The sequence below is a fragment of the Triticum urartu genome, chromosome 7A (genome assembly GCF_056163025.1).
Source record: "Triticum urartu cultivar PI428250 chromosome 7A, HENAU_Tu73, whole genome shotgun sequence".
NCBI classification, from domain to species: domain Eukaryota; kingdom Viridiplantae; phylum Streptophyta; class Magnoliopsida; order Poales; family Poaceae; genus Triticum; species Triticum urartu.
The window spans coordinates 147,790,801-147,934,979 of NC_141879.1; the positions used below are offsets into that span (position 1 = coordinate 147,790,801).

Genomic DNA, 144,179 nt, shown 5'->3' on the forward strand with positions numbered 1-144,179 from the left:
AATCTTGTCATGAAAGATCCATTTTCCGGCCTTCCTAGTGAAGATGCCGCTACCCATCTAAATAGCTTCGTTGATTTGTGTGACAAGCAAAAGAAGAAATACATGGATAATGATATTGTTAAATTGAAGCTATTTCCTTTTTCGCTTAGAGATCATGCTAAAGCTTGGTTTTCGTCTTTGCCTAAAAATAGTATTGATTCATGGAACAAGTGAAAAGATGCTTTTATCTCTAAGTATTTTCCTCCCGCTGAGATCATCTCTCTTAGAAACGATATTATGAATTTTAAGCAACTTGATCATGAACATGTTGCACAAGCTTGGGAGAGAATGAAACTAATGATACTTAATTGCCCTACTCATGGTTTAAATTTGTGGATGATTATACAAAAAATTTATGCCAGATTGAATTTTCCTTCTAGAAATCTTTTAGATTCGGCCGCGGGAGGCACTTTTATGGAAATCACTTTAGGAGAAGCTACTAAACTTCTAGATAATATTATGGTTAATTATTCTCAATGGCATACTGAAAGATCTACTAATAAAAAGGTGCATGCGATAGAAGAAATTAATGTTTTGAGTGGAAAGATGGATGAACTTATGAAATTATTTGCTAATAAGAGTGTTTCTTCTGATCCTAATGATATGACCTTGTCTACTTTGATTGAGAATAATAATGAATCTATGGATGTGAATTTTGTTGGTAGGAACAGTTTTGGTAACAACGCGTATAGAGGAAATTTCAACCATAGGCCTTATCCTAGTAATTCCTCTAATAATTATGGTAATTCCTACAACAATTCTTATGGAAATTATAATAATATGCCCTCTGATTTTGAATCTAATATTAAAGAATTTATTACTTTGCAAAATAATTTTAATGCTATGATTGAAGAAAAATTGCTTAAGATTGATGATTTGGCTAGGAACGTTGATAGAATTGCTCTTGATGTTGATTCTTTGAAACTTAGATCTATTCCACCTAAGCATGACATCAATGAGTCTCTCAAAGCCATGAGAATTTCCATTGATGAGTGCAAAGAAAGAACCACTAGGATGCGTGCTAAGAAAGATGCCTTTATAAGAGGGTGTTCTTCTAGTTCCTATGAAAATAAAGATGAAGATCTAAAAGTTATTGGTGTGTCCCCTATTAAATATTTGTTTTGAAATATGAATCTTGATAATGATGGGACTGAATATGATCCACCCTTACCTAGAAGGCGTTCCAAGAATTCGGAATTTGTTGATCTTGATGCTAAATTTGATAAAATTGGGATTGAAGAAATTAAAACTCTAGATGTTGCTAAACCCACTATTATGGATTTCAAGGAATTTAACTATGAAAATTGCTCTTTGATTGATTGTATTTCCTTGTTGCAATCCGTGCTAAATTCTCCTCATGCTTATAGTCAAAATAAAGTGTTTACTAAACATATCGTTGATGCCTTGATGCAATCTTATGAAGAAAAACTTGAATGGGAAGTTTCTATCCCTTGAAAACTTTATGATGAGTGGGAACCAAATATTAAAATTAAAATTAAATATCATGAATGCTATGCTTTATGTGATTTGGGTGCTAGTGTTTCCATGATTCCAAAGACTTTGTGTGATTTGTTAGGTTTCTGTGATTTTGATGATTGCTCTCTAAACTTGCACCTTTCGGATTCCACTATTAAGAAACCGGAAGAATTAATGATGTTCTTATTGTTGCAAATAGGAATTATGTGCACGTAGATTTTATTGTTCTTGACATAGATTGCAATCCTTCATGTCCTATTATTCTTGGTAGACCTTTCCTTAGAACGATTGGCGCAATTATTGATATGAAGGAAGGAAATATTAGATTCCAATTTCCATTAAGGAAAGGCATGGAACACTTTCCTAGAAACAAAATTAAATTACCTTATGAATCTATTATGAGATCCACTTATGGATTGCCTACCAAAGATGGCAATACCTAGATCTATTCTTGCTTGTTATGCCTAGCTAGGGGCGTTAAACGATATCGCTTGTTGGGAGGCAACCCAATTTTATTTTTATTCCTTGCTTTTTGCTCCTGTTTAGTAATAAATAATTTATCTAGCCTATCTTTTGGTTGTGTTTTTTGTGTTTAATTAGTGTTTGTGCCAAGTAGAACCAGTGGGAAGACTTGGGGAAAGTCTTGTTGAACTTTCTGTAAAAAACAGAAACTTTAGCGCTCACGAGAACTGCTGTCATTTTTATTTGGAAAGTGCTATTTAGTTAATTATTTTTTAAGATGATTAGTAGATAAATTCCTCACGTCCAGCAATTTATTTTAGAATTTTTGGGGTTCCAGAGCTTGCGCTAGCTACAGATTACTACAGACTATTCTGTTTTTGACAGATTCTGTTTTTCGAGTGTTGTTTGCTTATTTTGATGAATCTATGGCTAGTAAAATAGTTTATAATCCATAGAGAAGTTGGAATACAGTAGGTATAACAACAATATAAATAAAGAATGATTTCATTACAGTACCTTGAAGTGGTCTTTTATTTTCTTTCGCTAACGGAGCTCACGAGATTTTCTACTTTAAGTTTTGTGTTGTGAAGTTTTCAAGTTTTGGGTAAAGATTTGATGGATTATGGAACAAGGAATGGCAAGAGCCTAAGCTTGGGGATGCCCATGGCACCCCCAATATAATCAAAGGACACCTAAAAGCCAAAGCTTGGGGATGCCTCGGAAGGCATCCCCTCTTTCATCTACTTCTATCGGTAACTTTACTTGGAGCTATATTTTTATTCGCCACATGATATGTGTTTTGCTTGGAGCGTCTTGTATTATTTGAGTCTTTGCTTGTTAGTTTACCACAATCATCCTTGATGTACACACCTTTTGAGAGATCCATACATGATTTGGAATTTGTTAGAATACTCTATGTGCTTTGCTTATATCTTTTGAGTTATATAATTTTGCTCTAGTACTTCACTTATATCTTTTAGAGCACGGTGGTGGATTTGTTTTATAGAAACTATTGATCTCTTATGCTTCACTTAGATTATTTTGAGAGTCTTAATAACATGGTAATTTGCTTAAAATCCTAATATGCTAGGTATTCAAAGTTAGTAAAAGTTTCTTAAGAGTGTTTTGAATACTAAGAGAAGTTTGATGCTTGATGATTGTTTTGAGATATGGAGGTAATAATATCAAAGTCATGCTAGTTGAGTAGTTGTGAAATTGAGAAATACTTGTGTTGAAGTTTGCAAGTCCCGTAGCATGCACGTATGGTAAATGTTATGCAACAAATTTGAAACATGAGGTGTTATTTGATTGTCTTCCTTATGAGTGGCGGTCGGGGACGAGCGATGGTCTTTTCCTACCAATCTATCCCCCTAGGAGCATGCGCGTAGTACCGAGGTTTTTGATGACTTGTAGATTTTTGCAATAAGTATGTGAGTTCTTTATGACTAATGTTGAGTCCATGGATTATACGCACTCTCACCCTTCCATCCTTGCTAGCCTCTTCAGTACCGTGCATTGCCCTTTCTCACATTGAGAGTTGGCGCAAACTTCGCTGGTGCATCCAAACCCCGTGATATGATACGCTCTTTCACACATAAACCTCCTTATATCTTCTTCAAAACAGCCACCATACCTACCTATTATGGCATTTCCATAGCCATTCCGAGATATATTGCCATGCAACTTTCCATCATTCCGTTCATCATGACACATTCATTATTGTCATACTGCATAGCATGATCATGTAGTTGACATAGTATTTGTGGCAAAGACATCGTTCATAATTCTTTCATACATGTCACTCTTGGTCCATTGCATATCCCGGTACACCGCCGGAGGCATTCATATAGAGTCATCCTTTCTTCTAAGTATCGAGTTGTAATCATTGAGTTTTAAATAAATAGAAGTGTGATGATCATCATTTTCTAGAGCATTGTCCCAAGTGAGGAATAAAAAAAGAGAAAGGCCATAAAAAAAGAGAAGGCCCAAAAAAAGAGAAAGGTCATAAAAACAAGAAGGCCCAAAAAAATGAGATAAAAAGAGAGAAGGGACAATGTTACTATCCTTTTCCACACTTGTGCTTCAAAGTAGCACCATAATCTTCATGAAAGAGAGTCTCTTGTTTTCTCACTTTCATATACTAGTGGGAATTTTTCATTATAGAACTTGGCTTGTATATTCCAACAATGGGCCTCCTCAAGTGCCCTAGGTCTTCGTGAGCAAGCAAGTTGGATGCACACCCACAAGTTTCTTTTGTTGAGCTTTCATACATTTATAGCTCTAGTGCATCCGTTGCATGGCAATCCCTACTCCTTGCATTAACATCAATCGGTGGGCATCTCCATAGCCCATTGATTAGCCTCATTGATGTGAGACTTTCTCCTTTTTTTCTTCTCCACATAACCCTCCTCATTATATTCTATTCCACCCATAGTGATATGTCCATGGCTCGCGCTCATATATTGCGTGAAAGTTTACAGGTTTGAGATTACTAAAGTATGAAACAATTGCTTGGCTTGTCATCGGGGTTGTGCATGATGAGAACATTCTTGTGTGATGAAAATGAAACATGACTAAACTATATGATTTTGTAGGGATGAACTTTCTTTGGCCATGTTATTTTGAGAAGACACAATTGCTTAGTTAGTATGCTTGAAGTATTATTATTTTTATGTCAATATGAACTTTTGTCTTGAATTTTTCGGATCTGGATATTCATACCACAATTGAGAAGAATTACATTAAAATTATGCCAAGTAGCACTCCGCATAAAAAAATTTGTTTTTATCATTTACCTACTCCAGGACGAGCAGGAATTAAGCTTGGGGATGCTTGATACGTCTCCAACGTATCTATAATTTTTGGTTGCTCCATGCTATATTATCTACTGTTTTGGACATTATTGGGCTTTATTATCCACTTTTATATTATTTTTGGGACTAACCTATTAACCGGAGGCCCGGCCCAGAATTGCTGTTTTTTTGCCTATTTTAGGGTTTCAAAGAAAAGGAATATCAAACGGAGTCCAAACGGAATGAAATCTTCAGGAACGTGATTTTCTCAACGAACAAGACCCGGGAGACTTGGAACCTACGTCAAGAAAGAAAAGAGGAGGCCATGAGGTAGGGGGCGCGCCAACCCCCCCCCCCCCGGCGCGCCCTCCACCCTTGTGGGGCCCCTGTTGCTCCACCGACGTACTCCTTCCTCCTATATATACCAACGTACCCCCAAACGATCTGATACAGAGCTAAAACCCTAATTCCACCGCCGTAACTTTCTGTATCCACGAGATCCCATCTTGGGGCCTGTTCCGGAGCTCCGTCGGAGGGGGCATCGATCACGGAGGGCTTCTACATCAACACCATAGCCCCTCCGATGAAGTGTCAGTAGTTTACCTCAGACCTACGGGTCCATAGTTAGTAGCTAGATGGCTTCTTCTCTCTTTTTGGATCTCAATACAATGTTCTCCCCCTCTCTTGTGGAGAACTATTCGATGTAATCTTCTTTTTACGGTGTGTTTGTTGAGACCGATGAATTGTGGGTTTATGATCAAGTCTATCTATGAATAATATTTGAATCTTCTCTGAATTCTTTTATGTATGATTGGTTATCTTTTCTAGTCTCTTCGAATTATCAGTTTGGTTTGGCCTACTAGATTGATCTTTCTTGCAATGGGAGAAGTGCTTAGCTTTGGGTTCAATCTTGCAGTGTTCTTTCCAAGTGACAGTAGGGGCAGCAAGGCACGTATTATATTGTTGCCATCGAGGATAACAGGATGGGGTTTTCTTCATATTGCATTAGTCTATCCCTCTACATCATGTCATCTTGCTTAAGGCGTTACTCTGTTTTTAACTTAATACTCTAGATGCATGCTGGATAGCGGTCGATGAGTGGAGTAATAGTAGTAGATGTAGGCAGGAGTCGGTCTACTTGTCTCGGACGTGATGCCTATATACATGATCATACCTAGATATTCTCATAACTATGCTCAATTCTGTCAATTGCTCAACAGTAATTTGTTCACCCACCGTAGAATACTTATGCTCTCGAGAGAAGCCACTAGTGAAACCTATGGCCCCCGGGTATATCTTCATCATATTAATCTCCTACTACTTAGTTATTTCCTTTTCTATTTACTTTTCCTTTATTTTACTTTGCATCTTTATCATAAAAATACCAAAAATATTATCTTATCATATCTATCAGATCTCACTCTCGTAAGTGGCCTTATAGGGATTGACAACCCCTATTTGCGTTGGTTGCGAGGATTTATTTGTTTTGTGCAGGTACGAGGGACTCGCGCGTAGCCTCCTACTGGATTGATACCTTGGTTCTCAAAAACTGAGGGAAATACTTACGCTACTTTGTTGCATCATCCCTTCCTCTTCGGGGAAAACCAACGCAGTGCTCAAGAGGTAGCACTTGCCGCAGCAAACGATCCTGGCGCGGCGGAGCGAGGAGTGGCGGAGCGTTTTCTTGCGGTCGAGGGACTTCTTGACAGCTTCTTTCTTCATGCGCGGGCACTGGACGCGGTGGGTCGCACCGTGGAGCTGCGTGCCTTGGCGCTAGGGCGCCGACTTGGGGCAGAGGTGGTGGAAGTGCTGCACGAGCTGCGTCGCCCGCGGCTGGCGGAGGGCGGGGCAGAGAGTGGGACGGCGCAGAGGAGCCCCCTGTGGCGTGGACAAGCTCGGCGATGCGGTCAAGCCAATCCTCGTAGAGGTCGTCGACTAGGCGGTAGTGGAGGAGCTCGTGCGCCATGAGTAGCGCAGCCCATGCGTCCGTAGGAACGCGACGAGCGTGACACGACGAACCAACGGGAGTCAGCGATGGAGTGGCGGTGCGGCCATCCTACCGCACCAAGGGGTGCAGCGAGGATGCTTGCTGCTCGTTCCCCGCCGGGCTGGTGGCAGCGTTGGCGGCAGGCGACAGAGAGCGACGGGGTGGCCCGCCGACAGGGGCCGTCTGATCGACGCGGGTGGCGAGGGCAGCCCGACGCTCGGCACGGGCGCGGCGTGCGTCCGCCATGGAGATGATGGAGCGACGTGATGCGGAGTGGCGGGAAAGAAGCTTCGACGCACCCCTACCTAGTGCTCCAAATGTCGGATTACGGGTTCTGGCAAAACCCTTAAGGTTCAAACACCAGGGTCCGCGAAGATCTCCCCTCCCTATCGATCTGCGTCCTAACTTAGCCTAGATCTCACGAACTAACTCGACGAACTCGCAACACAAGGGACACAAGATTTATACTGGTTCGGGCCACCGTTGTGGTGTAATACCCTACTCCAGTGTGGTGGTGGTGGATTGCCTGTTGGGCTGAGGACGAACAGTACAAGGGGAAGAACAACCTCCTGAGGTGGAGGTGTTCTTGTGCTTGGTGAACTTGTGTGGTTGAGGATGATCTTGATGATCCGTCCCCGCCTATGGTGGTGGCTAGTCCTATTTATCGAGGCACTAGTCCTCTCCCCAAATATTGAGCAGGAAGGGAGCCAACAACGGCCAATTTGAAAGGGGACAGCTAGTACAAGCTATCCTGACAAAAGGTGGTCTTCGCCTGCCAAAGCTTCTGGCGGTGACGCCGTCCTGAGCTCCATGGTGACCTCCGTCTTGCCGTCCTTGTGGTCTTGGTCTCGTTGCACCAATATGGAAACCTTTGCTTGATGCCTCAGTACTCCGCGCCTGTGCTTTCCCCCTTAGCACTAAAGAGGAAACAAGGACGTTGCGCGCGCTGGTGCCCGCCTGGTCTCGATCGTCATGGCTTACGTCACGAGGACCTCGCAAGGTTTTCCCGGCCTTGGACTCTCCGCCCCTCACGAGCCATCCTGGTGAGGCCGCTCCTGAGGAGGTCTTGTGTCGTCTGCCTCGCGAGGCTTGGCCCCTCGCGAGGGTCTTGATTCCTTATCGATGAAGATGGGCCGTATAGGCCTGCCAGCAAGCCACGCCATGGGCCGCAGGCAGGCAAGTCTGGGGACCCCCGTTCCCAGAACGCTGACAAATACCTACACGGGTTAGTCCCACATGGAACAAACAAAGATATCCATGGACATAGAATGAAGTTCATACATGATGATGTCCATGAAAGCATTGGGTTACCTTGTCCCTTGTCTTACCAACAAGAGGGTTTGTGACTCCTTGAACTAGTCAAGATGTGGAAGTTGTTTGCACTTGTTCTCGCCAAAATGATATGAGTGGAGTATGTTGGCGGAGTCACCCTCAAGAACTCTCTAATTCTTCTTCTTTGGGATCCACACCATCTTGATGGGAATCCTTGGAGTTGTAGTCGTACTTGATGAAGTAGAACTTGATGTAGTCTTGGAACCCACTTGACCAAGGCCTTGGGAGCTTCTTCGAATGCATCAATCTCCTCTTGAAGCTTGTCCTTGCCTTTTTTGCTTGTGGTCTTGTGGTGGAAGATCATCTTGAGCTTGTGTCCCCTTGAAATAAGTAGGATCATACTTCTCTTGTTCAGGAACAAACTTCGTCTTGGGGTATTGATCTTCTTCCCACTCAACTCCATTGGCATTGAAATTTCGTTCAAAACCAACACCTTGATTCTTCCGGTGTCTTCCTTGCTTGCGTACAATTTCCTCAAATTGCTTACTTCCGACAAGGCTCTTGTACACCTTTCTCTATAATTCCCTTCAATAAGCTATTTTATTGCTCAAGTGTAACTTGGCTAAGAGAATCATTAGTGGAATCAAGAGAACTACTAGAAGTAACAATTAATATTGGATTTAACATGATCATTGTTACTACTAGAAGAAGAATCTTTCTTACTCTTGCTGCTAGATTTTACTTGTGGCATGTAAGTAGAAAAGAGTAAACGCTTAGCAATGTAAGAAGAACTTTTCTTGCGAAGATCATCATTGATTGCTTTTAAGAACCCATGCTCTTGCTCAAGGTTGAGCTTTTCAAAGCATAGCTTCTCATGAGTCTTTAAAAGTTCTCGATGATCTTCCAAGGTAGTTTCATGAGCTAACTTAAGAGTGTTTAGTTATTTAGTTAGATGCTCAATCTCCTTCTTATCATCATCATTCGTTTTATCTTGATTAGCATGATTAATAGCAATTTCACCATAGTTTTCATCACTAGAGTTAACAAGTAAATCATCATCACCTAGCAAGTCATCTTCATCACTATTGAAATCAACATACTCGGGGTGTGATACCTTTGGGCCTTTAGCCATGAAGCATCTTCCAATTCCTTCATTTGGAGAGTCAAATATGTCGTTGGAGTTGGTTGACACAAGTGCTAGACTGGCAACACCTTCATCTATTGTATATTCGGAGTCGGAGTGATAACTTCTCTCGGAGTGATTGTCAGAGTCGGAACCGGATACCCATTCACCAACATGAGCTTGATGTCTTCGTTTTGTGTAGCTCCTTGATGACTTTTCCTTCCTTTTCGAATCCTTGCTTCTGCGAGAGGTTCTTCGTTCATAACGATCATCTCTACTCCTTCTCTCTCTTGGAGGTGATTCTTCTCTTCTATTTCTCCTTTTGGGTGAATTTTCTTTCCTTTTGTAGGGGGATGTACACTCATTTGAGTAGTGTCCGAGTCTTCCACAATTGTAGCAATTACGCTCACGACTCGAAGATCTTTTTTCATTGTAGGACCTTGTCTTGGAACTTCTTTATTCGCTTCTACTCTTGTAGAACTTGTTGAAATTCTTCACCATTAGGCTCCATTCTTCATTGAAGGCTTGTTTCTCACTTGATGATGTAGGAGCATCACATGAGGCTTTGTAAGCATCACTAGACTTGTTGTGAAGCTCTTCTTTATCCTTGAGTGACATCTCATGAGCAACAATTCTTCCAATCACTTCCGTTGGCTTGAGATCTTTGTAATTGGGCATCATTTGGATCAATGTGCACACGGTATCATCTTTTCCATCCAAGGCTCTTAGGATCTTCCTGATGATGAATCTATCGGTCATCTCTTCACTTTCTAAGCCGACAATCTCATTTGTGATGAGAGCAAGCCTAGAGTACATTTCAGCGACACCTTCACCATCCTTCATTTTGAACTTGTCAAGTTGACTTTGAAGCACATCCAATTTGGATTCCTTGACGGAGTCGGTACCCTCGTGCATATCAATTAAAGTATCCCAAATTTCCCTTGCATTCTCAAGACGGCTGATTTTGTTGAATTCTTCGGGGCACAATCCGTTGAAGAGGATATCGCAAGCTTGAGCTTTGTATTGCAGCATCTTCAACTCTTTCGTGCTAGCTTCACGGTTCGGTTCTCTTCCATCAAAGAATTCACCTTGCAAGCCAATACACACAATAGCCCAAATGGTGGGGTTATGTGCAAGAATATGCATTTTCATCTTATGCTTCCAACTAGCAAAATTTGTACCATCAAAGTAAGGACCTCTATGGTGGTAATTTCCCTCGCTAGACGCCATACTCTCCTAGGTTGTGAAACCAATGCTATGATCACCAAAAGCTATGCAAATCAAGGAAAATGGAGACCAAAGCTCTGATACCACTTGTAGGATCGGAAGTATGTCTAGAGGGGGTGATTAGACTACTTGACCAAATAAAAATCTATCCTTTTCCCAATTTTAAGTCTTGGCAGATTTTAGCAACTTAGCACAAGCTAAGCAATCAGCCTACACATGCAAGTCTAAGAGTATAGCAGCAGAATGTAAAACATTTGCATATGAAGGTAAAGGGAGGAGTTTGGAGGGGGCAAACGCAATTTAGACACGGAGATTATTGGCATGGTTCCGATAGGTGGTGCTATTGCACATCCACGTTGATGGAGACTTCAACCCATGAAGGGTAACGGTTGCGTGAGTCCACGGAGGGCTCCACCCACGAAGGGTCCACAAAGAAGCAACCTTGTCTATCCCACCATGGCCATCACCCATGAAGGACTTGCCTCAGTTGGGTAGATCTTCATGAAGTAGGTGATCTCCTTGCCCGTACAAACTCCTTGGTTCAACTCCACAATTTTAACGGAGGCTCCCAAGTGACACCTAACCAATCTAGGAGACACCACTCTCCAAAAGGTAATAGATGGTGTGTTCATGATGAACTCCTTGCTCTTGTGCTTCAAATGATAGTCTCCCCAACACTCAACTCTCTCACACAGATTTGGATTTGGTGGAAAGATGATTTGAGTGGAAAGCAACTTGGGGAAGGCTAGAGATCAAGATTCTTGTGGTTGGTATGGAATATCTTGGTCTCAACACATGAGTAGGTGGTTCTCTCTCAGAAAATGTATGTTGGAAGTGTAGGCACGTTCTGATGGCTCTCTCCACGAATGGAGGATGGGTGGAGGGGTATATATAGCCTCCACACAAAATCTAACTGTTACACACAATTTACCAAACTCGGTGGGACCGAATCATGAAACTCAGTCAGACCGATTCAGTTCAAATTGTGAACGTTAGGATTTTCGGTGAGACCGACATGTCAACTCGGTGGGACCGATTTCATTAGGGTTAGGGCATAACATAATCTCGGTGAGACCGATCACATAAATGAAGTGAGACCGATTTCTGTAATAGGCAAACATAGAGTTGGTCAGGCAAACTTGGTGGGACCGAATCGTCATTTCGGTGAGACCGAAATGTTATGAAAGGGAAACAGATAGTTTGCATTGTGAACTCGGTGGGACCGATCGCTCATCTCGGTTAGACCGAAATGTTACGAAAGGGAAACAGAGAGTTTGCAATCTCATCTCGATAAGACCGAGATCCCTATTGGTGAGACCGAACTGACTAGGGTTTCTGGCAGTGGCTATGTCAAATGAACTCGATGGCGCCGTATAGATCAAATCGGTGGGGCCGAGTTTGACTTTTGGTTTGGGACATATGTGGATATGAGAAAGTGGTTGAGGGCTTTTGGAACATATCACTAAGCATTTTGAGCAAGCAAGCCATTAAGCAACACCTCATCCCCTTTTAATAGTATTGGCTTTTCCTATGGACTTAATGTGATCTTGGATCACTAAAACAAAAATGTAGAGTCTTGAGCTTGAGCCAACAAGTGTCCTTAGCATTCTGAGGGGTCCACATTCCTAGTCCATGCCATGCCAAAGATTGAACTTTCTGAAATGATTATCTTGAAAGAGCATTAGTTCAATGCGCTATATGTTGTTAGGAATTACCAAAACTACCCAGGGATAGTTGCACTTCCAGTGGTCGTTTGGGCTACCTTGGCTGCCTGGTCGCAGATTGCGGCCGCGCTCATGCACCTTGTTAGCACGCACATGGCGGCTGCGGTCGCGCTCTTGCCGGAGTGGGCCGCCAAAGTTGCCCTCACAACACGGGTCCACGTCACCATCTTTCACCGGCAATGATTGAACAGTGAAATGATATTTGGTGAGCGAGCTAGTGTGCTTGACACACCGGCTTTGGACTATAGCTGACGCACCTTCTCGCGTAAGCCATAGGCGTACTATACACCGATGGTGCTCCAGGATATTTTGTAATGCATCTCACACGGTTGTGATAATAAACTGTGTGGGATCTACTTGATTTTTCATCTTGATTTGAATTACACAATGGGGTCACAACGGCAATGGACGGTGTTTGAATTGCTAGACCTTTTATCTGCATTGAACATGCAACTATATGTGTGTCGTAAAAAATCGGAATTATTCAGTGTTCGTTTGGAAATTTTATACTTTAAATTGGTTTTCTAGCCATTTCAGGTGCACAATTCAAAATTAAAGCACATGCACATGCTCCGGTGCACCAACATGGGTTGTAAAATCATATATGTGTCCATGGGTTTATGCTTATGTCCCATGCAATAAATGGGGATGAATTTCGAACACCACAACACCGTGGCTCTCCAGAAAATGTTGAGGTACTTGCTTTTTTAATTCTAGTAAATCCAAAACTCGTCTGAAATTCATGAAACTTGGCATGCTATCATGTTGCGGCATCAACATGCCGTGGTAAATTTTTTGTCCCATTTGGGGCAGGTTTGGATATATGCTTCTCACAAACCAGAGCTTCTCACAACAAGCATGATGGTTTCGGTAGGGAATGTCCCACCTTTGGGGACGAAACGATATCCATTGCCTCTTATTGCTTTCAATTTTTTTCTCGTGTCAACATAGGACAACAGGAGTGTTGTGTCAATTTTCGGGAATTTTCGGGGTTCGTTTGGACATTTTTATGCATTAATTGAGTTTTCAATGCATTTATGTGCATAATTTAATTTGAACTACATGCACACGCTCTAATGCATATAAATCGGTTGAAAATTCAAATCTGTGTCCTTGGTTGCATGCTTAGGTCCCATGCAAGAAATGGGAATGAATGTCAAACACTCTGCCACCGTCACTCGGCCGCAAACATTGAGATACCTGGTTTTAAATTCTATTAAATTCAAAACTCGTCTAAAATTCATGAAACTTGGCACGCTATCATGGAGCGGCATCAACATGTCGTGGTAAATTTTTTATCCCATTTGGGGCAGGTTTGGGTATATACTTCTCACAAACGAGAGCTTCTCACAACAAGCATGATGGTTTCGGTAGGGAACGTCCAACCTTTGGGGACGAAACGATATCCATTGCCTCTTATTGCTTTCAAAAAATTTGTCGTTTCAACATAGAACAACAGGATAATCGTGATTAGGAGTATGAAGAGGATGAGTTTGATATGGATGATGAAATGTCTGAGGAAAGCTTACCTCCACATGTGATGATTGATTCTGGAAGTGACGGCCAGCAAGAACATGGGCCAGTTGATGGTGTATCCTCTGAGCCGATGAAGAGCCGCAGAAGGAAAAAGGGTATTGAAGTGTCTCCCAAGGTGAAAAAAAGAGGGTGAGAGGAAAGCGTTTGAAATGTTGGCAGCATTTTACCATGGTTCCAGTTGAAGGGGAAGAGAAAGAAAAGGCCAAGTGCAACTATTGTGGAGATTTATTTATTTACAAACAAGGGGGCAGACTACTAGTCTTAATAGGCACAATGACTTATGTCCAGCATATCGAGCATTCATGAGGGGAAAATCACAAGGTCAAGGTACACTCAACTTCGAGCCGGGTTCATCACTTACATCTGTTTGCACTGAATATAATCCTGAAGAAACTCGTAAGAACATTGCTAAGATGGTAATTGTGCATGATTATCCTTTTAGAATGGTAGAACACAAATGGTTTAAGACATATGAATCCAGCATATAAGTTCATTGGTAGAAAGACCATAAGAAAAGAGTGCGTCAAGGTTTATGAATCTGAGAAGGAACTTCTTAAGAAGAGTTTCAGGGATGTCGAACATATTTGTTTAACAAGTGACTTGTGGACATCAAATCAAAATCTCTCCTACATGGCTTTGGTCGCTCACTACATAGATGTCCATTGGGTTACGCAATGTCGTGTCCTGAACTTTATTGAGTTAGATCCACCACATTCAGGAAGCATCATAGCTCAAGCAGTATTTGAATGTTTATGTGAATGGAAAATAGAGGACAAGGTCATCTCAATCACAGTTGACAATGCTAGAAATAATGATGGAGATGTGAGGAATTTGATTAACAAGTTTGTTGCAAGGAAAGTACCTGGCTTCATTTCCACACATTTTCATGTTCGTTGTTGTGCTCACATAGTCAACTTGGTAGTCAATGACGGTTTGGCACCATTTCAAGCTTTTATTAGCTCGCTAAGGGAAACTGTGAAGTATTTGAAGAAGTCTCCTAGTCGCATGTATAAATTCCTTGAAGTTTGTAAAACACTGAATATAGAACCTGGGGCTAGACATAGATGTGTCAACAAGGTGGAATTCAACATATAAGATGTTCGATTCTTGTACTCCATATAGGCCTATTTTTCATGAATATGCAGATTCTGATATGAATTACACGTGGGAGCCTTCTCATGCAGATTGGAATATGTATTCCAAGGTGCAACCAATCTTGATGCAATTTGCTGAGATAACTAAGGTATTATCAGGATCTGTATACCCTACTGCAAGTATCTTTTACCCTTATATAGTGACTGTCAAAATGGAGACAGCGGCTGCATGTCATTCTAAAGATAAGAATCTATCAGCTATGGCATACGCAATAATAGATAAATTTGATAAGTATTGGGCGGAGAAAAACAATGTTATGGTTCTTGCTATTGTTTTAGATCCTAGGTGGAAGATGAGATTTGTTGGTTACTGTTTTAGAAAGATTTATGGTGAAACCAAGGGCTGTGAGGAGGAAGCTGAGGTTAGGAAGGAGTTGTATGACCTATATGACACTTATGAGGCTGAGTATCGCCAAAAGAATTATGCTACTCAAAATACTGGAGGTGCTTCTATGAGTAGGCAATCAAGGGCATCAACAACCATAGTACGACCAAGTGGTTTTCGGAACTATCTACAAGCAACAACTACAGAAGCATCTAAATCAGAATTGCTCCTCTATTTGGATGAAGCAAATGTAGATCCCGAAGACACGACATTTGTGTTACTTGATTGGTGGAAGGTGAATGCACATAGGTTCCCCGTTATATCCAAGATGGCACGTAGATTCTTGACTATACCGGCTACTAGTGTTTCTTCCGAGTCAATTTTCTCTACAGGAGGTAGAATCCTTGATAATTACCGGAGTTCTCTACGTCCAGCAATGGTCGAGGCATTAGTATGTGCCTCTAGCTTCATACAAGGTTCACACAAGGACAATCAACCACCAATAATAGTGGTAAGTCTTGTTATCAACATTTCCGTTACTTTCCATACAAATATTGTGTCTAACCTACATGACATTCATTGTTTCCATGTACAGGATGAGGAGGAGGATGTTGAATTCATACCGTTCCTAAGAGTGAGGTGGCAAGCTAGCTCGTTAACAAAACGAGCTTTAGCAAGTCGAGTCGAGCTGGCTCGACTCGGCTCGAATTCCAGCCCTAGTTCTGTGCTATTATATTATCTGTTTTGGATGTTAATGGGCTTATTTATACACTTTTATACTATTTTTGGGACTAACCTACTAACCTAAGGCCCAGTGCAAATTGCTGGGTTTTTTCCTATTTCAGTGTTTTGCAGAAAAGGAATATCAAACGGAATCCAAACGGAATAAAACCTTCAGGAGAGTTATTTTTGGAACAAACGTGATCCAGGGGACTTGGAGTGGACGTCAAGAAACCAATAAGGAGGCCAGGAGGCAGGGGCGCGCCTACCCCCCTTGGCGCGCCCTCCACCCTCGTGGGCCCCTCGTGGCTCCACCGACCTACTTCTTCCTCCTATATATATTCATATACCCCGAAAACATCCAGGAGCACCACGAAACCCTATTTCCACCGCCGCAACCTTCTGTACCCAAGAGATCCCATCTTGGGGCCTTTCCCGGAGCTCCGCCGGAGGGGGAATCGATCACGGAGGGCTTCTACATCAACACCATAGCCTCTCCGATGATGTGTGAGTAGTTTGCTTTAGACCTTCAGGTCCACAGTTATTAGCTAGATGGCTTCTTCTCTCTCTTTGGATCTCAATACAATGTTCTCCTTGATCTTCTTGGAGATCTATTTGATGTAACTCTTTTGATGTGTGTTTGTCGAGATCCGATGAATTGTGGGTTTATGATCAAGTTTATCTATGAACAATATTTGATTCTTCTCTAAAATCTTTTATGTATGATTGGTTATCTTTGCAAGTCTTTTCGAATTATCAGTTTGGTTTGGCCTACTAGATTGATCTTTCTTGCAATGGGAGAAGTGCTTAGCTTTGGGTTCAATCTTGCGGTGTCCTTTCCCAATGACAGCAGGGGCAGCAAGGCACGTATTATATTGTTGCCATCGAGGATAAAAAGAATGGGTTTGTATCATATTGCTTGCGTTTATCCCTCTACATCATGTCATCTTGCCTAATGCGTTACTCTGTTCTTATGAACTTAATACTCTAGATGCATGCTGGATAGCGGTCGATGTGTGGAGTAATAGTAGTAGATGCAGAATCGTTTCGGTCTACTTATCACGGACGTGATGCCTATATACATGATCATGCCTAGATATTCTCATAATTATGCACTTTTCTATCAATTGCTCGATAGTAATTTGTTCACCCACCGTAAGACTTATGCTATTTTGAGAGAAGCCACTAGTGAAACCTATGGCCCCCTGGTCTATTCTCCTTTATATTAATCTCCCGACAATAAGCTATTTCTAGCACCGTTTATTTTGCAATCTTTAATTTCAATCTATATCATAAAAATACCAAAAATATTTATCTTATTATTATTATCTCTATCATATCTCACTCTCATAAGTGACCTCGAAGGGATTGACAACCCTTTATCGCATTGGTTGCGAGGTTCTTATTTGTTTGTGCAGGTACGAGGGACTTGCGTGTAGTCTCCTACTGGATTGATACCTTGGTTCTCAAAAACTGAGGGAATACTTACACTAATTTGCTGCATCACCCTTTCCTCTTTAAGGGAAAACCAACGCAGTGCTCAAGAGGTAGCAGCGCTCTGCTCGCGTCCCGCCGCGTGCCCTCTGCTCTCGCGTCCCTCCGGGTGCTCTGCCCTCGTCCCTCCACGCGTGCTGCCAGTGTTTGGGACCGGCGCACGATCGCGCATGTTCATGTGCATGCGGTTGCGCCGGGCGCGGCGTGACAATGCAGTTACCCGCTGCAAAAACTGTCATGCAGACGCGCAGAGAATCCAGGCCGCCCGGCCCCCATTTATTCCTGCGGCCATTTACCTTCATCTCTCGCGTCACATGACACAATAAGCACACCCACGACGACACATAGAGAGAGGACGTCCAGTGGTTCCAATGGCGATCCCTGTGGCTTCAATGGTGCTCCCAACGGCCGATGATGATAACGGCAGGCAGTTCACCACGCATCACGTGGTGGACACCCATGTGAGGGGAAAGGTTGTAGCGACCAGAACTCAAACGGTCCAATCTCTATGCTCCAGTGTCATCCCTGGATCAGTAATGCTGACACCGCACAGTACTTGAAGGATTTATAACAGAGTAGCAATCGCACACTTATTACATCGAATGTCTCAAAAGAGAACTTATTACAATAAATATGGCTTAAGGCCATCTAATAACGATAACAGCAAAAGGCTTGGAAGATAAGTGAGTCCATCAACTCCAACGGCATCACTGAGTATAGAACCACGACCTAAAGGCACTTTACTCGTCGTCTGAAAAGTCTGCAACATGAACGTTGCAGCCCGAAACGGGTCAGCACATGGAATATGCTGGCAAAGTAACACATAGAGAACAATGAAAGAAATAGGCTATACTGCATGCATATTTGGCTGGTGGAAAGCTCTATGGTTACAGTTTTGCGTAAAGCCAATTTTTCCCTACTACAAAGGAATAAATTTTATTTAACTATCATGGTAGTTGTTAAACATTGAGAGTGTAGACACCCTCTCAATCCCAATTAAGTATCATCATTAAAAACCCAACAATATTAATTAAAGTAACATGATGAGATTCACATGATAATCCAAGTACTAGATACTCAAGTTGTCCATAACCGGGGACACGGCTAACCATGATTAGTTTATACACTCTGTAGAGGTTTGCGCACTTTTCCCCACAAGACTCGATCTCCTCCGTTGAGATACTCACACTACATGGTGTTTGAGAAACGGATGACCGAGACATAGTCTTTCAGAAGCGCTTGCACCTTACGAATGGGTAGACCGTACCACCTACATCCCCTAAATCTGCTAGTCTACCACTGTAAGAGTTCACACAACTTAGTCAACTATGCTAGAGCCCATAGTAGCTTGTGGCTGCACAAGGAAGTTTCTAGTATGAATAATCTCATGATCCCTTTGAGCCTGGGTGGTGGTCCAAAAGAAAACAGGCAATCGCTGGAATACCCAGGTGCCTCAATCCACCCAGATGTGTGTTTAAGTTGCCACCTTAGATAAACCATTAATTTTTAACAATCTCACATCTGTCATGGATACACTCACCCAATCCACGTCTACTAGCATAGCATGGCATAATAAGCAAACGTAGAAGTAACTCCCAAAGGTTTGATAATAAAACAGGTAATAGGTACTAACTCATCTACTCCCCAAAACCCACAATTTAATTAGATCCTAATCATGCAATGTGTGAGGATTGATCTAATGCAATAAAAACTGGGTAGTAGGAGGTATGATCAAAGTGTTACTTGCCTTGCTGATGATCCGCAAAACCTAGCGATTCGAAGTAGCAAGCGGCGCACTTCGGGTACTCTATCGCAAACAAACAAACAAGCATACAGTAAGCACTCATCTAATGCACAGGTAAAACTCAAATAAGACAACTAACCAGATAGTTCAACTTAAGAACTCCGGTTGGCAAAAAGGATCAAATCGAACAAAGCAACGAAAGACAAACGGCAAAAGAAACAAGCTTTGTTTACTATTCTGGATCTAGGTCAAATTTTACAAAGGCAAAAACTTGTTTGAGTTGGTTAAACGGAAAGAGAGTTTCAAGACAAAACTCCAGGCGCTTGAATCGCCTAATTCCGATAAACGAGCGAAAAGTTATACTAAAACGAAAATCGGAACAGAAATCGCGATCAGAAATAATCACGGAACGAACGAACGAGCGAACGCTCGCTAAATAAACTAAACCAAAAAAACCGATCTAACTAAAAAACTGAATCTAAAAAAACTGACGAAAAACCGACGGAAAAACCGAACGGTTTTTCTAAAAAAACGGCGGCGGGGCAACCTCGGCGGGCGGGTCCGGCGGCGGCGGCGGCTGGGCGCTGCGGCTAGGGTTAGGGTTTGCGGGGCAGCGGCGGCTTGGGCTAATCGGGCCCCGGGGTGGCGCTATATAAAGCCCGGCCGGAGGAGTCCGGGCCGAAACCGTCTCGAAGTCGGTTCGCACTTTTTTTAAAATAATTTTCGCGCAGAAAAACAAGCAAAAGAAATACTAAACGGACTCCAAAAATCCCGAAATAAATTTTCCTCGGCTTCTAAAATCAAGCCGCACAGGATGAACATTTATTTGGGGCCTAAATGCAATTTTGAAAAACACGAATTTTTCTTAAATTCAAATAAAATAGCAAATAAAACCAAAGTAAAATCTTATTTGAATTTATTATTAAATCCTCAATATTTCTTTATTTTGGGAAAGTCATTTTATTCCCTCTCTCATATTTTTGTAATAGAAATAATTGAAGATAAAATAAATAAAATCAAATGATCTTATTTTTCCAAATTTGAGAAAACTCAAATATGAAAATAACGAAATCCCCAACTCTCTCCGAGGGTCCTTGAGTTGCGTAGAATTTCTAGGATCCACCAAAATGCAATAAAAATATGATATTCAAAGATGATCTAATGTATAACATTCCAAATTGAAAATTTGGAATGTTACAAACCTACCCCCCTTAGATGAATCTCGCCCTCGAGATTCAGGTTGGCTAGAAAATAGGTGAGGGTGGTCCTTCAGCAGATCTTCCTCTCGCTCCCAGGTGGCTTCATCCTCCGTGTGGTGGCTCCACTGAACTTTGCCAAACTTGATGACCTTACTGCGGGTGACTCGGCTGGCATACTCAAGAATCTTGACTGGTTTCTCCTCATAGGTCAAATCACTGTCCAACTGAATCGCTTCCAGCGACACTGTATCTCTCAGCGGTATATCAGCCATCTCTGCGTGGCACTTCTTCAACTGGGAAACATGGAACACGTCGTGAACTCCTGACAATCCTTCGGGCAATTCCAACTTGTAGGCTACTTCTCCCATACGCTCCAAAACTTTGTATGGTCCTACAAAACTTGGTGCTAACTTTCCCTTAACTCCAAAGTGCTTAACTCCTCGAAGTGGAGATACTCGAAGGTAAACTCGGTCTCCGACTTCGTAAACTGTCTCCTTGCATTTAGAATCTGCGTAGCTCTTCTGCCTGGACTGGGCTACCTTGAGCCTATCGCGAATCAATTTCACCGTCTGTTCAGACTCCTTAATCAGATCCAGTCCAAACAACTGGCGGTCTCCAACTTCATCCCACGACAATGGGGTCATGCACCTCCTTCCATACAAGGCTTCGAAAGGGGCCATCTTCAAACTGGATTGATAACTGTTGTTGTAAGAGAACTTTGCATACGACAAATTATCGTCCCAACTAGATCCATAATCTAGCGCACAAGCTCTTAGCATATCCTCCAAAATCCGATTGACTCTCTCGGTCTGTCCATCTGTCTGCGGATGGAAAGCCGTACTGAACTCTAGCCTGGTACCCAAAGTTTCGTGCAACTGATTCCAGAACTTTGAGGTAAACTGGGTTCCTCTATCTGATACAATGCTCCTTGGAACTCCATGCAGACATACGATCCTGGTCATGTATATCTTTGCCAACTTAGCACTGGTGTAGGTAGTCTTCACTGGGATGAAATGAGCTACCTTTGTCAAACGATCGACTACAACCCAAATCGAGTCATAGCCTGAACGAGTTCGGGGCAAACCCATAATAAAATCCATGCCTAGCTTATTCCACTTCCATTCGGGTATTGGCAATGGCTGTAGCAATCCCGCTGGCTTCTGATGCTCTGCCTTTACTCTCTGACATACATCACAAACTGCTACATACTCTGCAATATCCTTCTTCATTCCGGTCCACCAGAAAATATCCTTCAAATCCAAATACATCTTGGTATTTCCTGGGTGAATTGAATACGGTGAATCATGGGCCTCTTGCAGAATTAACTTCCTGATCTCCGGGTCATTGGGCACCTAAACACGGTCTTAAAACCATAAGGTATCGTGCTCATCCTCACGAAATCCTTTAGCTTTTCCTTTGCTCATTTTCTCTTTAATAGAAGCAATCTCCTTGTCAGTCTTCTTAGCTCCTCTGATCTTATCCATCAAAGTAGACTGAATCTCCAATGCTGCTACATAGCCTCTCGGAACTATCTCCAAACATAGCTCACAAAGATTTTCAGCTAACTCCCTTGCTAAATCTCCCGTCATTAAGGTGTTGGCATGGCTTTTGCGACTCAGCGCATCGGCTACTACGTTAGCCTTTCCGGGATGATAATGCAATCTCATATCATAATCCTTGATGAGCTCCAACCATCTCCTTTGCCTGAGATTCAACTCCTTCTGCGTGAAGATATACTTCAAACTCTTGTGATCCGTGTACACCTCACAATGGTTTCCAATGAGAAAATGTCTCCAAGTTTTCAATGCATGCACTATGGCTGCTAACTCCAAATCATGCGTGGCATAATTCAACTCATGAGGCTTAAGCTGTCGTGAGGCATATGAAACAACTCTTCCTTCCTGCATAAGTACTGCTCCAAGTCCTCGACATGAAGCGCCGCAATACACCTCATAATCTTTGTTCCAATCCGGCAAAATCAACACAGGTGATGTAACTAAACGTTTCTTCAACTCCTGGAAACTGGCCTCACATTCGTCAGGCCATTTGAACTTAGTATCCTTCTTCGACAACTCCGTCATAGGCTTCGCAATCTTCGAGAAATTTTCAATGAATCTCCGGTAGTATCCTGCGAGTCCAAGAAAACGCCGGATCTCTCCAACTGTTGTTGGTGCTTCCCAATTTGTCACAGTGTCAACCTTGGTGGGATCTACTGCTATACCTTCTCCGGATATAACGTGTCCGAGGAATCCAACTTCCTTCAACCAAAATTCACATTTGCTAAACTTGGCATATAACTGATGTTCTCTGAGCTTCTCAAGTACCAAATGCAAATGCTCCTAGTGCTCCTCTTCATTCTTAGAATAAACTAGGATATCATCAATGAACACTACGACAAACTTATCCAAAAACTCCATAAACACTTTGTTCATCATGTTCAAAATATGCCGGTGCGTTAGTCAGGCCAAATGACATAACGGTATACTCGTACAGCCCATACCTGGTGGTGAAAGTTGTCTTAGGTATATCCTGTTCTCGGATCTTCAACTGATGGTATCCTGATCGCAGATCGATCTTGGAAAATACCTTAGCTCCCTGCAATCGATCAAACAGATCATTGATCATCGGTAGTGGGTACTTGTTCTTGATGGTTACTTCATTCAATCCTCGATAATCAACAACCATTCTTAACGATCCATCCTTTTTCTCCACTAGAAGTACTGGCGATCCCCAAGGTGAAGAACTTGGGCGAATATATCCTTTATCCAATAACTCTTTAATTTGCTTCTTAATCTCCTCCAAATCTTTTGCGGGCATCCTGTATGGTCTCTTAGATATTGGCCCTATGCCTGGCAAAAGCTCAATCAAAAACTCAATATCTCTATCCGGTGGCATGCCTGGCAACTCCTCTGGAAATACGTCAGGGAAATCCTTCACCACTGGTACTTCCTCCTGCACAACTCCTGTTAAGGAATTTACTTGAGTCCTCTTCGCAAAATTGATCCTTCTTCCTTCTGGCGTTGTAAGCAAAATTGACTTACTGGCGCATTCAATGTTCCCTTCATACTTCGATAACCAATCCATGCCTAATATCACATCCAATCCTTGAGATTCCAATACTATTAGGCCCGAGGGAAATACATAGTTACCAATCCTTTATGGTAACCGATCACACCATAGACTAGCCATATACTCTGCTCCGGGCGAGGTTACTAACATGGGTGACCTAAAGGATTGGGTTGGCAGTTTATACTTATCCACAAATCCCCTTGAGATGTATGAATGCGATGCACCCGTATCAAAAAGGACAATTGCAGTAAAAGACTTAACCAAAAACTTACCTATTACTGCATCCGGCTGCTCTTCAACCTCCTCCACGTTTACGTGGTTCACCTGTCCTCTGTTGAAAGGGTTCGGCTTCTTCCCAGAGCTTCCATTGCCATTTCCATTCTGGGATTCAGGACATTCATTGGCATAATGTCCGGTCTTCTGGCACTTAAAGCAAGTGACTTGGCTCAGGTCTCTCTTGGCTGGGGTTGATGGGTTGGTACGGTTCTGGCCGTTGCTTCCTCCATTCCCATTACCATTCTTGGGGCCATTATGATTGTGCGAGCTACCTCCTCCATGGGTATGCTGAAAAGGTCCTCTCGGTCTAGGGGTAAAACATGGCTTCTGCTGAGCTCCAGGATTGTACTTCCCTTGTCCATACTTCCTCTTGCGGTTCTCAATCTGCTACTGCTTCCCTTCAATCATAAGAGCATGATCTACCAGCTCCTGGTAGTTGTTGAAGGTTGCTACCATCAACTGCATGCTCAACTCATAATTCAGTCCTTCCAGAAACTTCTCCTGCTTAGCTGCATCCGTAGCAACATCATCTAGGGCATAACGTGCTAGCTTACTAAAATCCTCCACATACTGGCCAATTATCCGTCCTCCTTGGCGCAAGTTGCGAAACTCACGCTTCTTCATGGGCATAGCTCCTGCTAAAACATGGGCAGTACGGAAAGCCTGCTGAAACTGGTCCCATGTGACAGTGTCGATAGGGAAAGTGGTTGTGAAATTCTCCCATCATGATGTTGCGGGTCCGTCAAGCTGATGTGCGGCAAACTTCACCTTTTCCGCATCTGTGCATCCTGCCGTGGTCAACTCCCTTGCTGTCTTGCGGAGCCAATCATCTGCTACTATAGGCTCAGTGCTACTGGAGAACACCGGCGGATTCAGCCTAAGAAAATGGGCTAAGTGATCAACAGGTGGTGGTGGTGGTGGTGGGTTGTTGTTGTTGTTTCCCTGATTCTGATTCTGGACTAGCAACTGCATCAATGTGTTCTGCTGCTGGATCAACTGTGTGAGCTCAGGTGGGAAGGTAAATCCGGGGTCACGTCTCGGAGGCATCTGATGGGTTTAGAAAAGATGAGATTTAAGAATAGAGAGGGGTCTAAAGAGAAAACACTACCCATATGCACACGAGGCAAAAGTCAACAATTCACTTCATTCAATCAAACAAGGGCATACAATCGGTCTAACTATCGCAAAAGTGCTTGGACTACTATATTTACATGGTGGACTACTACTACTGTTGGGGTGGTCTACTAGAAATATTCTTCGGTTGCAGACTCCATGATATCTACTCCAGCTTCATCAACATAGTCATCATCACTATTATCTGGATTCGAGTCGGTGTCGACGATGATGATGTAGTCTTCCGGGCGAATCTCCTTGGGTTCTTCGTCTTCTTCTACTGGTGTAGGGCCTCCCATAAATATTCCGATCTTCATTGTTAGATCGGCATTCTTATCCACTAGTACTTCGATTTACTCTTCATAATCTTCACATGTAGCCTTGAGTTCTTCCTGCAGTTCTTTGATTCTTGTCCTCGCCTTCTTCAGATCTATCATGTCTGCGCACATATGGTTCTCCTGACGTCGAATGTGCTGGCTTAACTCCTGGATGAAAGCTGTGATTGATCTATCCTTCTTGGTGCTGATCATCTCCCATTGCTCATCTCGGCGCCCACAAATCTGGTAGATAGTATCCTTGAGATCATTGCGGTAAACTTCTCCAATACGTCCCATGGCGATGTGAGCTGCAATGATCTTTCCTAGACTCCAGATTGGTGCATCAAAGGAAAACTCTATGGGCTCAGTGACTGGCATGAACGTCCTTTCGGGAACTTGAACTTGAATCATCCAGCACTCCTCTTCCGCTAAAGTGGCGTTGTAGGTTCCGGTGAAGCTTGGTACTCCGATGTTCACGTACTTAGTGACTTCCTTCAAGTGACGTCCAAAGGGTGTATCTTCATCCGGTTGCATGAACTTGTTCCTTGCATCCGCCATCCTAAAAGAGTAGAAAAGATGAGGAGTCAGAATGAGAAGAGTGAGTAGTGATCTAGGGCTTTAGCTTAGTGGTCGTGTCCTACAGTTAGCGTGTGCTCTGATACCATCTTGTAGCAACCAGAACTCAAACGGTCCAATCTCTATGCTCTAGTGTCATCCCTGGATCAGTAATGCTGACACCGCACAGTACTTGAAGGATTTATAACAGAGTAGCAATCGCACACTTATTACATCGAATGTCTCAAAAGAGAACTTATTACAATAAATATGGCTTAAGGCCATCTAATAACGATAACAGCAAAAGGCTTGGAAGATAAGTGAGTCCATCAACTCCAACGGCATCGCTGAGTATAGAACCACGACCTAAAGGCACCTTACTCGTCGTCTGAAAAGTCTGCAACATGAACGTTGCAGCCCGAAACGGGTCAGCACATGGAATATGCTGGCAAAGTAACACATAGAGAACAATGAAAGAAATAGGCTATACTGCATGCATATTTGGCTGGTGGAAAGCTATATGGTTACAGTTTTGCGTAAAGCCAATTTTTCCCTACTACAAAGGAATAAATTTTATTTAACTATCATGGTAGTTGTTAAACATTGAGAGTGTAGACACCCTCTCAATCCCAATTAAGTATCATCATTAAAGACCCAACAATATTAATTAAAGTAACATGATGAGATTCACATGATAATCCAAGTACTAGATACTCAAGTTGTCCATAACCGGGGACACGGCTAACCATGATTAGTTTATACACTCTGCAGAGGTTTGCACACTTTTTCCCACAAGACTCGATCTCCTCCGTTGAGATTCTCGCACTACATGGAGTTTGAGAAACGGATGACCGAGACATAGTCTTTCAGAAGCACTTGCACCTTACGAACGGGTAGACCGTACAACCTACATCCCCTACATCTGCCAGTCTACCACTGTAAGAGTTCGCACGACTTAGTCAACTATGCTAGAGCCCATAGTAGCTTGTGGCTGCACACGGAAGTTTCTAGTATGAATAATCGCATGATCCCTTTGAGCCTGGGTGGCGGTCCAAAAGAAAACAGGCAATCGCTGGAATACCCAGGTGCCTCAATCCACCCAGATGTGTGTTTAAATTGCCACCTTAGATAAACCATTAATTTTTAACAATCTCACATCTGTCATGGATACAGTCACCCAATCCACGTCTACTAGCATAGCATGGCATAATAAGCAAACGTAGAAGTAACTCCCAAAGGTTTGATAATAAAACAGGTAATAGGTACTACCTCATCTACTCCCCAAAACCCACAATTTAATTAGATCCTAATCATGCAATGTGTGAGGATTGATCTAAAGCAATAAAAACTGGATAGTAGGAGGTATGATCAAAGTGTTACTTGCCTTGCTGATGATCCGCAAAACCTAGCGATTCAAAGTAGCAAGCGGCGCACTTCGGGTACTCTATCGCAAACAAACAAGCATACAGTAAGCACTCATCTAATGCATAGGTAAAACTCAAATAAGAGATCTAACCAGATAGTTCAACTTAAGAACTCCGGCTGGCAAAAAGGATCAAATCGAACGAAGCAACGAAAGACAAACGGCAAAAGAAACAAGCTTCATTTACTATTCTGGATCTAGGTCAAATTTTACAGAGGCAAAAACTTATTTGAGTTAGTTAAACGGAAAGAGGGTTTCGAGACGAAACTCCAGGCGCTTGAATCGCCTGATTCCGATAAACGAGCGAAAAGTTATACTAAAACGAAAATCGGATCAGAAATCACAATCAAAAATAATCGCGGAAAATCTAAGAAAAAGAAAAACAATGAACAGATTAACGAACGAACGTTCGTTATCTGGATCTAAACGGTGAACGTGTTCGTTAAAACAAATGAACGAGCGAACGCTCGCTAAATAAACTAAACCAAAAAAAACGATCTAACTAAAAAACGAATCTAAAAAATCCGACAGAAAAACCGAACGGTTTTTCTTAAAAAAACGGCGGCGGGGCAACCTCGGCGGGCGGGTCCGGTGGCGGCGGCTCCGGCGGCGGCGGCGGCTAGGCGCTGCGGCTAGGGTTAGGGTTTGCGGGGCGGCGACGGCTTGGGCTAATCGGGCCCCGGGGTGGCGCTATATAAAGCCCGGCCGGAGGAGTCCGGGCCGAAACCGGCTCTAAGTCGGTTCACACTTTTTTTTAAATAATTTTCGCGCAGAAAAACAAACAAAAGAAATACTAAACGGACTCCAAAAATCCTGAAATAAATTTTCCCTGACTTTTAAAATCAAGCTGCACAGGATGAACATTTATTTGGGGCCTAAATGCAATTTTAAAAAACGCGCATTTTTCCTAAATTCAAATAAAATAGCAAATAAAACCAAAGTAAAATCTTATTTGGTTTTATTATTAAATCCTCAATATTTCTTTATTTTGGGAAAGTCATTTTATTCCCTCTCTTATATTTTTGTAATAGAAATAATTGAAGATAAAATAAATAAAATTAAATGATCCTATTTTTCCAAATTTGAGAAAACTCAAATATGAAAATAACGAAATCCCCAACTCTCTCCGAGGGTCCTTGAGTTGCGTAGAATTTCTAGGATCCAGCAAAATGCAATAAAAATATGATATGCAAAGATGATCTAATGTATACATTTCAAATTGAAAATTTGGGATCTTACAATGGCCCTCTTGGTGGTGTACACGAACGATCCGGTCTCGGTGGAGAGCTCCATCCAAACTATGGAGCTGTTATTTGCCGAGGACAAATACCAAGTGGTCGGCTACGACCTCGAGTACACCATCGGTCGTGCTGGGCATGATTATAAGGTTGCCGTCACCCAGTTATGCGTGCGACATGACGTCCTCGTCGACCACTACCACCTGGCCAAAAGGTCTTGCGAGCGTTTCTCTAGGTTTATCAATAGCTCCAACTACAGTTTCGCTACGGTGGACACCATCAACAATCTAAAAGCGCTCAAGGTTCCGGGCTTGAAATGCCCAAATCTTGTCAACATTCAGCACCACTACAATGTCTGGGCAGCGACAAAAACAAACTGAACTCCCTGGTTGACCTCTCCTCGGCCATCATCGACCCCTACTACATGAAGATAAAGAATAAGAGCAAGAAGGACAAGAACGCCTAGCACAATGTGTGGCATGAGAGACTGGATGAACAACATGTTAAGTACACGGCCAAGGACGCGTACACAAGCTACAAGATGTACAGGCGGATCGTTGTCATGAGGAAGTGTCTTCTTCCTGCCCCATACGAGGAATTGAGCCACAGAGCAGTGGCGGGAGCGTTACAAGAAATATATGACTAGACGATCATTTCTCCTACTTTAGAATGCACGCAATTGTTTATTGAGGTGTGTGTGAATGATCTATATAGTCACTTATGTAATTGAATGTTTATTTCAGTTATATATATATATGTTATTCTTCTGTAGACAAAGCAAATCACACGACTTATTAGCAGCAATCGTCTGTGTTATTATTGATCTTCGCACACATTTCTGATTAGGAACATGTTTGCCGCGTATCACACACATCTTATTTAGTTGAACCATTTTCATTGTGTTGCCTAATCACACACAGTTCATCCTAGTGAACCGTATCTATATATCACACACACCTTCATCTGGCTGCCCGTTTCTTTTGTTCCTCCTCATCACAAATAGTTAATTAAACTGAACCGTATGCCCTGCATCGCACACGCAACTAAAATCTGAACCGTGTTTGATGAATCCGTCATCGCAAACGTTTTGCACCTTTTTGACGGGTTTTTTACACCATCGTTTGCGATTATGGCATCGCACACAGTTTTTTCGAAGGGTCTCTGATCGTAGTGTCGCGTTTGGACCATCCTGCAGTAGTGAATAGCTCGCGATATAGCTTCCCTATTTTTTATATGTTCCTCTATCGCCATATGGGGGGAGGCCGAATCCCTCCCCTTCCTTCTCTCTTCCCCTCTTTCCTTCCCCTTCTGGTCAGGCCCATATGGGGGGCGCAGCAGCCCCTGCTGGCTACTGCGTTTCCCCTCTTGGCCCATTAGGCCCATATCTTTGCTGGGGGTGCCCGGAACCCCTTCCGGTGACCCTATATGTACCCGATACCCTCCGGAACACTTCCGGTGTCCGAATACTATTATCCTATATATCAATCTTTACCTCTCGACCATTTCGAGACTCCTCGTCATGTCTGTGATCTCGTCCGGGACTCCGAACAACATTCAGTCACCAAATCACATAACTCATATAATACAAAATCGTCATCGAACGTTAAGCGTGCGGACCCTACGGGTTCGAGAACTATGTAGACATGACCGAGAAACCTCTTAGGTCAATAACCAATAGCGGAACCTGGATGCTCATATTGGGTCCTACATATTCTACGAAGATCTTTATCGGTCGAACCGTTATGACAACATACGTTATTCCCTTTGTCCATCGGTATGTTACTTGCCCGAGATTCGATCATCAGTATCTTCATACCTAGTTCAATCTCATTATCGACAAGTCTATTTACTCGTTCGGTAATACATCATCCTGTAACTAACCCATTAGTCACTTTGCTTGCAAGGCTTCTTATGATGTGTATTACCGAGAGGGTCTAGAGACACCTCTCCAATACTCGGAGTGACAAATCCTAATCTCGATCTATGCCAACCCAACAAACACCTTCGGAGATACCTGTAGAGCATTTTTATAATCACCCAGTTACGTTGTGACGTTTGATAGCACACAAGGTATTCCTTCGGTATCCGGGAGTTGCATAATCTCATAGTCAAAGGAATATGTATATGACATGAAGAAAGCAATAGAAATAAAACTGAACGATCATTATGCTAAACTAACAGATGGGTCTTGTCCATCACATCATTCTCCTAATGATGTGATCTCGTTCATCAAATGACAACACATATCTATATGGTTAGGAAACTTAACCATCTTTGATTAACGAGCTAGTCTAGTAGAGGCTTACTAGGGACACGGTGTTTTTGTCTATGTATCCACACATGTATCAGGTTTTCGGTTAATACAATTCTAGCATGAATAATAAACATTTATCATGATATGAGGGAATATAAAATAACAAGTTTATTATTGCCTCTAGGGCATATTTCCTTCAATTGTATCGGTTTTAGCCTAGTTTTCTGTAATTAACCGGGCAATTCTCTCCTTAATTAATTGATGAGGCATCTGGTGATGTAGTCTAGGCCCCGTTCCGGTGGTGTGCCTAGCATCATCGGTGGGTGTGTGGAGGTGTGTCTCCGATAGATCTATTCTTGATGGATTTGCTCGAATTTGGTCGTAGTTCGTCTACGTTTGTGTTTCTTCAGGTTGGATCCTTCTGATTTACGCTACTCTTCATCGGCGGCGGTTGCTGTTCTGCTGCGCTGGTCCTATGAGGCCTTAGCACGACGACTTCCCGACTATCTACTACAACAAGTTTTGTCCGGCTCCGACGAGGGAGGGGCGATGACGACGGCGCGCCTTCGGCTCGCTTCAGTGCTTGTAGTCGTCACTAGGTGGTCTACGGACCTGGATGTAATTTTTATTATTTCTGGTGTTCGTTGTTTTGCCATGATTGAACAAGTCCACCGAAACTTCGGGCGGCTGCCTCAGTCGTAGCGAACGTTGGGCGCGAGCACACAAGCCACATAGCCCAGGCCCACCCGCACCGCACGGCGGGCTCAGATGCTGCAACCGGCAGCCTAGGTTGTGATGACCACGCTGGCAACGCTACGACGTCAGGCGATGCTCGGGGACGGCGATGTTTTTCATGCTACATCAGATGCAGCAGGGGCTGCTAGCGATGACAGAGACCTATTGAAGGGCGAGAGCGGATTGGGGGCGAGCACGGGCGGCCGGGGCGACGAGCGTGGGTGGCACCGTTGGCCGTAGGCAGCAAGGACGAGTCCAGCCATGGTTCCAAGATGTTGGTCAGCACAAGATGAGACACGTGATGTGAGAAATCAACGGCCAGGAAGTGGCCTAATCGAATGGCTGCGGGCCGGGACCGGCACCTGTCACTGGCCAATAGGAAAGCACACTCCAAATGGGCAAGGGCAAATAAGGAATTCTCTGACAGCTACTAGCAAAACAGGGGAGCGTGAGATTCGAGCGGGTGGAGCGAATGGCACCCGTTAACCCGTACAGGAGGCTCCAGATCTGCAAAGCTCGTCTTCCCCCCTCTCTCTTTCTTTCGCGATTGATCCACAAAGCTCGTTCAGGGCCTCCAGATCCGCACATCCCCTTGAGACTCATCTGTGCCCAAATCGACCAAGCAAGATCGAAAATGCTCTATTATAATCACCAACGAATCATCATCATACAACTTTGCACGCACGCATCACATCTCAAGCTTTTGACAGATTATCCGAAGAATCAAATCAAATGTCCGAGTTTAATCTTTTATTTCCAGGAAACCGATTTCCATGCCGAATCCATCCACCAGGCGCTCATTTCTTGATGAACTCCACCAGGCGCTCCTGCAGCTTGACGCCCTCCCCGGAGCCCAGCTGGTCGAACTGGAAGGCGTGGCCGACGCCCTTGGACTCGAACAGCTCGATCTCGCCGGCGTAGCCGCTGGCCTTGAGCTCGCGGGCGTACCACAGGCCGCGCTCCTTGAGCAGGACGTCGTCCTCGGCCACGCACACCAGCACGCGCTCGCAGGGGATCCCAGCCACGGCGGCGCGCGCCTCGTCGGTGACGAACGGGTTCACGTTGGGGTCGTCCAGGCCGAGCGAGCCCGGGAACACGAAGCGCCAGGTGCGGTCCATGAACTCGCGCACGTCGGGGCCGAACGCCGCCTCGGCGCCCACGGGCTCCTTGCCCGTGAAGTAGGGGTGCACGGCCATGAGGCCCCGGACGGCGGCGCCCTCCGGCACCGCGCCGGGCGCGGCGGCGCGGACGGCCATGTTGTGCGCGATGTTGGCGCCGGCGCTGCAGCCGGAGAGGAAGACGCGGGAGAGGTCGGCGTGGTCGCGCAGCCAGGGGTCGGTGCCGTCCCCGCCGGCGAGGACCCAGCGCACGGCGGCCCAGCCGTCGTCGTAGGCGGCGGGGAGCGCGTGCTCGGGGGCGAGGCGGTAGTAGACGGACACGCCGACGGCGCCGGAGCGGGCGACGAGGTCGTTGAGGTAGGCGTGGGTGGAGGGGCGGGCCGGGGAGCCGACCACGAAGCCGCCGCCGTGGAAGTAGACGACGACGGGGAGCCTGCCGGGGGCCGCGGCGGCGGAGGCGTCGGGCGGGAGGTAGACGCGCGCGCGGGCGGGGCCAGCGTGGATGTCCTTGGAGACGACGCCGGTGAGCGGGTCGGTGCCGGCGGGGGCGATGGCGTCGCCGCCCGGGCGGTGCACGCGGCCGCTCTTGTACTGGCAGAGGTAGGGCGGGAAGTCGAAGGCGACCTCGGAGTCGGGATCCATGGCGCAGCGGTTGGTGGCGGCGTCGGCGGCGGTGGGGGGAGCGGTGGTGGGAGTGGTGGGCGGGGAAAGTGCGCTGGCCACCTACAACAACAAACGGAGGTGGACTTTAGTACTGGCTCCACGCCATCCGGCGTAACAAAAGCGCAGTCAACTCTCACCAACCACGGCAACCATGCGCCAACCAAACATGTGAGCGTGATCGTTGCACGACGGCACCTCCCTGATTTTTCATTTTTCCTCCCCGTGTGACGAGGGCTTTTCAGCCGGTATATTTAGTAATTATTTATTTATTTATTTTGAGGGAATTTGGTAAGTAATTGTTGTGAGAACCAAGATCACAACCTTCCATTGTAAGGCTTGCAATGCCAACTCTTTTTTTTTTTGCGAAAAATGCCAACTTTTTCTTGAAGGCACTACGCTGATCTCGGGACTGACCTCGGTTGAGTTTTTTCACATTTTTTGGGTTACAGTGGGAGTGTAGGCGCACTCAGGTGGGGATTTGCATTTACCCCTGGGCATCTTCAGTTTAGGAAATGTACGTATACTCAAAATACTTATGCCAAACTTTTAGGAGCAACGTACATATACTCAAAATACTTATGTTCAGAAGTTGTGTGCAACGTAAGCTCAAAATTGAAAATTCGTACATAAATTCAATCTCAAATACATCGTCCAGCTCACTCAATTCATGAATTAGCAGGTTCCCTTTACCATCAGGAGCTTGCGATTATGTTACTTACTGCAGTCTGCAGAGAGGCAAGCGAATCGACAGCGCCCTTTGCGAACCAACTGATTCCAACCTTCACCCGGTGCTCATCAGTGGGCATCCTGAGGCAGTACACGAGCTTCCTAGCTGCACAGCCAGGTTAAATTTTTACTCCTACACGAAGAAGTTTTTTTTTTTGCGGAAGACACGAAGAAAAAGGTGAAACAACAGGCCTGCAAAGGTCCATACCAGCATGCCCTATAGGTCCTTCCAAGGTCAGTCCCTCGATGAAATTTGCTGTTATCGCAGCATCATTTCTACCCAGCGTCATCATCTCACCAAGGTTTTGAAACCTGGAAAATACACAGGATGTTTCAGCTCAGCTCGTTACACAACTTTAACTTTTTCGCACGAAAAAGACCCAACATCCGCAAGCAGAATGGTGATGCTTGGTGTATCGAAATGAACAAGACAATGCTGCTGCTAGGTTCGAACCTGAACGGCAGAAGGGGCCGGTCATTGATTGCCGCCCAGAGATTCCATCCAGCGAAATCTGCTTGCTGAAAAGCAACCTGGGAGATAAAAAGAGTCATCACTAGCAACATTAAACTGCCAATGCAGCATCATGACAGATTCAATCCAGTAGATGCCTTGCCTGTGCGTTGGCTGGGAGAAATTTTCCTGATGGGTCTCTTAGAGCTGCTGAATCACCAATTGCAAATGTTCGGGGGTGGCCCTTTACTTGAAGGGTTTCCTCTGTCTCCACTTGCCCCCGGCCATTCAAAGGAATAACGTATGGGGCATCAGGAGGTTGTAGCCGAAGAATCTGAGATTGTGAGCCCACCGTCCATAGTACCAGATCAGCCTCCAGAACCTGGCTCTGGAGGCCTCTTTGAGCGGCTTGAAGTTCCAAAACTAGTTTCTTATCGCCACCACCAGCTTCTTTTGCATCTGCAACCATGCTACCTGAATCCTCAGATGCATAAACCTCTCTGATGCAGTTCACCGAATATCCCAAGAAAAGTTGAATATTTTGAGACTCGAGAACCTGGTAGGAAATGCAACCAAACCAAAATTAGCTACTACCACGGAAGATAGAATTCCCTTTCATTTTGGAGTTCAGCAAAGAAATCATGAAAACGATAGGTATCGAGGACCAGCACAATGATATAAATAAACAGCCTGCACTTCTCTATGCTGTATTCTACATGGTCCATAGATGAACAGTTTGGTGACAGATTAGTAAGTGGTTGCCTGGTTGGGATTTATCAAGTTAGCACTGTTGCCTAAATAATTCTATATAGTCCATAAATGAACAGTTTGATGACAGATTAGTAAGTGGTTGCCTGGTTGATATTTATCAAGTTAGCACTGTTGCATTAAAGCTGCAACAGTCTTTCAAAAGGAACAGAGAGGAGAAGAAAGAAAGAAGCCACAACATAGTTTGGCTGACGCAAAGTCTTACATTGCACATGCAGCATCTTATGTTATTATTAACTTCAGATTATAGTCTTAGGACTACTAGTGGCACCAAAAACCGAAGTAGGGAACAAAAGTTTTTTAATCTTCTGTTATAATTTCCTGAGATGATCAGATGAAGTTAATCAAAACAGTCTGTAATGTGTAGATCCTTAGGTAATCACCTTCAGAGCAGCTTCACGATTTCCTGGTGGTGCGTTAGGACAGATGGTTGTTTGAAAATTGATTGCTTTGACAGTCCCTGTGTTCTTTAATCTCTCAGAGATAGTGGCAGCTAGCTCAACACCAGAGTAACCCAGTCCCACAATGGCCACCTGAATAGGTGGGGACTTCTTACCAAACCTTCCCCTTTCTAACATTTTCAATTCACTTTCAACTTTCTGCAGATAAAATAAGGCGACATTATGATTCTTGATGATTACCATAAGTCATACAATATGAACTTGTTATACATAAAGAATTGCCAGAACATGTCAACAAGAGATATTATTAAAAACCAATAAAATCATATAATTAACGTGGATGCGTCAAGAGTTACAGACATCACTGATGTATTTTAGATTAGTATCACTATCAACTTAGCAATCCCAAACAGTAGATGATGAACAGTTGAACTTTAAAATATTTCAACAAATGATTGATTCTTACCAAAGCATGTTCCAAAGTTGTGAAAGGAAGTGCATACTCGGCAGATCCTGGAACGACGTCAATCTTAGCTTCAGCCCCTAGAGCTAGAACGAGCCTGGCTGCCCATTCCAAAAGATATATCACCAGTTAGCTTATTCTAAACTCAACATAGAACATCCCAGCAAAAAAAATCGACATAAAATATGAAGTAAAATACATCACTATTTGTGTTACATATTTCAATCATAACAGCTAAAGAAAGTACGTGTATTATACAGATTAATATTGCATTATTGCTAAAGTTCCCTGATACAGAGTATTGACAGAAGATGAATCGTGGGCTATACGGGTACATGAGAAATTTTGATTCATGTCGGATTCAGGAACAGGCTGATGTAAGGAAAGGGCGCCAAATGACAATCAGGTATTGTGTACGAAGAGGCGATTCTAAGAATTTTGTATGCGCAGTTGCATTGTCACTTGTGAGGTTGAAAAGGTGGGATCAGATCTACATGTCAGTAAGACCCACAATGTGTTCGAAGTTTCAAAACCTTTTAGCAGCATAGAACAATCAGCCCCATGTTTAAAATAATTCATAAAGAAGAAACATTGTGAAGATAAATATAATTCTTAAATTTGTTTTTTTTCAAAAAGCCTAAACATGACAGCTATTGCAATTCCATGGCATTTAATATCATCATACCAATCATATTCAACAACGGTGCCACTTTCAAGATGAACAATTCCACCAGTGCATGACACTCCAGGCTCCCTTCTTAAGTGATCAGAAGGGCGAAGAAGCTTTACACTATCCTTCACAAATTGAACACTGGTGTTCTTCAGTAACTCCGTAAAATACGGAGCTATTTCCCAGACATCCACCTCTGGCATCCAAATTAAAATCCAACAGTCAAAACATGAAATAATGTGAAAAGACCCCATATACTCCCTCCATCCGGAAATACTTGTCCGAGGAATGGATGTATCTAGATGTATTTTAGTTCTAAATACGTCCATTTGTATCCATTTCTATGACAAGTATTTCCGGACAGAGGGAGTATAATATTTACCAGCAAAAGCATTTTTACACTTGAAATTGCAGTACCTCCTGATAAGAGCTCGTATAGCATGGGCTTAAATACAAATCTGTCAGATTGATCAACAAGCATCACCTGAAATATTTTTTTCCCTTCTTAGTAAAATGTTACATCATTTCTTGAGCAAACACACATACCACCAACCCATGCTACTTCGACGTAAGAAGGGGTAGCACCCAGAAAATCTATAAGTTTCTAGCACAAGAGCACCATCATTTTACCTGAGGCTTGTTATTACCAGGCCATACAAGAGATTCTAGTCTCAGAGCAGTATACAGCCCACCAAATCCACCACCCAAAATGCATACCCGTGGCCGCTGAAAACAAGAGAACATATTCAGTAAATGGAGCATAAGGCATATAGCAGAAGCATACCAAACTTTCTGCTGAACAATAATACTCACAAGTTACCCTACATACAGAAAACTGCATGGAAGGACATGAACTCCGGAAGCAAAATGTAAGAACACCCTGATCTAAAAAAAAGGACACACAATTCCTCCAAAAAAAAATTCCCTGCATATGAATAATGTCTCCCCATCAGGCAGTTAAACTCTAGAGTTGTCATATATCAAAACAATACTGCCGAAGTGTTTTATTGAACATAAGATCTATTTGGGTATATCTGAATGAAGTGTGCCAAACCAAAGTGTGTTCACTGGGACTAAGTTAGCACAAAACTGCAAACTCTACATACACAAGTCATCAGTACTACTAAAACAGCTAAAGAATGCTCTGTCAAGGAGTAGAGCTGTAGAGGACTTGATCCGTAAAACACACATTGATAGAATTACCAGTGTGCTAATCAAACAGGAAAAGAAATCATATAACAATGGATTTAAGGATGTGGGTAGTCAAAATCCAGTATACCTGCTTGTCTGGCCAGGGGTACAGCGGCATCGGTGCTTCATCAATTGATTGAGGACGAGAAAACCCAGCATCCCCGGAGCCATTTGAAGCCATGCATCTGAACAGTCCAGACGGCAGCCCAAACATCGCCGGGACATCACCGATTCTCCACGAGTTTTTGAGAACTGGATTCTTCCACGAATTCATACCCCCTGCCAGGATCCAAGGAGCAGTCAATTAGCCAGAGAACAAAATGTCACCTACCGAATCCACCACTTTCCAAATCACCCCATTTCTCGAAACTGGAGCGCTCACAAGAGCACGCAAAGTGGGGGTCGAGTATGCCCACAATATTCTCCACATGGAGCTTAAATTAGAGAACCCTGGTCGCTGGAAGAGAGCTGGGGGGGCTTGCGGACTCACCGAATGGGCTGTGCAGGCGCGCCGAGGCGGGGAAGGGCCGGCCGCGGGGGGGCGACGGGCGGCCCCATGGAGCCGCGCGGCAGCTCATCGGCGGCGAGGGGGGAGGGGTGCGAGCGAGACGTGGCGCGTGTGCAGTCGTAGCCCCAGTTCCCGGCGATAGGGGGAGGGGGAAGAAGCACAGAAGAACCAAAAGAAAAAAGGGGAGAGACACGAGAGCCGGCAGCACCACCACGTAACGCTGCGGCTCCTCCGCCGGCCGCGTCGTCGCGGAGCCTCCGAGCCCGCTGGCTGCACACCCAGCCACCCGCTGACGATCAGGCTTGAATGTGAAACGGGCGGCCCATATTGCCCGAAATGGGCCTTTATTAGTGACTCGCGAGCTACAGGCGTCCGTCCGTGGTGTCCACCCGACCCAGCACGGTCTTGCCCACGGGGCGGGTCTGGGCCTAAGTTTTGAGCCCAAAGGCCGGGCTGGGCTCAGGTTTGTCATATTTGCGTTTTAGGGAAGGGGTCCAGCCCGAGGCTCGACTGGCTTTTCCACTAATGGGCCGGGCTTGCACCTGAAATCTAGGCCCAACGGCCAGGCCCAGACCTAGGTTTTTTGCTACGGGCTTTATTAAGCCCGGTCTGACAAATGGCCAGGTATACCATCAACCCGGGAGAGTTCTCTCCCAAAAAAAGAGAGCATTATTTCTCATTTTTTGAGGGAAAACGAAGTTTTTATTCATCATAAGCCACAAATTATGGGATGCAATTCAAGTCATAGGAATCGCCAAGCCAAACGTGACGCCACGGACCTAGTGACAAAGCAAATTTGGCTAAACTACGTGCCTCATAGTTGACGGCACGGCCTTCAGAAGTAAAGTTACACCGAAATAACGACTCTCTAACGACCACTCGCTGATGATGGCCCCATAAGTGTCACGACTGTTGTTTTTTATATCATCCACCACTTGTTTTGAGTCTGAAGCAACAATATAATTGTTGAATGCGAAGGTCCTTCGCCAAAGATATTTCTTTCCTACATGCGATAGCCTCCATAGTCGCAGGATCGTCAACCCCTTGTATCTCTATCTCTACACACCGCAGCCACTGAGCCTCCTCTTCCTTGCCAGACACCAGCGTCCACATGAATCACACAAAGCCTTGAGGAGGGGCTTTTGATCGCTGGTTGACAGTTTTTGGATTCACGGTTTGCCCCCCGCCCGACACTGGCTGCTTGTCCTTGAGTATGTCAAGCTCTGCAATGAACCCCGTGATGAAAGAATGAGTTCCTTTAGGGCTCTAGAAAATACCCTCATGAATCGCCTTCGTCTAGCCGACCAGATCGCCCACAAAGTGACCGATCCCTGAGAGTAAACAACCAACGTTTCCAATTCGGTTAAGCAGTTGTTGCTAGCTTTTGAGCCAACTCATGGTTCACCAAAGCCCACGTGCACCTTGAGAGACCGTGCACTCAACCAACGAATGTTTCAAGAGTCCTCCATCCCGTAGAAACCACATGCACTCGTGTCAGTCATATGTTGATGCACTCTAATGTCATTGGTCGGACCGAATTGATTGTCGGGCAAGTGTCCAGAGGAACATTCGGATCTTCGCCGGTACTTGTGTCTTCCACATACCCTTCCAGTTGCCCTCCTCCTTCGCCGTGCTAGATGAGCCATGCCTCTCTCCTTTGTCTGCTGGTGACGAGCATCTTGTATGCTGACTCACAGAAAAATTACCATGCCGCTAGAATTTCCAGCTCCAGAAATCATCCATATTTTTTGTACATAAAGGGATGCCAAGAATGATAGGTACGTCCATTGGCATAAAAACTTGCTCAACTTTCTGTCTAATCCATGATGCCGAAGTAGTATTGATCAACTCTAACACTGTATTTGGCGGGTTTGGAATTAGGCAACCATAGGGTCTCATCATCTCCTCTCGAGAGAGCCAATTGTCAGCCCAAATATCTGTTGTAGCATTCTTGGTCTTACATATCTCACTAAAAAAGGTCTAATAAAGGTTTTTTTGCTTAATCTTAAAAATGTACTTTTATAATAGTAGAATACATACATTTTTTCAGACCAAATAATACGCATACCATCATAATACCTTGATGTAATGTTTATTTTGTTATCCAGTTTACATAGCTGTGTTTATTTTAGTTTGTTCAAGAAAATCGACTGCACTATCTTTATTTATAAAATAAAATATGTTTGTTGATGCAAGAAAAATCAAGTATAGGTCTCTCTGTTCACACACAAGAAATATTCAAGACATCATCTGGCTGCAACAATTTGAAGTTTTGGCTGATCTCAACCTAAACCATACCGTTGTTGGTTTTCATGACTGAAAATATATATGAAAAAGATCCAGCACCAAGTTAATTCAGGATCTAAGTTCTTTGAATAGTCATCCATGACCTGAATTAGCTCGCTGTTCTATAAGTGTTTTAATGCAGTATGGAGCGGATAAAAGTTATGACAGGGTGTTCAATGTTTTTATAACAGAGAAGAAAACCTTCCATGTCCTCTGTATCATATGGTGCACATCCCTAATATTTTATTACTACAAGATTTATATTCGAGAAAATTCAATTATAGGTCTCTCTGTTCACACACCTAAAATATAACAAAACCAAGTATTGTAAAGCATGTGAATAAAACCTTGTCTATGCTAAACGAAAAAAAACCTTGATGTCTGCCTACAGCCTCATGCACCCATACATCATACTAGCTCCTGCTGAAGAGTGAGAAGTTTTGGATAGACCGGAAATGCTATTTACAAGTTTCAAAAATATTACTTCGTCTGATTCATATTAATTGACCCTGCTTTAGTACAACTTTACAAAGCAAGTACACCAACTACTCCCTCCCATTTTAATACACATATTTGTCTTTTTTATGTACACCAAGTATGAAAATATATATTGTTGGAAATCCATGTGCGCATACCACGAAATATTGTGCATTCATGACCAGCAGTAATACATCGGTTTTAAACAACAGGCAACCCCGTCGATTTCCATAAAAGGAAAACCGCATTTTACCAGAAGTTCATACATCAAAAGTAAAGAAACTAAAACACAGCGAGACAAACTACTGGCTACAGACTACCTGTCAGTCAGATGTGAAAACAGTACGGTAGAACATTGGCACAGGCAGCGGAAAAACAAGTTGGTTCTGAAATTCTGGACGATAGACTAGCGATCCAAATGACAGAATAGACAATAATCATGGCAACGAACCCCTCCATCACACCGACTGTAATCCAGGTTATAGTCACAGCTCACAAGGCCTTGTCCGACATACAAAAGATTATCACCCTCGTAATCGTCAGTAATGTGATCACCGCCGTCCTCCTCGATCATGGATTATATTGCGTTCATCCCACAGCCGGCAGGAGCAAGTCGCCTTCTTGTCCTTCCATTCTTTCCCACAGGTGTAGCAAAATTCATAGCCGCACCTGCAAGAAGCGGGAACAGATGCAGCAAAGGTTAACAGAAAACAAGTCTTGAGGCTGCAGAATGAGCATTAGCACACAGAAGACATGAAAAATCACTGAACATAGTAAAGATGTGTATGAGAATGGCACAGCCAGAAGTAAATACTTACACGCAAGTTATATGGTAGCAACCCTCTGCGAGTTCAATCATGTGGTTGCATTTGACACACTTGCGCCACGACCGCTGCTGTGCAAGGTTCTGCAGCTTGGCATCTTCTGGACGAACGTGAGGATACTTTCTCTTGTAGTCACAGCAACTCATCCCAGCATGCCATGGGACCTTACAGCTGATGCAGAACAAACCCTTGCATTTGATACACTTTCTCAACGTTGGACCTCCAGCAACAGTGTACATTAAGGCCCATGAGCTTATCACTTCTCTCAAAGACATCAAGGCTGAACACTTGGAGTACGGGCAATAGATCTTCTGAGTAGGAGGGATTTGTCCTTCCCTGATACGTTGCACCATGATCTCTAACAGTTGTGGTGACAGGAATATCTTTGAATCTTTCACAGTTAGTTTGGTAGTGCAACCATCTTGTGGACAAGCTGGAAGCGTTCCACCAAGTAGTTTAATTTTCACATGCTCTTTCATGCAGGAGAAGCAAAACCGATGTGCACAACCTTCAACTGCGTAAATCTTAGAAAGATCAGTGTCTTCCAAACAGATGGCGCAGGTCTCTCTCTTCTTGGTACCTACCAATTCTGTTGCTAATTTTGTTGCATAACCGACTTGGCCTCGAGGAATAAGTGAGAATTCACATTGCTTGAATTTACTCATCAGTGAAAGAGCCTCATTTACCATATCTTCAATCTTACTCTTTGTGGGACGCCAAGTTCCAAGCATCTGGATGAATATGACAACGTAATAAGATCAGTGCAGTTCAAATGAATTCAATCACTTGACCATTAAATCTATCTATTACATTGTTAACGCAATAAAAAACAATTGTTCAGATTAATAAGACATCAGTAATAGAAAAAAGAACAGCTCAAACTAATCTTCTACAACAATTGAATCAGACACCTTATATACGTCCTGTTGGAGCTTGTGTTCAGAAAACCTGACGACGGGAAATACAAAGAGTAATGCAGTGTCCTATAAAAAGACACGACACACAGAGATCAAAAGATGGAGCAAAAAGGGTCCATGCAAAGCAGACACAAGTCCTCGCATAGTCGCATAGGTGATGTAAATTGTATTAAGGCTGCTCCTCTTGTTTAGTAGATACTAGGCTTATTCCAAGAATTTCTTGGCGGGACATTGCTAGCTGAAATCCACATCTAGAGGATGCATGTCAAACGAAAAAAAAGCATGCATACCAAAAAGGAGAAAACGAGAAGCAAAATAATCAAAACTGGGAGAAAACAAGTGTGTACTATGGCCTAAAGTGATTGGTAAGTTTAACCATCCTGATTGTAGAATACATAATCAGTGTGAGATGGTAAATTACTGCTAGGATAAGTGAATAACCTGAACATAGCTACCATGTTTGATATAAAAGCCTGAAAACTCTTAATTAACGGAAAAGATGAGAAAAATCTACAGGTAGGTCAAGATTATAACAATTGAGATTGATTAGACTACACTAATGATATTAAATGGAATATAAATCTTGTTTGAGATTTTTTAAATATATCAAATATATTGGCAACAACTTTTATACTATATACAAAGGGAGTCCATAATTGTTATGCACGGCATACTTAGTTTGGAGTCCGGCGAAGCAAACATAAAAGGCCCTAGCACTATGCGATCTGCGCAAGTATCCTATCTAATTTCCAATTGTTCACAAACTCAAACAACGCAAGATTTCTGCTAGCCAACATACTTAGCACTTTTGTCTTTAAAGCGATAACAACTTTCTTTTCTTTATTAGCAATGTGCCCGTGCGTTGCAACGGATCCAAAGTAAAATAATACATGTCCACAAACTTGAAAGATAAACACTCTAGTTTTGGTATATATATCATTAAAAATATACTCGTATTAGGTTTCACTCAAAATATATTCCTCGTGGCTGTTTTGATGAAGTGGGGGAGGGATATGGTTGGTTTCAAGATAGTAAGGGGTTTCTGCAAATTGAAGCAGATAAGTGGGGTCTTGTTGCAAAAATGCCACAGCTTATATCACAGTCGTTAGATGCAGATATGATGGTCAAAAATGACGGATGGCAGACACACCATCATCACCAACTGAGTCTTTTATAGAAGTAGAGATAAACACATTTGTTTACAGAAACAGGAGATGAATTTAAATTAATGCGGAAGGTGGTTTTAGACAAGAAAAATAAATAGAACTAGAGTATGAGGCTCAAGGTTCGAGCTAGTGCTACAGATATTACTTATAAACAAGCATGGTAGGATACAAGAATGGATCCGAAATTACAATTTAAGGATCAAGATTCAAACTAAAGCAAGATACTTGAACTGTCCTAGGGCTTTACCCTTGGTGGGGAGTGATCTACAATCTAGTCAAACGTTGGATCTCAAAATCATGAATGTCTTGACACTAAAATTCTTGCATTAATATGCTATGTTATCAGAATATCAGTCGATAACCAAAATTCATGTGTATGCAACTTATACCAAGGTTGGACGTAATATCAGTCGATAACCAAAACTCATGTGTATACAACTTATACCAAGGTTGGACGTAATATCAGTCGATAACCAAAACTCATGTGTATACAACTTATACCGAGGTTGGATGTTAGACACGTAGCACTTTAGTCAAGCTTACACAGTGGATGTTGCACACTGATCTCTCCCTGTAGTATCACTTGCTTGCAGTCTCATGCCAGCTGTAAGAGCATTTCTAAATGTAGGTGCATTTCTGGCGTCTCTTTGGATAGAAACAGAAAATGTACACGAATAGGATAGGAGTGACAGTACAATCCTATATGATCACAAACAAGAGGAACTGTTCTGAAGATATACGGACGCACCATAGTAATTTTGCATAATTAAGAAGAGAATGCAAGGAAACAATGTTTTTTTTCCTTTCAATATGCCTAACCTCAATTAAGAATTCCTTTAAGACTCCCATGGGTTGATAAATTCGGCAGGCACAAAAGTCCTATAAGCTAATTGTGTAACACAGTAATAGGATGACAAACATATAAACCACAACTGATGGTGATCTCATTTATTTTTACAGAAAATTATATAGGATCATTATCGTTGACGAAATATTTGCAAACAAACTGGTCCTAGGACTTGAACTGCGTAGGTATGACACAAAAACGCCTCTTCATCAACTAAACTGGTATGACAACACATATTTATTAGATAATATAAGGTGCGCTTCAATAAAAGAATCTTAGATTATGATGAATATTAACATACCAGGTCAAGTTTCACTCTTAACATGTATAAGCAAACTCAATTTCTACAAAAATAACTCAACTGAGATCATATGCATGCAGAGGGGTTGATGCAATGATAAGCAAAGAGATCTACAATATATATAAACCTCCCCTAATTTCGTGAGTCTATGTGGTAGGTTTCTCTGTTGATGAAGAGACCTAGAAACGCGTGGGGGGAAGCAGAATCCTATCATTTCACTACTCAACAGATTCTCCTCATTCATCCATTGGATAGGACGCCCCATCTATGGAACAAGAGAACGAGATATTGACCTTTTGACATCTGTAAGACTGTAACTACATTCTCACATTTCTTTGGTGTGTGTTAGGTCTGACACTGGATGCAATCAGAGTATTGAAGGGAGGACTTGAAGACAGAGAGAGCGCCGGCTACGGAACTGACAACAGCGAGGTATGATAAAGTATAGTGGAACGCTTCTCAGGCATAATGTCATGCTACGCAAAGATGCATCACACTGAATTTTTTTAAGTTCTGCCTCATACTGATTGATAAGGTGGATGGGTAGATAACCATGGAAATTTTGCTTCAATTATTGGTGGATAAATTGGCATTCATGGAGCAGTGGATAAGTCGAAGCTACAGAAGAGAAGACTTCATATGGTCTTGCATGCTGGATGACGCCTACTTGCATGCCATCAGTCTTCAACATGGTACATATTGAGCTGATCTTGACTTGTGCTTAGTTGACTATTGACAAAGAGCAATGCACGAATAACACAAGTAAAGAAGAAATAAAGTTAATGACAGGAGATTAGCTTTTAGGAAAGTTCTTATAGCTAAAATTAATGGAAGATCGGCATATTGACGGAATGAAAATTTTCATACAGAAACTTTAATGGTGTTTTCTCAAGATGATTTCCAGCTACGATCTTTCTACAATTTTGAAAGTCGATGCAAAGTCACCCGAACATATAAAATATAGTATAATAATCAGTAAATAGGCTACAATCAAGGAAAGCAAGCTAACAGACTTGAGAAAAAGGAAACACCAAATATGGTAATGCACAATGAATCTAACTACTACTCCCTCCGTCCCATAATATAAGAGCGTTTTTACACTAATGTACTGTCAAAAACGCTCTTATATTATGGGACGGAGGGAGTATAATGTAAGGACCACCTTGCTAGTTTACATGTACAACAAGTATCTCCACATGTACACAAACTGTAGAATGTGAGTGAGCAAGTACTTCTACATCGAACTTAGAACCAAAATTCCCTTCCTACAGATGTCCCATGTTAGTCTTGTCCTAGTAAGCATGAAACATGAACTCAGGAGTACTTGCAATTTTGTATGAACATGATAATACAAAAAAGAACATGTGCACCAAAAAATATTGGAAAGAGGAATGATCAATAGAGAGAAGCACCTGCACTAAGAAAAATTCACACAAAACTGAGGGATTACTTCTACTTTTCTTGCAGTGCGATAAGCAAGAATAGCAGGTAGTGGAACTGAATGTTTGTACAACTAATTATAATGAGCATTGAAATAGTGCTACAAAATTTATGTTTCGCCTACATTTAGCTAGAGATGGGACTATGTGATGATTTAATCATCTCTTTATATAAACTCTAGCAGTCTAGAATTCCTTTAACATTGCAAATAAACACCGAAATCTCCATATCGACAAATCATCCATTATATTTCGCATTTCCTCTTAGGTGACATCTCTAGTAAGACATCGCAGTTGAAACCATGGAAAAACTGTCGAGTACCCTAATCATGAATACCAAACATGTATACTGCGACAGCAACCTTATAGAAGCAGATCCTCTGACTGTATGGACCTGTAATTTCAAGCCCTTCAAATAAGCATCTACTATTTGCCGTGTAAGAAGTACTGCATTAAGATAGACGACAGATGCACAGATCTAGAGGTTTCATTAAGGCATACATATTTGTGCAGCGCCTTGAAGTCGGAGACAATGTTGACCCATCGTATCCCCAGCTCGAGCGCAGCGTGGATGCCTTCCATGAGCGCCAGCACCTCGAGCTCCATGCGCCCGCCCTTGAAACTTTCCACGCGCTTCTGTGTGGTGCGCACCACCTTCCCCCGGGGATCGTACACGGCCACCGCGAGCACCGCGTCGCGGGGGTCCGGGACGCCCCACCTCCCCGCGCCCTCCTTGTTCGACAATCCCTTGTAGAAGACGCGGAAGAGAGGGGCGCGGCTTGGATCCAGAGGTCGCTCGAAGTGGTCTCCGCCGTGGGCCCGTCGGCGATCTGGAGTGTCGGCGAGCTCGCGCGCCCAAGAGGGCGCCGCGGGAGGCGACGCGGGCAGAGGTGTTTGCCTGGGCGTGGGCGGCGCGGAAGGCCTGCGCGTCGCGGCGGTTCTTCTCTTGGCGCGCAAGTTCGGCGGCTTCGGAGGACCAGAGCGGAGGGGCGGGTTGACATAAGCGGCAAGAGCAGGAGGCGGCGGCGGCGGCGCTGGAAGAGGGCCGGTTGGGAGTAGGGACGCGGAGGGAAGCTTGGATGGCCTCGTCGAGCTGGAGTTGGAAGGCGAAGTCGTGGTCGGAGGCGAGGGCGACTTGCTGGCGGAGGCGTCGGGGGGCGAGGTCGCCGTCGCCGGCCATGATCGGAGCCGGCGGTCGGGCGGTGCCACAGCCCACAAAGACGAGGGTTTTGAGTGTGACCCCAAATATCGGGATGGAATGGGATGTTTTGTGCGTTTATGGGCACATTTTGGCCCATCTCGTCTGGGCTTTCCAATCATCCATCTCTCGGGCTTTCCTTTGTGACTCTAACCCTTATTATGGTCCAAATGAGTCACCAGTACGCATAAAGATTTCTACTTACTTGTCAAAAAGAAAAAGGAAAACCTAATACGCATAAAAATAATCCTACTTACTTGTCAAAAAAATCCTACTTGGTTCTGATTTAATGGTCGCCTTGTATTTTGGAACAAAATTTCATCATAGATTTGATCAGGAAAGGTAAGTTATATATCATAAAATTATGTTGTTTGATTCGTATTCGAAAGAAGTTTTTAATGGGGCTATTCTTGTAGTCGTCATTGGGTGATCTATGAATTTGAATGTAATTTTTATTATTTCTGGTGTTCATTGTACTGTCATGATTGAAAATGAATAGATTGGAAGTTTTTCTCGCAAAAAAAAGTTATGTGGCATATATCTTTTATTTTGCCAGTCAAATTTATGATCAAAATTTAACATAAAATACGAGAGGGGCTAATAAACCCTAGTGGAGAAAGTATTTGCGAAGCGCAAATACGAAAGCATCTCGTACCCTGGGCTTTAATGGGTCCAGCCCACCAAGCCCGAGACAACAGTGTCCGACTGAAATGGAACCGGAGGCAACGCGGTTGACCTTGGAGGGGAGTCACAAATCGAGCCAGAGCTGGAGACGCCGAGGTCGACCGCGATGTCGCCATCCATAGAAAGACAAAAATGAGATGAAGACCGAGTTGACATGGCTGGATTGTGTCATCGTTGGCTGATGCCCGAAGGGAACACGCAGAAGATGACAATGTGGCGAATTGAAGAATGCGGGCGACCAGTGGGGGCTTCGGTTGGCTGCCTTATGGCGGCGTCTGGCCAACTGTTTGGCATGTCCAGCAAGGTTCTCGTGTGTCTGTTGGTTGGACACAATAAAATCAAAGTCACTTGCTTGGGGAGAAGTGTCACGATGACAGTCTATGGGCAACCCTGACGGTGTTTCTTTCTTCAATGATGTGTGTGGGTCTTGTGGGTAGCCAGACCAGCTAGTAATGCCATCGTTGGGCATGTTATGATGGTTTTCGCCCAATTTTGTGTAATTAGCTGGGCAATTCTTTTTTTCTTAGCTTTAGCTTTTTTAGAAAGGAGAAAAATCTTCAGCCTCTACATCACAATGATACATGCATACATACGTATTATTAAACGAAGTCTCCAACAAATATGAGGTACGGTACAAAATCACAAAAAGAGATACAAAAAAGATGAACAAGGTCACAACCGGCACAAATTAGACTAGATGCCTATACACATATCCTATCGTTGGACCGTCATCCAAATCGGTTGTAGGTATCCCACGCTATCATCTATCAACGGTTGCTTCCATAAGCCATCTAGAATCGGTTGTAGGTATCCCACACTATCATCTATCAACGGCGCAAGCAACATGATGCAAAACAAAGCATAATATGCGGGATGTAAAATGCAATGCATATGCGTGCTTCGGAAGGGAAAGATTGAAACAGGTCTCAACTTGGCAAACCAAGAGCGCCGCTGGAAAGATGAGTTGATTTCGGTCGAAGTCGATATAAAGATCACCGGAATCGAAGTCGATATAAAGCTCCCCCCTCGGCCTCCCTCCTCCCACCGAACCGGGCCAGGCCCAGGGTGAGCAGCCCCCCAGCGCCCCGCCTCTATTTTTTTTTCATGCGGTTGGGCCAGCCAGATTCAGCCCATGTCACGTTTTTTTTCCGTTCTGAGATTTCCTATTTATCCAGAGTTTGCCTATTTTGCAGTTAAGTCCTCCTAGTTCATGCATTTAATAACTCACTAACCGTGCATCGGATTAAAATGTTTTATATATGAAACTTGCTCAGAATTTTGTGTAGATTAATAATATCCAACTTTCATCTATGTTTGAAATGTTAAAAATGTTGTTTGCATTAATTTGCTCCTATGCCATGTTAGAATGATTTAATTCATAACTAAATAACCGTAACTCCGATTTTAATAATCTTTATATGTAATTGGGGTAGAAAAATGCCTAGTTTAACATGATGGCCTTACTTTGCATGTTAAACAACTCTAAAATAATGTTTAGGGCAGAACAGTACCAAACCTTAAATTATGCATATGAGGAGTTTCCGGAATTGTTGTTCGTTGCTTCCGGCCTCATTTAACCTTGACTAGATAGGTAGTTTTCATTTGCTTCACCTCTTGCCATGTTAATCAACATTTAATATTGTTGGGGTACATAACCGAGAGAGAATTAAATAATTGATGTGGTGTTTTGTCAATATGCATCCCGATGCATATTGAGCTCCACTTAATTTGTAGGATTGTTTGTGCACTTTGCCATGCCATGCATACTTAAACGGACATGCATCATACTTGATTGTGCGTCATGCCATGATTATGTGATGGTTGTTTACCGTGATTGTTTGCTTCTTTCCGGTGTTGCTTCTTCGGGTTGGTTCCGTTAACGTCGAGTTTGTGAGGACCCGTTCGTCTACGTTCCGTTTGTCTTCTTCATGGACTCGTTCTTCTTCCTTGCGGGATTTCAGGCAAGATGATCATACCCTCGAAATCACTACTATCTTTGCTATGCTAGTTTGCTCGCTCTTTTGCTATGCCAATGCTATGATGCCTAACTTTTGCTTGTCAGCCTCCCAATTACCATGTCAAACCTCTAACCCACCTTGTCCTAGCAAACCGTTGATTGACTATGTTACCACTTTGCTCAGCCCCTCTTATAGCGTTGCTAGTTGCAGGTGAAGATTGGAGGCCGTTCCTTGTTGGGGTTTTTATTTACTTGTTGGGATATCACGATGTATCTTATTTAATTAATGCATCTATATACTTGGTAAAGGGTGGAAGGCTCGGCCTTATGCCTGGTGTTTTGTTCCACTCTTGCCGCCCTAGTTTCCGTCATATCGGTGTTATGTTCCCGGATTTTGCGTCCCTTACGCGGTTGGGCTATTACGGGAACCCCTTGACAGTTCGCCTTAAGTAAAGCTCCTCCAGCAATGCCCAACATTGGTTTTACCATTTGCCACCTAGCCTTTTCTTTTCCCTTGGGAGTCGCACTCCTGAGGGTCATCATTATTTTACCCCCCCGGGCCAGTGCTCCTCTGAGTGTTGGTCCAACTGAGCGATGTCCGAGGCTACCAGGGGCAACTCTGGGCTGGCTTACCCGACGTCTGGCTCATCTGAGTGTGCCCTGAGAAAGAGATATGTGCAGCTCCTATCGGGATTTGTCGGCACATTCGGGCGGTGTTGCTGGTTTAGTTTTACCCTGTCGAAATGTCTTGTTGTACCGGGATACCGAGCCTGATCGGAACGTCTCGGGTGGAGGTCTATTCCTTCGTTGACCGTGAGAGCTTGTCATGGGCTAAGTTGGGACACCCTGCAGGGATTTGAACTTTCGAAAGCCGTGCCCGCGGTTATGGGCAGATGGGAATTTGTTAACGTCCAGTTGTAGAAAACCTGAACTTGACCTTATCTAAAATGAATCAACAGCGTGTGTAACCGTGATGGTCTCTTTCCGGCAGAGTCCGGGAAGCGAACACGGTTGTTGGAGTTATGCTTGACGTAGGTAGTCTAGGATCACTTCTTGATCATACTTTTATCGACCGTGCTTTGCCTTCTTTTCTCGCTCTCATTTGCGTATGTTAGCCACCATATATGCTAGTCGCTTGCTGCAGCTCCACCTCATACCCTTACCTTACCTATAAGCTTAAATAGTCTTGATCGCGAGGGTGCGAGATTGCTGAGTCCCTGTGGCTCACAGATACTTCCAAAACCAGTTTGCAGGTGCCGATGAGTCCGTGCAGATGTCGCAACCAAGCTCCGGAGGAGCTCGATGCAGATCTTGTCCTTTGTGGTGTTTCGTTCTAATTGATCAGTAGAGGAGCCCAGTTGGGGTCGATCGGGGACCTTTGTCGCATTTGGGGTTCTTCTTTTATTTTGGTTCCGTAGTCGGACCATGAGTGTATTTGATTGATGTAATGTTTATTCATGTAATTGTGTGAAGTGGCGATTGTAAGCCAACTATGTATCTCTTTCCCTTATGTATTACATGGGTTGTGTGAAGATTACCTCACTTGCGACATATGCCTTCAATGCGATTATGTCTCTAAGTCGTGCCTTGACACGTGGGAGCTATAGTCGCATCGAGGGTGTTACAAGTGGTATCAGAGCCTTCCCCGACCTTAGGAGCCCCCATTGCTTGATCGTTTTTAGCAGCCGAGTTGTGTCTAGAAAAATGTTTTGAGTCCTTAGGAATTATATATCGGAGAGCTTAGGAATTCTTTTACTCCCCAGTCCCTTCGTCGCTCTGGTGAGGCATCCTGACGTAGAGTTTTGACTCTTCTCTTCTCAAATTTCACAAAAAAATTTAGGATCACGCGAGTATCTTGGATTTGTTCCGATGGTTTTGTGACGAGAACATTGTTCTTGGTGCCTCCTGTCTTTAGGGGTTGTGGCAGTGTCCCGGGGAGTTGAGCTCCGAGGTGTTGTCGTCACAATTTTATCGTTGCAATTCTGGTATACTTGAGATATGTTCGCGACATCGAAAATCTCTTTTATGCAGTTCGTTGGTGAGATAACCTCGACGCCACCCAGTACTGGGGCGGGAGTTCGGGAGTATCGCCATAACTGGTATAATGGATGCTTTTCGAAGGTTGAGGTAGATGATTTCCAAAGGTTTCTTGGTTATGTGTTGAAGGATGGATACAGCTGGATGTAGGATTTGCTAGTTTGGGTGAGATATTATGCTTCCCCTGTATCCCCAACACCTGATTGCATAACCGGAAAATTTCGGGAGTTTCATAGGTGGGAATTCAAGTAGCTCTTAGGATATCTTTCCGACAGATGTATGATATGAAATTGGGGTTCGACGTCTAGTGGTCCGCCTATTCACGGTCGGTTTTACAGTGGTCTCGTTGTGTCTTAAAGAGTCCTTGGCTATGCCGACTCGGGGACGCTTCGTATGTCATGTGCACTGCCTTGTACATGATGGTGCTGTACGATCGAGCCCGTGTAGGCCCCACCATGAAAACTTCGGGCGAAATTTCTATCATATGTTTGTTCTGGCTTATTCCGCAAGCCAATCCTTTGTTTTGTTTTTAGTTGTGGTATTCGAGTTGCTTCGAAGTCAAATGTTGATTCCATACCTTCCCTAAGTGGTGTTCTCATATTCCTATGTGAATACTAATCCTCCTCGATCATAGAGTTTGTCATTTTAATTTCTTCTCACCGGTGTGTTTTCTCTTCAAGTGGATCCGATCATTTCAACATCAGTAAGATCAATGATCAGTTCTTCTCTACGGTGTTTGTTTCACCCATTCCAAATTGTCTTTGTTTTTCCCACTCTCCCTCCCTTTTGTTTTTTTTTCTCCAAGGATTCAGATCTCTTAATCGAGTATCCATATTATTGATGTGAAGTCTCTCCATTCTTTTCCTTCAATGTTCTTATCCGGTGATTCTCATGAAGATACTAACGGAGCTTCTAGTTCATCATTCTTCTTTCTTTTATCTTCTCCGGTGGTTTCAAGTCAAGCTTTGTTGATCATACCCTTTCCTCATTTCAAATGCCTTCTCATGCCGGTGCAATCCTTAATCATTCACCTCTCGCTGTTCAATTGTTCCCGGAGTGCTGAAGATATCTCGAGGCTGTTATCTCTTTCAAGCCATTTAATTCGACCGGTGCTTCATCTCTTTTAAATCTTTTCAACGGTGTTCTTTTGAGTGGGCCCTAACCCACAGGTCTTTTCCCAGGATCTTACCTGACTCTTCTAATTTTCCCGGAGCTATCCTAAATTCTTCTCCAAGTTTGACGTAAGGATGCGTTATCATCAGTCAAATACTTTTCTCCAAGATCTTTCAAATTCTTTTCATAGTTGGCTCAACCTCTTCGCTTTTGATTCTTCCGGTGTGCCTCAATAATTCTTGGTGGTGTTTCTCGGTGTCATTCGCATCTTTTGAAGAACGAAGAAGAGTTTCTCTTTAATCTCGCTCCATTCTCTTCAAGATTCGTGATTCTAGCGTGTTGCCATCCTCTCGTAATTGTTTTGTTCGTGAGAATTCTTTTTCACCTATCCGGAGTAATTCAAGAGTCTTCTCAGTCTGTTATCCGGAGCCCATCATCGAAGATTATCCATTTCAGCTTCAGCTCTCGTTCTCCTAATTTTACCGGTGCTTCATTCAAGTAAGCTTTAATCGGCTCGTGAGCTCTTCGTTCTCATGTATCTAAATCCTCTCAAGCATCTTTGTTCATTTTATAATTCTTCCCGGCGTTTCTTTATCTTCTCTTCGTTCATTTTCATTTCTTACGATGGTTCGTTCAAGTTTTTCTTCTTTCTCATCATATCAATTCTTTCGTTCTTTTCAATCCTACCGGTGGTTCGTTGAAGACTTTCCCAAGCTTGCGCTATATCTCTGTTAATCCTTTTTACGAGAATAAGTGATATGCCAAATCCGTTGATTGTCATCAATTTAAATTGGCGAAGGATACGCATAACGTAATTCTTATTTTTGTTCATCCAAGTGATTAATTCTTTATTCCGGAGCCTCATCAAAATTCTTGGTTTCAATTGTTTCATCTTTTCTTTCCCGGAGTTCCAAGCTCTAATTATCACGGAGATCCATCTAAATCATTGCAAGGATTCACCTTGTATTTTCAACTTCTCTTTCTTTTCGTTTGATCATCCTTTTTGTTACCGGAGTTCTTCATGGAGGCTCTACATGATGGTGCATTAAGGATATAACTCCTTCTCCAACTTTGTCATCGAGATTCTTTTCTAAGAAACTCAAGCTTTCATCATCTTCCTATCCGGAGTGCATTTCTTTCTAACGTATCATTGGAGGTGGTATTATGTCATTCTTGATAATTTGACTTCATGTTTTCATGATTCACATGTTGTCAAGATTGGGATATTTTAAATCCATCAATCTCGTCATTGGAGTTATCTTGGGTTATATTTCACCTAAAGCTTTCCTTTAAGGATTGTCGCTCTCATGGTGTTTGTCAATGATCCAATTTCTTCATTTATCCTTTCCGGTGCGATATACTTTCTCGTCTCTTTGTTCATATCAATACAATTCTTTTCCCGCGAGTGGCAGGTTGTCACCTCATAATTTGAGATGTACTCCATAAGACCATATCAAGTTTATTCTTTCGTTGTTGGCTTTCCAATAACTCCGTTCAACCCTTCTCCTTAAGATGCCTTTTCAAGCTCTTTTGTAGCAGAAGTTGGCTTTTCTTCTACATTCTTTTGTCTCAATTATCCTTATCCTATTCTTTCTCCTGGAGGTCTATTGATGTTGCTCCTCTCAACCCATCATCTCGTTTGTCTAAGATCATGCTCTTTTCATGATTTCCCATTTAACCGGAGTGTCGTGCCCTCTTTTTTTTCAAGTTCTATCACCTTATCAAGTTATTATTCAATTCCTTTTCTTTTCAACCGGAGTGCTGCCCGAATTTTGGTTTTCCTTGATCCCCTTCCTTAACCGGAGCGTTTTTTTTTCAATATATATCTTGCCCTTCAACCTCAAGGTTTTTCGCAATGTTCTTTATTCCTCTCTTCTAACGGAGTGTTTTCAACTTCGTTCATCTCAGTTGTATTCTTTTCTCAAAATGGCTTAACCTTTTCAAGGTTCGTGGTTTCACTCGTTTGTCAAAGAAACAACTTAGTTTTACCTATTCTCTTTCTCCTCCGTTTTCCCTCCGGTGCCATTCTAGATCTCGGGACGAGATCCTCTCGTAGTGGTGGAGTGTTGTAACGCCCCGAGACCGATGTGCCAGGTGTCGTTCAGTTATTCGTTGTTGTTGCCTTGTCATTGCTGCGTATCATGCATTGCATATCATGTCATCATGTGCATTTCATTTGCATACGTGTTCGTCTCACGCATCCGAACATTTTCCCCGTTGTCCGTTTTGCAATCTGGCGTTCCGTTCTTCTCCGGTGGTCCTTTCTACCTTTCTTTCATGTGTGGGGATTAAACATTTCCGGATTGGACCGAGACTTGCCAAGCGGCCTTGGTTTACTACCGGTAGACCGCCTGTCAAGTTTCGTACCATTTGGACTTCGTTTGATACTCCAACGGTTAACCGAGGGACCGAGAAGGCCTCGTGTGTGTTGCAGCCCAACACCCTTCCATTTTGGCCCAAAACCCACCTAACTCTGCTCCATCGTCTCGGTCGTTCGATCACGATCGCGTGGCCGAAAACCGCACCTCATTTGGACTCTCCTAGCTCCCTCTATGCCTATTTAAACACCCCCCCGAAATTCGGATCTCCTTCCTACCCGAAACCCTAACTTCGTCCCCCTCGCGCCACTGGACGCGTCCACCCCGCGCCCGGACAATGTCCGCCGCCCGCTGCCACGTCCCTCCGACCAATGGGGGCGCGCCACGTCAGCTCCGCCGCCCCTCTCCTCCACACAGACGCCGCCACTTGTCACTGCCTCCCTCTCTCCCCACCGGCGCCGCCGTGGCCCGTGAGAGGCCCGCCCGAGCCGTCCTGGGCCCGAGCGCCTCGCACCCCGACCGAGTCTCCCGCCATGCCTCCCCTTCGTCCCCGTCGCCGCAGTGCCGCGCCGGACTTGGCTCCGGTCACCACCGACCCTCGCCGGAGTCCGCCCCGTCGCCCCTTCGCTCCCAGCCGCCGTCCAGGGGCGCCTCTGCCTCGATCCGCCCAAGGGAGGAGCCCCGGTGCCGTTCGCCCCAAGATCCGGCGCCGCCGCCTCGGTTCCTGTAGTCCCCGCCGGAATCTTCCAGCGCCGCCGCCGCCATGGATCAGGAGGAGCCCGATCCAGCCGCTCCCTCCCCGGCTCCGTTGACCTGCCGCGTGGGCCGCGCCCGAGTCCGGCCCAGCGCAGCGCCCCCGCCTCGGCCTGCCTCCGCCTCCTCCCTGCATGGGCCCAGCTCCAGCCGGCCCGAGTCCGGCCCAGCGAGCCGCTCCCGCCACGGCCTCCCTCCTCCCACCGAACCGGGCCAGGCCCAGGGTGAGCAGCCCCCCAGTGCCCCGCCTCTATTTTTTTTTCATGCGGTTGGGCCAGCCAGATTCAGCCCATGTCACGTTTTTTTTCCGTTCTGAGATTTCCTATTTATCCAGAGTTTGCCTGTTTTGCAGTTAAGTCCTCCTAGTTCATGCATTTAATAACTCACTAACCGTGCATCGGATTAACATGTTTTATATATGAAACTTGCTCAGAATTTTGTGTAGATTAATAATATCCAACTTTCATCTATGTTTGAAATGTTAAAAATGTTGTTTGCATTAATTTGCTCCTATGCCATGTTAAAATGATTTAATTCATAACTAAATAACCGTAACTCCGATTTTAATAATCTTTATATGTAATTGGGGTAGAAAAATGCCTAGTTTAACATGATGGACTTACTTTGCATGTTAAACAACTCTAAAATAATGTTTAGGGCAGAACAGTACCAAACCTTAAATTATGCATATGAGGAGTTTCCGGAATTGTTGTTCGTTGCTTCCGGCCTCATTTAACCTTGACTAGATAGGTAGTTTTCATTTGCTTCACCTCTTGCCATGTTAATCAACATTTAATATTGTTGGGGTACATAAACAAGAGAGAACTAAATAATTGATGTGGTGTTTTGTCAATATGCATCCCGATGCATATTGAGCTCCACTTAATTTGTAGGATTGTTTGTGCACTTTGCCATGCCATGCATACTTAAACGGACATGCATCATACTTGATTGTGCGTCATGCCATGATTATGTGATGGTTGTTTACCGTGATTGTTTGCTTCTTTCCGGTGTTGCTTCTTCGGATTGGTTCCGTTAACGTCGAGTTTGTGAGGACCCGTTCATCTACGTTCCGTTTGTCTTCTTCATGGACTCGTTCTTCTTCCTTGCGGGATTTCAGGCAAGATGATCATACCCTCGAAATCACTACTATCTTTGCTATGCTAGTTTGCTCGCTCTTTTGCTATGCCAATGCTACGATGCCTACCTTTTGCTTGTCAGCCTCCCAATTGCCATGTCAAACCTCTAACCCACCTTGTCCTAGCAAACCGTTGATTGGCTATGTTACCGCTTTGCTCAGCCCCTCTTATAGCGTTGCTAGTTGCAGGTGAAGATTGGAGGCCGTTCCTTGTTGGGGTTTTTATTTACTTGTTGGGATATCACGATGTATCTTATTTAATTAATGCATCTATATACTTGGTAAAGGGTGGAAGGCTCGGCCTTATGCCTGGTGTTTTGTTCCACTCTTGCCGCCCTAGTTTCCGTCATATCAGTGTTATGTTCCCGGATTTTGCGTCCCTTACGCGGTTGGGCTATTATGGGAACCCCTTGACAGTTCGCCTTAAGTAAAGCTCCTCCAGCAATGCCCAACATTGGTTTTACCATTTGCCACCTAGCCTTTTCTTTTCCCTTGGGAGTCGCGCTCCTGAGGGTCATCATTATTTTACCCCCCCGGGCCAGTGCTCCTCTGAGTGTTGGTCCAACTGAGCGATGTCCGAGGCTACCAGGGGCAACTCTGGGCTGGCTTACCCGACGTCTGGCTCATCTGAGTGTGCCCTGAGAAAGAGATATGTGCAGCTCCTATCGGGATTTGTCGGCACATTCGGGCGGTGTTGCTGGTTTAGTTTTACCCTGTCGAAATGTCTTGTTGTACCGGGATACCGAGCCTGATCGGAACGTCTCGGGTGGAGGTCTATTCCTTCGTTGACCGTGAGAGCTTGTCATGGGCTAAGTTGGGACACCCTGCAGGGATTTGAACTTTCGAAAGCTGTGCCCGCGGTTATGGGCAGATGGGAATTTGTTAACGTCCGGTTGTAGAAAACCTGAACTTGACCTTATCTAAAATGAATCAACAGTGTGTGTAACCGTGATGGTCTCTTTCCGGCAGAGTCCGGGAAGCGAACACGGTTGTTGGAGTTATGCTTGACGTAGGTAGTCTAGGATCACTTCTTGATCATACTTTTATCGACCGTGCTTTGCCTTCTCTTCTCGCTCTCATTTGCGTATGTTAGCCACCATATATGCTAGTCGCTTGCTGCAGCTCCACCTCATACCTTTACCTTACCTATAAGCTTAAATAGTCTTGATCGCGAGGGTGCGAGATTGTTGAGTCCCTGTGGCTCACAGATACTTCCAAAACCAGTTTGCAGGTGCCGATGAGTCCGTGCAGATGTCGCAACCAAGCTCCGAAGGAGCTCGATGCAGATCTTGTCCTTTGTGGTGTTTCGTTCTAATTGATCAGTAGAGGAGCCCAGTTGGGGTCGATCGGGGACCTTTGTCGCATTTGGGGTTCTTCTTTTATTTTGGTTCCGTAGTCGGACCATGAGTGTATTTGATTGATGTAATGTTTATTCATGTAATTGTGTGAAGTGGCGATTGTAAGCCAACTATGTATCTCTTTCCCTTATGTATTACATGGGTTGTGTGAAGATTACCTCACTTGCGACATATGCCTTCAATGCGATTATGTCTCTAAGTCGCGCCTCGACACGTGGGAGCTATAGTCGCATCGAGGGTGTTACAGAAGCAATGTTGGGAGAAGATAACAACATGCTACAGGAACATATCATGGCAAAGCAAGGCATTGCATGAAACTACTCAAAGCATATAACAAAAGTCCCTTACTGACCATAAGCCAAAAGGGATCAGAAAATATGATGGCACCCATGTAAACATAGCAAGTTTCGTTAACAAATTCAGACTTAGCAGAAAACTGGACATGGCAAAAAACAAAGTTACGTAGGCATGTTTGCGAGCTCGATGCACTCACCACAAGGCATTGCATGACAAACTAAGCATGCACCCAGCAAGAAGACATGATCAAGAAGCTAACCATAACAAGAACCATCTCATAGCATGCAAGGATCAACTACAACAACCTTGGAAAAATTGAATAACATGTAAACAATCTGCCAGGAACATTTTATAGCAAAAGTAGAGCAAGATTGAGTCATGCTAGGGTACTCCATAATTGCAAACAAAGACATGGATGGATAGAACATAACAATATCTCAAAATATCCTTACTGAACATGCTCAAACGAGGCATGGATCACTCTGTAGCAACATGAATACATGGCATAAAAATAACATCAGGGAAATGACTTAGAAGGATTCTAAGTCCCTGAAATCAGCAACATCACGAGAGCTACTTTGCATGCTTCTGCTAGTTACCACAATAATCAAAAAAATACATAGCATACACCCCTGTAAAGATGGCATGGCATAGCCCAAAACACATGTAGGGTTCAAATTCATAGGAGGCACACATTAAACATGGCAAAAATGACAAATGTCCATAATCTGTTAAGAAACAGAAACTAACATTTTTATAGCACTCTTGCAATAGCATTTTAGGTATCAAGATGGACTCAAACAAGCACGGTGCAATGGAATGAAATGAAGAGCACATCCAGGCGAACAATTTGATATATTACACGCCCAAAACGGAGTACGGATGCAAAGTTATGATGCGATGAACATGCCGAAAAATATCAGGGACTTGGGAAGAAAACGGGGTCAACCCTAGAATTTTGGATCTGGATTTAGGGACACGGTTCCCGAGGTTGGCTGGGGTCTCGCCGGAGCCGAAGGAGTTGACCGGAGTTGTCGCAGACGGCGGCCGGAGTCGAGGGAAGAGGTCGCCGGAGCCGGCTCGCCGGAGAGGAGGCAAAGGACGGCGGGGCGGCGCTTGGCGCGGGGCGGAGGAGCAGGCCGGCGGCAGCCGGGCGGCGCGGCGTCCGGAGAGGATCCGGCGAAGAGGCGGCGAGCGCCGGCGACTCGGGCGGCGGAGGGTGCTAGGCGCAAGGCGACGGGGTCCCGCGCGGGGCGGCGGCGCCCGATCCGGGCCGGGAGGACCTCCCGCGGGCCCTGCGGGCTTCGGCGGCGGCGGCGGCGAAGTGGGGCGCGGCCCGGGTGACGTGTCGAGCGGCGGTTGGCTGGCGCGGGCGCGGTGGACTTGTCCGGCAGCGCGGGGTCCAAGAAGGCTAGGGTTTGGACCCGAATTTTCGGAGGGGGAGGTCTATTTATACATAGAAGGAGTTAGGAGACTCCAAATGGAGTGCGGTTTTCGGCCACGCGATCGTGATCGAACGACCAAGAGGATGGAGGGGGTTTAGGTGGGTTTTTGGCCACTTTGGAGGGGTGTTGGGCTGCAACACACACGAGGCCTTTACGGTTCCTCGGTTAACCGTTGGAGTATCAAACGGACTCCAAATGGCACGAAACTTGACAGGCGGTCTACCGGTAGTATACCAAGGCCACTTGGCAAGTCTCGGTCCAATCCGAGAACGTTTAACACTCGCACACGAAAAGAGGCAAAAGGGGACACTGGAGGACGTAGGAGTGCTGGAATGCAAAACGGACAACGGGGAAAATGCTCGGATGCATGAGACGAGCACGTATGCAAATGCGATGCACATGATGACATGATATGAGATGCATGACATGGACAAAATGCAAAACAAAGAAAAAACCCAACCACGAGGGAATATCATAACTTAGTGCCGAAAATGGTAAAAGTTGGAATACAAATATGGCAAGTTACATACGGGGTGTTACACGAATCCACTGACACAAACTGTTCATGCGCGAAATGTGAGTTGTTTACGTCATGAAGGGTTGACTGGGAGAACCGCAAGTTTTTCGGGGTCGAGCTATTCATCCGAGTCACTATGGGCGAATTTGTCCAATTGACATGTCTGAAGGAATCAACGTTGGACTTACTGGATCCTTAGCAATTCATGTGAGAACTGATCACTTGTGGGGATCCTTAAAGAGTCCATTTTATGAAATATCTGCTTAGAAAGCAAAAAAAAAAAGACAGGTGGTTTATCTATCACCAAATAGAGATGAATATTATATGATAGCAGTAGCAAATTCTTTGTCCTTGAATCAAGGTATTCAGGAAGGACAAGTTGTTCGAGCTAGATACCGTCAAGAATTCTTGGTTATTGCATGGGAACTGATTCATGTTAGAAGTATTTTTCTTTCCAATATTTTTCTATTGGGGGTTCTCTCATTCCTTTTACTGAGCACAATGACGCGGATCAAGCTTTAAAATATGTTTAAGACATTTAAAAAGGAAAATTCTTACTTTTCAAGAAATGATCATGACATTCTTTAAAAAATATGCAATGCAAAAAATGTTTGTGTAAGTAAAAAAGATGTTTATACCATTCAAAAAATCTATGTGACATTTGAAAAATCTATTCACACATTTAAAAAATATGTCCATAACTTATTTTAAAAAGATGTTAATATAATGTAAAAAATGTTCGCATATTATAAAGAATATGTTTCATACCATTCAAAAAAAGTTCAATGTGTATTTGAAAATGATTACCATTTATTTAGAAAATTTAATACTTTTATTTGAAAAATGTCCATCGTGTATTTAAAAATATTAAATGCGTTTCAGAAAATGTTATATGTGTATACGACAAAATGAAAATGTGTAACGAAAATTGTACACATGTATTTGGAAAGCAAAAAAAGAAAAAGGAAAAAAGAAAACTTGTGAAAAAAATTGGTAAGAAATCAGTAGAAATAAAAGAATAAAAAACCATACGAAAAGTTATAAAACCGGCCCGAACCGGTTACAGAACCTTTCTATAGTCGCTTTGATGTGCCGGCCTACTAAGCCGAGGGCGGGCATTTCCTATTTGGCGCTGCAGGCGCCGGTTATAGCCTGTTTCCGCAAACCGGCGCCTGCAGCGGCGCTAGCTGGGCTCGGCCCAACTATCATTCTTTTCCCTGTTTTTTGAAACTCAAAAAAGGAAGGAAAACTGTGCACAGCAAGCAATCGAGCCAGCAATCTCTCAGTCAATAGCCAACTCCCCAAACCACTACGACATCACCCTGACTCGTGAATACAATCATCCTTTCCATCTTTTTATACACACAGGAAATGCCCTTTATGTTTCTGTGTTTTTTCCTTTCTTTTTTTGTTTCCTATTTTCTTTTTTATTAAATGCATGAAATGTTTACAAATAGTTGATATCTCTTTTCTAATTTGTGAACTTTTTTTTTGAATTCGTGAACTTTTTTTTCATAATCGATGAACTTATTTTTAAATTCATGAACTGTTTTTCATAATCGATGAACTTTTTTCAAATTCAATGAACATTTTTCAAATTTGATGAACTTATTTTTAAATTCGTGAACTTTTTTTCATAATCGATGAACTTTTTTTCATAATCAACTAACTTTTTTCATGTTTTCAAATTCGCACCAAATTCGATGAACTTTTTCACAATCAATGATTTTTTTAAAAAAATCGATGAACTTTCTCTCGAATCTGATGAACTTTTTTTTATTGCTTGAACTTTTTTTCAATTTGGATGAACTTTTTTTTAAAATTCAATGAACTTTTTTTCAAATTTGTGAACTTGTTTCGAAATTTCATGATTTTTTTAAATTTGTACGAATCTTTTAATTTTTTGAATTGTTTTAAAAATTCGCGGTTTCAAAAAGTGTCTTGAATTTTTTTGCAAAGTTTACGTTTCTTTTCATATAATTTATATAAGGTATATATAATAGTACTCTTAATGCTGTACTAGAAGAAGGTCAAATATTGCACTTCCTGATACTGTTTGTCAGGGGGAACTCGGTCTAGTGGATATTGCTGCGTCCTGCTTTTGCTAGCGAGAGGAGTTCCGCGTGGATTAGGAGCTCCCCAAGGGAACCCCTCAAAAAAAAAGGAGCTCCCCGAGGGCGCACCAATCGCCGCCGGAGACGAGACGTTTGCTTCCCTCTTGCTGCGGCGAGATATAGCCCTAATGCAAAAAAACCGCCTTCTGATTTCAACTCCTTCCCTGTGTCATCCCATGTGCTTAATCCGTAACAAAATTCCATATGCCCCCCTAGTGATGTCAAAATCTATTATTTTTACATCTACATTATCTTATTGGAGATGGTCTTAATCCGTAAAAATATGGCCGTACGCACATTATCACTACTAAATAAATGAGCTAGTGGTTGATCTTTCAACGAAAAAAAATGTCATATTACAAACTCAAACATTAAGCTTTCCGATCAGGAACAGAAATATGGCCAACACACTCTCCTAGTGCTTTTCCTGTACACGTTCTCATTCACCTCCTCTCGCAACACCCCAACACGGTATAGAAATCAACAAAGTTACTTTCACCTGCGGATGTGGAGTTTCTACACCCGGGCTCAAATGCTCCTAGGTGGACAGTAAATTCGAAAAAATAGAAAACAAATCCAAAAGATTCTGAATTTTTTGTGTGGAAAAATTTAAGGAATATTTGGAGTGTATGCAAAAATTCATCATGAAATCACATTGGTGGAAGGTGTGGTAAAAAATAAAATTGATGCTCTGAAAATTTTACTTTCAAAAGCATTTTGGAGCTCTGATTTTGTTTTTTTCCACGACTTCCACCAATGAGATTTCGTGATAAAATTTGGCATGCACAGCAAAAATTTCCTAATGTAAGCCACAAAAAATCAGTTTTTTATTTATTTTACTGTTCACACAGGGAGCATTTGAGCTCGGATGAGCTACTTTCGCTTGCAGGGGCACTTCATCAAGCACCAAGCAAATCAATCGACGACATCTTATTCTTTTTTCTTTTTTGCGAAACGACATCTTATTCTTACCCGAGGAGGAGGCAGGGGAGAAGGCCCGGTCAGGTAGGCCACATAGAGTTTGCCAGGTACTTCTTCCATCTTTGTTTCTCAAATGAATGTATCTAGTATTTTCATTTGAATGACAAGCTTTTTCAGACGGAGAGAGTACAAATTCTGAGTCCGAAATGCTGAGACTTGACTTCTCGTCATCAAATACCCAAAATACCCTGGCATGCAAATATCTCCCGCTGGGTGCAACCCGTGGCGCACGTTGGTTACCATTCCAGACGCCATGGTGTCCTGTCGCTGCGCCGTCCTGCCCCACCCTGCCGGAGTGGTCCCTCGTCGCCGGCAACACCTACCCGCACAGGCGTTCTGCGGGGCGGAGAGGAGGAGGCGGCGGCGGCTCGTGAGCTTCGAGGCGCCGCCTCGGTGCCACAAGATGTATGTTCCCGGTAATTCTGCACTACTTTGCCTTCATCTTTAATTCTTGAGCCCCCTGTTCCCCGAGGGAAAAGCAATTGGATTGATCCGCTCGGCCATTATATTTCTGTAGCAGCTAAAGCAGAGTAGCCAAGTGCAGTTGTGAAAGAGCCAAACTTCAACAATTACCAAGCAAATTTCTGTTCTTCCGTGTGCTAAAACCACGAAAATCTTATGGTTCGACATATGCAAATCGGTTTCAAATCTCAGTCAGGAGTTCGAAGCATGCTCAAATTAATTCATTCACTGTAACACTAACAATACTACTGTAAATAGCTTTTGCGAAATGATGTGGACTGAGCCAGTGACATGTTTCAGGCTTTGGAGAGGGCTCCCCAGAGAAAAAGGCGGCGATTAGTCTGCTGAACTTCTTCAATTACCTGGCCGTCAGGATTGTGCTGGCACAGCTTGAGGTTACCTACCTTCTAGTTCCTCGCATAATCTCCATTGAGAGTCTTAGATTTAGTAAAAGCAACACAATACTTCAGTAGTGTAGTAAGTAGTACTTTTTTGTTTGCAACTTGATTTGGACCGAGACAACACTACCGTATTTGTTATACTCGATGCACAAATTATTACAGCACCACTGAGAGTAGGATTTTCGCAGCCCATTGAGAGAAATAGACATACCCTAATAATACTGTTGGGTACCTGATTCTTTATTTATTTTATGTTTGAGGGACGTTTTGGTGCCATCTAATAGCTGTCCTTTTTTATCTTCCTGTGAACAATTTTACCGTCAGAGTTACAACCGAGAAGCCTATGTTGAGCTCAAGGAGTTCACCAGCCGCAACTCCGTGAACGACGCTGATAGTTTCTGCAAAAACCTGATCCGCGAGTCGCCAAGACACAAGGCATTAGGTAACTTTTCTTACCCCTTTTCCAGATTTAGGATGATATACGGGGTAACCTTTGCCTATCCGAGTACATGCTTATCGCTGAAGAATTGAGTGTCGTAGCAGGTTTATGATGCCTGTTTTGTTGATCAGAACTTAATCTAAGACAAGCATCAGTTCTGAACTAACTCATGCACTGCAGTGTGTGCGATATGCGGGAAGCGTCTTGCCTCGTTAGAGAGACGCGTTGCGTGTTTATATGGCAGGGGCGCACCTCCCTGAATAACAGCGCATACATGAAGTTGTTGGGATTACAAACTTGGAGAAGAAGGGATAAAGGAAGGAGAGTTCGGTTACAGAGGATATGTGAGGATATGTCAACCGAAACTACTTAAACATCTATCCCTATATCTATCTCTACAATGCGTGTTTAACACCCTCCTTTAATCACAACTTTATCAAGTTGAGATTATGCTTGAAGTCTTAAAACCTCTGTGTGGGCAAAGCCTTGGTAAACCCGTCAGCAACTTGATCTCTAGAGTGCACAAACCGAATGTCAAGTTGCTTGTTAGCAACCCTTTCTCTGACAAAGTGGAAATCTATCTCTATGTGTTTTGTCCTTGCATGAAACACATGATTAGCGGATAGATAGGTAGCACCAAGATTATCACACCACAAACATGGGGCCTTGGTGTTTTTCACACCAAGTTCTTTAAGAATAGATTGAACCCATATAATTTCTGTTGTTGCATTTGCCAATGCTTTGTATTCTGCCTCTGTACTTGATCTAGACACAGTTGTCTGTTTCCTTGCACTCCATAATATTAGGTTAGGACCAAAAAAGACTGCAAAGCCACCAATGGAGCGTCTATCATCCAGACTGCCTGCCCAATCAGAATCAGAGAAGGCACTAACCAAGGTAGATGGTGACTTGCTGAAATTAAGACCAATTCTCAAAGTATTTTTGACATATCGAACTATACGTTTAGCAGCAGTCCAATGAACAGTGGTGGGTGCATGAAGAAACTGACATACTTTGTTGACAGCAAAAGAAATATCAGGCCTTGTCAAAGTTAAGTACTGCAATGCACCGACTAGGCTCCTGTATTTAGTGTTGTCCTCTTTGCTTAGAGGTGTACCTTCTGTAAGAGACAGTTTTTCAGAACTTGACAAAGGAGTGGGTGAGGGTTTACAACCTTGTAAGTCAGCCTTTTTTACCAAATCAGTGGCATATTTTTCCTGGGAGAGATGAAGTCCATCATCATGTTTCTTCACTTTAATCCCTAGGAAATAATGAAGATTTCCAAGATCCTTAAGAGCAAAATCTGTGCTCAAGTCCTTCAATAATGCAGTTATTGCTTCATCAGATGAACTTGTAACAATAATGTCATCAACATAAATGAGAACAAATATGGATGTGTTCAATTTATTGTAAATGAACAGTGAAGTATCAGACTTGGAAGGAACAAAACCGAGTGTCTGCATTTTATGACAAAGGCGTGAATACCATGCCCTTGGTGCTTGCTTTAACCCGTACAGTGCTTTGTCAAGTTTGCATACAAATGAGGGTGCTTGTTCATTTTCAAACCCGGGAGGTTGTTTCATGTATACTTCCTCTTCCAGAACACGATGCAAAAACGCGTTCTGTACGTCTAGCTGCCTGAGACTCCAACCCCTAGACACAGCAATGGACAAAACAAGACGTATGGTTGCAGCTTTAACAACAGGACTAAAGGTGTCCTCATAATCTATTCCATACTGTTGCTTAAAACCCTTGGCAACAAGTCTTGCCTTGTATCGATCAATGGTTCCATCAGATTTCCTTTTTATTCTGAAGACCCATTTGCAATCAATAAGATTCTTACCTTGCTGTGGAGGGACTAGATGCCATGTGTTATTTTTCTCAAGTGCCAAATATTCTTCCTTCATTGCCTTTTTCCACTTTTCATCACCGAGTGCTTCCTCAAGCGTACTTGGCTCACCTGGTTCACCTGTGGAACAAACTAGGCCATATTTTGTTATATGTTTATAATCAACAGGCTTGATCACACCTTGTTGCAGCCGAGTTTGTCGTTGTGATGGTGCAGCCAGATCTGTGGCCACAGAAGATCCTGAGTCGGGAACATGAGTTCTGGGCGCTGCAAGTTCCGAGGCAGATTCGCCTCGTGCTCGCCCCGGATCCTCTATGGCTTCGCCCGTGACCCAGATGTTGTAGGCGCCGCAGAAGATCTCGGCCTCCCGACCGGCTCGTCAGGAGCACATGATTGCGCAGGCCCGCGTGAATCAGCACCGGATTCAGCGCCCGTCAGCCGCGTCTCGACGCGCCGCTTGTAGCAGCGCAATTCGTCCGGAAAACGCCTGCCGCTTCGACCACCCGGGCGCTGCCAGGTGTCGAGCGCTGAGTGGAGAGGAGCGGGTGCGGGGTCGCCTCCAGCTGTGGACGGGCGCGTGGCACGCGCGGAGTCGCTGCCGGTCGCACGAGCGAGCGGACCCGCTGTCGGTTCTGACGCGTCAGCCCGCGCAGATTGCCTGCGCTGCTGCTCCTGCAGCGATCCCGAGGCGGATCCAGCGCACTCCGAGGCAGATTTGCTCCCCTCCTCGTGACACATGAAATATGGCACTTGGGGATTGATTTGTGCATCATTTTCTTCTCTGTTTTCACTTCCGTTTTCTCCTGCATCATCACAAAGCTCATGTGCATGGTTAGGAGGGTTAGTCATCATTGGATCATCACAATTATTTTCTCCCCCGTGATCAAGGCCGGATAGATGAGGTGGCAAAAGAAGTATTTCTTGACAGAGTCTAGCGCCGGCATTAGGATGAAGATTAGCAAAAGGAAATTTGGTTTCATCAAAGACCACATCTCTAGAGATATAGACACAGCCGGTGGAGATGTCAAGGCACTTGACACCTTTATGAAGTGGACTATAGCCAAGAAAAGCACATTGTTTTGAGCGGAACATGAGCTTATGATTATTGTAGGGACGAAGATTGGGCCAACACGCACAGCCAAACACACGAAGTGACTTGTAGTCAGGTTTGACATGAAGAGGCCTCTCTACTGGAGTCCCATTATTGATAACACGACTTGGAAGCATGTTGATGATGTGGACAGCCGTGAGGAAAGCCTCATCCCAAAACTTGAGGGGCATGGAGGCGCCGGCTAAGAGGGCTAGTCCTACCTCAACAATGTGTCGGTGTTTACGTTCTGCAGAGCCGTTTTGTTGGTGAGCGTGAGGGCATGATACATGGTGAGAAATATCAAGATTTTGGAAGAAAGAGTTCAACTTTTTGTACTCTCCCCCCCAGTCTGATTGAACAGCAATAATCTTGCTGTCAAACTTACGCTCAACAAGAGCTTGAAAGTTTTGAAAGACTTGAAAGACGTCAGATCGTTTCTTAAGAAGATAGATCCAGGAATATTTGTTGTAGTCATCTATAAAGCTCACATAGTAAGTGTGTCGACCAACAGAGCTAGGGGCAGGACCCCAAACATCAGAAAAATTAATTGCAATGGTTTTGTAGACACACTAGTTGATAGAGGATAGGGTAACTGATGACTCTTAGCACGTTGACATGAATCACAAACTGTTTCAATATTGCGCTCACCAACAAACGGGAGATTATTTTTTCTAAGCAATCTTTCAACTAAAGAAAAAGAGGCATGGCCTAATCGATCGTGCCATCGGGTTGACGAAAGCTTGGCAACACCGTAGGCTCGTTTATTGAATCTTCGACACTCCGGAAGCAATGGGTAGAGCCCTCGAACGCATCTACCTTGATAAAGCACTTTCTTCGTTGCCTGATTCTTGATCAAAAAGAAAAAAGGATGAAACTCGAGAAAGACATGATTATCAATGGCAATTCTATGAACGGAGAGAAGATTCATACTAGCACTAGGGACATGCAAAAAAAATTTAGATGAAGGTTGCGATGGGGAGTTTTAATAACTGTATGACCAACGTGACGAATCCTCATACCTGCACCATTGGCAGTGTGGATCTGGTCCTTGCCGCGGTATTTCTTGTTGGGGAACGTAGCATAAATTCAAAATTTTCCTATGTGTCACCAAGATCTATCTATGGAGTCATCTAGCAACGAGGGAGGAGTGGATCTACATACCCTTGTAGATCGCGGGCGGAAGCGTTCAAGAGAACGGGGTTGATGGAGTCGTACTCGTCGTGATCCAAATCACCGATGATCCTAGCGCCGAACGGACGACACCTCCGCGTTCAACACACGTACAGAGAAGCGACGTCTCCTCCTTCTTGATCCAGCAAGGGGGGAGGAGAGGTTGATGGAGATCCAGCAGTACGACGGCATGGTGGTGGAAGTAGCGGGATTCCAACAAGGCTTCGCCAAGCGCTGCGGGAGGAGGGAGATGTGTCATGGGAGGGAGAGGGAGGCGCCAGGGCTTAAGTGTTGCTGCCCTCCCTTCCCCCCACTATATATAGGGCCAAGGGAGAGGGGGGGCGCAGCCTTGGCCCTTCCTCTAAGGAAGGGTGCGGCCAGGGAGGAGTCCATCCTCCCCAAGGCACCTAGGAGGTGCCTTCCCCCTTTAGGACTCTTCCTTTTCCTTATCTCTTGGCGCATGGGCCTCTTGGGGCTGGTGCCCTTGGCCCATATAGGCCAAGGCGCACACCCCTACAGCCCATGTGACCCCCCGGGGCAGGTGGATCCCCTTGGTGGACCCCCGGACCCCTTTCAGCACTCCCGGTACAATACCGATAATGCGCGAAACTTTTCCGACGACCAAAACAAGACTTTCCATATATAAATCTTTACATCCGGACCATTCCGGAACTCCTCGTGACGTCCGAGATCTCATCCGGGACTCCGAACAACTTTCGGGTTACCGCATACTAATATCTCTATAACCCTAGCGTCACCGAACCTTAAGTGTGTAGACCCTACGGGTTCGGGAGACATGCAAACATGACCGAGATGATTCTCCGGTCAATAACCAACAGCGGGATCTGGATACCCATGTTGGCTCCCACATGTTCCACGATGATCTCATCGGATGAACCACGATGTCAAGGACTTAATCAATCCCGTATACAATTCCCTTTGTCTAGCGGTACGATACTTGCCCGAGATTCGATCGTCGGTATCCCGATACCTTGTTCAATCTCGTTACCGGCAAGTCTCTTTACTCGTTTCGTAACACATCATCCCGTGATCAACTCCTTGATCACATTGTGCACATTATAATGATGTCCTACCGAGTGGGCCCAGAGATACCTCTCCGTTTACACGGAGTGACAAATCCCAGTCTCGATTCGTGCCAACCCAACAGACACTTTCGGAGATACCTGTAGTGTACCTTTATAGCCACCCAGTTACGTTGTGACGTTTGGCACACCCAAAGCACTCCTACGGTATCCGGGAGTTGCACAATCTCATGGTCTAAGGAAATGATACTTGACATTAGAAAAGCTTTAGCATACGAACTACATGATCTTGTGCTAGGCTTAGGATTGGGTCTTTGTCCATCACATCATTCTCCTAATGATGTGATCCCGTTATCAATGACATCCAATGTCCATGGTCAGGAAACCGTAACCATCTATTGATCAACGAGCTAGTCAACTAGAGGCTTACTAGGGACATGGTGTTGTCTATGTATCCACACATGTATCCGAGTTTCCTATCAATACAATTCTAGCATGGATAATAAACGATTATCATGAACAAGGAAATATAATAATAACTAATTTATTATTGCCTCTAGGGCATATTTCCAACAGTCTCCCACTTGCACTAGAGTCAATAATCCAGTTCACATCGATATGTGATTAACACTCAAGGTCACATCCCCATGTGACTAACACCCAAAGAGTTTGCTAGAGTCAATAATCTAGTTCACATTACCATGTGATTAACACTCGATGAGTTCTGGGTTTGAACATGTTATGCTTGTGAGAGATGTTATAGTCAACGGGTCTGAATCTTTCAGATCCGTATGTACTTCGCAAATCTCTATGTCATCTTGTAGATGCAGCTGCTACGCTATATTTGGAGCCATTTCAAATAACTGTTCTACTTGGAGCTATTCTAAATTGTTGCTCCATTATACGTATCCAGTATCTCTACTCAGAGCTATCCGGATAGGTGTTAAGCTTGCATCGACGTAACTCTTTACGTCGAACTCTTTATCACCTCCATAACCGAGAAACATATCCTTATTCCTCTAAGGATAATTTAGACCGCTATCTGGTGATCTACTCCTAGATTACCTTTGTACCCTCTTGCCAGATATGTGGCAAGGCACACATCAGGTGCGGTACTCAGCATGGCATACCGTATAGAGCCTATGACAAAACCATAGGGGACGACCTTCGTCCTTCCTCTTTCTTCTGCCGTGGTCGAGCTTTAAGTCTTAACTTCATACCTTACAACTCAGGCAAGAGCTCCTTCTTTGACTGATCCATCTTGAACCCCTTCAAGATCATGTCAAGGTATGTGCTCATTTGAAAGTACCATTAAGCGTTTTGATCTATCCTTATAGATCTTGATGCTCAATGTTCAAGTAGCTTAATCCAGGCTTTCCATTGAAAAATACTTTCCAAATAACCCTATATGCTTTCCAGAAATTCTACGTCATTTCTAATCAACAATATGTCAACATATATTTATCAAAAATTCTATAGTGCTTACACTCACTTCTTTGGAAATACAAGTTTCTCATAAACTTTGTATACACCCAAAACTTTGATCATCTTATCAAAGCATACATTCCAACTCCGAGATGCTTACTCCAGTCCTTAGAAGGATTGCTGCAGCTTTGCATACTTATTAGCATCTTTCAGGATTAACAAAAACCTTCCGGTTGTATCACATACAACCTTTCCTCAAAAACCGTCGAGGAAACAATGGTTTTTGGCATCCTATCTGCAAGATTTCACAAATAATGCAGTAATTGCTAATATAATTCCAACAGACTTTTAGCATCGCTATGTGTGAGAAAGTCTCATCGTAGTCAACTCCTTGAACTTGTCGGGCAACATCTTAACGACAAGTCGAGCTTTCTCAATGGTGACACTTACCATCATTGTCTGTCTTCCTTTTAAAATCCATATGTACCTAATAGCCTTACGACCATCAAGTAGCTCTTCCAAAGTCTACACTTTGTTTTCATACATGGATCCTCTCTCGGATTATATGGCCTCGAGCCATTTTGGAATCCAGGCCCACCATCGCTTCTCCATAGCTCGTAGGTTCATTGTTGTCTAGCAACATGACTTCCAAGACAGGATTACGTACCACTCTGAAGTAGTACGCATCCTTGTCATCCCACGAGGTTTGGTGGTGACTTGATCTGAAGTTTCATGATCACTATCATAAGCTTCCACTTCAATTGGTGTAGGTGCCACAGGAACAACTTCCTGTGCCCTGCCACACACTAGTTGAAGAGACGGTTCAATAACCTCATCAAGTCTCCACCATCCTCCCACTCAATTCTTTCGAGAGAAACTTTTCCTCGAGAAAGGACCTGATTCTAGAAACAATCCCTTATTGCTTTCGGATCTGAGACAGGAGGTATACCCAACTGTTTTGGGTGTCCTATGGAGATGCATTTATCCGCTTTGGGTTCGAGCTTATCAGCCTGAAACTTTTTCACATAAGCGTCGCAGCCCCAAACTTCCAAGAAATGACAGCTTAGGTTTCTCTAAACCATAGTTCATATGGTGTCATCTCATCGGAATTACGTGGTGCCCTATTTAAAGTGATTGTGGTTGTATTTAATGCCTAACCCATAAACTATCGTGGTAATTCGATAAGAGACATCATGGTATGCATCATATCCAATAGGGTGCAGTTATGATGTTCGGACACACCATCACACTATGGTGTTCCAGGCTGTATTAGTTGTGAAACAATTTCCACAATGTCTTAATTCTGTGCCAAACTCGTAATTCAGATATTCATCTCTATGATCATATCATAGATATTTTATCCTCTTGTCACGACGATCTTTCAACTTCACCCTGAAATTACTTGAACCTTTCAATAATTCAGACTCGTGATTCATCAAGTAAATATACTCAACATCTACTCAAATCATCTGTGAAGTAAGAACATAACGATATCCACTACATGCCTCAGCACTCATTGGATTGCACACATCAAAATGTATTACTTCCAACAAGTTGCTTTCTAGTTCCATTTTACTGAAAACGAGGCTTTCAGTCATCTTGCCCATGTGGTATGATTTGCATGTCTCAAGTGATTCAAAATCAAGTGAGTCCAAACGGTCCATTTGCATGGAGTTTCTTCACGCATCTACACCAATAGACATGGTTCGCATGTCTCAAACCTTTCAAAACAAGTGAGCCCAAAGATCCATCAACATGGAGCTTCTTCATGCGTTTTATACCGATATGACTTACGTGGCAGTGCCACAAGTAGGTGGTACTATCATTACTATCTTTTGGCATGAACATGTGTATCACTACGATTGAGATTCAATAAACCATTCATTTCAGGTGTAAGACCATTGAAGGTATTATTCAAATAAACAGAGTAACCATTATTCTCTTTAAATGAATAACCGTATTGCGATAGACATAATCCAATCATGTCTATGCTCAACGCAAATACCAATCTCGATGGTAGAGGGAGCGTACGATATTTGATCAACCTTGGAAATACTTCCAACACATATCGTCATCTCACCTTTAGCTAGTCTCCGTTTATTCCGTAGCTTTTATTTCGAGTTACTAACACTTAGCAACCGAACCGGTATCTAATACCCTGGTGCTACTAGGAGTACTAGTAAAGTACACATTAACATAATACATCCAATATACTTATATCGACCTTGCCAGCCTTCTTATCTACCAAGTATCTAGGGTAATTCTGCTCCAGTGGCTGTTCCCTTTATTATAGAAGCACTTAGTCTCGGGTTTGGGTTCAACCTTGGGTTTCTTCACTAGAGCAGCAGCTGATTTGCCGTTTCATGAAGCATCCCTTTTTTTTGCCCTTGCCCTTCTTGAAACTAGTGGTTTCACCAACCATCAACAATTGATGCTCCTTCTTGATCTCTACTTTTGTGGTGTCAAACATCGCGAATATCTCAAGGATCATCATATATGTCCCTGATATATTATAGTTCATCACGAAGCTCAAGCAGCTTGGTGGTAATGACTTCGGAGAACCATCACTATTTCATCTAGAAGATCAGCTCCCACTCGATTCAAGCGATTGTTGTACTCAGACAATCTGAGCACAAGTTCAACAATTGAGCTTTTCTCCCTTAGTTTGCAGGCTAAGAAAATCGTCGGAGGTCTTATACCTCTTGACGTGGGCACGAGCCTGAAATCCCAATTTCAGCCCTCGAAACATCTCATATGTTTCGCGACGTTTCAAAACGTCTTTGGTGCCTCAATTCTAAACCATTTAGCATTACGCACTGAACTATCATGTAGTTATCAAAATGTGTATGTCAGATGTTCGCAACATCAACAGACGACATTCGAGGTTCAGCACACTGAGCGGTGCATTAAGGACATAAGCCTTCTATGAAGAAATGAGGACAATCCTCAGTTTACGGACCTAGTCCGCATAATTGCTACTATCATCTTTCAACTAAATTTTCTCTAGGAACATATCTAAACAGTAGAACTGAAGCGCGAGCTACGACATAATTTGTGAAGACCTTTTGACTATGTTCAGGATAATTAAGTTCATTTTATGAACTCCCACTCAGATAGACATCCCTCTAGTCATCTAAGTGATTACATGACCCGAGTCAATTAGGTCGTGTCCGATCATCACGTGAGACGGACTAGTCATCATCGGTGAACATCTTCATGTTGATCGTATCTACCATACGACTCATGCTCGACCTTTTGGTCTCTTGTGTTCCGAGGCCATGTCTGTACATGCTAGGCTCGTCAAGTCAACCTAAGTGTTTTGCATGTGTTCCGAGGCCATGTATGTACATGCTAGGCTCGTCAACACCCGTTGTATTCGAACGTAAGAATCTATCACACCCGATCATCACGTGGTGCTTCGAAACGATGAACTTTCGCAACGGTGCACAGTTAGGGGAACACTTTCTTGAAATTTTAATGAGGGATCATCTTATTTACTACCGTCGTTCTAAGCAAATAAGATGCATAAACATGATAAACATCACATGCAATCAAATAGTGACATGATATGGCCATCATCACTTTGCTCCTTTTGATCTCCATCTTCGGGGCTCCATGATCATCATCGTCACTGGCATGACACCATGATCTCCATCATCGTGTCTTCATGAAGTTGTCTCGCCAACTATTACTTCTACTACTACAGCTAACGGTTAGCAATAAAGTAAAGTAATTACATGACGTTTATGTTGACACGCAGGTCATAAATAAATTAAGACAACTCCTATGGCTCCTGCTGGTTGTCATACTCATCGACATGCAAGTCGTGATTCCTATTACAAGAACATGATCATCTCATACATCACATATATCATTCATCACATTCTTTGGCCATATCACATCACGTAGCATACCCTGCAAAAACAAGTTAGACGTCCTCTAATTGTTGTTTGCATGTTTTACGTGGCTGCTATGGGTTTCTAGCAAGAACGTTTCTTACCTACGCAAAGACCACAACGTGATATGCCAATTGCTATTTACCCTTCATAAGGACCCTTTTCATCGAATCCGATCCGACTAAAGTGGGAGAGACATACACCCGCCAGCCACCTTATGCAACTAGTGCATGTCAGTCGGTGGAACCGGTCTCACGTAAGCGTACGTGTAAGGTTGGTCCGGGCCGCTTCATCCCACAATGCCGCCGAATCAAGATTGGACTAGTAACGGTAAGCATATTGAACAAAATCAACGCCCACAACTACTTTGTGTTCTACTCGTGCATAGTAACTACGCATAGACCTAGCTCATGATGCCACTGTTGGGGAACGTAGCATAAATTCAAAATTTTCCTACGTGTCACCAAGATCTATCTATGGAGTCATCTAGCAACGAGGGAGGAGTGGATCTACATACCCTTGTAGATCGCGCACGGAAGCGTTCAAGAGAACGGGGTTGATGGAGTCGTACTCGTCGTGATCCAAATCACCGATGATCCTAGCGCCGAACGGACGGCACCTCCGCGTTCAACACACGTACGAAGAAGCAACGTCTCCTCCTTCTTGATCCAGCAAGGGGGGAGGAGAGGTTGATGGAGATCCAGCAGCACGACGGCATGGTGGTGGAAGTAGCGGGATTCCAACAGGACTTCGCCAAGCGCTGCGGGAGGAGGGAGATGTGTCATGGGAGGGAGAGGGAGGCGCCAGGGCTTAGGTGTTGCTGCCCTCCCTTCCCCCCACTATATATAGGGCCAAGGGAGAGGGGGGGCGCAGCCTTGGCCCTTCCTTCAAGGAAGGGTGCGGCCAGGGAGGAGTCCATCCTCCCCAAGGCACCTAGGAGGTGCCTTCCCCCTTTAGGACTCTTTCTTTCCCTTATCTCTTGGCGCATGGGCCTCTTGGGGCTGGTGCCCTTGGCCCATATAGGCCAAGGCGCACACCCCTACAGCCCATGTGGCCCCCCGGGGCAGGTGGACCCCCTTGGTGGACCCCCTGACCCCTTTCAGCACTCCCGGTACAATACCGATAATGCGCGAAACTTTTCCGGCGACCAAAACAAGACTTTCCATATATAAATCTTTACCTCCGGACTATTCCGGAACTCCTCGTGACGTCCGGGATCTCATCCGGGACTCCAAACAACTTTCGGGTTACCGCATACTAATATCTCTATAACCCTAGCGTCACCGAACCTTAAGTGTGTAGACCCTACGGGTTCGGGAGACATGCAAACATGACCGAGATGATTCTCCGGTCAATAACCAACAGCGGGATCTGGATACCCATGTTGGCTCCCACATGTTCCACGATGATCTCATCGGATGAACCACGATGTCAAGGACTTAATCAATCCCGTATACAATTCCCTTTGTCTAGCGGTACGATACTTGCCCGAGATTCGATCGTCGGTATCCCGATACCTTGTTCAATCTCGTTACCGGCAAGTCTCTTTACTCGTTTCGTAACACATCATCCCGTGATCAACTCCTTGATCACATTGTGCACATTATAATGATGTTCTACCGAGTGGGCCCAGAGATACCTCTCCGTTTACACGGAGTGACAAATCCCAGTCTCGATTCGTGCCAACCCAACAGACACTTTTGGAGATACCTGTAGTGTACCTTTATAGCCACCCAGTTATGTTGTGACGTTTGGCACACCCAAAGCACTCCTACGGTATCCGGGAGTTGCACAATCTCATGGTCTAAGGAAATGATACTTGACATTAGAAAAGCTTTAGCATACGAACTACATGATCTTGTGCTAGGCTTAGGATTGGGTCTTTGTCCATCACATCATTCTCCTAATGATGTGATCCCGTTATCAATGACATCCAATGTCCATGGTCAGGAAACCGTAACCATCTATTGATCAACGAGCTAGTCAACTAGAGGCTTACTAGGGACATGGTGTTGTCTATGTATCCACACATGTATCTGAGTTTCCTATCAATACAATTCTAGCATGGATAATAAACGATTATCATGAACAAGGAAATATAATAATAACTAATTTATTATTGCCTCTAGGGCATATTTCCAACATTTCTCCCGCGTGGTCACCTTCTTGAGCTCGCTGGTGATGTGTTCAGTGGCCCCACTGTCAACGTACCAATTGGTGTCGACGCCGTAGGAGCCGTCCGCAGCTGCAGCAACTTTGTCCTCGTCTTGGGAGTCGTAGTCATCTTCATCGTAGCGGTACCAGCAGTCTTTGGCCGTGTGCCCAAGCTTGCCACAGATCTGACAGCGAGGGGCATCCGGACGAGACCTGGTGGAGCTGCCGCCACGACGAGGTTTGGAGTTGGGGGAGCGGCCGCCGCGGGAGTTGGAGGAGCCACCATCGTTGATTGTGCCTCCAGGCCGCCCTTTGGTGCGGGGAGAGCCACGACCGCGACCACGACCGTGAGATGCGGCGTTGGCCGAGGACTTGAAGCCGCCGAAGGAGCCATGAAATTGGGCCATGCGCTGATCGAAGTTGCTCAGCATGGCATAGAGCTCATCGAGGGTGACAGGCGTGACGCGGGCGTCGAGGGCGGAGACGAGCGGCTGGTAGTCGGCGTCCAGCCCATGGAGGATGTACGAGATCAACTCGTCGTCCTGGATGGGTTTTCCGGCGGCGGTGAGCTCATCAGCGAGGCCGCGAAGGGAGGCGAAGTAGGAGGCAACGGACTGGTTGCCCTTCTGCGCGTTGATGAGCGCAGTTCGGATGTTGTTGACGCGGATGAGGGATTGGGACGAGAACATGCCCGCCAGAGCCAACCAAAGTTCACGCGTCGTGGTGATCGCGGTGACCGCGACCAGGACCTCCCTGGACAGCGTACTCAGCAAATAGCCGAGCACCTGTTGGTCCTCCCTGACCCAAAGTGGGTGGAGAGGGTTGGGCTCAGAAGTCTCCTTGCCGTCTTTGTCCTTGGTGACGTGGAGTCTGGCCGGTTCCGGCGAGGTGCCGTCGACGTAGCCGAAGACACCGGTGCCCCGCAGGTGGGGTGTGACCTGCGTGCGCCAGAGCACGTAATTCGTGCGGTTGAGCTTCTCGGTGACCTGGCCGTTGAGGCTAGGTTGGGAGGCGCCGGATGAAGACATGGCTATGGCACTAGATGGAATCGGGATAGCTAGATGGAGAGAGGAAGGGCTCTGATTACCATGTGCGATATGCGGGAAGCGTCTCGCCTCGTTTTTTTTTTGAAAAAGGGGGATTCCTCGGCCTCTGCATCAGAAAGATGCATACGGCCATGTCTTGCCTCGTTAGAGGGACGCGTTGCGTGTTTATATGGCAGGGGCGCATCTCCCTGAATAACAGCGCATACATGAAGTTGTTGGAATTACAAACTTGGAGAAGAAGAGATAAAGGAAGGAGAGTTCGGTTTCAGAGGATATGTCAACCGAAACTACTTAAACATCTATCCCTATATATATCTCTACAATGCGTGTTTAACACACTGGTGAAGTGTTGGTGCTCTTTTAGTTTTCATTTGATTGTCGGCTTACCATTTCTCATGATGAACATTAGTCTTGGACAAATTTACTGACACCTCATTACCTTTGTTTCACCATGGTGACAGCTATGAGGATTTTGGAGGTAAGAACCTAGAAAAATTTAGAAATGGCAATCTTCTGAACTTTGGTCTGGCCCAGGGTTTGCTCATGCATCTGCGACCGCAGGTTCGATCGGCTTATATGAAGAATGATTTCGAGTGGGACAACCTGAAGAAGCTATCGTTCAAGGTTGGTTGTTTTCCATGCCGAAGTATTATCATCACCATCAAGAAGAGACCATTCATTGTTGTTTATTTCTTGCCTTCCATTGCGCATGGGCAGATGGTTGATGAGGCCAACATAAAGCTCATGAGGGATTATGTCCTGGAGACCAGCCACATAGAAGACGACGAGTGAAGATATTCCATGTACCCTCGGCACGTCTGCCGTGCAGGCCTCGATCGATCGACAGCTCTGCACACGCACAGGATTTGATTATGTTCTTTTATTACCAAGTGCGGTTCAAACTCCGTGTATTTGGGACTGGAAATTATCAGATAACGTGACGATGCGCGCTAAAGGATTATACCACGCTGAAACTGAATCCACGGCATCCTGAATCAAGTGCTATTCCCAGTGTTTCACAATGTTCTTCCTTTTTCACTAAGGAGGTTGGAACCCCCGGCCTCTATATCAATTGATGCAACGCAGCAAGGCCAATGTCATCACAAGTGGATCAAGTACTATGCCCCCTGTTTCACAATGTAATTCATTTTAGTTTTGTCCAAGGCAAACTATATTAAAATTGGTCAACTTTATAGAAAATTAATATCCATGTCTACAATACAAAAAATAAACACTATGAAAACATGTCCAATGAAGCTCCCGCAAAACAAAAACATGTTCAATGAAGAATTTAAATGATAGTACGTATCAATTGGATGTGCACATGATGGTATTTTTCCTATAAACTTGATCAAAATTTGAATATCTTTTGACTTGACACAAAATGGAGTACCTTATATTGCGAATTTCCGTGCGCAATCAAAATTGGACCGGGTTCCACTATCAAGCACGGCTGGAACAACGCAAAAGTAATGGGATCCCAGGTTTTAAACTGTTGCCTAACGGTAACATCATGATAACTAGAAGTTCAACAAGGCTAGAGAAAGTAAATCAGCGAACTTCTCGTTACGACGGCACAAAAGGACCAGGAATCCTGTGGTTGTATAAGAATGATCCTCCTCGTAAGACTCTAGCAAGCTCGCGTGCACCTTCTAGATAACCAACTTGTCTGTCCCTTTGATTATTTCGGCCGAGGAGATGATGTACGGACGACTACGAGCTAGCCAATCCCATGTCCCAAGTCTCATGACGAACTGCCATCTGACGTGGCTTTGTTGTTCATGGTCCTTGCTGCCCGTGGACTCTGGCCGGATAAGGTATTCTGTGTGCGTCGAATGAACAGTCAACAAAACCGAAAAGAGGAATCTCAGAGACGAGAGAGGGAAAGGTGAAAGCAACGCGCACGGCCGATCGATATTTCTTCGATAAAATGGCAGTAGATCGATGTCATAGGCTATACAGCTCGTGTAAGGTCATGGCACCCGCTTGATTGGCACAGAAGAGAAGCATCAAGGCAGAGAAGAGGTCAAGCACGTGCGGTAATTACAAGTCAAAGGATCACCTCGGTTAATTATTACAATTACTCTGCCTTGATCTGCAAGGACCAACAAGAAAGTGGAATCTGGCTTGATCTAGACTCCACAGGATTGCTCTCCAAGCACCCCGCAGACAAGTTGGCTGGCCAGTGCATCATCCGATGTGGACGCAATTGGTTGCATATGGAACCAGCTAACGTTTCCTCGCACAACTTTTCTCTGTGTCGCCATTAAAGAACTGCTACATCACCATTTCAAAAAAAAAAGAAAAAAAAAGAACTGCTACATCACATCCGAGTCTAGGTTACAATGGCAACATTGACCCGTTCTGTACTGCACTCTGCTTTTGTGGTCTGGTCGGATCGGACGGCTCCGGGACGCCCAATAACGACCGAATCTGTCTCACGCTCACTGCACTTTCGCGGAATCCAACGTCAAATGTTGAGCATGCCGCGAGTTAGGTTTCTGGATATTGTATGTTGTGCCAAAAAGATTACTTATGTGAGTGCATCTCCAACTCCTTGCACCAAAACAGATAAAATTCACCCATTGTATTCCTTGCATCAAAACGGAAGGAGTATATACTAGTAGACATTTGTGGACACATGAGGACGTGTCCATGGACATCAAATTGAGAGGCGGCCATCCACCTATTGTATCAAATGACCGTCTCTTTTCGGGGGGAAAAACAAACAAACCAAATGTTCACGGTGTAGCCCTACTTTGAATCTTGATCGATACTCCCTCCGTCCGGGTTTATTTGACCCGCTTGAAAATCACAGGCCATTAGTTTTGATGTCTTGCCTTGGTCTTTGAGTTTTGTCTAACGGGCCCAATAAATCCGGACGGAGGGAGTAGCAATTCAATCATACATTTAAATCTTAATAAAATCGATGAATGTTCAACAAGTTTTTAAAATTCATCAATCCCAAATTCAACCATATTCCTTGAAAGTGACATTTATCTCAAGATTTCTCTCCTCGAACTTGACCTTCTTCATCACGCATGTTGTTCATCCAAATGGGTTGGTCTTTGAGCTTCATCAAACAATGCATCAATGTGAAGGCCTTGCCCTTTGTTATTTGGTACATCACAACAACGCATCCGGACTATACAATGGCGTGATAATCAGGCTGCAACATTGAGTGAATCAAAGAATTAGTCAACACGCAGAGCAACAAGAAGTAAATTACGATCTCCGTCATTGGCGTCACCGTAGGCCATATTCTTGTCTTGTGCAATCCCATCACAATACTTCATATGGCGTTTGAAATGGTGTATCATTGATGGAGTAGTGACTTCTCACTGCGATCATTAGGGTCAGGTCTATAGGTGTGCAGATTGTGTGGTCCGCATAGGGCCTATAAATTTAGGAGTCCCAATTTTTTATATAGGCCTATGCTTATGTATAACTAATTGTCCCTGGGCGCTGGGCCACACATGGCGCTGAGCCGCACATCCACGTGAGTCAAGGTGTCGAGCGCCCTCAGGCCACTGCTCAATTGGAAACATGATCGTCGGAAGGATCGCAAATGCCACTCGTGTCACTACAGCCTACGGGAATCCTGCCCCTAGCGCCGGCCGACGAGCGACGCGGCGAGTCGATGATAGTTCCTCTCCTCTCGCCAAAACAAAATTGATCACACCCAGACTCCAGAGTGTCGGCGGCGGGAGGCACGGTGACAGTTCCTCTCGGCAAAACAGGTAGCCTGCTTTTGGCGAGTCCTTCTTTCTGATTAACTTTGGCTCCTACTCCTAATTCCTAATTAACTTTTGGCATGTCATTAGAGATGGGTTCTTGTCTCCTTGGTTAAAGATAACAGTATAACAGTTCAATCGGACATGACACGAGACTAGTTAAGTTTGACGGTTCGTCTAATTGCCAAATATTAACAGATATCTCCAATTGATGTTTGTCGCTGTATCACTTTAATTTTATTTTATTCATCTGTTGTACCTTATGTTTTAATAGCAAAGATTTGAGTCATCACGAGAAAACAACAATCTAGTTTCCAGAAGCGCAAGAGAAAAGAAAAGGAACAAAGATTATTAAATTAAATCTTATAAAGGTGCTATGGACTGGTTTATTAGAATTGCTTGTTACTTCATATTTCTAGCGAGACAGGCCCCATTTTTCAGTTTCGCACAGGGTCTTGGATTTTGCCGGCCCGGCCCTAGCGATTATGGATCACATCCAAATTGTAGGGACAAATAGTGTTTGTGCTCATGAAACTAAGAATGCACATGTTACAAAAATATCATGTCCTCCCTGATCGAGTACCCCGCCACCTTCGTGCTTGCTTCAAAATAAGGAGAAAGTCAAAAAGATTCCTAATGGCTTTTGGCAGAACACCCGTCGGGCATGATGTCCGCCATGAGTGTTGTCAGCAGGTGGCGGATGATACCTACGTGCGGATGGATCTGAGGGTGGTGCCTTGGTGGAGCAAGGGTGGTCCAACAATAACTGGGCGGCGAACGGAGTGATGTAAAGGCGGCGACGGTCTTGATGGGTGCGGCTACAGAGCAAGGGGAGGAACAAATTTAAAGTGGGGAAGAGGGCCCTGGTAGGGGGTTGGATGAGTCGGATGTGTCGTAGTCCGTCGTGCGGATGTCACTCTCCCAATCCTTCCACAAGTTTGTTTCTGATTTCATGAAATTCGAACATCTAGACCGGTTCATGGACGATTTTATGCACAATGCTAAAAATGTTTGAACCACGTCTAGCAATGTTTTGATGCACACAGTTGGAGATGCCCTGAGTTCATCTCACCATGCATGCTTGTCACTCTGTGGGAGAGACGAGAGTGATCTGGTTATTCAACTTGTCTTGCGTCGTATCGCGTGGGCTATTATCCCGCGCTATTATTAGGGTTTTCCCTAATAGTGAATATTTGTCTAATTGCCAAATATTGACGTATAATCTCCGATTGACATCTGCTGCCGTATCACTTTAATTTTATTTTATTAACCTTTTGTATCTTGTGTTTTAATAATACAGATTTGAGTCGTCATGGGAAAACATCAATCTTGTCTCCAGAAGCGCAAGAGAGAGAAAAAAACAGAATTTAATTAAATCCTACAAAGGTGCTATGGACCTATTTATTAGAATTGCTCGTTAGTTCATCTTTTTTAGTGAGATAGGCCCGCACACGGGGCTTCGGATTTCGCCGGCCCGGCCTTGGCGATCATGGATCATATCCAAATTGTAAGGGCACTTAGTGCTTGTGCTCATGAAACCAAGAATGGACATGACAATGGATCCTTCCTCATCAAGTACCCCGCCACCTTCCTGCTTGCTTCAAAATAAGGGGAAAGTCAAAAAGATTCGCAATGGCTTTTGGGCGAACACTTGCGAGGCGTGGTGTCCACCATGAACGGCGTCAGCAAGGGGGCGGATGATGCATGGGTGCAGACGGATCCGAGGGTGCAACGACGACGAAGTATAGGGCGCCCTTAGTAGAGCAAGGGTGGTACGGCAAGAACTGGGCAGCAGGCGGAGTGGTATAAAGGCGGCAACGGTCTTGTTGGGTGCAGATACAGGGGAGGAACGGAGTGGGGAAAGGGCCCTGGTAGGCAGGGGCGGCGCTAGGGGTATTCTTAGGTCTTCATGTGAATACCCATGATTTTTATAAAACAGTATTGATTTTGGCAAAAGAGTGACAATTTTTAAAAAACAGCAATGATTTTGGTAAAATGAATACACATGAATATCGGGTTGCAAATTCCTTGAGCCGCCACTGCTGGTAGGTGATTGGATGGGTCGGATGTGTCGAAGTCCTTTTATGCGCAATGCTCAAAATGTTTGAACCACGCCTAGCAAATGTTTTGATGCACACCGTTGGAAATGCCCTGAGTTCATCTCACCATGCTTTACACTCTGTGGGGCAGACGAGAGTGGTATGGTTAGCCAACTTGTTGTCTTGCGTCGGATCGCATGTCGTCTCCTCTCTCCGTCGCCTCAGCCAGAGTCGCATTCTAGTCTCCGTGCCGGGCCGCGCCCTTGCTTCCTCGAACCTTCGCTCCGGTTGGACTTTGAAGCCCGGAGCCGCCATTCTTATACCCCCGGCCAACCCCTGTCCGTCCGTCCCCCAACCCCAGTAACTCCACCCATGTCTCCATCCAGACCAGTCAATCCATACCTCCATACTCGTCGCACTTTGCACGCTTCGCCTCGAGGTCACCAGCCATGGACGAGGAGTTCTCGCCGCTCTCGCCGTCCCTCTTCCTCGACCTGCCGCCCACCCCGCCCCCCGCCGCCGACGTCGACCTCGACTTCATCTCGCGCATGCTCATGGAGGAGGACATCGACGACAAGTTCTTCTACCAGTACCCCGACCAGCCCGCCATCCTCGACGCCCAGCGCCCCTACCAGCAGATCATCTCCGACACCACCACCACCTCTTCCGGCTCGCCTAACGGCACCACCTCCTCCTGCTCGCCTAACGGCACCACCTTCTCCGATGGCAACGCCATGAGCAGCAGCAACGCCGCGACGTCCTCCTCCGAGGAGACCAACAACTTCTCCTGGCCCTACGACCCGCTCGAGCTCTCGCAGCTCCTCCGCTCCCCACCTTACCTCGACGACATGCTGTTCGGCGGCCTCGTCCCCGATTCCCCCGCCGACGAGGATACCAGGAACTCGTTCGTTGCTGACGCCCCAGCTGCGGGGTTCCAGCAGAGTCCGCCGCAATTCAAGGGCGCGGCCGACGGGGCCGGCGCGTTCTTCGGCCAGAACGGCGGCAGCCCGGGCACCCAGAGTTCGGCAGTCTTAAATGGCCCGGCGGAGGAGAAGGAGGCCGAGCGGAAGCCGGCGATGTTTTCCGCTGGCGACGGCGGCCAGGGCGGGCTGCTCTCGGCCTTCTTCAGCAACGGCGGCGACATGGACATGCTCAACTCGGCCTTCCTCAAGGGCATGGAGGAGGCCAACAAGTTCTTGCCGACCAACAACACCCTCCTCGAGGCCATCCCCGGCAAGGAAAAGGAGCGCGGCTTCATCGTCAAGAAGGAGGAGGCGGCGAACGGGACACCGACGTCCGGCAATGGCCGCCGGGGCCGCAAGTACAGGTACGAGGAGGACGACCTGGACGCGGAGACCGCCAGGAGCAGCAAGCTGATGATGCCGGACAGCGAGGAGACCGGCGCGCGCGAAATGTTCGACGAAATAATGCTGGAGGGGTACGAGACGTGCATGCGAGGGATAGAGGAGCTGCGCCTCGCCATGGACAGCGAGGCCAAGAAGAAGAACGGGAAGGCGGCGCGCGCGAAGAAGAGCGAGGTGGTCGACCTGCGCACCATGCTCATCCACTGCGCGCAGGCCGTGGCCGCAGGCGACCGCCGGGGCGCGACCGAGCTGCTCAGGCAGATCAAGCAGCACTCCGGGCCGACGGGGGACGCCACGCAGAGGCTGGCGCACTGCTTCGCCGAGGGGCTGGAAGCGCGGCTCGCGGGCACGGGGAGCCAGGTGTACCAGTCGCTGGTGGCCAAGCGCACCTCGGTGGTGGAGTTCCTCAAGGCCTACAAGCTGTTCATGGCGGCCTGCTGCTTCAAGAAGGCCAACTTCGGGTTCGCCAACAAGACCATCCTGAACGCCGTGGCCGGGAAGCGCCGCCTGCACATCGTGGACTTCGGGGTGCAGTACGGGCTTCAATGGCCGGGCCTGATGCGGTGGCTGGCGCAGAGAGACGGCGGGCCGCCGGAGGTGAGGATCACGGGCATCGACCTCCCGCAGCCCGGGTTCCGCCCGGCCCGCCAGGTCGAGGAGACCGGCCGCCGGCTCAGCAGCTGCGCCCGCGAGCTGGGCGTGCCGTTCAAGTTCCACGGCGTGGCGGCCAAGTGGGACACCGTGCGCGGCGAGGACCTGCGCATCGACCCGGACGAGGTGCTCGTGGTGCACTGCCAGTGCGGCCTCCGGAACCTGATGGACGACAGCGTCGCGGTGACCACGAGCAGCTCCAGCCCCAGGGACGTGGTGCTGCGGAACATCCGCGACATGAAGCCCGACGTGTTCGTGGAGTGCGTGGCGAACGGCGGCTACGGCGCGCCCTTCTTCGTGACGCGGTTCAGGGAGGCGCTCTTCTTCTACTCGGCGCACTTCGACATACTGGACGCGACCATCCCGCGGGACAACGACGAGCGACTGATGATCGAGCGGGACCTCATCGGGCGGGGCGCGCTGAACGTGATCGCCTGCGAGGGTGCGGACCGGGTGGAGCGGCCGGAGACGTACCGGCAGTGGCAGGCGCGGAACCGGCGGGCGGGGCTCCGGCAGCTGCCGCTGGACCCGGAGGTGGTCGGGATGGTGAGGGAGAAGGTGAGGGAGCACTACCACAAGGACTTCCTCATCGACGTGGATCACCAGTGGCTGCTGCAGGGGTGGAAAGGCAGAGTGCTCTACGCTCTCTCCACATGGGTTGCTGCCGACGATGATAGCTAGAAGTCTTTCATAAATCTATATGGTTCGGGTCACTGCCGTTTCAGGATGGCTTGGACTGGTGGTGGCACCTGTATGGTAGAAATAAGTAGAGATGCAACAAGGATACTGAAGTACTTACTATGTAAATTAGATGCTTATTAGAGATTAGTGTGAAAAAACGTCTTACATTATGAGACGGAGGGAGTTGTGCTAATGTACAAATGAAGAACCCTAGTTTTGTTGTCCTTGTGTATGGCTCCGTGCTGGCCGGTGACTTGGTTAGGTCTTCAGGCCAGCCACGGTTTTCGGGCTGCGGGCGGCGCGGTCTTGCGACCACACTGTGATACACGTCTTTACGGTACGGATTCAGTCAGCTACGGAATCGGAGTGGCTGATGAAAATCGCGCCGATTTTGGTCATGGTGGACGATGGCGGCGTCTTTGGCATCGTCGTTATAGTCTGCCTCACCACTCTCAGGCTGTTCTGGGGAAACCCTAGGTTTGGGTCTCTCGGATCGGGCGATGACGACGCCTTTGGTGTCGATCTCCCGGATCGGGCGATGATGACGCCTTTGGTTTCATTCTCCCTTTCCGGGGCATTGTTTTTGAGCAGGTGCTGACTGGAGGGGCCAAGAAATGGAGCGATATCATATCTACCGCATCGACAGCAGTGGGTGACGGCATGGCACAACGAGATCTCGGCGATGGATGTGCGCAGGATGGTTGTGATGTCTCGCGGCGTGGCACAACGAGATCTCGTTTGAAGGATGGCATGTCATCCTGGATAGATAATGCAAGAATAATCATTGAACTGTACCATTTTTTACCTAGTGACTTCTAACATCAGCTGGATGTAAACCCGCATTTTGTACATTATCACTACTAATTACAAATAAAAAAGACAAAGGAGTAGAGGTTTTCCCTATTGTAATTGGTAAAAAAATGAGGGAACAATGGTTATCAGAAACAATATGTACATCTCAATTTATTATCAACCACAAATAGTTAATCGAAGAATTATGAAGCCTAACAAACAAATTCTACACAAATAAGAGAGTGATCCCACTACTTCTAATTATCTCAACATGTGTGCTTTGGCATCCTCAAAATTGTTCTAGCCGTTAGATTACTAGCACATATGCCCGTGCGTTACAGCGAGAGAGAATGGTTTTTGTGAGAAGCAATGGGAGAGTAAATTGATGTGTCCACCAAAAAATGGCGAGGAGCTGCAGTCTTCTCCCGGGTCATATTTGTCCTCTGAGATCTTGATAATGGTGGGGTTGGTCGGCGTGATGGTGACCACCCAACTCGTGTCTTTTTTTTCTCCGGGTCCATCTCTGTCTTGCAGTTGTGGCTGCCCGGCGACCTTCGGGCACGGTTGCTTCGATCACTCTCTCATACGATGGCGTAATCGGATGAATTACTAACGGTAGCGCATAAATCCCATTTCATTAGCATAATTAGCGCATAAGCAGGCATGAACGTCCCTTTTTTATCAGGGTTTATCTTGGCCAGCCCACTGGTCGGCACCGAAACAGCCTGTGTTTGCCAGGCACGAGTAAAAAAATCAAAAAAAAGACGCGTTGAAGAACAGTACTGACGACCTCAAAGACCCGATCACGTGCTGCTAGCCATTTGAACAAACTCGTCTTGCTAATCCAGTGCCAGCGCGAATATTTAAGAACATACTGCAGCGTAAGATTGAAAAAAATCCTTATTGATTCATTTTGAAATTATCAAAATAATAATAATAACTATGAGTTGCCGAATACTTTTGGAAATGTGAACACTTTTCAATTCTCGAACATTGTTTTTAAATGCAAACAATCTTTACAAAGTTCCGTAGATTTTTCAAAAAATACAAACAAGATTCTAGATGAGAACAATTTTTTGAAATTAACAAAAAAAACTTTGAAAACAAAAGCATGAACATTTTTTGAATTTGTGAACAATTATAAAAACAGGAACATGTTTTGAACATTCAAAACAATTTTAGAAAATGTTTTCTAATGAGAAAATAGGAATTTGTTCGAATTTGGGGAAAAATGCATTTTTAATTCTCGATATTTTATGGAAAATGAAAATATTTTAAAAAATTGTAACATTTTAAAAAAAATCAAAATTTCAAAATTCCGAACTGAACCAAACATTTTATAAAATTTGTGAAATATTTTTAAAAATATTTAACTTTAAAAAAGGAAACATAAACTTGAAAGGAAAAAATAGAAATAGGAAACAAAAAGAGAAAGGAATAGAAAAAGGAAATCGAAAAAATGGGTCAGCCCAGTCTTGGGCGCCTGTGCGAAGCTCTGACAATTGCAGGTGCGTGGGCAGAAAAATAAGTGGGTTGGCGTCACTGGGCCACGGCGCGCGGCGCCCACATACGAAATCCTGGACAAAACTTCTTACCTTATGTAACAGATAGACACACAAAAAAAATTAGTACCACCTCGAATTATTTTTCTTCTTATTGACAGTGAACGACCACAAAATCAGAGAAACACATCTCCCTTTAATATTAGGTATATGTAGTATATAGGTATAGACTAGGTTCATGCACCAGTATCCGTTTGCTCAACGCATAAGAATCCCTACCATACTATATGTCTTAGTGCACTCTAAGAGCATATAAAGCAGGGAATTAACAAATATTGCTGTCTAAACGCCTGGATACGCGCTCGGTCAGTGAACAAGGCGTACCTGTTTTGAGTTATTATTTGTCCGTCTAAGCAGTTATACCTTTTATTTTCTCCCTCATATGTCCAGTCACTTGCTCATGACTGATGGAGATGAAGAAAGGGAAAGAAAAAAATAAAGAAAGAAAGAGAAAAGGTGGTTCAGGGTGGACCACGTCCTACGTGGCGGACTGACTAGGCGAGTCTGCAAGCCCTCATATCCTCCTTACATCTACGAGCCCGGGCGGTGGTGGCGGTAGCGGTAGCGGCGGCGACGGCTATGACGACGGCGCAAACATTCCCGCCTTCGGCAGCGGCGCGACAGGTGAAGGAAATATGCCCTAGAGGCAATAATAATGTTATTATTTTATTTCCTTATATCATGATAAATGTTTATTATTCATGCTAGAATTGTATTATCCGAAAACATAATACTTGTATGAATACATAGACAAACTAAACGTCACTAGTATGCCTCTACTTGACTAGCTCGTTAATCAAAGATGGTTATGTTTCCTAACCATAGACATGTGTTGTCATTTGATTAACGGGATCACATTATTAGAAGAATGATGTGATTGACATGACCCATTCCATTAGCTTAGCACCCGATCGTTTAGTATGTTGCTATTGCTTTCTTCATGACTTATACATGTTCCTATGACTATGAGATTATGCAACTCCCATTTACCGGAGGAACACTTTGTGTGCTACCAAACGTCACAAGTAACTGGGTGAATATAAAGGAGCTCTACAGGTGTCTCCAAAGGTAAATGTTGGGTTGGCGTATTTTGAGATTAGGATTTGTCACTCTGATTGTCGGAGAGGTATCTCTGGGCCCTCTCGGTAATGCACATCACATAAGCCTTGCAAGCATTGCAACTAATGAGTTAGTTGCGAGATGATGTATTACGAAACGAGTAAAAAGACTTGCCGGTAACGAGATTGAACTAGGTATTGAGATACCGACGATCAAATCTCGGGCAAGTAACATACCGATGACAAAGGGAACAACGTATGTTGTTATGCGGTCTGGCCGATAAAGATCCTCGTAGAATATGTAGGAGCCAATATGAGCATCCAGGTTCCGCTATTGGTTATTACTGGAGACATGTCTCGGTCATGTCTACATTGTTCTCGAACCCGTAGGGTCCGCACGCTTAAGGTTTCGATGACAGTTATATTATGAGTTTATGAGTTTTGATGTACCGAAGTTAGTTCGGAGTCCTGTATGTGATCACGGACATAACGAGGAGTCTCGAAATGGTCGAGACATAAAGATTGATATATTGGACGACTATATTCGGACACCGGAAGTGTTCCGGGTGATTTCGGAGAAAACCGGAGTACCGGAGGGTTACCGGAACCCCCCGGGAGAAGTAATGGGCCATATGGGCCTTAGTGGAGAGAGAGAAGGGCAGCCAGGGTGGGCCGCGCGCCTCCTCCCCCCCCCCTGGTCCGAATTGGACTAGGAGAGGGGGGGGGGGCGACGCCCCCCCTTTCCTTCTCCCTCCCTACTTTCTTCCCCCTCTTAGTAGGAGTCCTACTCCTACTAGGAGGAGGACTCCTCCTTGGCGCGCCTATAGGGCCGGCCGGCCTCCTCCCCTTGCTCCTTTATATACGGGGGCAGGGGCACCCCTAGACACACAAGTTGATCCACGTGATCGTTTTCTTAGCCGTGTGCGGTGCCCCCTTCCACCATAATCCTCGATAATATTGTAGCGGTGCTTAGGCGAAGCCCTGCGATGGTAGAACATCAAGATCGTCACCACGCCGTCGTGCTGACGGAACTCTTCCCCGACACTTTGCTGGATCGGAGTCCGGGGATCATCGTCGAGCTGAACGTGTGCTAAAACTCAGAGGTGCCGTAGTTTCGGTGCTTGATCGGTCGGGCTGTGAAGACGTACGACTACATCAACCGCGTTGTGCTAACGCTTCCGCTGTCGGTCTACAAGGGTACGTAGATCACACTCTCCCCTCTCGTTGCTATGCATCACCATGATCTTGCGTGTGCGTAGGAAAATTTTGAAATTACTACGTTCCCCAACAGTGGTATGAGAGCCTAGGTTTTATGTGTTGATGTTATATGCACGAGTAGAACACAAGTGAGTTGTGGGCGATATGTCATACTGCTTACCAGCATGTCATACTTTGGTTTGGCGATATTGTTGGACGAAGCGGCCTGGACCGACATTACGCGTACGCTTACGCGAGACCGGTTCTCCCGGCGTGCTTTGCACAAAGGTGGCTAGCGGGTGTCAGTTTCTCCAACTTTAGTTGAACCGAGTGTGGCTATGCCCGGTCCTTGCGAAGGTTAAAACAGCACCAACTTGACAAACTATCGTTGTGGTTTTGATGCGTAGGTAAGATTGGTTCTTGCTTAAGCCCGTAGCAGCCACGTAAAACTTGCAACAACAAAGTAGAGGACGTCTAACTTGTTTTTGTAGGGCATGTTGTGATGTGATATGGTCAAGACATGATGCTAAATTTTATTGTATGAGATGATCATGTTTTGTAACCAAGCTATCGGCAACTGGCAGGAGCCATATGGTTGTCGCTTTATTGTATGCAATGCAATTATGCTGTAATGCTTTACTTTATCACTAAGCGGTAGCGATAGTCATGGAAGCATAAGATTGACGAGACGACAACGATGCTACGATGGTGATCAAGGTGTCACGCCGGTGACGATGGTGATCACGACGGTGCTTCGAAGATGGAGATCACAAGCACAAGATGATGATGGCCATATCATATCACTTATATTGATTGCATGTGATGTTTATCTTTTATGCATCTTATCTTGCTTTGATTGACGGTAGCATTTTAAGATGATCTCTCACTAATTATCAAGAAGTGTTCTCTCTGAGTATGCACCGTTGCGAAAGTTCTTCGTGCTAAGACACCACGTGATGATCGGGTGTGATAGGCTCTACGTTCAAATACAACGGGTGCAAAACAGTTGCACACGCGGAATACTCAGGTTGTACTTGACGAGCCAAGCATATACATATATGGCCTCGGAACACGGAGACCAAAAGGTCGAGCGTGAATCATATAGTAGATATGATCAACATAGTGATGTTCACCAATGAAACTACTCCATCTCACATTATGATCGGACATGGTTTAGTTGATTTGGATCACGTAATCACTTAGATGATTAGAGGGATGTCTATCTAAGTGGGAGTTCTTTAGTAATATGATTAATTGAACCTAAATTTATCATGAACTTAGTACCTGATAGTATCTTGCTTGTTTATGTTTGACTGTAGATAGATGGCCCGTGCTGTTGTTCCGTTGAATTTTAATGCGTTCCTTGAGAAAGCAAAGTTGAAAGATGATGGTAGCAATTACACGGACTGGGTCCGTAACTTGAGGATTATCCTCATTGCTGCACAGAAGAATTACATCCTGGAAGCACCGCTGGGTGCCAGGCCTGCTGCTGGAGCAACACCAGATGTTATGAACGTCTGGCAGAGCAAAGCTGATGAATACTCGATAGTTCAGTGTGCCATGCTTTACGGCTTAGAATCGGGACTTCAACGACGTTTGGAACGTCATGGAGCATATGAGATGTTCTAGGAGTTGAAGTTAATATTTCAAGCAAATGCCCGGATTGAGAGATATGAAGTCTCCAATAAGTTCTATAGCTGCAAGATGGAGGAGAACAGTTCTATTAGTGAGCATATACTCAAATGTCTGGGTATAATAATCACTTGATTCAATTGTGAGTTAATCTTCCAGATGATTGCGTCATTGACAGAATTCTCCAATCACTGCCACCAAGCTACAAGAGCTTCGTGATGAACTATAATATGCAAGGGATGAATAAGACTATTCCCGAGCTCTTCGCAATGCTGAAAGCTGCGGAGGTAGAAATCAAGAAGGAGCATCAAGTGTTTATGGTCAACAAGACCACTAGTTTCAAGAAAAAGGGCAAAGGAAAGAAGAAGGGGAACTTCAAAAAAAAACAGCAAGCAAGTTGCTACTCAAGAGAAGAAACCCAAACCTGGACCTAAGCTTGAAATGGAGTGCTTCTACTGCAAGCAGACTGGTCACTGGAAGCGGAACTGCCCCAAGTATTTGGCGGATAAGATGGATGGCAAGGTGAACAAAGGTATATGTGATATACATGTTATTGATGTGTACCTTACTAATGCTCGCAGTAGCACCTGGGTATTTGATACTGGTTCTGTTGCTAACATTTGCAACTCAAAACAGGGACTACGGATTAAGCGAATATTGGCTAAGGACGAGGTGACGATGTGCGTGGGAAATGGTTCCAAAGTCGATGTGATCGCGGTCGGCACGCTACCTCTACATCTACCTTCGGGATTAGTATTAGACCTAAATAATTGTTATTTGGTGCCAGCGTTAAGCATGAACATTATATCTGGATCTTGTTTCATGCGAGACGGTTATTCATTTAAATCAGAGAATAATGGTTGTTCTATTTATATGAGTAATATCTTTTATGGTCATGCACCCTTAAAGAGTGGTCTATTCTTATTAAATCTCGATAGTAGTAACACACATATTCATAATGTTGAAGCCAAAAGATGCAGAGTTGATAATGATAGTGCAACTTATTTGTGGCACTGCCGTTTGGGTCATATCAGTGTAAAGCGCATGAGAAAACTCCATACTGGTGGACTTTTGGAACCACTTGATTATGAATCACTTGGTATTTGCGAACCGTGCCTTATGGGTAAGATGACAAAAACACCATTCTCCGGTACTATGGAGAGAGCAACAGATCTGTTGGAAATTATACATACAGATGTATGTGGTTCGATGAATGTTGAGGCTCGTGGCGGATATCGTTATTTTCTCACCTTCATAGATGACTTAAGCAGATATGGGTATATCTACTTAATGAAACATAAGTCTGAAATATTTGAAAAGTTCAAAGAATTTCAGAGTGAAGTTGAAAATCATCGTAACAAGAAAATAAAATTCCTACGATCTGATCGTGGAGGAGAATATTTGAGTTACGAGTTTGGTGTACATTTGAAACAATGCAGAATAGTTTCGCAAATCACGCCACCCGGAACACCACAGCGTAATGGTGTGTCCGAACGTCGTAATCGTACTTTACTAGATATGGTGCGATCTATGATGTCTCTTACTGATTTACTGCTATCATTTTAGGGATATGCTCTAGAGACGGCCGCATTCACGTTAAATAGGGCACCATCAAAATCTGTTGAGACGACGCCTTATGAACTGTGGTTTGGCAAGAAACTAAAGTTGTCGTTTCTGAAAGTTTGGGGCTGCGATGCTTATGTGAAAAAACTTCAACCTGATAAGCTCGAACCCAAATCGGAGAAATGTGTCTTCATAGGATATCCAAAGAAAACTATTGGATACACCTTCTATCACAGATCCGAAGGCAAGACTTTTGTTGCTAAATTCGGAAACTTTCTAGAGAAGGAGTTTCTCTTGAAAGAAGTGAGTGGGAGGAAAGTAGAACTTGACGAGGTAACTGTACCTGCTCCCTTATTGGAAAGTAGTACATCACAGAAACCAGTTTCTGTGACACCTACACCAATTAGTGAGAAAGCTAATGATAATGATCATGAAACTTCAGAACAAGATACTACTGAACCTCGTAGATCAACCAGAGTAAGATCCGCACCAGAGTGGTACGGTAATCCTGTTCTGGAAGTCATGCTACTAGATCATGATGAACCTACGAACTATGAAGAAGCGATGGTGATCCCAGATTCCGCAAAATGGCTTGAAGCCATGAAATCTGAGATGGGATCCATGTATGAGAACAAAGTATGGACTTTGGTTGACTTGCCCAATGATCGGCAAGCAATTGAGAATAAATGGATTTTCAAGAAGAAGACTGACGCTGACGGTAATATTACTGTCTACAAAGCTCGACTTGTTGCAAAAGGTTTTTGACAAGTTCAAGGGATTGACTACGATGAGACCTTCTCACCCGTAGCGATGCTTAAGTCTGTCCGAATCATATTAGCAATTGCCGCATTTTATAATTACGAAATTTGGCAGATGGATGTCAAAACTGCATTCCTGAATGGATTTCTGGAAGAAGAGTTGTATATGATACAACCGGAAGGTTTTGTCGATCCAAAGGGAGCTAACAAAGTATGCAAGCTCCAGCGATCCATTTATGGACTGGTGCAAGCTTCTCGGAGTTGGAATAAACGCTTTGATAGTATGACCAAAGCATTTGGTTTTGTACAGACTTTTGGAGAAGTCTGTATTTACAAGAAAGTGAGTGGGAGCTCTGTAGCATTTCTGATATTATATGTAGATGACATATTACTAATCGGAAATGATATAGAATATCTGAATAGCATAAAGGGATACTTGAATAAGAGTTTTTCAATGAAAGACCTCGGTAAAGCTACTTACATATTGGGCATTAAGATCTATAGAGATAGATCAAGACACTTAATCGGACTTTCACAAAGCACATACCTTGACAAAATTTTGAAGAAGTTCAAAATGGATCAAGCAAAGAAAGGATTCTTGCCTGTGTTACAAGGTGTGAAATTGAGTAAGACTCAATGCCCGACCAATGCAGAAGATAGAGAGAAAATGAAAGATGTTCCCTATGCTTCAGCCATAGGCTCTATCATGTATGCAATGCTATGTACCAGACCTGATGTGTGTCTTGCTATAAGTCTAGAAGGGAGGTACCAAAGTAATCCAGGAGTGGATCACTGGACAGCAGTCAAGAACATCCTGAAATACCTGAAAAGGACTAAGGATATGTTTCTCATATATGGAGGTGACAAAGAGCTCATCGTAAATGGTTACGTTGATGCAAGCTTTGACACTGATCCGGACGATTCTAAATCACAAACCGGATACGTGTTTACATTAAACGGTGGAGCTGTCAGTTGGTGCAGTTCTAAACAAAGCGTTGTGGCGGGATCTACATGTGAAGTGGAGTACATAGCTACTTCGGAAGCAGCAAACAAGGAGTCTGGATGAAGGAGTTCATATCCGATCTAGGTGCCATACCTAGTGCATCGGGTCCAATGAAAATCTTTTGTGAGAATACTGGTGCAATTGCCTTGGCAAAGGAATCCAGATTTTACAAGAGAACCAAGCACATCAAGAGACGCTTCAATTCCATCTGGGATCTAGTCCAGGTGGGAGACATAGAGATTTGCAAGATACATACGGATCTGAATGTTGCAGACCCGTTGACTAAGCCTCTTCCACGAGCAAAACATGATCAGCACCAAAGCTCCATGGGTGTTAGAATCATTACTGTGTAATCTAGATTATTGACTCTAGTGCAAGTGGGAGACTGAAGGAAATATGCCCTAGAGGCAATAATAATGTTATTATTTTATTTCCTTATATCATGATAAATGTTTATTATTCACGCTAGAATTGTATTATCCGGAAACATAATACTTGTGTGAATACATAGACAAACTAAACGTCACTAGTATGCCTCTACTTGACTAGCGCGTTAATCAAATATGGTTATGTTTCCTAACCATAGACATGTGTTGTCATTTGATTAACGGGATCACATTATTAGGAGAATGATGTGATTGACATGACCCATTACATTAGCTTAGCACCCGATCGTTTAGTATGTTGCTATTGCTTTCTTCATGACTTATACATGTTCCTATGACTATGAGATTATGCAACTCCCGTTTGCCGGAGGAACACTTTGTGTGCTACCAAACGTCACAACGTAACTGGGTGATTATAAAGGAGCTCTACAGGTGTCTCCAAAGGTAAACGTTGGGTTGGCGTATTTCGAGATTAGGATTTGTCACTCCGATTGTCGGAGAGGTATCTCTGGGCCCTCTCGGTAATGCACATCACATAAGCCTTGCAAGCATTGCAACTAATGAGTTAGTTGCGATATGATGTATTACGAAATGAGTAAAGAGACTTGCCGGTAATGAGATTGAACTAGGTATTGAGATACCGACGATCGAATCTCGGGCAAGTAACATACCGATGACAAAGGGAACAACGTATGTTGTTATGCGGTCTGAACGATACAGATCGTCGTAGAATATGTAGGAGCCAATATGAGCATCCAGGTTCCGCTATTGGTTATTACCGGAGACATGTCTCGGTCATGTCTACATTGTTCTCGAACCCGTAGGGTCCGCACGCTTAAGGTTTCGATGACAGTTATATTATGAGTTTATGAGTTTTGATGTACCGAAGTTAGTTCGGAGTCCTGTATGTGATCACGGACATAACGAGGAGTCTCGAAATGGTCGAGACATAAAGATTGATATATTGGACGACTATATTCGGACACCGGAAGTGTTCCGGGTGATTTCGGAGAAAACCGGAGTACCGGAGGGTTATCGGAACCCCCCGGGAGAAGTAATGGGCCATATGGGCCTTAGTGGAGAGAGAGAAGGGCAGCCAGGGTGGGCCGCGCGCCTCCTCCCCCCCCTGGTCCGAATTGGACTAGGAGAGGGGGGGGGGGCGACGCCCCCCCTTTCCTTCTCCCTCCCTACTTTCTTCCCCCTCTTAGTAGGAGTCCTACTCCTACTAGGAGGAGGACTCCTCCTTGGCGCGCCTATAGGGCCGGCCGGCCTCCTCCCCTTGCTCCTTTATATACGGGGGCAGGGGCACCCCTAGACACACAAGTTGATCCACGTGATCGTTTTCTTAGCCGTGTGCGGTGCCCCCTTCCACCATAATCCTCGATAATATTGTAGCGGTGCTTAGGCGAAGCCCTGCGATGGTAGAACATCAAGATCGTCACCACGCCGTCGTGCTGACGGAACTCTTCCCCGACACTTTGCTGGATCGGAGTCCGGGGATCATCGTCGAGCTGAACGTGTGCTAAAACTCAGAGGTGCCGTAGTTTCGGTGCTTGATCGGTCGGGCTGTGAAGACGTACGACTACATCAACCGCGTTGTGCTAACGCTTCCGCTGTCAGTCTACAAGGGTACGTAGATCACACTCTCCCCTCTCGTTGCTATGCATCACCATGATCTTGCGTGTGCGTAGGAAAATTTTGAAATTACTACGTTCCCCAACAGTGGTATGAGAGCCTAGGTTTTATGTGTTGATGTTATATGCACGAGTAGAACACAAGTGAGTTGTGGGCGATATGTCATACTGCTTACCAGCATGTCATACTTTGGTTTGGCGATATTGTTGGACGAAGCGGCCTGGACCGACATTACGCGTACGCTTACGCGAGACCGGTTCTCCCGGCGTGCTTTGCACAAAGGTGGCTAGCGGGTGTCAGTTTCTCCAACTTTAGTTGAACCGAGTGTGGCTATGCCCGGTCCTTGCGAAGGTTAAAACAGCACCAACTTGACAAACTATCGTTGTGGTTTTGATGCGTAGGTAAGATTGGTTCTTGCTTAAGCCCGTAGCAGCCACGTAAAACTTGCAACAACAAAGTAGAGGACGTCTAACTTGTTTTTGTAGGGCATGTTGTGATGTGATATGGTCAAGACATGATGCTAAATTTTATTGTATGAGATGATCATGTTTTGTAACCAAGCTATCGGCAACTGGCAGGAGCCATATGGTTGTCGCTTTATTGTATGCAATGCAATTATGCTGTAATGCTTTACTTTATCACTAAGCGGTAGCGATAGTCATGGAAGCATAAGATTGACGAGACGACAACGATGCTACGATGGTGATCAAGGTGTCACGCCGGTGACGATGGTGATCACGACGGTGCTTCGAAGATGGAGATCACAAGCACAAGATGATGATGGCCATATCATATCACTTATATTGATTGCATGTGATGTTTATCTTTTATGCATCTTATCTTGCTTTGATTGACGGTAGCATTTTAAGATGATCTCTCACTAATTATCAAGAAGTGTTCTCTCTGAGTATGCACCGTTGCGAAAGTTCTTCGTGCTAAGACACCACGTGATGATCGGGTGTGATAGGCTCTACGTTCAAATACAACGGGTGCAAAACAGTTGCACACGCGGAATACTCAGGTTGTACTTGACGAGCCAAGCATATACATATATGGCCTCGGAACACGGAGACCAAAAGGTCGAGCGTGAATCATATAGTAGATATGATCAACATAGTGATGTTCACCAATGAAACTACTCCATCTCACATTATGATCGGACATGGTTTAGTTGATTTGGATCACGTAATCACTTAGATGATTAGAGGGATGTCTATCTAAGTGGGAGTTCTTTAGTAATATGATTAATTGAACCTAAATTTATCATGAACTTAGTACCTGATAGTATCTTGCTTGTTTATGTTTGACTGTAGATAGATGGCCCGTGCTGTTGTTCCATTGAATTTTAATGCGTTCCTTGAGAAAGCAAAGTTGAAAGATGATGGTAGCAATTACACGGACTGGGTCCGTAACTTGAGGATTATCCTCATTGCTGCACAGAAGAATTACATCCTAGAAGCACCGCTGGGTGCCAGGCCTGCTGCTGGAGCAACACCAGATGTTATGAACGTCTGGCAGAGCAAAGCTGATGAATACTCGATAGTTCAGTGTGCCATGCTTTACGGCTTAGAATCGGGACTTCAACGACGTTTGGAACGTCATGGAGCATATGAGATGTTCTAGGAGTTGAAGTTAATATTTCAAGCAAATGCCCGGATTGAGAGATATGAAGTCTCCAATAAGTTCTATAGCTGCAAGATGGAGGAGAACAGTTCTATTAGTGAGCATATACTCAAATGTCTGGGTATAATAATCACTTGATTCAATTGTGAGTTAATCTTCCAGATGATTGCGTCATTGACAGAATTCTCCAATCACTGCCACCAAGCTACAAGAGCTTCGTGATGAACTATAATATGCAAGGGATGAATAAGACTATTCCCGAGCTCTTCGCAATGCTGAAAGCTGCGGAGGTAGAAATCAAGAAGGAGCATCAAGTGTTTATGGTCAACAAGACCACTAGTTTCAAGAAAAAGGGCAAAGGAAAGAAGAAGGGGAACTTCAAAAAAAAACAGCAAGCAAGTTGCTACTCAAGAGAAGAAACCCAAACCTGGACCTAAGCTTGAAATGGAGTGCTTCTACTGCAAGCAGACTGGTCACTGGAAGCGGAACTGCCCCAAGTATTTGGCGGATAAGATGGATGGCAAGGTGAACAAAGGTATATGTGATATACATGTTATTGATGTGTACCTTACTAATGCTCGCAGTAGCACCTGGGTATTTGATACTGGTTCTGTTGCTAACATTTGCAACTCAAAACAGGGACTACGGATTAAGCGAATATTGGCTAAGGACGAGGTGACGATGTGCGTGGGAAATGGTTCCAAAGTCGATGTGATCGCGGTCGGCACGCTACCTCTACATCTACCTTCGGGATTAGTATTAGACCTAAATAATTGTTATTTGGTGCCAGCGTTAAGCATGAACATTATATCTGGATCTTGTTTCATGCGAGACGGTTATTCATTTAAATCAGAGAATAATGGTTGTTCTATTTATATGAGTAATATCTTTTATGGTCATGCACCCTTAAAGAGTGGTCTATTCTTATTAAATCTCGATAGTAGTAACACACATATTCATAATGTTGAAGCCAAAAGATGCAGAGTTGATAATGATCGTGCAACTTATTTGTGGCACTGCCGTTTGGGTCATATCAGTGTAAAGCGCATGAGAAAACTCCATACTGGTGGACTTTAGGAACCACTTGATTATGAATCACTTGGTACTTGCGAACCGTGCCTTATGGGTAAGATGACAAAAACACCGTTCTCCGGTACTATGGAGAGAGCAACAGATCTGTTGGAAATTATACATACAGATGTATGTGGTTCGATGAATGTTGAGGCTCGTGGCGGATATCGTTATTTTCTCACCTTCATAGATGACTTAAGCAGATATGGGTATATCTACTTAATGAAACATAAGTCTGAAATATTTGAAAAGTTCAAAGAATTTCAGAGTGAAGTTGAAAATCATCGTAACAAGAAAATAAAATTCCTACGATCTGATCGTGGAGGAGAATATTTGAGTTACGAGTTTGGTGTACATTTGAAACAATGCAGAATAGTTTCGCAAATCACGCCACCCGGAACACCACAGCGTAATGGTGTGTCCGAACGTCGTAATCGTACTTTACTAGATATGGTGCGATCTATGATGTCTCTTACTGATTTACTGCTATCATTTTGGGGATATGCTCTAGAGACGGCCGCATTCACGTTAAATAGGGCACCATCAAAATCTGTTGAGACGACGCCTTATGAACTGTGGTTTGGCAAGAAACTAAAGTTGTCGTTTCTGAAAGTTTGGGGCTGCGATGCTTATGTGAAAAAACTTCAACCTGATAAGCTCGAACCCAAATCGGAGAAATGTGTCTTCATAGGATATCCAAAGAAAACTATTGGATACACCTTCTATCACAGATCCGAAGGCAAGACTTTTGTTGCTAAATTCGGAAACTTTCTAGAGAAGGAGTTTCTCTCGAAAGAAGTGAGTGGGAGGAAAGTAGAACTTGACGAGGTAACTGTACCTGCTCCCTTATTGGAAAGTAGTACATCACAGAAACCAGTTTCTGTGACACCTACACCAATTAGTGAGAAAGCTAATGATAATGATCATGAAACTTCAGAACAAGATACTACTGAACCTCGTAGATCAACCAGAGTAAGATCCGCACCAGAGTGGTACGGTAATCCTGTTCTGGAAGTCATGCTACTAGATCATGATGAACCTACGAACTATGAAGAAGCGATGGTGATCCCAGATTCCGCAAAATGGCTTGAAGCCATGAAATCTGAGATGGGATCCATGTATGAGAACAAAGTATGGACTTTGGTTGACTTGCCCAATGATCGGCAAGCAATTGAGAATAAATGGATTTTCAAGAAGAAGACTGACGCTGACGGTAATATTACTGTCTACAAAGCTCGACTTGTTGCAAAAGGTTTTTGACAAGTTCAAGGGATTGACTACGATGAGACCTTCTCACCCGTAGCGATGCTTAAGTCTGTCCGAATCATGTTAGCAATTGCCGCATTTTATAATTACGAAATTTGGCAGATGGATGTCAAAACTGCATTCCTGAATGGATTTCTGGAAGAAGAGTTGTATATGATACAACCGGAAGGTTTTGTCGATCCAAAGGGAGCTAACAAAGTATGCAAGCTCCAGCGATCCATTTATGGACTGGTGCAAGCTTCTCGGAGTTGGAATAAACGCTTTGATAGTATGACCAAAGCATTTGGTTTTGTACAGACTTTTGGAGAAGTCTGTATTTACAAGAAAGTGAGTGGGAGCTCTGTAGCATTTCTGATATTATATGTAGATGACATATTACTAATCGGAAATGATATAGAATATCTGAATAGCATAAAGGGATACTTGAATAAGAGTTTTTCAATGAAAGACCTCGGTAAAGCTACTTACATATTGGGCATTAAGATCTATAGAGATAGATCAAGACACTTAATCGGACTTTCACAAAGCACATACCTTGACAAAATTTTGAAGAAGTTCAAAATGGATCAAGCAAAGAAAGGATTCTTGCCTGTGTTACAAGGTGTGAAATTGAGTAAGACTCAATGCCCGACCAATGCAGAAGATAGAGAGAAAATGAAAGATGTTCCCTATGCTTCAGCCATAGGCTCTATCATGTATGCAATGCTATGTACCAGACCTGATGTGTGTCTTGCTATAAGTCTAGAAGGGAGGTACCAAAGTAATCCAGGAGTGGATCACTGGACAGCAGTCAAGAACATCCTGAAATACCTGAAAAGGACTAAGGATATGTTTCTCATATATGGAGGTGACAAAGAGCTCATCGTAAATGGTTACGTTGATGCAAGCTTTGACACTGATCCGGACGATTCTAAATCACAAACCGGATACGTGTTTACATTAAACGGTGGAGCTGTCAGTTGGTGCAGTTCTAAACAAAGCGTTGTGGCGGGATCTACATGTGAAGTGGAGTACATAGCTACTTCGGAAGCAGCAAACAAGGAGTCTGGATGAAGGAGTTCATATCCGATCTAGGTGCCATACCTAGTGCATCGGGTCCAATGAAAATCTTTTGTGAGAATACTGGTGCAATTGCCTTGGCAAAGGAATCCAGATTTTACAAGAGAACCAAGCACATCAAGAGACGCTTCAATTCCATCTGGGATCTAGTCCAGGTGGGAGACATAGAGATTTGCAAGATACATACGGATCTGAATGTTACAGACCCGTTGACTAAGCCTCTTCCACGAGCAAAACATGATCAGCACCAAAGCTCCATGGGTGTTAGAATCATTACTGTGTAATCTAGATTATTGACTCTAGTGCAAGTGGGAGACTGAAGGAAATATGCCCTAGAGGCAATAATAATGTTATTATTTTATTTCCTTATATCATGATAAATGTTTATTATTCACGCTAGAATTGTATTATCCGGAAACATAATACTTGTGTGAATACATAGACAAACTAAACGTCACTAGTATGCCTCTACTTGACTAGCGCGTTAATCAAAGATGGTTATGTTTCCTAACCATAGACATGTGTTGTCATTTGATTAACGGGATCACATTATTAGGAGAATGATGTGATTGACATGACCCATTACATTAGCTTAGCACCCGATCGTTTAGTATGTTGCTATTGCTTTCTTCATGACTTATACATGTTCCTATGACTATGAGATTATGCAACTCCCGTTTGCCGGAGGAACACTTTGTGTGCTACCAAACGTCACAACGTAACTGGGTGATTATAAAGGAGCTCTACAGGTGTCTCCAAAGGTAAACGTTGGGTTGGCGTATTTCGAGATTAGGATTTGTCACTCCGATTGTCGGAGAGGTATCTCTGGGCCCTCTCGGTAATGCACATCACATAAGCCTTGCAAGCATTGCAACTAATGAGTTAGTTGCGATATGATGTATTACGAAATGAGTAAAGAGACTTGCCGGTAACGAGATTGAACTACGTATTGAGATACCGACGATCGAATCTCGGGCAAGTAACATACCGATGACAAAGGGAACAACGTATGTTGTTATGCGGTCTGAACGATACAGATCGTCGTAGAATATGTAGGAGCCAATATGAGCATCCAGGTTCCGCTATTGGTTATTACCGGAGACATGTCTCGGTCATGTCTACATTGTTCTCGAACCCGTAGGGTCCGCACGCTTAAGGTTTCGATGACAGTTATATTATGAGTTTATGAGTTTTGATGTACCGAAGTTAGTTCGGAGTCCTGTATGTGATCACGGACATAACGAGGAGTCTCGAAATGGTCGAGACATAAAGATTGATATATTGGACGACTATATTCGGACACCGGAAGTGTTCCGGGTGATTTCGGAGAAAACCGGAGTACCGGAGGGTTACCGGAACCCCCCGGGAGAAGTAATGGGCCATATGGGCCTTAGTGGAGAGAGAGAAGGGCAGCCAGGGTGGGCCGCGCGCCTCCTCCCCCCCCTGGTCCGAATTGGACTAGGAGAGGGGGGGGGGCGACGCCCCCCCTTTCCTTCTCCCTCCCTACTTTCTTCCCCCTCTTAGTAGGAGTCCTACTCCTACTAGGAGGAGGACTCCTCCTTGGCGCGCCTATAGGGCCGGCCGGCCTCCTCCCCTTGCTCCTTTATATACGGGGGCAGGGGCACCCCTAGACACACAAGTTGATCCACGTGATCGTTTTCTTAGCCGTGTGCGGTGCCCCCTTCCACCATAATCCTCGATAATATTGTAGCGGTGCTTAGGCGAAGCCCTGCGATGGTAGAACATCAAGATCGTCACCACGCCGTCGTGCTGACGGAACTCTTCCCCGACACTTTGCTGGATCGGAGTCCGGGGATCATCGTCGAGCTGAACGTGTGCTAAAACTCAGAGGTGCCGTAGTTTCGGTGCTTGATCGGTCGGGCTGTGAAGACGTACGACTACATCAACCGCGTTGTGCTAACGCTTCCGCTGTCGGTCTACAAGGGTACGTAGATCACACTCTCCCCTCTCGTTGCTATGCATCACCATGATCTTGCGTGTGCGTAGGAAAATTTTGAAATTACTACGTTCCCCAACAGTGGTATGAGAGCCTAGGTTTTATGTGTTAATGTTATATGCACGAGTAGAACACAAGTGAGTTGTGGGCGATATGTCATACTGCTTACCAGCATGTCATACTTTGGTTTGGCGATATTGTTGGACGAAGCGGCCTGGACCGACATTACGCGTACGCTTACGCGAGACCGGTTCTCCCGGCGTGCTTTGCACAAAGGTGGCTAGCGGGTGTCAGTTTCTCCAACTTTAGTTGAACCGAGTGTGGCTATGTCCGGTCCTTGCGAAGGTTAAAACAGCACCAACTTGACAAACTATCGTTGTGGTTTTGATGCGTAGGTAAGATTGGTTCTTGCTTAAGCCCGTAGCAGCCACGTAAAACTTGCAACAACAAAGTAGAGGACGTCTAACTTGTTTTTGTAGGGCATGTTGTGATGTGATATGGTCAAGACATGATGCTAAATTTTATTGTATGAGATGATCATGTTTTGTAACCAAGCTATCGGCAACTGGCAGGAGCCATATGGTTGTCGCTTTATTGTATGCAATGCAATTATGCTGTAATGCTTTACTTTATCACTAAGCGGTAGCGATAGTCATGGAAGCATAAGATTGACGAGACGACAACGATGCTACGATGGTGATCAAGGTGTCACGCCGGTGACGATGGTGATCACGACGGTGCTTCGAAGATGGAGATCACAAGCACAAGATGATGATGGCCATATCATATCACTTATATTGATTGCATGTGATGTTTATCTTTTATGCATCTTATCTTGCTTTGATTGACGGTAGCATTTTAAGATGATCTCTCACTAATTATCAAGAAGTGTTCTCTCTGAGTATGCACCGTTGCGAAAGTTCTTCGTGCTAAGACACCACGTGATGATCGGGTGTGATAGGCTCTACGTTCAAATACAACGGGTGCAAAACAGTTGCACACGCGGAATACTCAGGTTGTACTTGACGAGCCAAGCATATACATATATGGCCTCGGAACACGGAGACCAAAAGGTCGAGCGTGAATCATATAGTAGATATGATCAACATAGTGATGTTCACCAATGAAACTACTCCATCTCACATTATGATCGGACATGGTTTAGTTGATTTGGATCACGTAATCACTTAGATGATTAGAGGGATGTCTATCTAAGTGGGAGTTCTTTAGTAATATGATTAATTGAACCTAAATTTATCATGAACTTAGTACCTGATAGTATCTTGCTTGTTTATGTTTGACTGTAGATAGATGGCCCGTGCTGTTGTTCCGTTGAATTTTAATGCGTTCCTTGAGAAAGCAAAGTTGAAAGATGATGGTAGCAATTACACGGACTGGGTCCGTAACTTGAGGATTATCCTCATTGCTGCACAGAAGAATTACATCCTGGAAGCACCGCTGGGTGCCAGGCCTGCTGCTGGAGCAACACCAGATGTTATGAACGTCTGGCAGAGCAAAGCTGATGAATACTCGATAGTTCAGTGTGCCATGCTTTACGGCTTAGAATCGGGACTTCAACGACGTTTGGAACGTCATGGAGCATATGAGATGTTCTAGGAGTTGAAGTTAATATTTCAAGCAAATGCCCGGATTGAGAGATATGAAGTCTCCAATAAGTTCTATAGCTGCAAGATGGAGGAGAACAGTTCTATTAGCGACGCCCCCCCTTTCCTTCTCCCTCCCTACTTTCTTCCCCCTCTTAGTAGGAGTCCTACTCCTACTAGGAGGAGGACTCCTCCTTGGCGCGCCTATAGGGCCGGCCGGCCTCCTCCCCTTGCTCCTTTATATACGGGGGCAGGGGCACCCCTAGACACACAAGTTGATCCACGTGATCATTTTCTTAGCCGTGTGCGGTGCCCCCTTCCACCATAATCCTCGATAATATTGTAGCGGTGCTTAGGCGAAGCCCTGCGATGGTAGAACATCAAGATCGTCACCACGCCGTCGTGCTGACGGAACTCTTCCCCGACACTTTGCTGGATCGGAGTCCGGGGATCATCGTCGAGCTGAACGTGTGCTAAAACTCAGAGGTGCCGTAGTTTCGGTGCTTGATCGGTCGGGCTGTGAAGACGTACGACTACATCAACCGCGTTGCGCTAACGCTTCCGCTGTCGGTCTACAAGGGTACGTAGATCACACTCTTCCCTCTCGTTGCTATGCATCACCATGATCTTGCGTGTGCGTAGGAAAATTTTGAAATTACTACGTTCCCCAACAACAGGAGCAATCGAGGGCAGCGGCGACGCGGTTACTCGAGCTCTGAGTATTCCAGCGACGGCAACAAGTTCATGGAGCCAGCACTGTCCATGGAGCGGCGGGTACGGCTAGCACAGCTTTGGGTGGTGAACCCTAGCAATAGCCACGAGTTGACCCGCGGTGTCGGCGCCTGCTTCTATTTTATTTTTTAATTAGGGTTATTGTGTACTGATTAGGTAAATTGCATGCGAATTGTAGTTTATATGAAGACATATGGATTGTTAGGATCCATTTTGACAATAACGATATGTTAGAGAGGAAGCTGAGCGGTTCAGATATGACATATCTGAATATGATTGCATTGATGGAAATCCAAGGCTTTAGTATTCATGATTCACTACTGTTTTACATGGAGACCTCAGGAGAGCAGGGCTTGGAATTGGTTGATAGTAATGTTAAACTAGAGTTCATCAAGAGGTAGAATGAGGAGAGCTTGGTGCTATTTGCTATTTAGGGCTTGTCCACCAGCTGTCAGTGTAGTACAGAAGGCTTTAGTACAGAAGCAAAAATTAGATCCAATTGTTTATTCTGAGCATGTTGTTTATGATCTGGCTGATCCTCCTGTTTATGTTGTCGACGAAACTATCTAAACCTAGCCTTTAGGGTTTATGGTGGCTCGAGGTCGACATAACCAAGCTAACATAGTCTTCTAATGCATGATATAACATAGCCATGCATCTAATATTCCAGTGCTAACATAAGCATCAAATAGTCTTCCAATGCTAACATAAGCATCTAGTATAAGGGTACCCCTAATATAAAACCTAGTGCATGAGAAATCATAACTTTTAGTCTACCAATGATGGCACGGAATATTGAGTCACTATAACATAATAATTTAAGCATCTACTATATCTGATCCATCTTTCAATGCATGATATATCATCATTTTTAGTCTAGAAAACATAGCACACAATACTTACTGGAGTTCAACATATTATAGGGTACACAACCATTGTTCACAATACATAGTGGAGTTCAAATGCATAGTTCATCATTTTCTCACAAAAGGATGAAAAGCATATCTACTACATACATACACAGCCATAGTTCACAATTAGTAGAACCATACACTACACAACCATAATTCAAAGTTACTAGGTCACGCAACCTGTTGGAAATATGCCCTAGAGGCAATAATAAAAGCTTTATTATTATATTTGTTTGTTCATGATAATTGTCTTTATTCATGCTATAATTGTGTTATCCGGAAATCGTAATGCATGTGTGAATAACAGACACCAACATGTCCCTAGTAAGCCTCTAGTTGACTAGCTCGTTGATCAACAGATAGTCATGGTTTCCTGATTATGGACATTGGATGTCATTGATAACGAGATCACATCATTAGGAGAATGATGTGATGGACAAGACCCAATCCTAAACATAGCACAAGATCGTATAGTTCGTTTGCTAGAGTTTTCCAATGTCAAAGTGTCTTTTCCTTAGACCATGAGATCGTGTAACTCCCGGATACCGTAGGAGTGCTTTGGGTATACCAAACGTCACAACGTAACTGGGTGACTATAAAGGTAGACTACGGGTATCTCCGAAAGTGTCTGTTGGGTTGACATGGATCAAGACTGGGATTTGTCACTCCGTATGACGGAGAGGTATCACTGGGCCCACTCGGTAATGCATCATCATAATGAGCTCAAAGTGACCAAGTGTCTGGTCACGGGATCATGCATTACGGTACGAGTAAAGTGACTTGCCGGTAACGAGATTGAACAAGGTATTGGGATACCGACGATCGAATCTCGGGCAAGTAACATATCGATTGACAAAGGGAATTGCATACGGGGTTGATTGAATCCTCGACATCGTGGTTCATCCGATGAAATCATCATGGAGCATGTGGGAGCCAACATGGGTATCCAGATCCCGCTGTTGGTTATTGACCGGATAGTCGTCTCGGTCATGTCTGCTTGTCTCCCGAACCCGTAGGGTCTACACACTTAAGGTTCGGTGACGCTAGGGTTGTGAAGATATGTATATGCAGAAACCCGAATGTTGTTCGGAGTCCCGGATGAGATCCCGGACGTCACGAGGAGTTCCAGAATGGTCCGGAGGTAAAGAATTATATATAGGAAGTGCTGTTTCGGGCATCGGGACAAGTTTCGGGGTTATCGGTATTGTACCGGGACCACCGGAAGGGTCCCGGGGGTCCACCGGGTGGGGCCACCTATCCCGGAGGGCCCCATGGGCTGAAATAGGATGGAACCCAGCCCATAGTGTCTGGGGCGCCAGCCCCTATAGGCCCATGCGCCTAGGGTTCCACCATGGAAGAGTCCATGTGGTGGAAGGCACCCCTAGGTGCCTTGGGGGGGAGGGAATCCTCCCCTTGGCCGCCGCCCCCCTAGTAGATCTCATCTACTAGGGCCGGCGCCCCCCCCCTTGGCACCCCTATATATAGTTGAGGAGAGGGGAGGACTTCATACCTGAGCTTTGGCGCCTCCCTCTCTCCCCGTTGCGTCTCTCCCTCGTAGTATAGGCGAAGCCCTGCTACTGTGACGCCCTGCATCCACCACCACGCCGTCGTGCTGCTGGATCTTCATCAACCTCTCCTCCCCCTTGCTGGATCAAGAAGGAGGAGACGTCTCCCGTCCCGTACGTGTGTTGAACGCGGAGGTGCCGTCCGTTCGGCGCTGGTCATCGGTGATTTGGATCACGTCGAGTACGACTACATCATCACCGTTCTTTTGAACGCTTCCGTGCGCCATCTACAAAGGTATGTAGATGCATCCGATGACTCGTTGCTAGATGAACTCCTAGATGATCTTGGTGAAACGAGTAGGAAAATTTTTGTTTTTCTGCAACGTTCCCCAACACAACCATCATTCTCAAAAGGTCAGCAATCCCACTAATCTCATATTCATCTTCTTCAGTTCTCTAAGATGGCCTGGATCCCCTTGATCTTCTCCTTGAGCTTCTCCTCTCCCTTCATGAGCTCAGCAATATGAAGCTCTAGATGCCCCTTCTCTTCACTATGCTTTTCCTTTCCCTTAAGCAGATCAACAACCTGAAACTTCAACTCTAGCTTATCTTGGGTGAGCTTCTCCTCAGACTTTGTGAGCTCTGCATTCTTCAACTCCAAGTTCATCTTAGCTTCACTAAGAAATTGCTTGTCTGTCATATTGTTCAACTTCAAGTTATGGATGACTGTTGCTTGAGCTCTTGTCAGGTGTTGGGGAACGTAGTGATTTCAAAAAAATTCCTACGCACACGCAAGATCATGGTGATGCATAGCAACGAGAGAGGAGAGTGTTGTCTACGTACCCTCATAGACCAAAAGCGTAAGCATTAGCACAACGCGGTTGATGTAGTCGTACGTCTTCACGGCCCGACCGATCAAGAACCGAAACTACGACACCTCCGAGTTCTAGCACACGTTCGGCTCGATGACGATCCCCGGACTCCGATCCAGCAGAATGTCGGGGAAGAGTTCCGTCAACACGACGGCGTGGTGACGATCTTGATGTTCTACCGTCGCAGGGCTTCGCCTAAGCACCGCTACAATATTATCGAGGATTATGGTGGAAGGGGGCACCGCACATGGCTAAGATATCAATGATCAATTGTTGTGTCTTTGGGGTGCCCCTGCACCCGTATATAAAGGAGCAAGGGAGGAGGAGGCCGGCCCTAGGAGGGGGCGCGCCAAGTGTGGAGTCCTACTAGGACTCCCTAGTTCTAGTAGGATTCCACCTCCCATATGGAATAGAAAAAGAGGAAGGGAAAAGGAGAAGGAAGGAAGGGGGCGCCCCCCTTCCCTAGTCCAATTCGGACCAGACCAAGGGGAGGGGTGCGGCCACCCTTGAGGCCCTTTTCCTTCTTTCCCGTATGGCCCAATAAGGTCCAATACGTATTCCCGTAACTCTCCGGTACTCCGAAAAATACCCGAATCACTTAGAACCTTTCCGATGTCCGAATATAGTCGTCCAATATATCGATCTTTACGTCTCGACCATTTCGAGACTCCTCGTCATGTCCCCGACCTCATCCGGGACTCCGAACTCCTTCGGTACATCAAAAATCATAAACTCATAATATAACTGTCATCGAAACCTTAAGCGTGCGGACCCTACGGGTTCGAGAATAATGTAGACATGACCGAGACACGTCTCCGGTCAATAACCAATAGTGGAACCTGGATGCTCATATTGGCTCCCACATATTCTACGAAGATCTTTATCGGTCAGACCGCATAACAACATACGTTGTTCCCTTTGTCATCGATATGTTACTTGCCCGAGATTCGATCGTCGGTATCTCAATACCTAGTTCAATCTCATTACCGGCAAGTCTCTTTACCCGTTTCGTAATACATCATCCTGCAACTAACTCATTAGTTGCAATGCTTGCAAGGCTTAAGTGATGTGCATTACCGGGAGGGCCCAGAGATACCTCTCCGACAATCGGAGTGACAAATCCTAATCTCAAAATACGCCAACCCAACAAGTACCTTCGGAGACACCTGTAGAGCACCTTTATAATCACCCAGTTACGTTGTGACGTTTGGTGGCACACAAAGTGTTCCTCCGGTAAACGGGAGTTGCATAATCTCATAGTCATAGGAACATGTATAAGTCATGAAGAAAGCAATAGCAACAAACTAAACGATCAAGTGTTATGCTAACAGAATGGGTCAAGTCAATCACATCATTCTCCTAATGATGTGATCCCGTTAATCAAATGACAACTCATGTCTATGGTTAGGAAACATAACCATCTTTGATCAACGAGCTAGTCAAGTAGAGGCATACTAGTGACACTCTGTTTGTCTATGTATTCACACATGTATTATGTTTCCGGTTAATACAATTCTAGCATGAATAATAAACATTTATCATGATATAAGGAAATAAATAATAACTTTATTATTGCCTCTAGGGCATATTTCCTTCAGTCTCCCACTTGCACTAGAGTCAATAATCTAGTTCACATCGCCATGTGATTTAACATCAATAGTTCACATCACCATGTGATTAACACCCATAGTTCACATCAACATGTGACCAACACCCAAAGGGTTTACTAGAGTCAATAATCTAGTTCACATCGCTATGTGATTAACACCCAAAGAGTACTGAGGTGTGATCATGTTTTGCTTGTGAGAGAAGTTTAGTCAATAGGTTTGCCACATTCATATCCGTGAGTATTTTGCAAATTTCTATGTCAACAATGCTCTGCATGGAGCTACTCTAGCTAATTGCTCCCACTTTCAATATGTATCCAGATTGAGACTTGGAGTCATCTGGATCAGTGTCAAAACTTGCATCGACGTAACCCTTTACGACGAACCTTTTGTCACCTCCATAATCGAGAAACATATCCTTATTCCACTAAGGATAATTTTGACCAATGTCCAGTGATCTACTCCTAGATCACTATTGTACTCCTTTGCCGAACTCAGGGCAGGGTATACAATAGGTCTGGTACACAGCATGACATACATTATAGAACCTATGGCTGAGGCATAGGGAATGACTTTCATTCTCTCTCTATCTTCTGCCGTGGTCGGGTTTTGAGTCTTACTCAACTTCACACCTTGTAACACAGGCAAGAACTCCTTTTTGACTGTTCCATTTTGAACTACTTCAAAATCTTGTCAAGGTATGTACTCATTAAAAAAACTTATCAAGCGTATTGATCTATCTCTATAGATCTTGATGATCAATATGTAAGCAGCTTCACCGAGGTCTTTCTTTGAAAAAAATCCTTTCGAACATTCCTTTATGCTTTGCAGAATAATTCTACATTATCTCCAATCAACAATATGTCTTTCACATATACTTATCAGAAATGTTGTAGTGCTCCCACTCACTTTCTTGTAAATACAGACTTCACCGCAAGTATGTATTAAATTATATGCTTTGATCAACTTATCAAAGAGTATATTCCAACTCCGAGATGCTTGCACCAGTCCATAGATGGATCACTGGAGCTCGCATATTTTTTTAGTACCTTTAGGATTGACAAAACCTTCTGGTTGCATCATATACAACTCTTCTTTAATAAATCCATTAAGGAATGCAGTTTTGTTTATCCATTTGCCAGATTTCATAAAATGCGGCAATTGCTAACATGATTCGGACAGACTTAAGCATAGATACGAATGAGAAACTCTCATCGTAGTCAACACCTTGAACTTGTCGAAAAACTTTTTTTGCGACAATTCTAGCTTTGTAGATAGTAACACTACTATCAGCGTCCGTCTTCCTCTTGAAGATCCATTTAATCTCAATGGCTCGCCAATCATTGGGCAAGTCAATCAAAGTCCATACTTTGTTCTCATACATGGATCTCATCTCAGATTTCATGGCCTCAAGCCATTTCGCGGAATCTGGGCTCATCACCGCTTCCTCATAGTTTGCAGGCTCGTCATGGTCAAGTAACATGACCTCCAGAACAGGATTACCGTACCACTCTGGTGCGGATCTCACTCTGGTTTACCTACGAGGTTCGGTAGTAACTTGATCTAAAGTTACATGATCATCATCATTAGCTTCCTCACTAATCGGTGTAGTAGTCACAGGAACAGATTTTTGTGATGAACTACTTTCCAATAAGGGAGCAGGTACAGTTACCTCATCAAGTTCTACTTTCCTCCCACTCACTTCTTTCGAGAGAAACTCCTTTTCTAGAAAGGATCCATTCAAAGCAACGAATATATTGCCTTCGGATCTGTGATAGAAGGTGTACCCAACATTTTCTTTTGGGTATCCTATGAAGACGCACTTCTCCGATTTGGGTTAGAGCTTATCAGGTTGAAACTTTTTCACATAAGCATTGCAACCTCAAACTTTAAGAAACGACAACTTAGGTTTCTTGCCAAACCATAGTTCATACGGTGTCGTCTCAACGGATTTAGATGGTGCCCTATTTAACATGAATGCAGCTGTCTCTAATGCATAACCCCAAAACGATAGTGGTAGATCGGTAAGAGGCATCATTAATCGCACCATATCTAATAAAGTACGGTTATGACGTTCAGACACACCATTATGCTGTGGTGTTCCAGGTGGCGTGAGTAGTGAAACTATTTCGCATTGTTTTTAACTGAAGGCCAAACTCGTAACTCGAATACTTTACTTCTGCGATCATATCGTAGAAACTTTTATTTTTGTTATGATGATTCTCCACTTCACTCTGAAATTCTTTGAACTTTTCAAATGTTTCAGACTTGTGTTTCATCAAGTAGATATACTCATATCTGCTCAAATCATCTGTGAAGATCAGAAAATAATGATACCTGCCACGAGCCTCAATATTCATCGGACCACATACATCAGTATGTATGATTTCCAACAAATCCGTTGCTCGCTCCATTGTTCCGGAGAACGGAGTCTTAGTCATCTTGCCCATGAGGCATGGTTCGCAAGCATCAACTGATTCATAATCAAGTGATTCCAAAAGCCCATCAGCATGGATTTTCTTCATGCGCTTGTGTTTCATCAAGTAGATATACTCATATCTGCTCAAATCATCTGTGAAGATCAGAAAATAATGATACCTACCACGAGCCTCAATATTCATCGGACCACATACATCAGTATGTATGATTTCCAACAAATCCGTTGCTCGCTCCATTGTTCCGGAGAACGGAGTCTTAGTCATCTTGCCCATGAGGCATGGTTCGCAAGCATCAACTGATTCATAATCAAGTGATTCCAAAAGCCCATCAGCATGGATTTTCTTCATGCGCTTGTGTTTCATCAAGTAGATATACTCATATCTGCTCAAATCATCTGTGAAGATCAGAAAATAATGATACCTGCCACGAGCCTCAATATTCATCGGACCACATACATCAGTATGTATGATTTCCAACAAATCCGTTGCTCGCTCCATTGTTCCGGAGAACGGAGTCTTAGTCATCTTGCCCATGAGGCATGGTTCGCAAGCATCAACTGATTCATAATCAAGTGATTCCAAAAGCCCATCAGCATGGATTTTCTTCATGCGCTTTACACCAATATGACATAAACGGCAGTGCCACAAATACATTGCACCATCATTATTAATTTTGCATCTTTTGGTTTCAATATTATGAATATGTGTATCACTACGATCGAGATCCAATGAACCATTTTCATTGGGTGTGTAACCATATAAGGTTTTATTCATGTAAACAAAACAACAATTTATTCTCTTACTTAAATGAATAACCGTATTGCAATAAACATGATCAAATCATATTCATGCTCAACGCAAACACCAAATAACACTTATTTAGGTTCAACACTAATCCCAAAAGTATAGGGAGTGTGCGATGATGATCATATCAATCTTGGAACCACTTCCAACACACATCGTCACTTCACCCTTAACTAGTCTATGTTCATTCTGCAACTCCCGTTTCGAGTTACTACTCTTAGCAACTGAACCAACATCAAATACCGAGGGGTTGCTACGAACACTAGTAAAATACACATCAATAATCTGTATATCAAATATACCTTTGTTCACTTTGCCATCCTTTTTATCCGCCAAATACTTGGGGCAGTTCCGCTTCTAGTGACCAGTCCCTTTGCAGTAGAAGCACTTAGTCTCAGGCTTCGGACCAGACTTGGGCTTCTTCACTTGAGCAGCAACTTGCTTGCCGTTCTTCTTGAAGTTCCCCTTCTTCCCTTTGCCCTTTTCTTGAAACTAGTGGTCTTGTCTACCATCAACACTTGATATTTTTCTTGATTTCTACCTTCGTCGATTTCAGCATTACGAAGAGCTTGGGAATCGTTTCCGTTATCCCTTGCATATCATAGTTCATCACGAAGTTCTACTAACTTGGTGATGGTGACTAGAGAATTCTGTCAATCACTATTTTATCTGGAAGATTAACTCCCACTTGATTCAAGCGATTGTAGTACCCAGACAATCTGAGCACATGCTCGCTGCTTGAGCTATTCTCCTCCATCTTTTAGCTATAGAACTTGTTGGAGACTTCATATCTCTCAACTCGGGTATTTGCTTGAAATATTAACTTCAACTCCTGGAACATCTCATATGGTCCATGACGTTCAAAACGTCTTTGAAGTCCCGATTCTAAGCCGTTTAAGCATGGTGCACTAAACTATCAAGTAGTCATCATATTGAGCTAGCCAAATGTTCATAACATCTGCATCTGCTCCTGCAATAGGTTTGTCACCTAGCGGTGCATCAAAGACATAATTCTTCTGTGCAGCAATGAGGATAAACCTCAGATCACGGATCCAATCCGCATCATTGCTACTAACATCTTTCAACTTAGTTTTCTCTAGGAACATATAAAAAATAAAACAGGGGAGCTAAACGCGAACTATTGATCTACAACATAGATATGCTAATACTACCAGGACTAAGTTCATGATAAATTAAAGTTCAATTAATCATATTACTTAAGAACTCCCACTTCGATAGACATCCCTCTAATCCTCTAAGTGATCATGTGATCCAAATCAACTAAACCATGTCCGATCATCACGTGAGATTGAGTAGTTTCAATGGTGAACATCACTATGTTGATCATATCTACTATATGATTCACGCTCGACCTTTCGGTCCCCGTGTTCCGAGGCCATATCTGTTATATGCTAGGCTCGTCAAGTTTAACCTGAGTATTCCGCGTCTGCAACTGTTTTGCACCCGTTGTATTTGAACGTAGAGCCTATCACACCCGATCATCACGTGGTGTCTCAGCACGAAGAACTTTCGCAACGGTGCATACTCAGTGAGAACACTTATACTTTGATAATTTAGTGAGGGATCATTTTATAATGCTACCATCAATAAAAGCAAGATAAGATGCATAAAAGATAAACATCACATGCAATCAATATAAGTGATATGATATGGCCATCATCATCTTGTACTTGTGATCTCCATCTTCGAAGTACCGTCATGATCACCATCGTCACCAGCGTGACACCTTGATCTTCATCGTAGCATCGTTGTCGTCTCGCCAATCTTATGCTTCCACGACTATCGCTACCGCTTAGTGATAAAGTAAAGCATTACAACGCGATTGCATTGCATACAATAAAGCGACAACCATATGGCTCCTTCCAGTTGCCGATAACTCGGTTACAAAACATGATCATCTCATACAATAAAATTTAGCATCATGTCTTGACAATATCACATCACAACATGCCCTGCAAAAACAAGTTAGACGTCCTCTACTTTGTTGTTGCAAGTTTTATGTGGCTGCTATGGGCTTAGCAAGAACCGTTCTTACCTACGCATCAAAACTGCAACGATAGTTTGTCAAGTTGGTGCTGTTTTAACCTTCGCAAGGACTGGGCGTAGCCACACTCGGTTCAACTAAAACTGGAGAAACTGACACCCGCCAGCCATCTGTGTGCAAAGCACGTCGGTAGAACCAGTCTCGCGTCAGCATACGCGTAATGTCGGTCCGGGCCGCTTCATCCAACAATACCGCCGAACCAAAGTATGACATGCTGGTAAGCAGTATGACTTATATCGCTCACAACTCACTTGTGTTCTACTCGTGCATAACATCAACGCATAAAACCTGGCTCGGATGCCACTGTTGGGGAACATAGTAATTTCAAAAAAATTCCTACGCACACGCAAGATCATGGTGATGCACAGCAACGAGAGAGGAGAGTGTTGTCTACGTACCCTCGTAGACCGAAAGCGGAAGCGTTAGCACAACGCGGTTGATGTAGTCGTACGTCTTCACGGCCCGACCGATCAAGCACCGAAACTACGACACCTCCGAGTTCTAGCACACGTTCAGCTCGATGACAATCCCCAGACTCCGATCCAGCAGAATGTCGGGGAAGAGTTCCGTCAGCACGACGGCGTGGTGACGATCTTGATGTTCTACCGTCGCAGGGCTTCGCCTAAGCACCGCTACAATATTATCGAGGATTATGGTGGAAGGGGGCACCGCACACGGCTAAGAGATCAATGATCAATTGTTGTGTCTTTGGGGTGCCCCCTGCACCCGTATATAAAGGAGCAAGGGAGGAGGAGGCCGGCCCTAGGAGGGGGCGCACCAAGTGTGGAGTCCTACTAGGACTCCCTAGTCCTAGTAGGATTGCACCTCCCATATGGAATAGGAAAAGAGGAAGGGAAAAGGAGAAGGAAGGAAGGGGGCGCCCCCCTTCCCTAGTCCAATTCGGACTAGACCAAGGGGAGGGGTGCGGCCACCCTTGAGGCCCTTTTCCTTCTTTCCCGTATGGCCCAATAAGGCCCAATACGTATTCTCGTAACTCTCCGGTACTCCGAAAAATACCCGAATCACTCGGAACCTTTCTGATGTCCGAATATAGTCGTCCAATATATCGATTTTTACGTCTCGACCATTTCGAGACTCCTCGTCATGTCCCCGATCTCATCCGGGACTCCGAACTCCTTCGGTACATCAAAACTCATAAACTCATAATATAACTGTCATCGAAACCTTAAGCGTGCGGACCCTACGGGTTCGAGAACAATGTAGACATTACTGAGACACGTCTCCGGTCAATAACCAATAGCGGAACTGGATGCTCATATTGGCTCCCACATATTCTACGAAGATCTTTATCGGTCAGACCGCATAACAACATATGTTGTTCCCTTTGTCATCGATATGTTACTTGCCCGAGATTCGATCGTCGGTATCTCAATACCTAGTTCAATCTCGTTACCGCAAGTCTCTTTACTCGTTCCGTAATACATCATCCTGCAACTAACTCATTAGTTGCAATGCTTGAAAGGCTTAAGTGATGTGCATTACCGAGAGGGCCCAGAGATACCTCTCCGACAATCGGAGTGACAAATCCTAATCTCGAAATACGCCAACCCAACAAGTACCTTCGGAGACACCTGTAGAGCACCTTTATAATCACCCAGTTACGGTGTGATGTTTGGTGGCACACAAAGTGTTCCTTCGATAAACGGGAGTTGCATAATCTCATAGTCATAGGAACATGTATAAGTCATGAAGAAAGCAATAGCAACATACTAAACGATCAAGTGCTATGCTAACGGAATGGGTCAAGTCAATCACATCAGTCTCCTAATGATGTGATCCCGTTAATCAAATGACAACTCATGTCTATGGTTAGGAAACATAACCATCTTTGATCAACGAGCTAGTCAAGTAGAGGCATACTAGTGACACTCTGTTTGTCTATGTATTCACACATGTATTATGTTTCCGGTTAATACAATTGTAGCATGAATAATAAACATTTATCATGATATAAGGAAATAAATAATAACTTTATTATTGCCTCTAGGGCATATTTCCTTCAAGGTTCACCAGCGGGTCATACTTCTGATTAAGCTTCTGGGTCTCTGCACCTTTCTTTGCCATCTTTGCCTTCATATCAACCAGCAGTTCACTTTGGCATTGATGCTGATATGTAATGTTAGACTGCAGATATCTGAAATCCACAACCCTCTCCTCCTGGAAGCTCATAAGCTCATGCACATCTTGGACTAACTTGTCGTAGTTGGCCTCCAGCTTGTTCTTCTCTTCTGTCAGATGGTGAATAGTTAAAGCACTTTCAAGATTATCATTCACCCTAGCACTCTTGCTATCTTCAACCATTGCCCATAGCTTCAACAATGCATTCTGCATTGTTGGGGGGCGCTGGTGATCAACCCATTCAACAAACCCACAATTTTGCCCTTCATGCAAAAAGAGCAAAAAGAGAAAGAAAAAGGCAAGTGAGTTCATACCATAGGTAAATAAAGAAGAAGAGAAATAGCACTGCAAATTAACTGTTTTTCCTTTCTACAGTGGTAATAACAAATGCACCACTTATTCTAAACCATAATTTACTTTTAAGCATAGTTTGGGAACACTACCCTAGCTACACTGGTAATTGTACCTACCCACAAAATAACAGCATGTGCATCCCTAAATTACAACACCACTGAAAGAACATGCGGTGCCCCCATGTTTGGTTTTGGTAATTGATGACAATCTCTATGGACTAATGGTTTCCTTGAGTTATATTTGAAGGTTTTGTCCATAGGCTTTTCTTGGAGTACATGTGTTGGTTTCAAGGAGAGTTTGTGTCGACCAAGGTGCTATTCAAGGAATTATCCAAAGATTGGTCATTTCAGAGTTGAGCTTACTGCAAGCATGTCTTGAAGAAGAATATTGTGTGATCATTCATGTTTACCTTCAAGACATCATCCAAACGAAGAGAGTTGGAAAGATTCAAGGTTGATCAAGACTAAGTCAAGAGTGAATCAAGTTGATCAACTCACAAAGAGTAGAAGATGTACCGAGAGGGATCAAGTGATCCCATGGTATGGTAAGCATCGTCCATTGCACTTTGTGTACTAACCCATGGTCTATGTGAGAGTCTATGTGGGGTTAGGTACGTGTCCATGGGCTTGCGTCAAGAGGATGATATCATACAACCCATGGGAAGGATGACATCAAGTGGTGATCGTCATCAAGATTGCCGTGTGCAATTTCAAGTGGAGAATCACAAAGAGATCAAGTGCTTGAAGCTTGCCATCCATTGTGGTGTCAATGGACTTGTGAAGATGTGCCGAAGAGTGACTCACCCATAGTGGAGTATGGGGGAGCAATCATCTAGTCTTCATCGACCCAACGCGATCAAGAAAGGTGGTCCATCTTGAGGAGGACAAGATCGTCATCATCTAACTCAAGTGGATCATGTGCAAGGCAAAGGTTTGCCCTTGATAGGTTTTCTATTTTACCGGTCTCATGGTGGTAGTTGGGAGACCGGGTTATAGGATCGATAGCCGTACTATCAAGGGGGGCTCTCAAGTGAGTAGCTTGATCGTATCGTTCGTCGAGAGCTCAAACTATTGCATCCTTGCATCATGTTTCTTGGTTCTTGTTTGGTTCTCTTTTTGAGTCTTAGAGCTTATGGTCATCTTGATGACAAGCTTGAGTTCATCGAAAACGGAGTTCGCATGCGTCTTCTATGATGTTTTCGGTGTTGTAGGTTTTACCGGTCTTATCTGAGGAAGGGTCCTCACCATTTTCTTATGGGCCTTTTCTCATTTGCTTCTTATTGATATTTCTTTGAAGATTGTGTTAGCCCTTGTCGCTAGCTTTCCAACAAACTTGGTTTCATTGAATCCGGAGTCCGTTTGCAAAAGTTGTGGCAGTTTTGGTGTTCTGAAAAGGCTGCAGCGGTACTACCGCGAATTGGAGCGGATGTAATTTTTTTACTACCGCTCCAGAGCAGTACTACCGCGGCTCCTACAGCAGTAGTACTGCTCCGGACCAAAAACTCGTCCCAAGTCTTGGGTGGTAGGCCCGAATGTATTTTTTAGTACCGCTCGCAAGCAGTAGTACCGCTACCATTTGCGGTAGTACCGTGAGGTCGAGCGGTAGTACCGCTCCGGCGGTTCTTCTGGCCTTTTGCCTCCTTGCTGTTGTTTTTCAAAGGGGTACTTCCGCCCTAGCGGTAGTACCGCTCTTGGAGCGGTAGTACCACTCTGTGCGGGCTGTGAGCATAACGGTTGGATTTTTCCCCACCTATAAAAGGGGGTCTTCTTCCCCAATGAACCTAATCCTTTTAGCTCATGTTTTCCCCCATTGTTGACCTTTTTCGAGCTTGCTAACTCTCAATCCCTCCAATGATTCTTGCTAGTTCTTGAGGGAAAAGAGAGAGGAGATCTAGATCCACGTTTCCACCAATCACTTTCTCCTCTATGTGAGGGAACCCCTTGGATCTAGATCTTGGAGTTCTTCGTGTTCTCTTCTTCGTTCTTCCTCTCATTTTCCTTCCTAACATTTGTTGCTTCGGTGGGATTTGGGAGAGAAGGACTTGGGCACTCCGTGTGCCCTTGCCATTGCATTTGGTGCATCGGTTTGAGTTCTCCATGGTGATACGTGGAAGTTATAAGTTGAGAAGCTTATTACTCTTGGGTGCTTGGTACCCTTGAGCTTGTTCCTCTTGGGTGCTTGTGCGCCCTAGACGGTTGAGGTCACCTTGGAGCCATATTCCATTGTGGTGAAGTTTCGTGGTGTCGTTGGGGAGTTAATCCCAACCTTTGTGGTGTTCGGAGCTCAATCATTGTGGTGTAAAGCTCCGGGCAAGCGTCGGGGTCTTCAATTAGGTTGTGGAGATCGCCCCGAGCAATTTGACGGGTTCCGGTGACCGCTCCCAAGGGTTGACAAAGTGTACGGGTTCGGTAACCGCCCCCAAGGGTTGCCATTTGTACGGGTTCGGTGACCGCCCTCAATGGTCCCTTAGTGGAATCACGGCATCTTGCATTGTGCGAGGGCGTGAGGAGATTACGGTGGCCCTAGTGGCTTCTTGGAGAGCATTGTGCCTCCACACCGCTTCAAACGGAGATTAGCATCCGCAAGGGTGTGAACTTCGGGATACATCGTCGTCTCCGTGTGCCTCGGTTATCTCTTACCCGAGCTCTTTACTTATGCACTTTACTTTGTGATAGCCATATTGTTTCTTATCATATATCTTGCTATCACCTAGTAGTCTATCTTGCTTAGCATAAGTTGTTGGTGCACATAGGTGAGCCTAGTTGTTGTAGGTTTTGTGCTTGACAAATTAACCGCTAGGTTTATTCCGCATTTGTTCAAGCCTAAACCGTAATTATTTTAAAACGCCTATTCACCCCACTCTAGGCGACATCCACGATCTTTCAACCACTCAGCTACAGATTTGAACTACATTTTGGTAATCAGCTACAAAACAAGAGCAAGCTCAAACTGCAAAATTGTTGAACTGCCAAAGCATATGCACTACATACTATCCATTCCCTAAATATTTGTAGCATATAGCTACATAATAGCAAGTGCATCCCAACATAAAAGTAGTAGTTCACTGAATATTTAACATGAGAACAAGAATAATGCCACTGCAAAATAACAGTAGCACTATCATTAAACTACATAATCTACTGGAGTTGCAACAGTGAATAATTAGCCCTAACAAAATGACAGTAAAGACGCCACTGCCAACCTAAATATGCCCTAATAATCAGCCCTAACAACTATGCCCTTGTACTGATGTTCAATATGCCACTGTCAAACCAACAATAATATGACACTATCAACTTAAATATAATATCCCACTATCAGCCTACAATTCATACCAGCTCTGCACATGCTAAGAACCTTCTGCATGTGTCTGTTCCTTCAAAGGCGACAAGCCTCTCAGATGCCTTGTCGTGCTTCTCACATGGGGACATCAGATCCAGCTCAAGCCCCTGGTAATCGGGATCTTCAAGGCTAAAAGGGACCTGGAGAAGCTCATACAAACAAAATGCCCAAATCAAAACCCAGTGAAATCAACCAAATCAAAAAGCCCCAATTCTGAAACCCTAACCCTAAACCTAGCTTAAGGAAACTCACCTGATTAAGCCCGTTGGTGGATGAGGTCGAGTGCATGTACGGCAGGCTGCACATGTCCTCACTGCTTTTGTCTTCGAAAACCATGGCGGCGGCGGTCCGGTCCGGCACTACTTGTTGCGGGTGGCGAGGAGCGAGGAGGGACGCATGAGTGAGGAGGAAGCGAGTAGGGCACGGGCCGGTCCGGTTCGAGCCGGACCGCACCTAGTGAGCGAGCGGGCGGGTGTCGATTCGCCAGCATGGCAGCTGACATGAGGGCTCGGGCGGTCAGTTCCAGCGTCAAGACGTACAAATACGAAGTTTAGCCTGATTTGCAACGGTTTGCCCGAAACTTGGTACTGACACGTAAAAATTATTAATCTTGGTACCAATTCGCCACCGCCACCCCAAATGTGGTACTATCGTGTAATTTTCTCGCTGACACAAGGAGAGAAACTTAGGACGGAAACATGAATTTACTACTCCTTTCCCATAAACTCATTTTCCTTTCCTTCTTTCTTTCCCCGAAAGAGGCTGCTGGATATTTGTGTAAAGGGCTATATCCATTTAGCCCCAGAATCGCTACACATCTGAGAAATTAAGACCTCCAAAGATTAAAAAAAACTATGTGATTTGTTAAAAAAAATGACCTTGACTAAAAACAACTTGACAAAACGTCGTTGGGAGGGTAGCGAAAGGTGTTGTTTCTGCGATCCCGATGGATCGGTTCAACACCTATTCCTAGACTGCCCACTAGTCAGACTACTTTGGCACACAGCGCATGTGGCCTTCATTGTCGGTTCGGCAAATAACATAGACACTCTATTTGGGACTTGGCTAAATGAGGTAGAGCCTAAACTAGCAGTGCATATTCGAGTCGGAGTTACTTTGGGCAATGTGGAACTGTTGAAATGTTGTTATGTTTAATAGACAAAAAATTACAATTTTTTGTTGGTCGTATACAGAGCAACTTCATGGATCCGTAAATGGGGTAGAGCCTAAATTAGATGCTTAGAGATACAATAGCATTTCTTTAGGCATATATTTATGGACATTGCTCCAGAGCTGCGCTAATGTATTGCAAATGAAGAACCCTGGTTTTGCTGTCCTTGTATATGGCTCCGTGCTGGCCGGTGACTTGGTTAGGTCTTCAGGCCGGCAACGGTTACTGGGTTGCGGGTGGCGCGTCGGCAGCTGGGCAGATCTTGGCTTGGTCTTCCGGCCACACTGGGATACGTCTTTACGGCGCGGCTTCGCATGGATTCAGTTAGCTGCAGGATAGGAGTGACAATACTGCCGATGAAAATGACGCCGACTTTGGTCATGGTGGACAATGACGACGTCTTTGGCATCGTCGTTGTAGTCTACCTCACGTCGTTCGGGGTGTAAAGTTGAAGTTGGAGTCACCAAAATTTGGAGAGTCGGTTTCGCCTGACGTACGAATACTCTACGAATAGTTTTTAAAACTGCATGTTGTAAACGACCAAGAGCCAATCGAAATTGATCTTGGTAGGATTTATTTCTTCAAATTACGCGGACAATTTTTTACATTGCGTTAACATATTTTTTAAATGACACAAATGTATTCTTGAAACGTGGGAACATTTTCTAAATGTCATGAACTTCTTTTTAATGCTACCAATATTTTTAGAATGTCAGAATGTCATGAACATTTTTATATGTGCGATGCATTTATAAATTTAGTAAATTAATTACTGAAATATATTATAAACAAAAAGAAAAATCAACCAATGAATTTAGCGACGGGTCCTATTTAGTCGGCTCACTAGAGGTTGCGTTGAGGTGAGTGCATGTTCTGTCTCGAGACAAAGTGGAAATCAGGGGGCAATCAGCCATGGGCCGTGGAATTTAGTCCATATGTTTGGTCTATAGGCTTTCTACCGTAAGATTAACTTCATTTGCTAGAGCATAATTATTATTAAAAAAAGCACATAAATGTGCGGCCTCAATGTTAGGCACCGCCGGTCAACCATTTATTATTTGCAGATGACAGCCTGCTGTTTTTCAAGACGAATGGTATGGGTGCTTTGGAGATGCACCAATTGTTGGATATATATTGTAATGCTATTGGTCAGCGAATCAATTATGATAAGTCTTCAATTTTCTTCAGTAAGGGAGTTCCGGATTCGGTAAGAGCTGAAATTAAAGGACTCCTAAATGTGCCTAATGAAACTCTCAATGAAAAATATTTGGGCATGCCATCTGATATTGGGACATCAAAGAATGGGGCCTTTAAATATTTGAAGGACAGATCGTGGAGCAAGATACAGGGTTGGATAGAGAGAACAATGTCATCTGTTGGGAAGGAAGTTCTAATTAAAGCAGTAGCTCAGGCAGTACCAGTTTTTTCAATGTCTTGCTTTAAATTGCCTAGAGGGCTCTGCGAGCATCTCAGTATGTTAATTCGAAAGTTTTGGTGGGGCAGCAAGGATGGCCTAGTAAACCACATTGGGTCTCGTGGAAGGAAATGACAAAACCTAAAGGTATGGGTGGTTTGGGTTTTAAAGATTTTGAACTGTTCGATTTGGCTATGTTAGCGAGGCAAGCATGGCGCATGTTGCAAGAGCCAGATTCATTGAGTGTCCGCATGTTAAGGAGCATTTATCATCCAAACTCATCAATTCTGCATGCTACCCTTGGAAATCATCCTAGCCAGATATGGAGAGCCATCATTGAAGGAAGAGATGTCCTAAAACAGGGTTTGATCAGACGGATAGGCAATGGATCAACAACTAATATATGGGAAGATAACTGGATACCTCGTGATGAGATGTTGAGATCATACGGGAGTAGGTTCACAACCCCCCCCCCCCCCCCGGTGCTGGTGTCTGAGTTAATAGATGCTACCTCTGCTGCGTGGAACATACAGAGGTTGCATGAGGTGTTTATGCCAATGGATATTCCGGCTATCATGGGCAAATCCCCTTGTGCACAAGGAATTTGGAGGACTATTGGAGTTGGCATTTTGACAGGAGTGGAGTCTTCACAGTTAGATCAGCATATAGAATGTTTGTGGCAACTAAAATGAGAAGGGATGCATGGCTAGAGGGATCGAACGGATCCTCATGTACAAACGCGGAGGAGAAGTCTCGGAAGATGCTTTGGACAATACAAGTACTAGGCAAGATTCGAATGTTTTTGTGGAGGTTGTCTAAGCACTCAGTTCCAACGGAAGATGTAAGAGCTCATGGCCACATGACGAATTCTAAAGCTTGCAGACTATGTGGTGGACCAGATTCTTGGAGGCATTCATTTTTGGAGTGTACTGTCGCTCGGTGTACGTGAGCGCTGGTGGATGATGACATCGCTCAGCACCTAACTACAACGACGGAGCCACATGCTGTTGATCTTGATAACCCACAATCAAAGAATCAACGTTATGATAAGAAAGACTTTGTCGCTAGGAAACATGGTAAAGAAAGAGAGCCTTGGGTTCAGAAACCCATGCCTTTTCCTCCCAAACCATCCAAGAAAAAGGATGATGAGGATTTTGAGCGCTTTGCTGAAATGATTAGACCTATCTTTTTGCGTATGCGATTAATTGATATGCTCAAAACCAATCCTTATGCTAAGTACATGAAAGATATTATTACAAATAAAAGAAAGATACCGGAAGCTGAAATTTCCATCATGCTTGCTAATTATACTTTTAAGGGTGTAATACCAAAGAAATTTGGAGATCCAGGAGTACCCACTATACCATGCTCCATTAAAAGAAACTATGTTAAAACTGTTTTATGTGATCTTGGAGCCGGTGTTAGTGTTATGCCTCTCTCTTTATATCATAGACTTGATTTGAATAAGTTGACACCTACTAAAATATCTTTGCAAATGGCTGATAAATCAACTGCTATACCTGTCGGTATTTGTGAGGATGTGCCTGTTGTAGTTGCAAGCGTTACTATTTTAACGGACTTTGTTATTCTTGATATTCCCGAGGACGATAGTATGTCTATTATTCTTGGAAGACCCTTTTTGAATACTGTAGGGGCTGTTATTGATTGCACTAAAGGCAATGTCACTTTTCATGTTAATGGTAATGAGCATACGGTACACTTTTCGAGAAAACAACCTTAAGTTCATAGTATCAACTCTATTGGAAAAATTCCATCAATTATATTTGGAGCTTTTGAATTTCCTCTTCCTACTGTCAAGACAAAATAAGATTTTCTTATTATTGGGTATGTGCATATCCCCGTTGAGGTAACATAGTGTTATTCGAAATTTTCCGGTTCCATGTTATTCGAAATGAGTTCGTTAACAAGACTTGATCAACCTTGTTAATGGATTCCTTTTGATGATCATGAGATGGATGAAACTAGAAGGCACAACCTTCTGTACCCCACTTTTACTTTCTGTTATTTATATTAAATAAAATAAAAATAAATATTTTTCTGTCTGTTATCTGATTATCCGTGCAATATAAAAATACCCCGCAAATAAAAGTTCTCCAAATGCCCTGAAATTTAAATATGATTTTTTTAGAATATTTGAGAATATTTGGCACAAAGAACACAGCAGGGGGGTCAACCACCTGCCCACGAGGGTGGAGGGCGCGCCCTACCCCCTGGGCACGCCCCCTGCCTCGTGGGCCCACGGTGGTCCTCCTTCACTTATCCTTTCACCCATGCACTCCTTCCTCCCCCAAACACAAATATCCAGCTTAAGCACGCGTTCTAGCTCATTTTGCTGCCATTTTCGATCTCCTTGCTCAAAGCACCTCTCACAAAACTGCTTGGGGAGATTGTTTCTTGGTATGTGACTCCTCCATTGGTTCAATTAGTTTTTGTTCTAGTGTTTTATTCATTACAAATTTTTGCTACTTAGGTGACCCTGTTCTTGAGCTTGCATGTCAAATTTATATGGTTCCAAGTAGTTTTGATGCATGATATAGGCCCTAGGCACTTGTAGGAGTAGTTGCTATCAATATTATTGAGTTTGGTTTAACTTTATTTTGAAGTTACTAAAAAAATTCAGAATTTTTCAGAGGAAGAAATATGCTTAGGAAAATGTTTCAAGGTGGTTCTTCAAGGAAGCAAGGACCCAGACTTGCAATGCGTGATGCTGATGACGAGCCACCAAGAGACGTTCCAGTGCGTTCTTGTGAATGGCCTTCTGAGAACTTTATGGATCGAGCGGGAATTAAGGAAGAATTCAACGCATATTTGCGTAACGCTGATCTTGTGAGCTTCAAGGAAGAAAAAGTGCTGCCTCGTGTTTATCTATATTATAAAAGTATGGTGGCACATGATTTTATTGTTAAGAATAGGGAAGGAGAGCTTAAATATCAATTGTTCTTTAACAAACATCATCCTGAGACTATTACCCTGCCTGCTCCTTATTTGTTTGATTTATCTATAGGCACGTACCTTGTTCCGTTGAAGGCTATTCACGCCTACCGGAACCCTGCACCAGCCGTGGAGCCAGAGCCGGAACCACAAGTTGATCCTCCACGACAGTCTAATTATCAGTGGGATCCGGAGATGATTGTCAGCCAGTGGCAAGCGGAGTCTTCCTCTTCTTCCTCTCAGTACGACCCCAATACTATTATGGATATCCGCCAGGCCAGCCGTGGCCATAGACCAACTTAGGCCAAAAGCCTAAGCTTTGGGGAGTACGTATTTCCCACCGACATTACATTTATGTTCACACATTCATTGCTAGATGTCGGTGCTCATACTTTTTCATTGTATCATCCATGCTAGTTTATTTTTCTTTTCATGCTTTCTTCTTGTGTGTTTAATAAACCTTAAGAAAAACCAAAAAAAATAGTTGTAACTTTTAGTTAGTTTAATTTCCATGCTTGTAGTAGTAATTAAAAAGAAAACCCAAAAAGATTTCCTGTTCTTCTTTTGCTTGTTGGGAGCTTTCCCGTGTAAATAGTTTTATTTCTTTTGTTTTCTTTGGGGGCCGATAGGAGAAGACCATAATTAAATTGTTGAAGTGGCTCTTATATGCATAAATGTCGATATGACGAAAGAGCCCATATTGCCTTGTCTTCTCCTGTTTATTGAATGCTTACAGATTCCAGCTTAGTCCAATGCACGTGCACTATTATTATTATTCACATCGTTCGGTCGTGCAAGTGAAAGGCAATAATGATGATTATATGATGGACTGACTGAGATGAGAAAAGCCGGTATGAACTCAACCTCTTTTCTTTTTGTAAATATGATTAGTTCATCGTTCTTGATTCAGCCTATTATGAATAAACATATTTGCAATGACAATTAGAGATCATAGTTTCTTGTGCCATGCTTGATTAGCTATGAGTTATAATGGTTTACCTTGCATGCCAACATCCTATTAAAATGGTTATGATGTGGTATGATAGGGTGGTATCCTCCTCCGAATGATTTAAGTGACTTGACTTGGCACATGTTCATGCATGTAGTTGAAACAAAATCAACATAGCCTTCACGATATTTATGTTCATGGTGGATTATATTCTACTCATGCTTGCATTTGGTGTTGATTAATTTTAATGCATGTTCATGACTGTTGTCGCTCTCTAGCTGGTCGCTTCCCAGTCTTTTGCTAGCCTTCACCTGTACTAAGCGGGAATACTGCTTGTGCATCCAATCCCTTAAACCCAAAAGTTATTCCACATGAGTCCACTATACCCACCTATATACGGTATCTACCTGCCGTTTCAAGTAAATTTGTATGTGCCAAACTCTAAACCTTCAAATAAATATCATGTTTTGTATGCTCGAATAGATCATGTATCAACTAGGGATGTCTGTATCTTCCATGTTAGGCGGGTTATTCTCAAGAGGAGTGGACTCCGCTCCTCACTCACGAGATAAATGGCTAGTCACCGGGATGCCCGGTCCCATGCTTTATGCAAACTAAATCAAAATAATTGCAAACAAAACTCCCCCTGGGACTCTTGTTAGTTGGAGGCACTCGTTTCGAGCAAGTCATGGATTGATGCTTGTTGGTGGAAGGGGGAGTATAAACTTTACCATTCTGTTTGGGAACTGCCTATAATTTGTGTAGCATGGAAGATATCGCCATCTCTTGGTTGTTATGTTGACAATGAAAGTATACCGCTCAAAATATTATTCACCTCTATTTCAAAACCAAGCTCTGGCACCTCTACAAATCCCCGCTTCCCTCTGCGAAGAGCCTATCTATTTACTTTTATGCTGAGTCATCATCCTCTTATTAAAAGGCACCAGTTGGAGAGCACCGTTGTCATTTGCATTCATTACTGTTAGTTTACATTGAGTATGACTTGCCTGGATCTATTTTACCATGAATTACAATGTCTAGTCAGTCCTTGGTCTTTAAAGGTGCTCTGCATTTATGTTTTGCGATCTTAGAAAGGGCTAGCGAGATACCACCTTGTTATATCATATTATGATTGTTTTGAGAAAGTGTTGTCATCCGAGATTTATTATTATGGCTCGCTAGTTGATTATGCTATTGATATGAGTAAACTTGAGACCTATGCGTTATTGTGAATGTGGTTAGTTATAATCTTTGCTGAAAACTTGAATGCTGGCTTTACATATTTACAACAATAAGAGCAAACAGAGTTTGTAAAAAATTTTCTTTATCACTTTCAGTTTGTCAACTGAATTGCTTGAGGACAAGCAAAGGTTTAAGCTTGAGGGAGTTGATATGTCTCCAACGTATCTACTTTTCCAAACACTTTTGCCCTTATTTTGGACTCTAACTTGCATGATTTAAATGGAACTAACCCGGACTGACATTATTTTCAGCAGAATTACCATGGTGTTATTTATGTTCAGGAGCAAACGTTCTCGGAATGACCTAAAACTTCACGGAGCCACTTTTCAGAAAATAAGAAAAATACCTGCAAAAGATGAAGGCCAGGGGGCCCACCGTCTCTCCACAAGGGTGGGGGCGCGCCTGCCCCCTAGGGCACGCCCCCTACCTCGTGGGCCCCCTGTTGACTCTCCGACGCCAACTCCAACTCCATATATTGAATTTCAGGGAGAGAAAAATCAGAGAGAAAAAATCATCACGTTTTACGATACGGAGCTGCCGCCAAGCCCTAAAACCTCTCGGAAGGGCTGATCTGGAGTCCGTTCGGGGCTCCGGAGAGGAGAATCCGTCGCCATCGTCATCATCAACCATCCTCCATCACCAATTTCATGATGCTCACCGCCGTGCGTGAGTAATTCCATCGTAGGCTTGCTGAACGGTGATGGGTTGGATGGGATCTATCATGTAATCGAGTTAGTTTTGTTAGGGTTTGATCCCTAGTATCCACTATGTTCTGAGATTGATGTTGCTATGACTTTGCTATGCTTAATGCTTGTCACTAGGGCCCGAGTGCCATGATTTCAGATCTGAACCTATTATGTTTTCATCAATATATGAGTGTTCTTGATCCTATCTTGCAAGTCTATAGTCACCTATTATGTGTTATGATCCGTTAACCCCGAAGTGACAATAATCGGGATACTTACCGGTGATGACCGTAGTTTGAGGAGTTCATGTATTCACTATGTGTTAATGCTTTGTTCCGGTTCTCTATTAAAAGGAGGCCTTAATATCCCTTAGTTTTTGTAAGGACCCCGCTACCACGGGAGGGTAGGACAAAATATGTCATGCAAGTTTTTTTCCATAAGCATGTATGACTATATTCGGAAAACATGCCTACATTATATCAATGAACTGGAGCTAGTTCTGTGTCACCCTAGGTTATGATTGTTACATGATGAACCGCATCCGGCATAATTCTCTATCACCGATCCATTGCCTACGAGCTTTCTATATATTGTTCTTCGCTTATTTACTTCCCCGTTGCTATTGCTATCATCACTACAAAATACCAAAAACATTGCTTTTACTACCGTTACCTTTTGTTACCGTTATCACTACTATCATACTACTTTGCTACTAAATACTTTGTTGCAGATATTAAGTTTCCAGGTGTGGTTGAATTGACAACTCAGCTGCTAATACTTGAGAGTATTCTTTGGCTCCCCTTGTGTCGAATCAATAAATTTAGGTTGAATACTTTACCCTCAAAAATTGTTGCGATCCCCTATACTTGTGGGTTATCATGGTCCTCAAGAAGGAAAGCTATTCATGAAGAAATTTTGCAAAGCCCTCAAGCAACCCAGATGTTCATTGACAGATATATTAGAGATCTGGAGATTCTAAAGAAGTCATGTGTGCCACTATATACAGGCTCTACAGTGGTGCCAAGGGGCATTAGAAGACAGAAGGCACCACCGGCAGGATACGCCAAAATCCATGTTGACGTTGGGCTGTCCGCAAGAGGAGGCGCCGTGGCTGCAGTTTGCCGAGATGACCAGGACAACTATATGGGTAGCTCAGCATTGGTTGTGCTGGGACTCAAAGATCTAGCGACTTTGGAGGCTATTGCATGTAGAGAGGGAATGGTGTTGGCTGAAATTTGCTCGTTCAAAATTTTATCTTGGCATGCGACGCTAAGCAGGTGTGCATGATATCCACAATTCTAAACGTGGGAGATATGGCACTATTGTTTCAGAGATACTTCAGAGAACTACCATGTTTACTTGTAATTTTGTTTTTGAAAGTCGAGATTCGAATAGCGAAGCTCATAGTATAGCCAAGTTTGCTTGTCTTTAGGTCAGGGGCATCATTTGTGGCTTGGTCAACCCCATGATCTGAGATGTATTTCACTATCTTTGGCTTATGAATGAATAAAACTTGGTTCCCCTAAAAAAACTATGTGCATAAATTATCAATATGCAGACTTGACTGCTCTAAACATTGCTAGGTGTACATGAAGTTAAAATAAAATAATTGTTCATGAATTTGGATTCATCAATTCAAAGCGTACATGAAGTTAAAATAAAATAATTATTCATGAATTTAAATATTGTTCATCAATTTCAAAGTGTACACGAAGTTAAAATAAAAAATAGAAAAAGAAAAGACGAACAGGGAAAAAGAAACAACAAAAAGAAAACCCAGACTGGAAGCATCTATAGGCTTCCCAAAATCGGAAGGCCCGAGCGATTGCGCTTCCTGGCCGGCAGGTGCTTCAAGCGCCCGTTAAAGGTGTTTTCACCATTCGGCGCACACCCACCATCCGAGTTGGCCGGCCCATTAACATTTTTTCTTCTTTTCCTGCTAAGCAGAAAAAAGGTGCAGGGGACAGGGTTGGAACTTGAGACCTCTCGATTCCCGTAAAACAGCAGCAACCACTATGCCATCTTATTTTTGTTCTGCCGCTTGCGGGAGATAGTTTAATCGGCTCATTAAGCAACATCGACCGCAAAGGTTCAAGGCACCTATAGTTCTGGTTGTTTCGTTTGATTTCCACATTGTAAAAATTGCAATCCTTTGTTTTAAAAGCTACTCCCTCTGTTCGGAATTACTTGTCGCAGAAATGGATATATCTAGACATATTTAGTTCTAGATACATCCATTTCCGAGACAAGTAATTCCGAACGGAGGGAGTACGTGTGGTTATCGCTAAAAAAACACTATGGCATCTTCACATTTGTGCCTTTTAGCTTATTTTCTCTCATTTTATTCTTTCTCCAGTGTAAAATTGAGAGGTCACGTTGTTCTCTTTTTTTCCTTATTCTTGTTTTTTCTAGTTCCATTTCATTTCTTTTTTATTTACATTTAATTTTTAGTTTACGAACCATGAATTTTTTTTCAAAAAATGATGAAATTTTATAAATTTGATGGAGTTTAAAAATATTGTTAACATTCTTTCCAAATTGTATGATTTTTTTCCAAATTGATGAACTTATTCCATTTTCTGTAAAAAAAAATATTCAAAATCGATCAAGTTTATGAACATGTGTTCAAAATCGATCAATTTTCTCAAAATCTTTGAATTTTTTTTCAGATTTGGTAAACTTTTTAAAAATCAATGAACTTTTTAAAAATTTGAGAAACTTTTTTTCAAATTCAATTTTTCTAATTAGATGAACTTTTTCAAATTGATGAACTCTTTTACAATCGTGAACTTTTGTTTCAAATTTGATGAATTTTTTTAAAATTAGTTAAAATTTTGTCCAAATTGGAAGAATATTTTTTCCTAAGAAAAATAAAATTTTCCAAAAGAAAAAAATCTAATAATTCAAAAATCTAAGTGGCACTGCGGGTGTGACCCTTCATACCGGCATTTCTTTGCAGGTTTTTCACGCAAAACAGTTTACTATGTTGTGTGTACATGGGCCGGCCCACTAGGCATTGGAGTAGGCGCCGATTGGTTTCCGCGGCTCCGAAATGCAGGATAGGAGGTACCCATATAAACCATTTGAAAAGTGAAATCGTATTTTTCTTAATCATAGTTCTGCAATAAAAAAGTTCACCAGCTTGGTAAAAAGTTTGAAAAAGTTCATCAATTTTAAAAAAAGTTCATCAAAATCTCTATCTCTACTACTATTAAAAGTGCAAACATAAATTTACCTAAAGACACACAACAAACTGTACATAGATAACCAGGACCTTCGGATCAAGTCAACTTAATCAGATCCTACTGTCTATATTAGATCAATAATCTGTTACCTAGATCTATGGCTCAGATCAAATGTTCGTTCTGGTCTGCCAATTGTCTAGCGCTCCGCATCCCTGTTTCCCACGGCCCCGCCCGCAACACCGTGATCTGCCCAAATCACGCTAACGAGCTGGTTATCCGGCTAAATCCTCTGCTCCAGTCCTTTCCATCTACCCAAATCATGCTCCCCCAGCCCCCTTCGTGCAGCTCCACCGTCTCGACGCGAGCCAACGGAGAGAGCTTTGGATGCGAACTGAATTTCATCTCTCTCGGTTTTTTTTTCTACAGATAGCACGGAGGAACGAACACTGGAAACATTCAGCTGGCAGCGAGAAGTAGCAGACTAATTTTTGTGTCGGCTAGATCATGATTGGCTCCCCGTATGTGGTTTCTGATCATATTGGCTCTGTGAAAATTGGGTTTTCTCTGTAATCTCTATATGAGATTATTCTATGATCGTTGGAGCAGGGGAATAGCATGGTGTGCAGCTATATATGCTCTTGTGAGAAATCTCTGATGCTACAGATGTTTATATATAATAGCAGTAACATTGAAGTATCAGGTACGACAAGTAAATTTGTTTCAAGAACCAATTCCAGTGCAACATTTTTGTTTTGGTTTTATGGGCTTTCTCCTGCAATCAGCACTGAATGCTGTATGCTGATGCCATATTTACTGGTTTTGCTTTGAGTTGGTCTTCTCAAGGATACCATGCTCAATTGACATGTTGGTTGGAATAGTGCAAATTGGTATGTCTTGCTTTCTGTGACCAACTACTTGAACGTTGAAACGTCATACAGTACATTCATATAAACAACATGTATTTCTTTTGATTTCACATGTGCAGAGAGAACTTGCCATACGTTGTTGTCCCATCGGCAATAGTATAGAATTCAGTAATTATCTTGCTATCTTTGCCCACTAGCATTTTTTAGACTAATAATGGCAGTACAGATTTCACTTAGAGATTGCAGAGTTCTATATGACCAAATCGTTTCTTCGAAACCTGCTTGACACCAAGGCTCTCAAGAAAAGGGGTTGTGTGTTTTAAACTCAGCAAGGCGATGAACATGGAAGTATAGCTTCATCTTCTATTTGACAATATTATGTTATAGTACATATTTTTCTTGTTCTTTTGTTTAAAAATTCGTATTTTTGGGCAACAACACAAGGACTAGACGATAATGTATTACTTATGACACTTGGATTCAAGCCATACAGTAGAGTGAATTCCATCTTCTTGGTTAGAATACACAACGGATTCGAATTGTGAATCTTAACAGGACTAATTTGAGATCAGCAGAACGGGCCCGAAGAAATGCTGATATTGAGCTAGGTTTGCAAGGCGATATGTCAAGCTCTGCGTAGGCTGGTTTCAATTGCTTATTTAAACAGGTGCCTCCTTTTCGTTTTTATGTGTTTTTGAGTCTCTTTCGTATAAACATAGCCTGTAGATGTCCTGTGGTGTGATTTTATTTTTTCGAGCTGAGATGGGTGTTATCATAGAATTCAGGTTAGGGAGATCAAGAAATTGTTTCATATGTTAACAAAACTACTGAAGGATATGCAGGTGAGCAACTATTATATGAGTTTAGATGACTGAATATCAGTAGTACATCAATATCTACTGCTTTATATACTTTGTCACATACGGTCACATTCATATATGATAACCATATCTCAATCGAGTGTTGTTTCTTTTTTCATTTAGAGTGTACATTACTTCCAGTGTAGCAAGAACGGAAAATAAGATACTCTCTAAATAATGTTATCTTGTATCTGGCTTCCAGTGCCTCGTTGATGCCCGTACGCACACACGCACGCTCTTCTTTTATCCATTGCTGCCATAAATCATTTGTTGTTCAGGCTATTTGGCATTGGCAAGCTGATGCGGAGCATCCCATGTTCATCTTATGTACACTTCGACTACTTTCCAAACCTTAAGTAGACATATAACGAGACCTTAAACATACGTCATTGGACACAAGGTGAACTCACTCCTCTCCGAACCACACTTTCTACATGTGAGATATGACTACTACCTCCAACGTGTGTTCTATGCATGATCAGGTACTTGGAGGAAAGCCAAGAAGTCACCACATCCAACGAAACAGCTAGCGAGGACGCCAAGTATAAGGACCAAAAGAAGAAGCTGCGCGAAGCTACAGCCACCGGACGACCGGCCCAGCCCGGACGTCCGGCCCCTGAGGACCCGAGCCGAATCTACGGACGACCGGAGCCACCGGACGTCCGACGACTCCCAGCGCCCGGACGACCGCCAGACACCGGACGTCCGACACTCTCCAGCGCCCGGACGACCGATGCCGGCCGGACGTCCGACACCACCTGTCCAGAGCCAAAACGCCGGACGTCCGACATGAACCGGACGACCGGACCCTCGCGAGCCACTGGACGTCCGGTACCTGTCGGACGTCCGACGCCTGTGCGCCCGCCCGTGTGTTGGGCCGAAGCCACTTACCCTTTCATTCGCCTAGACTATATATACTCCTCCACCTCCTAGTTAGGGTTAGCGTTGTGATAGCTCATTTGAGAGATAGAGCTACGCTCATCCATATCGGATCTACTCCTTGAGAGAGACCGTGGCCCCTCTTCGGAGAAGATCCACCTTTGGATTCAAGACCTTTTTCTAAGGGAAGATCCCCTTGTGGATTCAAGACCTCCTCATGGAGAAAAACTGGCTACCTCTTGTATCGTCCGTTGTTAACTTTGGATCTTGTATCCCCCTTTGTGTTCATGGATCTAGCGCATGTGTGATCATTCTTGTTGGTTTGAGTGTTCTCTTGTGTTCCCCTCGTGATTTTTCCCTCGTTTCCCTCCTCGTGTTCTTCGTGTTCATCACGGGATTCGCTCCTTTCGTGAAAGATCGGGCTATAGGGTTCCTACCCTAGATCATCTTGGTATCAGAGCCACGTTGATCACGATTTCGGAGCCTCCCCCACCGTTTTCTAGCATTCTTTTGCTTGATTTCGTCCTAAATTCAAAAATCCCCACCAAAAATAGCTCCAAAATTTTTTGTGACTTGTTTGTTTGATAATGTTTTGTTGATTTTGATTCATGGATTTGCTTGGTTTCAAGTGGATCTAGCATATCCCAAGTTTCCCCACTTTCCATCCACGAAATATCATCAATTTTGACCTCAAAATCTCCAAATTCCGCCCAAAATCGCGTCCCGAAACTCGCATCTGGCGTTGACCCAGACCCACCGGACGACCGTCACTTTACCGGACGTCCAGAGACTCAGGAAGCACCGGACGTCCGACCTTACCGGACGACCAGAACCCCTAACCCGAGCTGAAATTAGCGGATTTCCGACCCGACCGGACGTCCGGCGACCGGACATCCGTCCATTTCCGGACGTCTGCTACCTGTAAAAAACTGACTTCGCTCAAAATTTGTTTCGTCCATAACTAATTCATCCGAACTCCGATTTTGACGTTCTTTAGCTCGTTGAAAAGCTCTTGACATCCTCCTTCCCACAAAAATACCACCAACATCTTTTGACTCCATCAAATTTTGTGAATTTTGGCATCTTTGCCTAGGGCCTCCACCACATCATCCGCTACACCACCACCGACTTCCGCAACCTAACCAATTTTGTTCCCCATCACATTAGTGGTTGCTTGAGGAGTGATTTGAGTCTCCTAAGGTGTCTAGGCTACTTAGGGACGGTTGCTCCTTCATCAACCACCACCACCACTTTCGCATAGGCTTGACCACTATACACTTCCGCCACCTCAATTTAACCCAATTTTGGTTGTGTTGTGAGTTGTGTCTCCTAAGGTGTTTCGGCTACTTAGGGACCGTGCTTTCAACTCCAGCACCGTGTATAGTCCACCACCATAACCTCCACTTCCGCATTGCCTAGTGCAACACCACCACTTCCCGCTACCACCATTTGACTTTTTCCCTTGAGATTTTGAGTTCGCGGTTTTTCCGTTTCCTAAGGTGTTTCGGCTACTTAGGGACGAGTCTCCATCATCTTGGTATCTCCATCAAGATCACCGCCACTCATCATCGCCACGGACGGTAACCTCTGTATCATGTTGGTATCGTGGTATCCCTCCATTGTATATTCCCTTGCAATTGCATTGTTAACCCCTAGCCCATTTTGCGTCACTTGCCTATCAAGACTAGCCATTTGAGTATTGCCGGCAACTTTACTTGTGCACATTAGTGATCATCGGTCTACACCATATATTACATACATACCATACCATATCGGTATCATCTTGCTATCATATCATCTCGTGTGCCTCAAGTTTGTTCCCGCATATACACAATAGCTATCTTGGTTTGTGCATTTCGCAAAGTGGCCATACAAAAAAAAGAGAATAAGCTTTTAAGCAAAAGAGAAAGAGCAAAGAAGCTTGTAAGCAATAGCCATAGCATCCACCACATTGCATAAGATTGTCATATCCGATCATCTTGGATCAAACACCGGGAACCATACATACATAGCATACTTGGGATAGAAAGTTTATCCATTTTGCATATCATAGGTTGTGCACAAGTGTCGTATACGCCTATAGAGCAATCGTGCTAGCGTCTCTCTTGAGTTGTGCAACACGAGCGTTTTCCGTGGATTCCACATTTTGTGCTCATCCTTGGTTGCACGACCCCATTTATCTATCCGTGGGTGTGTTTCCGTGTGCCACATATTGCTTTTGGTCTACTTGTTTCACTTGCGAATTTGTGAATCTCTTTCAACATTATTGACTCTTGCTAACATTTTGCATTAAATTTTTGTGCCACTATCCTCACCGAGCTCCACCATAAGCCTTACTTGTGTAGGTGTGAGAAACCGACAAGAATTGGTACCAATTGTGCTATTTCCTTGTCCACATTGGAGTGATCATTGATCCACTTTCAACTTCGGTCAAGGTACATTTAGTATTCGTTCTTCTCTTTCTCCACTCATATTGGCTCGAATCTTGTGATGGATAGGCAAGGAATTTCATCTCCGGTCTTCGACAACGATGACGGCGTGAACAACTACATCACCAAAGCGTCAATCTTCGATCTACAACGACAAATGCAAGGCGCACAATCAAGATTGCGAGAGCGCATCGAGAACATCTCCATCGACATTCGTCACTCCGAAGCAAGGAAAAGGGACTACATCGACAAGAAGCTTTCCGCACATAAAGAGGAGCAAGATGCAAGGATGGAGGAGATTAGAGCCTTGATCAAGTCTTCTTCCCCTTCGTCATCCTCAAGGCGGCGACATTCAAGCCACAAGTCTTCGGAGCGCCCAAGCGATGCAAGCGCAAGTCGTCCACGTCCACATCTCCATGGCGACCACCATCACGTTCGTGATCCACATCGTTATGAAGGGCAAGTCACCTCCAAGCATCATGTGCACGACGATGACGAACGACATCTACTACGAGCTCAAGCACGACAGCGACATCATCATCGTGAAGATGCTCCACAAGCGCAAGTGCACAAGTCCCAACAAGCACTACCTCACGCCAAGTCGAAGCTTCATGAGCACAAAACAAGACCGCGAGACGACCACCACAAAGACGGCGCTACGGCTACATCAACCACTTCGGCATATTCGCCAAGTGTTCTCAAGGCATCTTCGCCTTTGGACGTACGGCATCTTCGCCTACTTCCCACGTGTACGCCTACATCGACTTCATCAAGTCCAAGGCGACTACCTATGAGCGAGGGCGACACTTCCATCTTCGGAAGCCCCCCAAGTAAGATGGCCGAGCATGGGAAATTCCCTTCGGTCATGGAGACAAGCTACGACGTGCCACATCATATGGGCCTCCAACAACAATACGGTGACAAGAAGGTTGAGCATGGGACTATCCCTTCAACCAAGGCGGCGATAGGAGTTGAGCATGGAGACGTTTGCACCAACATCTCTCCGACACCCACATATAAAGAGATGACCCAATTCCCATGTGAGGAGAGCCACCCCACCATGAGTGATATGAGTGACTCCACCATATGTGACATTGAGAGCATTTCCTATGAAAGGATGAGTGTGACCACCACTAGCCCCACACTTGAGAGCATGCCACACATCCTATCTGAGGTTAAGCGCCATTTGAGTGACTCCACCAACCATATGAGTGAGAGCATCCGAGAGGGAGTGAGTGAGCCACAACACTTAGTGAGTGAGGTAGTTGACATGGCATGTGAGGCCACTTTGATTTCTAACGACTTAATCTCTACTCCTAGTGTGTTTTCTTCTTTGGTGCTAGGTCTCCTACATGACGACATGCCTATCCTCGACGAGTCCATGCCTCCAATGGAGACAACGATGGCCATGGTGGACGATGATGCACCCCCACATGGTTCCATCAAGATGAAGATGACCACGATTCGGTCTTCGACACCTCACCTACAACACATGAGCGATGCTCCAAAGGTAACATAGGTGATGGTGCTTCTCTTGTCCCACTAGTGGACTATTTTACGAATGATTGCTTGCATGATGTTGACACACCTATACCCATGCTTCATGCTAGTGCGACTTCTTCATGTCATGACTCACCTATTTATGATAAATATGATGACGAGCATGTTGATTTGCCTAGTTATGATGCTATGCTCCATAGGATATCATGTGAAAATTCTATTGGTCACATCATGTTTGACAATCCATTAACCTTATCATATGCTATGAGTGAGATATCCCATATTGCATCATTTCAATCTCAACATAGTGACTATGCATGCCCCGTTACAATAAATCCCATTTGCACTTATGGCATAGATGACGAGATGATGGTTATTGGATTTTGTTTTTCATGTGATGAAATTGCCATGCTTCCTTTACATAATTTACGCAATTCATATCATATGCCATGCCATGAAAATTATTGTGTATCGCATGATTACATCCCGTGTGTGCACCATATGCATACCATTCCTCACAATGCTCTAGATATTTTTCATAATGAATTACATAAATTGAGTCCCCATTATGCTATACATAACAACAAACCTATCATGATGGATGACATGTTTCCATATCACGCATCTCATTTATTTGAGCATTGGCTATTTTGTGCTTGTTGGAAATATGCCCTAGAGGCAATAATAAAAGCATTATTATTATATTTCCTTGTTCATGATAATTGTCTTTATTCATGCTATAATTGTGTTATCCGGAAATCGTAATACATGTGTGAATAACAGACACCAACATGTCCCTAGTAAGCCTCTAGTTGACTAGCTCGTTGATCAACAGATAGTCATGGTTTCCTGACTATGGACATTGGATGTCATTGATAACGGGATCACATCATTAGGAGAATGATGTGATGGACAAGACCCAATCCTAAGCATAGTACAAAGATCGTGTAGTTCGTTTGCTAGAGCTTTTCCAATGTCAAGTATCTTTTCCTTTGACCATGAGATCGTGTAACTCCCGGATACCGTAGGAGTGCTTTGGGTGTATCAAACGTCACAACGTAACTGGGTGACTATAAAGGTGCATTACAGGTATCTCCGAAAGTGTCTGTTGGGTTGACACGGATCGAGACTGGGATTTGTCACTCTGGATAACGGAGAGGTATCACTGGGCCCACTCGGTAATGCATCATCATTATGAGCTCAAGGTGACCAAGTGGTTGATCACGGGATCATGCATTACGGTATGAGTAAAGTGACTTGCCGGTAATGAGACTGAACAAGGTATTG

At 44.1% G+C, this 144,179-nt stretch overlaps 5 protein-coding genes and 4 pseudogenes across 6 annotated transcripts; 4 read left to right on the forward strand and 5 right to left on the reverse strand.

Moving 5' to 3' along the window:
• The first annotated feature begins 13,940 nt into the window (after window positions 1–13,940).
• On the forward strand, window positions 13,941–15,717 carry LOC147958664 (zinc finger BED domain-containing protein RICESLEEPER 2-like; annotated as a pseudogene).
• A 12,550-nt stretch (window positions 15,718–28,267) lies between these two features.
• LOC147958665 (uncharacterized) lies at window positions 28,268–28,645 on the forward strand. Its single transcript, XM_087532241.1, has one exon. The coding sequence runs from the start codon at window positions 28,268–28,270 to the stop codon at window positions 28,643–28,645; it is 378 nt and encodes a 125-aa protein (XP_087388367.1).
• Window positions 28,646–31,860: 3,215 nt separating this feature from the next.
• LOC147958666 (putative carboxylesterase 13 pseudogene) lies at window positions 31,861–33,092 on the reverse strand (annotated as a pseudogene).
• Window positions 33,021–38,428, reverse strand: NDC1 (NAD(P)H dehydrogenase C1; the record flags this gene model as incomplete). Its single annotated transcript, XM_048690340.2, has 12 exons — window positions 38,196–38,428; window positions 37,794–37,984; window positions 37,145–37,240; window positions 36,932–36,998; window positions 36,530–36,710; window positions 35,848–35,941; window positions 35,364–35,579; window positions 34,376–34,768; window positions 34,216–34,292; window positions 33,970–34,073; window positions 33,755–33,867; window positions 33,021–33,095 (listed from the first exon to the last, which is right to left on the reverse strand). Coding segments are annotated over exons 1-12 (1,695 nt in total), but the record flags the coding sequence as incomplete, so codon positions are not given.
• A 2,691-nt stretch (window positions 38,429–41,119) lies between these two features.
• LOC125524635 (E3 ubiquitin-protein ligase RSL1-like) lies at window positions 41,120–47,731 on the reverse strand. Its single transcript, XM_048689671.2, has 3 exons — window positions 46,972–47,731; window positions 41,795–42,531; window positions 41,120–41,645 (listed from the first exon to the last, which is right to left on the reverse strand). The coding sequence occupies exons 1-3, from the start codon at window positions 47,074–47,076 to the stop codon at window positions 41,528–41,530; spliced, it is 960 nt and encodes a 319-aa protein (XP_048545628.2). The 5' UTR covers window positions 47,077–47,731; the 3' UTR covers window positions 41,120–41,527.
• A 16,801-nt stretch (window positions 47,732–64,532) lies between these two features.
• Window positions 64,533–80,393, forward strand: RBCX1 (Chaperonin-like RbcX protein). Of its 2 annotated transcripts, XM_048687618.2 has the most exons (6): window positions 64,533–64,796; window positions 65,143–65,237; window positions 65,568–65,685; window positions 79,817–79,833; window positions 79,917–79,979; window positions 80,073–80,393. In XM_048687618.2, the coding sequence occupies exons 1-6, from the start codon at window positions 64,574–64,576 to the stop codon at window positions 80,145–80,147; spliced, it is 591 nt and encodes a 196-aa protein (XP_048543575.1). In that variant the 5' UTR covers window positions 64,533–64,573; the 3' UTR covers window positions 80,148–80,393. The 2 variants fall into 2 exon arrangements, with proteins under 2 accessions (XP_048543575.1, XP_048543576.1); XM_048687619.2 differs by lacking the exon at window positions 79,817–79,833 and having other exon boundaries at window positions 79,890–79,979.
• Window positions 78,722–78,860, reverse strand: LOC125526140 (small nucleolar RNA Z247; annotated as a pseudogene).
• A 4,983-nt stretch (window positions 80,394–85,376) lies between the features above and the next one.
• LOC125522565 (scarecrow-like protein 34 pseudogene) lies at window positions 85,377–87,989 on the forward strand (annotated as a pseudogene).
• Window positions 87,990–111,586: 23,597 nt separating this feature from the next.
• LOC147958667 (uncharacterized) lies at window positions 111,587–125,095 on the reverse strand. The gene is made up of 4 exons (XM_087532242.1): window positions 125,012–125,095; window positions 124,757–124,899; window positions 120,952–121,334; window positions 111,587–111,888 (listed from the first exon to the last, which is right to left on the reverse strand). Exons 1-4 carry the CDS (start codon window positions 125,093–125,095, stop codon window positions 111,587–111,589), a joined length of 912 nt encoding a protein of 303 aa, XP_087388368.1.
• Window positions 125,096–144,179: the final 19,084 nt, after the last annotated feature.

Bases quoted from the DNA above. Each gene is read 5' to 3' on its own strand.
- LOC147958665 (XM_087532241.1), top strand. From the start codon at position 28,268: ATGGCCCTCTTGGTGGTGTACACGAACGATCCGGTCTCGGTGGAGAGC.
- LOC125524635 (XM_048689671.2), bottom strand. From the start codon at position 47,076: ATGGAGCTCGAGGTGCTGGCGCTCATGGAAGGCATCCACGCTGCGCTC. The intron at 42,532-46,971 runs GTATGCCTTAAT...ATATTCATCCAG, and splicing joins TCAAGGCGCTGCACAAATAT to ATGCTTGGAACTTGGCGTCC. The intron at 41,646-41,794 runs GTAAGTATTTAC...CGCTTCTTGCAG, and splicing joins TGCTACCATATAACTTGCGT to GTGCGGCTATGAATTTTGCT.
- RBCX1 (XM_048687618.2), top strand. From the start codon at position 64,574: ATGCAAATATCTCCCGCTGGGTGCAACCCGTGGCGCACGTTGGTTACC. The intron at 65,238-65,567 runs GTTACCTACCTT...TTTTACCGTCAG, and splicing joins TTGTGCTGGCACAGCTTGAG to AGTTACAACCGAGAAGCCTA. The intron at 79,980-80,072 runs GTTGGTTGTTTT...GCGCATGGGCAG, and splicing joins TGAAGAAGCTATCGTTCAAG to ATGGTTGATGAGGCCAACAT.
- LOC147958667 (XM_087532242.1), bottom strand. From the start codon at position 125,095: ATGGTTTTCGAAGACAAAAGCAGTGAGGACATGTGCAGCCTGCCGTAC. The intron at 124,900-125,011 runs GTGAGTTTCCTT...GAGCTTCTCCAG, and splicing joins CCACCAACGGGCTTAATCAG to GTCCCTTTTAGCCTTGAAGA. The intron at 111,889-120,951 runs ACCTTGAAGGAA...ACGTTCCCCAAC, and splicing joins GAAGTATGACCCGCTGGTGA to ACCTGACAAGAGCTCAAGCA.